This window comes from Poromitra crassiceps, assembly GCF_964638095.1.
Source record: "Poromitra crassiceps genome assembly, chromosome: 12".
Lineage (NCBI taxonomy): Eukaryota > Metazoa > Chordata > Actinopteri > Beryciformes > Melamphaidae > Poromitra > Poromitra crassiceps.
In genome coordinates this window covers 28,290,570-28,434,748 of record NC_139632.1, presented here as the reverse complement: position 1 = coordinate 28,434,748, position 144,179 = coordinate 28,290,570, and the positions used below count along the sequence as shown (strand labels likewise).

The 144,179-nt window shown below is 43.7% G+C and overlaps 8 protein-coding genes across 8 annotated transcripts in view; 6 read left to right on the top strand and 2 right to left on the bottom strand.

Annotated features, from left to right (window-relative positions):
* LOC310786921 (guanine nucleotide-binding protein subunit beta-4) overlaps positions 1 to 21,984 on the top strand; it is a 28,474-nt gene extending 6,490 nt beyond the window's left edge. The window contains exons 2-10 of the mRNA XM_083648259.1: positions 4,322 to 4,579; positions 5,507 to 5,545; positions 6,319 to 6,425; positions 12,087 to 12,150; positions 13,581 to 13,743; positions 14,496 to 14,562; positions 14,837 to 15,038; positions 15,372 to 15,588; positions 18,269 to 21,984. Of these exons, the coding sequence (XP_083504385.1) occupies positions 4,523 to 4,579; positions 5,507 to 5,545; positions 6,319 to 6,425; positions 12,087 to 12,150; positions 13,581 to 13,743; positions 14,496 to 14,562; positions 14,837 to 15,038; positions 15,372 to 15,588; positions 18,269 to 18,375 (1,023 nt within the window). The 5' untranslated portion in view covers positions 4,322 to 4,522 and the 3' untranslated portion in view covers positions 18,376 to 21,984. The remainder of the gene's footprint in view (positions 1 to 4,321; positions 4,580 to 5,506; positions 5,546 to 6,318; positions 6,426 to 12,086; positions 12,151 to 13,580; positions 13,744 to 14,495; positions 14,563 to 14,836; positions 15,039 to 15,371; positions 15,589 to 18,268) is intronic.
* Positions 21,985 to 22,154: 170 nt separating this feature from the next.
* Positions 22,155 to 47,721, bottom strand: mfn1b (mitofusin 1b). Its single transcript, XM_083647150.1, has 18 exons — positions 47,583 to 47,721; positions 47,080 to 47,237; positions 46,826 to 46,961; positions 45,431 to 45,593; positions 43,410 to 43,534; positions 42,287 to 42,395; positions 39,424 to 39,531; positions 38,616 to 38,769; positions 37,988 to 38,055; positions 35,944 to 36,065; positions 35,369 to 35,495; positions 32,642 to 32,746; positions 31,763 to 31,865; positions 29,398 to 29,624; positions 28,693 to 28,875; positions 27,653 to 27,849; positions 27,036 to 27,170; positions 22,155 to 23,419 (listed from the first exon to the last, which is right to left on the bottom strand). The coding sequence occupies exons 2-18, from the start codon at positions 47,225 to 47,227 to the stop codon at positions 23,350 to 23,352; spliced, it is 2,280 nt and encodes a 759-aa protein (XP_083503276.1). The 5' UTR covers positions 47,228 to 47,237; positions 47,583 to 47,721; the 3' UTR covers positions 22,155 to 23,349.
* Positions 47,722 to 68,765: 21,044 nt separating this feature from the next.
* Positions 68,766 to 74,483, top strand: plaat1 (phospholipase A and acyltransferase 1; the record flags this gene model as incomplete). Its single annotated transcript, XM_083647138.1, has 4 exons — positions 68,766 to 68,792; positions 69,901 to 70,039; positions 70,636 to 70,904; positions 74,382 to 74,483. The coding sequence occupies 4 exons, from the start codon at positions 68,766 to 68,768 to the stop codon at positions 74,481 to 74,483; spliced, it is 537 nt and encodes a 178-aa protein (XP_083503264.1).
* An 809-nt stretch (positions 74,484 to 75,292) lies between these two features.
* ftsj3 (FtsJ RNA 2'-O-methyltransferase 3) lies at positions 75,293 to 97,024 on the top strand. The gene is made up of 21 exons (XM_083647975.1): positions 75,293 to 75,444; positions 75,573 to 75,678; positions 77,047 to 77,093; positions 78,703 to 78,782; positions 79,346 to 79,445; positions 80,692 to 80,886; positions 81,040 to 81,155; positions 81,457 to 81,561; positions 83,065 to 83,165; positions 84,756 to 84,842; positions 85,363 to 85,509; positions 85,785 to 85,920; positions 87,268 to 87,461; positions 87,982 to 88,093; positions 88,258 to 88,339; positions 90,486 to 90,618; positions 91,928 to 92,022; positions 93,614 to 93,716; positions 95,085 to 95,268; positions 95,567 to 95,661; positions 96,335 to 97,024. The coding sequence occupies exons 1-21, from the start codon at positions 75,378 to 75,380 to the stop codon at positions 96,612 to 96,614; spliced, it is 2,565 nt and encodes an 854-aa protein (XP_083504101.1). The 5' UTR covers positions 75,293 to 75,377; the 3' UTR covers positions 96,615 to 97,024.
* Positions 97,025 to 98,622: 1,598 nt separating this feature from the next.
* On the top strand, positions 98,623 to 108,689 carry LOC310786133 (solute carrier family 2, facilitated glucose transporter member 9-like; the record flags this gene model as incomplete). The annotated part of the gene is made up of 12 exons (XM_083647308.1): positions 98,623 to 98,655; positions 99,446 to 99,550; positions 99,943 to 100,103; positions 100,576 to 100,700; positions 101,382 to 101,527; positions 101,764 to 101,896; positions 104,201 to 104,382; positions 104,492 to 104,545; positions 104,795 to 104,896; positions 105,760 to 105,835; positions 106,372 to 106,499; positions 108,468 to 108,689. The coding sequence occupies 12 exons, from the start codon at positions 98,623 to 98,625 to the stop codon at positions 108,687 to 108,689; spliced, it is 1,467 nt and encodes a 488-aa protein (XP_083503434.1).
* A 2,134-nt stretch (positions 108,690 to 110,823) lies between these two features.
* Positions 110,824 to 117,601, top strand: prrg1 (proline rich Gla (G-carboxyglutamic acid) 1). Its single transcript, XM_083647703.1, has 4 exons — positions 110,824 to 110,931; positions 111,938 to 111,978; positions 113,337 to 113,497; positions 115,809 to 117,601. Exons 2-4 carry the CDS (start codon positions 111,969 to 111,971, stop codon positions 116,271 to 116,273), a joined length of 636 nt encoding a protein of 211 aa, XP_083503829.1. The 5' UTR covers positions 110,824 to 110,931; positions 111,938 to 111,968; the 3' UTR covers positions 116,274 to 117,601.
* Positions 117,602 to 120,055: 2,454 nt separating this feature from the next.
* cpox (coproporphyrinogen oxidase) lies at positions 120,056 to 128,951 on the bottom strand. The gene is made up of 7 exons (XM_083647169.1): positions 128,197 to 128,951; positions 127,655 to 127,798; positions 126,476 to 126,586; positions 125,796 to 125,937; positions 122,591 to 122,809; positions 122,251 to 122,355; positions 120,056 to 121,293 (listed from the first exon to the last, which is right to left on the bottom strand). The coding sequence occupies exons 1-7, from the start codon at positions 128,717 to 128,719 to the stop codon at positions 121,209 to 121,211; spliced, it is 1,329 nt and encodes a 442-aa protein (XP_083503295.1). The 5' UTR covers positions 128,720 to 128,951; the 3' UTR covers positions 120,056 to 121,208.
* Positions 128,952 to 131,537: 2,586 nt separating this feature from the next.
* On the top strand, positions 131,538 to 139,597 carry ccdc181 (coiled-coil domain containing 181; the record flags this gene model as incomplete). Its single annotated transcript, XM_083647306.1, has 7 exons — positions 131,538 to 131,627; positions 132,473 to 132,589; positions 132,859 to 133,026; positions 133,448 to 134,134; positions 135,471 to 135,617; positions 136,189 to 136,346; positions 139,426 to 139,597. 7 exons carry the CDS (start codon positions 131,538 to 131,540, stop codon positions 139,595 to 139,597), a joined length of 1,539 nt encoding a protein of 512 aa, XP_083503432.1.
* Between the last annotated feature and the right edge of the window lie 4,582 nt (positions 139,598 to 144,179).

Below are 144,179 nucleotides of genomic sequence, written 5' to 3'. Positions count from 1 at the left end.
GGTGTTATGGCCTCTCTCAGATTACTTTCGGCTGACCTTTTAGCCGCTTTATGACAAAAATGCACCTGAAGGGCACATCACATATTTCAACGTCATCACCGTACGTCACACCTGCGCACATTTTCATTTCTCATCTCTCTCGTGTGCTCCGGCACAAGCGTCAGGCTCAAACTATCGATTGAAAACATTTCGCTGACCATAGAAGGTCATGTTGGGTTTGTTGGCGAGCGCACGAGGTGCTCTGCGTGACGTGGCATATTGTCGAGGCGTACAATAGATCCCCCGGTCGTCGTAGAGCAGCACCACATCACAGGCCAGCTGACGCTGAGAGCCTCTCTTCAGGGGGCTTGCGTCAGCCGCGAGGGGAGACGGGTGACGTCACTCATGGCCAGCTAAAAGCATCCCCGATGCCTCGTTATTGTCCTCGGCTGAGACAAGAGTCCAGGATATTTCAATGGCAGAAGCACAGGCACAATGGCCCAAAACCTAATTTAATTGTGAGTGAGTCTTTAAGAGCAGCATTCCACTGAGATGAAAGTATGCTGTGGCACTCTAAATCTCAGCACTTTGAACTTTAAAGCATTTTTGTAATTGAGTGTTTACTTGGTCTATGTATAAAAAAAAAAGCATTGAGGTTTTAGCCTCTTAGATTTCAGTTGTACTTTGCGGCCAGTGAGTTAGACTAGGCCTCATGTAAGGCCAGTGAGTTAGACTAGGCCTCATGTAAGGCCAGTGAGTTAGACTAGGCCTCATGTAAGGCCAGTGAGTTAGACTAGGCCTCATGTAAGGCCAGTGAGTTAGACTAGGCCTCATGTAAGGCCAGTGAGTTAGACTAGGCCTCATGTAAGGCCAGTGAGTTAGACTAGGCCTCATGTAAGGCGGTGGATGTAAGCTTCTGGAAAAGGGAAGATAAAGGAGGGAAAATCCCTCCTCTTTAAATCAACATGACTTCCTGTGGAGAGGATGGGCTGGACTTGCTCTAATTGTTGAATTATAGAAAATGGAAGTGAAAAATTAATGTGGGAGTTACACGTTAGACTTCTGGACAGCCGGCTGTAAAACGGCCTGGAAAATGAGGGGGGTTGGGTTGGTCCAAACATTTCTGAGGAGTGTGTAAGTGCTCTGTGACCCACATTCACGTTCCCTAAGGTAAGGGAAGTAGTGACACACACACACACACACACACATGAACACACAAACGCACACACAAACAGATGCTCTATCTGACACACTTATCCAGACATGCATATAAACAAATACACACACACACACACACACACACACACACACACACACACACACACACACACACACACACACACAGTACATACGCTCACATTGACTTACACACACACAGACAAATTCTCTCTCCCACTTGCAGACGTCATCTAATAAACCATCCACAGCTCCTTACAGTACACACACAGACACACAGTACACACACACACACACACACACACACACACACACACACACACACACACACACACACACACACGCAGACACACAGCAAGCTCGGGTGTTGACAGAGGAAGCTGCAGAAGTGATACTGAAAAGTATCACTGTTTGTAGTTCCTCGAATGGCCACTTGAGGCTGGCTCCAAAAGGGAGTAATTCCCCATGATAAAATGCCCATCTTTACAACAGGATTAAACATGTTTACAGCTTGGTTCAAAACACGGTTTTAATAATAATAATAATAATAATAATAATAATAATAACTTGGATTTATATAGTGCCTTTCAAGGAACCCAAGGACGCTTAACAATAAAGTGACACATAATGACAAACAAATAAAACAGAACAGAGTAGACTATAGGCCAAAGGCTTTGTTAAACAGGTGAGTCTTGAGGGTGTTCTTGAAAGTGTCCAGGGATGGGGCATTGCAGATCTCTGCAGGGAGAGAGTTCCAGAGGGTGGGGGCCGCCACACTGAAAGCTCTGTCCCCAAAGGTTGGCAGGCGGGTGTGGGGGATGGAGAGGAGACCAGGCGGGTGTGGGGGATGGAGAGGAGACCAGGCGGGTGTGGGGGATGGAGAGGAGACCAGGCGGGTGTGGGGGATGGAGAGGAGACCAGGCGGGTGTGGGGGATGGAGAGGAGACCAGACCAGGCGGGTGTGGGGGATGGAGAGGAGACCAGGCGGGTGTGGGGGTGGGGGTGGAGAGGAGACCAGGCGGGCGTGGGGGATGGAGAGGAGACCAGGCGGGTGTGGGGGGGGGGGGGGGGGGGTGGAGAGGAGACCAGGCGGGCGTGGGGGATGGAGAGGAGACCAGAGTCTGAAGACCTCAGATTCCGGGATGGGGTGTAGGGGTGGAGGAGGTTAGATAGGTTCTGGGGGGCAGAGCATGGAGGGATTTGTACGTGATGAGCAGGATTTTGTAGGTGATGTGGGACTTGACCGGGAGCCAGTGGAGATGGATGAGGGTGGGGGTGATGTGCTGCCAGGGCTTGGTGTGGGTCAGAACCCTGGCAGCTGAGTTCTGCACAAATTGAAGCCTGTCCAGGGCTTTGCTGGGTACCCCGAACAGGACCCCATTGCATTAATCCAGATGGTAGGTGATAAAGCCACGGATGAGGTTTATTATAACAACTGTACGGGGCTGAATTTGTATATAACTCACCTGTTAAGAGTAAAATCGATGATAGAAAAGACTATGATTTGGGCGCGATTGACAGGTCGCCTGTCCAGTGATCGCGCAGCTTGCAGATCACGGACCAGTAGCAGGCGGAGCTGTAGCTCTGGGAAACCCCTGGTCTTGTGCTGTCTCTTCAAAACGGGAGTCCAAAAAAAAACAATGGGTGACGTCATGCTGACTCTGTCCATATTTTTTAGACGGTTTACGACACGCACACATCCAGCATTCTGCAGGGCTGATGGGCGGGGCCGAGCATACACACACGTCCAGTATTCTGCAGGGCTGATAGGTGGGCCCAGCATACACACATGTCCAGTATTCTGCAGGGCTGATAGGTGGGCCCAGCATACACACATGTCCAGTATTCTGCAGGGCTGATAGGTGGGCCCAGCATACACACATGTCCAGTATTCTGCAGGGCTGATAGGCGGGCCCAGCATACACACATGTCCAGTATTCTGCAGGGCTGATGGGCGGGCCCAGCATACACACATGTCCAGCATTCTGCAGGGCTGATGGGCGGGCCCAGCATACACACATGTCCAGCATTCTGCAGGGCTGATAGGTGGGCCCAGCACATGCACATGTCCAGTATTCTGCAGGGCTGATAGGTGGGCCCAGCACATGCACATGTCCAGCATTCTGCAGGGCTGATAGGTGGGCCCAGCACATGCACATGTCCAGTATTCTGCAGGGCTGATGGGCGGGGCCCAGCATACACACATGTCCAGCATTCTGCAGGGCTGATGGGCGGGGCAGAGCACACGACACAATGCAATGAGACAAAAGGCTGATTGAGTCAGAAAGGTCAGAGCGGCTCAGATGGCCTTTTGAACCAGACGGGCCGGCCGGGGGTGTTTTGAAGAGCCAGGCCCCCCTCTGTGGTGCCTGGGCTCAGGGTAGACGCACCTCCCATCTCCGCTCCCTACAGCACCTCTCCTCTCTCCCCTTTGGTACTGTGTGTCAAAAAGATAGAGATGGAAGTAGTGAGTGTGACGTCACCCATAGACCATATTCACAGCGCGGCCATCTTGGAATGACGTCACCCACTGGTTGGGAAGGCAACGAGACTCTCATCCACATCCTTGTCTAAACATGGAGCAGTAGACCAGAGTTCTGTCACACCAATTTAGTTTGATCACATCGATAAATGGGCAGATGAATGTGTACAGGAGTCAGAAAAAGGGCTACAGCAACTGGATCGAGTCTTATATCCATGATATTCCAGGAAGCGCAGCCGATGGTCTAAATTGTAAACTGCAGTACACCCTCGCACCACTGAGCACCGAACCGATACATCCGGCGCTGTGGAGCAGTTGAACCCGAAATGACACAGCCGAAGAAGGCTGTGTTTGAGCTTAAACTTAGGCACTGCTGTAAGTGTAAACACGTTGATTTCTGCTGTAAAGTCAGGCATTTTAACATGGAGGTCAATGGGGAATGACTCACTTTTGCAGCCAGCCTCAAGTGGCCATTCGAGGAACTGCAGTTTTTTGTACTTCCGCATTGGCCTCAATGCAGCCAAACAAAACTGCCCCCTCAGTACAAAACAAAACAGCCAAGCCCACAGGATACCTCTGTTTGTTTGATGGTCGTCTTCCTGTCCAAAAAGCCACATCCCTCACTCTGTCTGTTGAACTTACAGTATCTCTCTCTCTCTCTCTCTCTCTCTCTCTGTCCTGCAGGTGTCAGCTGGAAAGAGTGTGTGTGCGTGTGTGTGTGTGTGTGTGTGAGAGAGAGAGAGAGTGTGTGTGTGTGCGCGTGTGTGTGTGTGCGTGCGTGTGTGTGTGTGTGTGTGTGTGTGTGTGTGTGCGCGCGCGAGCGTGTGTGTTTTCCCAGTCAGTATAGTTGAGCGGAGCGCGGCCTGAGCTCATCACCCAGGGACCATGAGCGAACTGGAACAGTTACGACAGGAAGCTGAGCAACTACGCAATCAGATCCGGGTACGGGAGCCTGTGTGTGTCTGTCTGTGTGTCTGTGTTTGTTTATGTTTGTGTCTGTGTGTATGAGTGTATGTGATGTCTGTGTGTGTGTATGAGTGTATGTGATGTCTGTGTGTGTGTGTGTGTGTGTGTGTGTGTGTGTGTGTGTCACTCTAAACCGTGACTCATGTCGTTTCAGATGAGGCTGTGACGTGCTTCAGCTTATCAGTCAATAGCCATTATCTGCGAGCAGTTGGATTCTGTGAATTAATCTATAAATGTCAGTCGTTGCTGTATGATTATGCTGCCATCACTGAGACACTCTGTCCTAGGGCTGGGCAATATATCGATATTATATCAATATCGTGATATGAGACTAGATATCGTCTTAGATTTTGGATATGATATATGGCATAAGTGTTGTGACTTTTCCTGGTTTTAAAGGCTGCATTACAGTAAAGTGATGTGTGATTTTCTGAACTTGCCAGACTGTTCTAGCTGTTCTATTATTTGCGTTTACCCACTTAGTCATTATATCCACATTGCTGATTATTTAGCAAAAATCTCATTGTGTAAATATTTTATGAAGAACCAATAGTCAGGGAAGGAAACCCTGTCTGCATTTTATTTTGATCAGTCTATTGCCATTCAGCCTAAAAATACAGAGATATGATTTAGGGTCCATGTCGCCCAGCCCTACTCTGTCCCTGTGATCACTCACTTGCGGCACGTTCTGAGCTGACACTTTCTGTAAGAGCAGTTTTGTCACAGGAAGTTGTTTATGTTTCAGGTTCTCTTTTTGCGTTATTATTGTGTTTGTTTGTTTGTTTGTTTGTGTGTGTGTATTAATTGCATATGCACATGGAGTTGAGCAGTGGTTGAATAATCCTCAATGCTGTCCAACATGATAAACTAGCTGATCAGTAATTGGTTGCTCTTGTGTTGCAGGATGCCAGGAAAGCCTGCAGTGACTCCACTCTGTCACAGGTAAGGGACTTCCACTTTACAATACATAGTCTCTCAGTAGCCAGCCGTAGTTGCATCTACGTCTGGACTCCGGAACACAACTCCACCCTCTCACAGCCTAAATACCATTAATAGCTTGTGGATTGATTTCCCCTGTTGTTGCTCATCGCTTTTTTGTCTCAACAAATGTGTTATGCATGCAAATACTTCTGATGAGTAAGGGGGGAGAACATGTTAGCAATCTAGCTTTTAGGTATTTTATTTTCCCTCAATTTTTGTATGTGGATGGATTATTAATTTCCCTTTATGCTCAAGTTCACATGCTCTGTTAATTAAGTTAAAAATATATAGGAAAATACTTCATCTTAGTCTCGCGTGTTGATTAGAGTTGTGATTAAAGGGTTGGGTGGGCCCCGGAAGATTTTCAGATTTCAAAGTGGGCCGTGGCATTCCTAAGTTTGGAAACCCCCATACATATATACACAAAATGACAACACATATGACTTTATAACATCACTATCAGCCAACACTGTAAGCTGTCCCAGTCAGAGTGATGTAGGGTCACTTGTGCGTCCGGTCTCCAGCCAAGCGGTGTGCATTTGTAGTGATAAGTGTGTGATGTGTGTGTGTTTGTGCTGATGTGTGTGTGTGTGTGTGTGTGTGTGTGTGTGTGTGTGTGTGTGTGTGTGTGTGTGTGTGTGTGTGTGTGTGTGTGTGTGTGTGTGTGTTTGTGGTGATGAGTGTGTGGCCCTCCTCATGTCTGGCCGCTGATGGTGTTTCCTGTGTTTTGGCAGATCACAGCTGGGCTCGACTCAGTGGGCCGGATACAGATGCGAACGCGACGCACTCTCAGGGGCCACCTGGCCAAGATCTATGCAATGCACTGGGGCAGTGACTCCAGGTAGGCTGGCTGAACTACTCATGTTTTAGGAGTAATTCTCTTCTTTTTCACTGTTGTAAACTCACAGCAGGCCTTCCAGAAGAGGGTCTTGCTGTTTTTCTGCTCTGTCTACCACCAGTTCATCTTCCACCCCTCAATTGTTGTCTTCTTCTTTTTTTACGATGCAGTTTTTTTGTTATTTTTTTTTTACGGATCAGTATCAGTCTGGACTCCTGGGTGAGAGTACTAGCCTTGACAGACAACTCCTTCAGCCAATCAGCATCATGTAATCCAATCCAAATCCACTCGGATGAATGGCAAAAACGTCTTTTCCGTCGAGAAACTCTGCTGGTGCATACTGTTCTGGTTAAATTGTTGTTCTTAAGTATATTTCTGCAATAACTGCACTTATGGCTGTTTACTCTACTAATGTTAACATTACCGCTCGTTTCTTCGGGAGCCAGTCATTACTGTTTTGGCCCGTTACGCCGTCGACTACGAGGCAGGTCCCTGATTGGCCAGTGGACTTTGTAATTTCTGGAAGACACTGGGGGCGGGCTGGAGGCCGGACTGATCCACGGAACGAAACAGAATCTGAGTTCACGTGATCAGGATGGTTTACCAGGCGAAGGAAACCGTGTGTCATGGAGGGCCCAGACTGTGCAGGTCTTCCTTCCAACCAAACACTGCACCAGAGGATTTCATCAGCCATAGAAGAACTAGTCAGTATACTCAGCTGCTGTAGTGATTGGTTAGAACCCCCTGGTTGCCCACCCCTGATCTAAGCAGTTCTCTTGGCATCAGCTCCAGGTATGACGATAGACAACCACACACTATGATTAGTCATGTTCTCCACACCACGATTGTTACTGATTTGGGTTTATAGACTGTTGCCAATGACGGCGGCGCTGCTGGAAATTCTGGGCCCCCTGACAAGATCTGATACTGGATTCTCCTCAGCCCGACGCACCTTACTAAGGGCCGTATTGCCTGTCAAGGGCCCGACTCCAGACCCATGGAAGCACCCGATTAGCAGCCCCCATGCCCCTGAGACCAGCAATGTTACTTACCACCACAGCTGTTAGAATCAGTGCAACAAGACTAGCAATGCCACTAACTGCACAATTCTGGAATATAACACATGGCTATTATCTGTGGGTGTGTTGTGTTAAAACTTGTAGGCTGGTAGCACAAGGAATAGGAACGTTACTAAAACCAGAAGTATTGCCAGAAAAGTATGGATTTGTACCACTATGACTACATGTACTGTAGTAATGTTAACAAACATGACGACTGTTACTTGTAGGCAGTGTGAGCAGGTGAAAAAGCGTTTTCCCTCTCCCTTTGATCAGAATTCAATGTCAGATGGGGATGCATTTCATGTTGTTAGGGGAGTTGTCACTCCTCTTCAAATGACCCATTGGTATTAATTTCAAGGTCTCTGCAATGCACCAGACCTCCGTCTCTGCTTACATTTTGGGCTTTTAGCGGCCGCTCTCATCCAGAACAGGTAGGAGATCAGTGTCTTGTTTTTTATTTTTTTATCAAGGACACTTTGTTAGGTCACATGAGTGTTGTAGGGCTGGGTATCAGCACTTGATACCTTAAGGTATCGACTTAAATAACTCAGTACCAAGTAGTATCAAAACCTACAATACCTGTATTCGATCCTTTTTGTACACAGATCTAGAAAAAAAAAGCTAGCGTTCATCGATTTAATGTGATGGCGTGTGATTGGCCCACTATGGCAGCAGCTACAACCCATACAGTCTGTGGTGGTGAAGTGGAGGATGTATGTGATGGAGGTGGCAGTTCAGTGTGCCGAAAAAGGATGTCAAATAAAGCACTCTATTGGTATCGGTATCACTTTAAGGGTACTGGTATCGTAATGCAGCTCTATAGGTCGCTCTGTCGGTCCACAAAATTTCCCCACCCTTTGGCCATGATAGTTTTTGCCCTAGGAGGCAAACATTTGGCATGATGTCAAGTGTGTGTGTGTGTGTGTGTGTGTGTGTGTGTGTGTGTGTGTGTGTGTGTCTGAAGGTGTGTGTTTGTGTTCATGCCAATTGGCTAAATGGGTGGGGGGATGGCAGAGGTAGTGTAGGGTGGGCTCACTGGGCTGCCCCTGCCATCCTGCATTTTGGAAATTGGCACAATATGTGCTCGCAGCTATTGTGAACTGGCACTAGTGTAAATGATACCCAGCCTTACTGTTGACAGATCGGTTGTTATCGGGCTCAAACGTGTCATTTTCCACTTCAATTCAGCCCCCCTTTATTATTAAGGGTAAATTACTTTGCAGCCTGGTGAATAAAAACAGACAAACTTTACATACGACAACCGAGGTCCACAACATGCAGAAAATCAAAGGCAACAGCAGCAAAATAACAACACACTGTTACTCTGTTGGCAGCTAAACAATAATATGACGACTACTACTACTAATAATAATCCACAATTATAATTCATAATATTGCTTTGTAGTGAAATTGAGCATTTTCTTTGTTACGCATGGGGTGTTTAACATTTACATTTTCAACATTTCGCTGACATTCTTATATACTCTGACTTGAATGAATGAATGAATGAATGAATAAGCAGTAGAATAACCTTAAATTGCTTAAATGTCTAGATCACCAGCATTACAATGAGTAAAAAGTCGTATATCAGTACCAGCAACTCACTGTCACTACAAACATTATATTGGGACACTAACTCAAGATGTAGGAGCACACGGCGACTCGCATCACCAGTGTTCAGATCTCTTTTGTCTGTGTTTAATATGTACTGTATGTGTCACTGTTGATCTTTCTCTCTGTCCATCTGTCTTTGTCTCTGTCTCTGTCTGTCTCCCAATGCACTGCACTGGGGCAGTGTCAGTGACGGCAGTCCCAGGTGTGGGGCTCAACACTATTACTACTACTATTTGTATTCTACTAAAATGACTAATACCACCATGAACAACTATCACTACTGCCACCTCCTCCACCACTACTACTACTACTACTGTTACTATAAGTACTGCCACTATTTTGCCCCCACCACTATGAGCACAATAATGACGTTTGCAAGGCACAGGCAGGCAGTCACCCTAGCTTATCGAAGACGCAGTTTGTAAGATTTAACACTTTAAAATATGTTGCCAGAAATCAAGCTTGAGCATGCAATCAAGTCCAGCAGGATAGTAAATTGTGGTTGAACACGTGGAGTTGTAAACTACTAGACCTACAAGCTAACTAAGTAACTAAACTTACAAACTGCTTCTTTATCTTCTTCTTTTGCTGCTGCTGTTGTTGGTGACGAGCACGCACAGATGATCGCTCAGATCATGTGCATTTTCCCCCATAGTATGTATGCATGCAGCATCACACTGAACCTCACCCACAGCCAGGAAACTGGAAGGTGAATTCAGCTGTCTTATGAACTCTTGTTGATTCTTAGAAAACGTAGAGGACACTCCTCCATCAAGTCTAAACTAATGAGGTCCAACTAATTAGGCTAGTGGTTCTCAACCCTTTTCATATCAAGGGCCGCTAATTTAGCCCCGGATCCCCCATTTGATAAGATTTTGTCTCTCAAACCCAAATTTTGCAGAAAATTCCATGACTACCATATTGTAGATAGAGAGATAACAGTGAAACCATCATCAAAACACTCATCCGTCTACATTCTCTGATGGTGTGACACTTCCTGTAAATGAAATAATTGTGACGTTTAACAATTCATCAGTTTGCTGGGGACCCCCCTCAAGGACCGCTGGCGGTCCCCGGACCCCACGTTGAGAACCACTGGATTAGGCATAGGCTATTCATTCCCAATTATTCTTATTGTTACCAAAACTGTGTGTGTGTGTGTGTGTGTGTGTGTGTGTGTGTGTGTGTGTGTGTGTGTGTGTGTGCGCGCGTGCGCGTGTGTGCCTAGCACCCTCTGCGTGACCCTGTGGGAGGCTAGTGTTTGTTTAGTATACAGCCGTTGACATTTGAGCGTGGTGGCTCAGGCTGGCGTGCCCCTTGATTGTAGCGCTGCACCGTCAAACCACTTCCTGTCCCCGGAGAGATGGAAACACCCAACCGAGGGAGGGATGTAGATATCTCTCTCCTCTCTGCTGCTCTCTCTCTCTCTGCATCTCCACTCTATCTCTCTCTCCCCCCCCCCGCCCCCATCAGCCCCTCACCCCTCTGTCCTGCCCCGCCCACCTCAGCCCCTCAACCCCTCTGTCCTGCCCCGCTCACCTCAGCCCCTCACCCCTCTGTCCTGCCCCGCCCACCTCAGCCCCTCAACCCCTCTGTCCTGCCCCGCTCACCTCAGCCCCTCACCCCTCTGTCCTGCCCCGCCCACCTCAGCCCCTCAACCCCTCTGTCCTGCCCCGCTCACCTCAGCCCCTCACCCCTCTGTCCTGCCCCGCCCCCCTCAGCCTCTCTCTCCTGTCTACCTCACCCCTCTGTCCTGCCCCGCCCACCTCAGTCCCTCACCCCTCTGTCCTGCCCCGCCCACCTCAGCCCCTCACCCCTCTGTCCTGCCCCGCCCCCCTCAGCCCCTCACTCCTCTGTCCTGCCCCGCCCACCTCAGCCTCTCTCTCCTGCTCTCGCCCCCCTCTGCTGTAGAGACTTCCACATAACTGGGGTCATGAATATTACATGCAGTAGTTCATATTCAAGGTGCCTTCCCTGGATGCCTGTGGCTGCTGCCCTGGAATGAGGAGGCTTCCACCAGGAGAGGGAAGAGAGGGGGGGAGGGGAGGAAAGAGATGGCGGGGACAGGGGAGGGAAGAGAGGGGGGAGAGGCGGGACAGGAGAGGGAAGAGAGGGGAGGACAGGGGGGAATAGAGGGGAGGACAGGGGAGGGAAGAGAGGGGAGGACAGGGGGGAATAGAGGGGAGGACAGGGGAGGGAAGAGAGGGGAGGACAGGGGAGGGAAGAGGGGAACAGGAGAGGGAAGAGGGGGGACAGGGGAGGGAAGAGAGTGGGACAGGAGAGGGAAGAGAGGGGGGACAGGAGAGGGAAATAGGGAGAAAGATAGAGCTGCAATGATTACTCGATTAATCGATTAGTCGATCGACAGAAAATTAATCGTCAAAAGAAAATGGATCACGTTTGTGTGACGGCTATTAGGGTATTGTTTGATATTGTGTGTTCTCCAATACAAATACTTATGAAAAAAAATCGCCAACTAATTTGATTAATGGTTTAGACTAATTTTTAAGAAAATAATACGGCAATTCTCTCATTCCAGCTTCTTAAATGTGAATATTTTCTGGTTTATTTAGTCTTCTATGACAGTAAAAACTGATTATCTTTGGGTTGTAGACTGGTGGTCACGACAAGAGAAGACATTTGAGGACGTTATCTTGGGCTTTGGGGGAAACGTGACCGTCATCTTTCACCATTTTGAGACATTTTATAAACCAAACAACTAATCGATTAGTCGAGAAACTAATCGACAGATTAATCGATAATGAAAATAATAGTTGCAGCCCTAGAGGAAGGCGTAGGGAGCTCACGCTGAGTTTGAAAGGCTTTTGGACGGAGCACCTTGTACTCATTCACTTCAACTGTAGGGTAGCCAGCTCCCATTGCTTTTCTTTTTTAGATGCATGTCATTTAGATGATGTCAGGTTTTGAAATGTCGTCGGTCTGGTCTCAACCTCCTGTCTCAACCTCCTGTCCTTTTCTGTTGGTCCAGGTTACTTGTCAGCGCCTCGCAAGATGGCAAGCTGATCATCTGGGACAGCTACACAACAAATAAGGTGAGAGGAACCATCGTCAGCCGCCGCAGACACCATTACATTACAAACCCATGTGAGAGGGTGAAAGCACTTAGCGTAACCTCATAGTCAATGAACCTCTGCTCTTAGTCGCGCTCTGATCCAGACTGCATTCACCCACTCTCCTCCGTGAGTTTAGGATTGAAAGGATGATTCAGCACATTGACATTGACTTTCAAGTGGTCCCTTTTTTAGTGTAAAGGCTGTAATTTTTGGCTTGAATGTTGGCTTGTTTTCCGCCAGCATGGAGAGCAAATGTAGTTTAGTTGACAATAATTGAAAAGCAATAGGACAAATACATCACAGACTTATTTCCATTGTGGTCCTTGATACCATAACAGCAAAGAATGGCATAAGCCCGGCGGCCAGTGAGGCAGCATCTAACAATAAACAAACCACAAAGCTAGAGATTATAACATAGCACACAGCTTTCAGTAATTACAATACATCCAATACAAATAAAACATCAACAACAGTACTACAAAATATTTTTTTTATTAGCAGGCTATCATTCCTATAATTTTTAAATAATCCAAAAGCCTTTTTCAAAGGTAACTTTTTCCAAATCACAGCTTCAACAAACCTGAACGGACATGTATTGTTTTTCGGTATTGAGTGTCCCTTTAAGTTGAACAATTCATCATTTTGCTGGGGGACCCCTTGGAAGCCCCTCAAGGACCCTTGGTGGTCCCCGGACCCTACGTTGAGAACCACTGCTCTATACCAGCCATTCCCAACCTGTGGGCCACGAAGGTATTGCAAGTGGGCCCCAAGATCATTTGCAAATCATTACAATCTTCATGGGGGAAAAAAACATAGTTATAATAATATAATTATAATAATTTTGTATGAGAATGCATTTCTCCATTGTTAAATGATACTGTTAATTTGTAATCAATTATTTATTTAGGCTATAACCCCTCACTTTTAGTTTCTGATTTCTGTGTGGTGCTGATGGACAGCTCCTTTTATCATGACATTAAAAAGTGGTCTGAGAATGCATTTGGCCTCCGTACTCTTTATGGTCAGAGGTGGTCCGTGAACATTTTTGAGATTTTCAAGTGGGCCTTGACTCAGAAAAGGTTGTGGACCGCTGCTCTATACCACCCAAACTCAAGAGTCCAAAACACTATATCCATTTAGGAAAAACAACAAATCATCACCTGAGGCTCATCCTTCAGTGTCTCCAAAATATAGAATATCTAATTTGCAAAGGTCATTTTAGCATCCGGGGATTTAACCATAATTGATTGTTATTGTTTTTATTTGTTTTTTGCTGTCAATGATTTAGTCAGAGAACAGGTGTCACCCTTTAGCTCATGCATGTATCTCATGTTGTATTGAAACCCTTTACTTACTGCACATGTATTGCGTTTGGTGGATGAATTGCCCCTGACTCCCTTCCTTCTCAGATGCATGCCATCCCCCTGCGTTCCTCCTGGGTGATGACGTGCGCCTACGCCCCCTCTGGGAACTATGTGGCCTGTGGCGGCCTGGACAACATCTGCTCCATCTACAGCCTGAAGACACGCGAGGGCAACGTGCGCGTCACCCGAGAGCTGCCCGGACACACAGGTAGGCAGAGGGCCCGCCCCCAAAATAATGGGATACAATTAGGGATGGGATGATTATCTTGTGATATGATTGGATACGCGATATGGTACGATTCGATACAGTCACATTATGATGTCATGAATAAAAGACAAATGTCAATGAGACAATTGTATTTAGCAATGGAACTGTCTTGCTAGAATGTAATGACAATTTAAAAAATGTCATTAAAGTGCTTATAATAAAAAAAAAAAATTAAGAACTTGTGAAATTGTAATGGGCAAGCATCTCAGTGTAGTGATTACTACAGCAGAATAAACTTAATATCACAATTACATTTTTTGCCCAGTGATATGTATTTACACATTTTTGTATTATGATAGATTTATTTTTTATTTATTGTCCCACCCCTAAATAAAATGGGCCTTCACTATAGGCCTTAATTGGAGCTAGCAGTTCAAAGTATTCCCTTTTTGTTATAACTGATAATTTTGTTAGATCTCCTTGTACTCTCTCTGTATAATCAGTATGTTCTTATTTCTGTAACTTCACCTTAATTTATCCCTGTGTAACATATCATTTATAATGAATAATATTATTATATTCCAGGGAAGCAAGCAAGCTGTTTTTCAGTTACATACACATTCACGGTGTGTAACAATGTCCTATAGTTGGCCACGAAGCAGTATGACCGTCAGAGTTGAGGGTTTAGTGGCTTGCTCATGGGCACTGTGGTAATATTTCTCAGCTGATGCTGAGCGTCTTTGTGTCTGCAGGTTATTTGTCCTGCTGTCGCTTCTTGGATGACAACCAGATAGTGACCAGCTCTGGAGACACCACCTGGTGAGTGAGCAGCTGGGCTGTTCAATTTAAAGTTCAGAGAAAATATTTAAAATAATTTAAAGACTTTTGTTGTTGTTGAATATTTAGGATTGCAATAATGGATAACATTTCATAGGTACAAAAATGTGTCTCTCTCACACACTACTGCTGTCCTTCAATGCACACATTCCCACTGTACCTATTGGTTATTACATTTACATAATAACTTGCCACCTTCTGCAATTTGGGGGAAACAGATTTGACACATACCTCACCATTACTTCCTGTGTTGCAGTGCGTTGTGGGACATAGAGACGGGCCAGCAGGCCACTAACTTCACTGGCCACACGGGGGACGTGATGAGCCTGTCCCTCAGCCCGGACTTTAAGACTTTTGTGTCAGGCGCCTGCGACGCCACCGCCAAGCTGTGGGACGTCCGAGACGGCATGTGCAGGCAGTCCTTCACCGGCCACGTGTCCGACATCAACGCTGTCAGCGTGAGTAGCGGGGCGAGATGGGAAGGGTGCAACGTAGGGCTGAACGATTTGGGGGAAATATCCAATTGCGATTTTTCTGATAGATATTGTGATTGTGATTTCATTTGCGATATATATAAACAGTAGATTACTACAGCTTTCACTACTGTTGCTCCGCGAGCTGACATCTTGGATTTTGAGGTCGGTGTTGGTGAGGGTCTGACTTTTGAAGTAGAAAACCCCAGTTCAAGTGAGAACCCAGGGGCGTTCCTGAACTTTGAACTGGTTAATTCCTAGTTCCCAGTGTGACTGGAACGCAGCATTAATTCTTATCTCTTCTATCTCTCTTCTCAGTTTTTCCCCAACGGGAACGCCTTCTGCACGGGCTCGGACGATGCCACGTGCCGTCTGTTCGACCTGCGGGCGGACCAGGAACTGATGATGTACAGCCACGACAACATCATCTGCGGCATCACTTCCGTGGCCTTCTCCAAGAGTGGCCGCCTGCTGCTGGCCGGCTATGATGACTTCAACTGCAACGTCTGGGACACGCTGAAGGCAGAGCGCGCAGGTCAGCCCCGCCCCCTGGGCTTTTCAGGATTTAGCCACCATCTTGGTTTGAAGAACGGTTTGGCTCGCTTGTGTAATTGGGGACCTACCATAACTTCTACACCATTAGATTACTCTTGTTAACTACATCGAGCACCGCTTAGACTGTCATTCATATTTAATTTAATGTCTATTTAACTTGGACTGTAATGTGAAGTAAACCTCAAAGATGCTTTGCTACAAGCAGAAATTGCAGGAGCTGCGATACGGTGTTGCAGGTTCCTCCTCACAGTGGTTTTCCTTGGTGGGGGTGTGTTCAGAGCATTTGCATTGTTGGGAACCCTTCTGCATTCTCAGCAGGTATCTCAGGGACACCAGCGTGTAGCCCCTGTACGCCTCGCCTGAGTGGGGCTGCGAAGATTAACCTTCGCATGCAGAAGGGTTACAAGTGCGAGCTCTGGTCAACCACAACCATCTTGAGCTGGTCTCAGCTGCCATGGCAGCTCCCTTGTGGCTTTCTTCAGATGTTTGGGTTCCAAGCCGACCTTCTGCAAGAAATAGCGCACTGATGTTGCTGGGAAACCATGCCATGGCAGCCGACTTCAATTGGGAATAAGGTTGCATGCCATCCTTTGAGAAGAGCCTCGTCAATCAGATCTTGGTACTTTCGCTTCCTTCAGTTGGTGAGAGATGGCTAGCCAGGGCACTGTGAGTTTGGCTACTACAATGTTTTTTGTGCTCCTGGATAGAAGAACCATGTCTGGTCGGAGTGAGGTTACCGCCACCTCCTCCGGAAAGACAAGTTTTCTCTTTAGGTCCAATTGCATCTCCCAGTCAGATGCTCGATGCAAAATGGATGGCAGGTTCTTGGCAGTTGTTCTTGCCCTACGAGTCGTATCCCCTTCCCTTTGGAAATTGACAGATTGGGGTGGAGATGCCTGATGTTTGTTTGCTTTGACCTTCTGTTGGTCCACCCAATTGGCAATTTCCATAAGGATATTGTTGTGCCTCCACCTGTATCGGCCTTCTTCTTGGGACCTCCAGTCAAGATGTGATTCAGTGTGGAAGGGGTTGCTCCACACTGCTTGCAGGATGCATCTTCTTCCTTGCCCCAGATCTTTAAGTTGTTTGGGGTTTCCAAGAGGTCAGCCACAGCACGCAGGAGGAAGCTCAGCTTGCCCTGGTCAGTACCCCAGAGCTCCTTCCAGAACAGTATCATATTTAATGCCTACTGAACTCCTTCTACTCATGTATATATTGTATATATTGGACTGCACTTGCAACGTTGTGATTGTCTTTTAGATATTTTTCCTGTCTTTATCTCTGAATATTGACATGACCGCTACGCTGCATACTTACTGACACTAAGACAAATTCCTCATTATGTAATCTTGCATATTGTGGGAATAAAAGTGATTCTGATTCTGATAAACGGTTCTAACTTCAGTGACTTTCTGAGTGATTAGTGACATTCAGGTGGATGACATCAATGTAGCTTCAAGTACTTTGAATGATTAGCAATAGATTTTTTTTTATTTTTTTATCGATACTTAGTAGTACCGACGTAATTGTGCCTAAATGTTTGGTACCCTGCCCTAATAAGCAATACAGTATTACATCTTGTGACTTAAAATGATTTCTTACATCATTCACCTGAGACAATTTGGCAATAATTTCAGCACCCATAGCAGTTTGGTTTCTGTCCCGGTGTTGTGCCAAAGTTTCTATTCCGAAGAATATGTGTTTCCTTGGTGGTGTGTCCTAGTTTTGTAGTCTGTGTCATTGTATTGCTGCTGTACACAGAAATGATTGAGGGGAAGGCTAATGTAATTATTAGCCTGACAATTCACTCATGGATGCTTGTGGTTTGAGATGATGATGAACGCTTTTATTTTTGTTATTTTAATTTTGTTTTACCTGTTGAAAAGCCGGACATACTGTAGGAAAACAATCCACAAACATTGTAATGGTTTTGACGTGTTCCTCCCCTGCTGTGAAATTGAGACAAAGACACACACTGCCAGGGAAAACGCATTTTTAGGGGAAACAGATTTTGGCACAACAGCCTTCCATGTTAGCCAGAAGACCAGCCTGCATAGAGAGGTGTGGGTGCAAAAACAGATCTGCCATATTTTATTAGTTACACTTTATATCCATGTTTTCTACATTACTTTCAGTTAGGGCTGCACGATTATGGTGAAAATGATAATCATGATTATTTTTTGATCAATATTGAGATCAGATTATTTAAAATTATTACTCTTTGACTTTGGGAACATCATGCATTTATTGAACTTAAAAAAAGAAGGAAAAAATAACACTGGATTTCTTTGAACTGTCATAAATTAACAAACGCGCCGAGTCGACTTTCTGTCCTCGACTTGAGCTGAAACTACACACACACCACAGTGTGTTTGGACTTTGGAGGAGGGGTGGAGCGCACCACTGCAAGGGAAAGGGGTGCGCTGGATTCACAACACGCAAGACAAAATGAGAGCAACTTTGCTAAACGGAATGCGGCAGGTTTTAGTTCAATTTTCTTGTTTTCATGATTGTGGGATGCCAAAAACTTGATCACGATTAATATTCATTCATTTAATTGCACAGCCTTACTTTCAGTTCATATTGGTATCAGGTGGGTTACATCCAGGGGATTCATCATTATGTGACTGCTCTGTGTCTGTCTGTTTGTGTACGTTCAGGTGTGCTGGCTGGCCACGACAACAGGGTGAGCTGCTTGGGCGTGACAGAAGACGGTATGGCCGTAGCCACCGGCTCCTGGGACAGTTTCCTCCGGATCTGGAACTAAACCAACGCCCTCCCTCTGCTCTGAGACTCCGCCCCTCCCCACCTGACCCTACGCATCCCAGCCCCTCCCTCTGTTCTGAGACCCCACCCATCCAACCACCACCCATCCCTGGTCTACCCCCACCTGACCCGACGCATCCCAGCTCCTCCGTCTTCTCCACCCAATCTGCTGGGCTGGACCTGAGGGGTGAACACAGTCGACCCAAATGTAACTCACCCCCGGTTCTCCTCCTCTCCACCGGCGACCTGCCCACCTGTGAGAAAGTACCAACTCTTTCTACCTTTCCAAGTGACGTCTTTTTTACCCAGCTATTCAACAACAACAACAACAACAACAAGAGCTTTCCAGTAGAGTTGTCCAATTAAAAAAAGGTAAAAGATGAGTTATGAAAAATAGAAGGAAACAAAAAAGAAATCAATTTCACCCCTTCCTCGAATCCTAGGTTAGGGGGTGATAAAGAGCGCATGTTACCATGGTTACCACCAAACTAGAGGACAGTCTGTGTAATATGTAAATGTATATATAAATACAGTATATATGTATAGCATTATGTGTGTATATATGCATCATATATGCATATATAATGTGTATGTATATATTTTTGTAGTTTATTTCCCACCTTGAGTTTTTTTTTAATGATTTGGAGGGTTTTGTTTTATGTTTTGTTTCAAATGTACATAATATTCACATTACTACACAAGGTAATAACCAGACCTGGGTCAAGTAGTCATTGCAAATACTAATTCTTACTTGGGTACCAGCTGGGTGGGTCTGTCACTCAAATGGGATAAAGCGCATTTAAAAAAGGTATTTGCAAAATACTGTTTGGCCCGGCTTTGGGTAACACATTCTCTGGATTTTAATCTCACTTTCCTCTCACTTTCCTCGTGTGTGTGTGTGTGTGTGTGTGCGCTACAGGCACTGGGCATACACGCATCCTGTACTGTAACTAAAGAATGTTGTATACATGTGAATTATGGCTGTGATGGTGATATTATACATTTTTTTTTTATATATATATACTTTTACATAACCCATTCCTTGCCACAATCTGCAGTTTTCTTGTCAAAGGAACCTGTCACTCTGTTGTGGCTGTGTATAGAGAAAGCTTCAAACGGAGGCTTTGCTGCATAACGCCCTCCCGTCTGCATCTCCAATCCACACTTTCCCTTTCCAGTTGAGACTTGACCACCTGACACCAGGCAATTTTGGACGCAACCTGATCTCCTGTGAGCCTGTCCCAGCGCTCCGTCATGATGCGAGGACGTTAAAGGAGCGTGAAAAGACCGCAGTGACTGTCAGTCGCTTCTAAGGACCTGTCAGTGCTCGCCATGTTGTTATTTTCTCTCTTTTTTTCAATGAAGGATATGCGAGTCCTTCTTTTCTTGCCACCTGAGTGACCGCTGAGTGACCGCATGGAACTGAAAACGTGTTCAGCCACTCCAAAATCACACCAGTGCCGCCACGAGCCTGGACAAAGAAGAAAAATATCTCTTTTTAAAGGGTTTATCCGTATTTAACACTTTCAGTGATTTCTGTTTCTTTACTCACCAAAAACATGCTATATAAACAGTTAAGTATTGCTAGCAAAGAAAGTACACTTGGTAGACAGAAATGTACACTTACTAGAGAGCTAGAAACACACTCACAAACTGTAGTACAAATGTAAAGTGACGAGCACATGTGACTTATTTACCCATAGAGGTGGTTCTCTCCGATGATTTTGACATTTTCTCATCAGACATCTTCCATTGATGTGTTCCTGGAAAGACTTAATTTGAATGAAAACACGCATGTGTGTGTGTGTGTGTTGGACCTATCCATCAGCTGTTTCAGGTGCCTATCTCCCATACACACATTTGACCCACGCAGTTGGGTGGCATTGGGAGGGTTTGTGCTCTGAGATGCGGCACTATATTGTTCTACATTCTGCCTTACGATACGGTTCATAAGTAGGTCATATACGAGCATCGACTACAGCAATGTTTTACTCTTACTATTCCGCTTGTCACGCTGATCCATAGACGGATTGCAAAGTCGACATTTATTTTCCTTTTTTTTCCCAAAACAAGAAGCACATAGCATTTCCAATACTAGTGAACACTAAACGCATGCTTAAAATCCAACACCGTGACCACATGCACCTCTGTGTGGCAAGCGCTCTGTCTTTTTTTAATAATATGACTGCTTTCTACTAGCCTACTACCGTACAGTTTGTAGTATTTATTAAGGTTCAGTCAATTAGCAATGAAACCCCTCTTTGGCATACCGTGATTCTAGTGCCCGTTGATTATTGTTTTCTGTATGTTTTAGCTGCTTCTACCTGGCTTCGCATTAATCAATCCATTTTTGAGAGAGAATGTTAAAGATAACGGTTGTTTTTAGCCTGAGAACATCCTTGAGGTGCCTAGGATGTGATATGTGTTGCATATCAGTGTTGGGGGTGTGTGTGGGGGGGGAGGGGGACTTGCTGATGTGTGGATAACATATAGAACTAAGTGTTACTTTCTCATTTGTGCCAATGTTATCCACTGACCCTGAGCTGTGAACTGAAAACTAGTATAGTCAACGTGACAAAACATGTTTGCTGGCTTTACCTAAGTGTCAGCCCTTTCTGTCAAATAAGATCCCATCAGTCTTTCACTTGGTACCTAATCTTCTGCCTGATGAAAACATGGACTGCCTATTAAAAGATGGGTGTTGTACCCCAAAATTCTATTATGAGGTTACACTGACCGTGAGGTTCAGCATGCTGCTATCTCCTGGCTCTGTGTGGAAAGGCAGCAGTATTAGCAGCTGGAACCTGGAATTAATAGTAACCACACTTGCAGTTCACTCATCTTAATCATGCAGTAGTCTCATTAATTAAAAGAAAAGGTGCTCAACCTCTTTGAATTCCGCCATACCATTGTATTTAACCTACAGTCGTCTCCAGTTCATTGCATTCATGAAACAACTGACTTAAGAGCCCTCCAGCCGGCATACAAAATGTCAAATTTTAACAACTCTCCACAGTAGTAAATCCATTGTTGCTTGTTCCGCAGACTTTCTGGCCAGCAATGAAATTTGCAGCCATAAGATTAGATTGTCACCCACAGTTTTACATCAAAGAGCTGATGAGACGTCAAGGCAGTATTTTGAGAATTTGTGTTTGCACTTCCCTCCCAACTCGTTTCTGAATACAGAAGAATCGTTCAGTTTTGCGATAAACATTCAATAGTAGGAGGAGGGGGGGCGGAATCCAATGAGACCTCATTGGCTGAATTAGTGTTACAACACGCGACCACCATCACCACACCATCACAAAATAATGCACTGCCCTTTGGCTCGACAACCTACTTTATTCTGACAGTCTGATTTCTTTGATTTCCTTTTATTTATTGTTTTGTGTTTTAAGCCAGTGAAGACCAGGGACTTGGTGCCATGATAATTCTCTTACAGTGCTATTGTGTGAAATTATAATCACTTGTTATGGAATAATTTTTATAGTCTTTTTCACACCAATTTGTTTTCCTTTTTTTTCCTTTTGTATTTGTACAGTGGCTTGGTGATACTGATATGTTGCCATGAGTTGATATTGTAACCAATAAAAAAAGCTTTTAACCAAGAGTACCTATCCTGGCAGATTCTTTTAGCTTGAAAAATGAATAAAGAGGCTGTATAAAGAGTGTGAAGAACTGTAACTGGAAATATAAACAAATGTCCATTGTACACATGGGAGTGCCGACACTGGTGTTTTGAGTGTATTGTGGCGGGGAAAGTGCAAATGAAGGGTTTCACTTCAAATTAGATTAAACCATTTGAGAATAAGAAAATAATTGCTGACAGGAAAGTAAATCACATAAGTTAACATCACACTTAAGTGACAATTGATTTTAAGACCTTTGCCCACAAAATTTTTGTTTTTCAGAATTGAATCAGCACTGCATGGGATTTCAGGAGGCAAAATCCATACAGAATGGACAGACTTTTCGAAGGGAAACCTTTCAAAATACACACAAAAACAATCTGTTCTACATAGTAGCATATTTAATACAATTTAGGAATTCAGGAGGTATTTCAACTCACATTCAAGGAAAAAAATCTATTTTACAAAGTGGAGATTGCCAAAATCCTCATAACAGGTCTGATTGAATGGTATATAAATGACAGAGGACATTAGAAAATATGGAATTATCAAAATATTTATCTATACAGTATGGGTTGTTCCAAAGTTTGACATGAACCTACTTTAAAACAGGGATGCAAATTCATCTTTCACCTTTGTCATCCCAAAATAGGACACTTACATGAATGATTTCTGAGTGGTTTATGTCTGCCCTGGTATCTGTCACCTTTTTCACTGCACTGAGTTTGCATCCCTGTTAAAGTAAATACATGCCTTCCCTTCTACTTAAATGGTTTTTCTCTCTCGCAATGAATTTAGTTCCTGATAATTCACAAGAAAATCATTTTTTTTTCACTTTCATTATTAAATATATTTATTTCTTTGACACCAACTTAACAGATCGTGTGCCCGAACGGTTTTCCATATACACTGTTAGAGAAAATGTATTTCTCTCGAACATAAACCCTTTAACACATACACACGGCTTCATTTGCTTCTCAAAAGTTAGTCGAAAAGGCATCTTCCAAGTTAGAAGCACATTATAGTGTCAATATAGCACCTAACCGCTAGCCTTCATGCCGACTCAGACTTTAACAACGGCGCCACTTCACGGAGTGTCGTCACACACGATGATGCAGGTCTCTGTCTGTAGCACAGGCAGTTTTGAGTTTAGAGTTTGTTCACTGCAGTCCCTTGGTTTGAGTGCGGGGGTCACACCTGACAGACATCTTGGTTGGGAGGTGGAGTTTTTGGAGGGAAATACTGCCATGGCTTCTCTGTTCTCTGTCCACGTGAAAACGGTGGTGAAGGAGATGAGGGAAGTTTTGGGTGGGTAAGGAAGACCAGGTGCAGAGAGAGCCTGTGGATCACTGCTGCGGCTGCAGGTACTGGTTTGTGAAAGCCTCCAACTGTTTCTCCAGTTCTGTGGCTTTATGTCTGAAGAGGAAAGGAAAACAAGTTACACTTTCCCTAAAGTACATGTACAGTCACACAAAAACAGTTCTACCTCATGATATTCGCTCGGTGTGTCGCTATGGGAAGCAGCCCTTTTGTGCCCCTATCTATAACCATTCTTCTTTACTGTTTTGCTGAGCATGCATGTTGATTTCAACATTCCTACACATTTTTCACTTCAAAATTTCAATCTTTCTCCAGACTAAATGTGTTAATGTGCTTGTCCGGTGTTCAGTACAGTTTATGCTTATAATGACTGGGAAATTAGTGTCAACTAGTCCAAAATATTACTCCAACTGAAAAATATCCTTCACAACAACAGATATCAATTGACCTGGACAAAACTACACAATTTATGTAGTCATGTGTGTATATCATGATAGACGAGCAATATGTTTCCATACTTTTCTGTGTAGATCCCAAACCTTTCAAGATCTGGAAATGATCAAATTCCTCGTCCGTACTTTTCCACTTTCTACATCTGTGCTTGTCCAACACTGCCCTGCTTCACATTCCTACAGTTAGACAGTACACTGCCCTGCTTCACATTCCTACAGTTAGACAGCACACTGCCCTGCTTCACATTCCTACAGTTAGACAGCACAGAGCCCTGCTTCACATTCCTACAGTTAGACAGTACACTGCCCTGCTTCACATTCCTACAGTTAGACAGCACAGTGCCCTGCTTCACATTCCTACAGTTAGACAGCACAGAGCCCTGCTTCACATTCCTACAGTTAGACAGCACAGAGCCCTGCTTCACATTCCTACAGTTAGACAGTACAGTGCCCTGCTTCACATTCCTACAGTTAGACAGCACAGTGCCCTGCTTCACATTCCTACAGTTAGACAGCACAGAGCCCTGCTTCACATTCCTACAGTTAGACAGCACAGAGCCCTGCTTCACATTCCTACAGTTAGACAGCACAGTGCCCTGCTTCACATTCCTAGTTAGACAGCACAGTGCCCTGCTTCACATTCCTACAGTTAGACAGCACAGAGCCCTGCTTCACATTCCTACAGTTAGACAGCACAGAGCCCTGCTTCACATTCCTACAGTTAGACAGCACAGACCCCTGCTTCACAATCCTACAGTTAGACAGCACACTGCCCTGCTTCACATTCCTACAGTTAGACAGCACAGAGCCCTGCTTCACATTCCTACAGTTAGACAGCACAGAGCCCTGCTTCACATTCCTACAGTTAGACAGCACACTGCCCTGCTTCACATTCCTACAGTTAGACAGCACACTGCCCTGCTTCACATTCCTACAGTTAGACAGTACACTGCCCTGCTTCACATTCCTACAGTTAGACAGCACAGAGCCCTGCTTCACATTCCTACAGTTAGACAGCACAGAGCCCTGCTTCACATTCCTACAGTTAGACAGCACAGCCCTGCTTCACATTCCTACAGTTAGACAGCACAGTGCCCTGCTTCACATTCCTACAGTTAGACAGCACAGTGCCCTGCTTCACATTCCTACAGTTAGACAGTACAGTGCCCTGCTTCACATTCCTACAGTTAGACAGTACAGTGCCCTGCTTCACATTCCTACAGTTAGACAGCACACTGCCCTGCTTCACATTCCTACAGTTAGACAGCACAGAGCCCTGCTTCACATTCCTACAGTTAGACAGCACACTGCCCTGCTTCACATTCCTACAGTTAGACAGCACAGAGCCCTGCTTCACATTCCTACAGTTAGACAGCACACTGCCCTGCTTCACATTCCTACAGTTAGACAGCACAGAGCCCTGCTTCACATTCCTACAGTTAGACAGCACAGAGCCCTGCTTCACATTCCTACAGTTAGACAGCACAGAGCCCTGCTTCACATTCCTACAGTTAGACAGCACAGAGCCCTGCTTCACATTCCTACAGTTAGACAGCACACTGCCCTGCTTCACATTCCTACAGTTAGACAGCACAGAGCCCTGCTTCGCATTCCTACAATTAGACAGTACAGTGCCCTGCTTCACATTCCTACAGTTAGACAGCACAGAGCCCTGCTTCACATTCCTACAGTTAGACAGCACAGTGCCCTGCTTCACATTCCTACAGTTAGACAGCACAGAGCCCTGCTTCACATTCCTACAGTTAGACAGCACAGAGCCCTGCTTCACATTCCTACAGTTAGACAGCACACTGCCCTGCTTCACATTCCTACAGTTAGACAGCACAGAGCCCTGCTTCACATTCCTACAGTTAGACAGCACAGAGCCCTGCTTCACATTCCTACAGTTAGACAGCACAGTACCCTGCTTCACATTCCTACAGTTAGACAGCACAGAGCCCTGCTTCACATTCCTACAGTTAGACAGCAAAGCAGCCCAGTAGGCGACAACCGCTTTTGTCCAAAGCGACTTACAATATCACATTTTGTCAACAGTACAGAAAACAACTATGCAACACAATCAATGACAGCTAAGATATTTTGATAGACTAGAGTAGCACCATGTAGGAAGTAGTTCGAGAAGGAATAAGTAACATGTAGCATTAGTAGGTTTGAGAAGGATTTTATTTATTTTTTTATTAAAAGATGTTAGTTCAAGAAGGGCCCAGGTGGAGCCTGAAAAGGTGAGTTTTTAGTCCCCGCCGAAAGATTGGCAGCGATTCGGCCATTCTGACCGAAGGGGGGAGCTCATTCCACCATTGTGGCGCCAGGAATGAGAAGAGTCGCAATCGGGACGAGCGATTTTTGAGCCCACGTAGCGGTGGAGGAGCAAGGCGATCTGGACGGGTGGAGGAGCGGAGGGAGCGATGCGAAGTTTGGAACTTGACCATAGATTGCAGATACGGAGGGGCTGTCATGTGGATTGGCCTGTAGGCCAGTACCAGCATCTTGAATTTGATGCAAGCCAAGATGGGAAGCCAGTGAAGGTCACGGAAGAGGGGAGTGACATGAGAGAATTTAGGTTGGTTGAACACCAAACGGGCTGCAGCATTCTGAATGAGCTGAAATGGTCGGATGGCTGAGGCAGGTAGCCCAGCCAGAAGAACATTGCAGTAGTCCAGGCGAGAGATGACAAGTGCCTGGACCAGGAGTTGTGTCGCTTCCCTTGTGAGAAACGGATGGATTTTGCGGATGTTGTACAGGGAGAACCTACAGGAGCGAGCAGTTGCTGCTGATGGACAGCTGGTTGTCAAGGATCACTCCAAGGTTCTTAACTGTTAGAGAGGGAAACACAGTAGTGTTGTCAATGGAGATGGAAAGGTCAGTGAGAGGACAGTCTTTCCCAGGGAGGAAGAGTAGCTCTGTCTTACCAAGATTCAGCTTGAGGTGGTGGGCAGACATCCAGGCACCAATGTCTTTGAGGTATGCAGCAATACGTGCTTCGATTTGGGTGTCTTCTACTATTATTCACTTCCCCCGACTAGACATCTGGGTCTGGTCCAGGGGATTCAAACTCGCAGCCTCTGGTCTTTCACACACTTCTCTACCCTTCAGGTTGATCATTTTTATTGGGTGGAAAAAATCTTATTGGGTGGGAAAAATCATGACTATTCCCAAAAAGTAGTCGATGACTACTAAAATGCAGTAGTCCTGAATGCCCTAGTTCCCGCTGCTTCAATGAGAAAAGGATGTGGACTGACCGTAAGGTTTTGGAGTGGCTCTGGACGGTCTCCAGCTGCTGTATCTTGGCTGTCAGCTGGCTGATTTCTGCCTCCAGCTCCTTCTGAGTCTGGTCCACCTGCTGACACAGCCGAGCAAAGGTCGTGGCCATCTCCCTGGCAACACAGAGGGCACAGCTTATTTATTTAGCCCCGCTACAGACGGAAAGGCTGGGTGGGGCACAGGGGCAGCTGAGAAAGTGAAGCACACGCGTCTTTTTGTGTGTGTACTAATCTGTTAATTATTTTCTCGACTAATCTAATGGTCTATAAAATGTCACAAAATGGTGAAAAATATTAATCACCTTTTCCCCAAAGCCCAAAATGACATCCTCAAATATCTTATTTTGTCCTGACAAACAGTCCACAAACCAAAGATACTCAGTTTACTGTCATAGAAGACTAAAGACACCAGAAAATAACGGGACATTTTCTGTCGATCGAATAATCGATTAATCGTGCAGCACTAGTAATGAGAGTATATATATATATATATATATATATATATATATATATATATATATATATATATATATATATACCACACGCCCAGTTCCCTGTTGTACATTTGTGGGCCATTGTGTGGTATGGGGACTTACTGTTGGACCTGGTGGCTACAGTTGGCACTGGTGAAGCTGATGATGAGCTGCAGCTTCTCAGTGGCGTAATCCACAAACTGGCGCTTCAGCGTGCGCTCCTTGGCCTTCGTGGTCCAGGTGAGCCTCTCGTACAGGTACAGCAGGCCGTAGAGCGACCCCGACAGGGCAATCAGCCTCCAGCCCACCATCCGCCACACCTGGGGAAAACCAGAGTATCTGTTGCCCGTTGCTCGTTTCTATTTTTCTTGTTTGCTGTGTACTCTTACTGTCATTGAAAAGCGCTATACAAAATAAATGATTTATTATTATTATTATTAGCCCCACCCCCCTTCCCGCTATGAAACCATGTAGAGGCAGACTTCAGGAAGTAGAGACAGACTTCAGGAAGTAGAGGCAAACTTCAGGAAGGTTAGAACTGTTTTCATACCAAGGATGCTTGTAAATGCTAAAAACTGCATACACACTTGCACGGCAAACACAACATGAGTTTGACCTGTAATCAATGAGATTCTGATTTGTCTTTAGAATCAAATTTTTGTATTTTCACATCTGATATTCACATTGCACTGGTACATACAATAGCTTTATCCACATATTATTAGTATTGAAAGTTGTTTGCTTTGGTGTTGTTGGCTGAATTCAATGCAGTAGGCTAGCTGGTCAGCAGGGTACGATAGCTTCATCATGATCAACATTATTTGGGAGTCTTGAGAGTCTTGGGTTGGGGCTTGGGAATGTTTATTCCAAACTGAGTACAAGACAGAAAATGAGTTTTGAAAGCCTGACATTTCAGCACATAGCGAAGGAATAACTGACTCAGTCACTGGGTCACTGGTATTGATCAACAACCATATCAAACCTCTGCAGACTTTTGGTAATTTGAGCTATGAGGCAGTAAAAATCTCACTTACTGCACTTTTAAAACCCACAGAGGGTTAATTTTTAGACAGTATGTTTAAGGTGATACCTACAACACATCCCAGATGATGGATGGCATGCAACAAATCTCTGCACAGGTCTGGAAGGTAACTCAAACTCACCACTCCTCCCACAACGAGAACACCCATGGAGGCGCGGGACGTGACGGAAGCCACATTGGTTGCCATGGCGACCATCAGGTCCTCCTGAGTCATCACAGCTGTCTCCTGGTTGGGCAGGGTGACGGTGGAGGAGGAGGGGCCCGATGACGGCGTACAGGCCACAGGCTGTGCTGGTCGGGACATCTGGACAACCACACACAGGAGAAGTGTGAGATCTTTACAGGGTTCATACACATTTTTCCATAGTCTTCAGATCTCACTTTCTAGATGAAGAGTTTCATATATGGCTTTGATGGGATGTAAGTTGACAGTAGCTGTCTAATAGGACATAACTAGGCCACATCACCCCATAGGCAATAAATATCACAATTTGTGAAATGACAGTGGCTTTCCAACAACACAAAACATGTAGTTACGTTTATAATAGGTTTTGACTTTCTTTATTTTTTGCAATTCTTTTTAAATAGATTTTTAAATCAAACTAAATACCTTCTAAAATTCAGATTGTTTTTCCAATATCTTAATAAAGGAATAATTGATTAACAATCAGATCCTGATTACAACTTTCTAGTCACACATAACTCGGGGTACTTTGGAATCACAATCAATCTAGCTGGTAAAGTACTGAAAATAGCTGTTAAAGTCATGAATTCTTATCCTGTTTAGGGGCCTCCATCCCATTGTGGCTGTCATTCCAAACCGTACCTGGAAATTTTGGTCCACCAGTTTGAGGGCTCTCTGTGCGTTGGCGGGACCCAGGAAGCGGTGGACCAGAGTCGACCAGCCCAATGAGAACTGGAACTCAATGTTCTCCTGGAAGTCGCTGCAGAGTGTGGCGCAGTTCAGGTCATAACTCAGGTCAAACTTCCTTCTGGGCACCAACATGTGGATCTGGCTCTGGACAGCAGGGGGCAGGAGAGGAAGCATGCACTCTGGCAGAGGTAGAGGAAACATTGAGCATAAGGATTATAGTTACAGCAAAGAGAATAGAGAGGGAACAAATACACAGTGACTATTAGTTTGCTTAATGCACACGTGTACATTTGCACGTCTTTTATTACGCGTTTTATTCTGATAGCTAACGTGACAGGAGAATGGAACACAGTGATGTGTAGTCATGAATATTTGTGTGAATATCAGCAGCCTGAGGGGACTCAATATAATACTGTATAGACTGAATATACAGCTTTTGTCTCTAGTAGGATCGATTTTTGACTCAATCTTTTTATTTTAGAATTGATATAACAAAAAACAAAGAAATTACGGTAATCAAAAGAAAATGTTAACATTGTATTATTTTGCACTACAGATGCTTCATATCCAGGTCAATTCACACACCGTTTTATGTACCACTTTTATTAGTATATAGCAATGATGCTGCCGAAATAAATGTGATGTGCATTGTTTTTGGAAATATGATTCATATAATCTCTAGAAATGTATGACTCAACTTTTTCCCATGGTCTACTCTAGTGTTAAATAAAAAAGCAAATGAAAATCGTAATAAATTGTAATATCGAATTGCAATACTTGTAGAATCGCAATATCGAATCAGGAGATAAGCATATCGTCTCTACCTAGCTTCCTCATGTGGGCAATCTTGGGAAGTAGTTGAGAATGTAGGAGTGGAGGATTTACCTGAAAACTGTAGTCAATTTGATTTGAACGAGCCATTTCCTGCTTCTCTTACCCTCTCCTTGAAATCACACGACTATTTCATAACACCCCCTGGGGGCTTGTTCATAGGAGGACGCATTAACACCTCACCCAATATCACTGTCATTGAGCACAGCTGACATAATGACGCATGAGTAGGATGATGTGGCGTGGGGTGATGCCATTAAGCAAGCTGAGTAAATATAGCCGGGCGCTGGGTGTCACAAACAATAGCATGAGTGCCCAAAGGTTTTTGCCTATCTTTAGCAGCTCCCTCTGAATGAGAATGTAAGTGAAACACACTGAACAAATCTGGGTTGAGTTCATTTTCTATGGAAAACATTATTTCCTTTTATTATCTATCTTTCATCAAATGCCTGAAGGAAAAGTTTGGAGGAGAGAGCAATTTTAAATAACCAATCATTAACACGGATCCTGAACTGAGCATGTAGATGTGATTTCACCCTGGGCGGCACCAAATGAGGCGAGTGGTGTGAATTTATGCTGCGTGAATGATGCGATTTTCGCCTCATCGCCCAGTCGCTCGAGTTAAAAAATTTCAAATTCAGCAAATAATTCCAGGAAGCTTTTTTTTTCGCCTTGGTGTGAACGCACGGTGAGTTATGACATTATGGTTATGAGTTTTGGATTGTCCCCCCCCCCCCCCACCCTTTATTTTTGATGTATGTGGGGGCGATACTCGTGCAGATTTTGTATATTTGTTTACATTGGATGTATGTATTGGACTGTAGATATGTAAATGTAGCTCATGGGTTTGTGACAAAATAGTAATTTCGTGATTTCCTGGTTATGTGATGTGACCTAGAGATGATATATGGCATCGGTGCTTTCAAAAAATAAAAATAACAAAAATACCGTGTTTATGCTATGCATTAGCCAATAAATATATAATATAATATTATTATTTTTTACTTTTTTTTGCTTTTTGTGGCTTGGACATTTTTTTCCTACCAAACTTGAGCCTGTCTCCCAAGCTTCAATGAGTACCTCTCCATATTACATACTACAATTTTAGCTCTCATTTGTGCTTTCCCATCTTAAAGTGGAGAACAAAAAGGAAGATGAAACAAAATGATTCTTCTTGGATTTTAACCAGGATTAGGCACTCTGAACCACCACCGAGTGTACAACATATTAGGAATGACTACTGACCAGGTGGAAACTATAATCCCTTGCTGTTGGCATCTACTAAATTCACTTTGATCATGAAAGGGAGATGTAGTTGAATGGGAGATGTAGTTGAATGGGAGGAGACTTTGATCATGAAAGTTGAATGGGAGGAGACAAGTACAAGAAGGATGTTTATGCCTTGAGATAACTGAGACATGGATTGTGCAACCCAATATCTGGAAGGGAGACGTGTCATTTTTACACTGTGTTTGTGTCACGTTACCCATCATGTCTTTCTGAGAAGACTGGACAGAGGCATCGATAGCGTTGGAGCAGCGGAAGGCCAGGTTCTTGCCCATGCCCTCCTCCACATGGGACAGCAGCTCCTGGCAAAGGGCAAGAGCAGCGACAGCAGAAACGTCACTCCCGGGTTTTTTGACAATATCAGCTCAAATTAATTGCTTGAGTTGCCATTAGTGAACCACCTGTATGGTTACCATACAGTGTGAGTAACCATCAACAACAACACATATTGCCATTACTAAGTTTTGAGTTGAATCATTCTGACCGGCAGCAACATCGCTGTATATATTGTTAATATTGCAAATAATATAACCTGTGCATTAGTATAGTGACATTGATTTGCTAATTATTGAATTTGCAGATTTTCACTGTTGAGTGACTTCTTTCTTGGAGTGCTACACCCAACAATTAGGTGACATTAGTCTCCCATACATATTTATACAGCATGTGTTTCACATTGCCGCATTTGCCTGAGGAAACTCTGGTTGAAACATTGCTACCAATGAATTGGTAAGAGTATGTGGATATCTTGTCTTGTTTGTTCCATTTCATTGCGTTGTCCTAGCACACGGCAGAATATGTGGATGTGCATACTTGTATGTATCCCCATGGCTGCACCTACACCTTGCATCTCATCCTCTTTCAGTCATTTGCATTGCATACTGGTCCGACAGTAAACACACACTAATGTATACACAAGACAATACTGATCAACCTGCTAGCTGCAACCTGACAGCACCAAAACTGACCGTTTGCCCTGCCAAAACTCTTACACGGTTTTCTCATGGTGCTGCAAATATAATAAAGTGAAAGTTGTACAAGAGAGGCGGAAACAGGTTGAGGTTGTCCTTCTACTTACGGACTTGTAGATCTTGAGGACGTGAGGTGAGGGGTGGAAGTCGGCGTGGAACTCATCAATGATCACATTGAGACGGCAGATCTCCTCTCCCATGGCGCTGGACACCTGGGTGAAACACAGCCACAGTTAACAGGCAGCTAAAGAGCAGCTGCCTGGTGCCTCAGGATTCACTCTGTTGCTCATCTCAGTTCCTCTGGCTGAAAGATCGTCTCCCTCCTCACTGTAACACCTTCCTGCCCAAATATCTCATGTTTCACCTGCAGAATGTATTGAGCATCCAATTGTAGTCAGTATAGTCTAGGATACAAAAATTAGTCAAATTGATCATGTGTACTCAAAAGTTATTTTTGAGTTATGTTATGGACAAGTTATGGAGATTGCTTCATGTCGGTGTGTTTTACTGGCATTGTTGCGGACCATGAACAAAAAATCAATTAAAAAAAGTGTGAGTACCCTTTCCCTTGAGAAACCCACTAATCAAAGAGAATAAACAGCAAGGTCTGGTCATTATTTTAAGGCATCTTGCCACCAGTTCCTTTTAACACGTTCACTGCCATTGACGAGATATCTCGTCTTAAAAAATCCAACGGTTGACTGCCAATGACGAGATATCTCGTCTTAACACATTGAGTGCCAGCCATTTTTTCATCCTGTAGGTAAGTTGTGCCAGGGTTTTTTTTGAGGATTCTGGCTCATTTTACAAGAGCCGAGGATTATTTTCTGTTAAGAATTCATGAACACCAATCATCTAAAAATAACTAATAGAATGTGTGCTTTCTCTGTCTAAAAGAGTTAGTTTGCAGAGTTAGTAGTTATGTAGATATTAGCCGTTGAGTACAGCATGGTTTCAGCGTCTGGAAATTTATTCAGAGATAAATGGCTTTTTGTGAAACAGTCACTTTAACCATTCATTTTTGGCATCAGTAAGACCGTCAGACATTCTAAACAATAGTTTTGAACAGTAATTTCCTCCATAACAACAGGAAACACCCCTCTCATTCAAACTCCTCCCTCCGTGTGTCTTCTCCTCCTTCCTCCTGGCTCTACAGCGGGCGTGTCAGAAGCGCGTTGCTGCTGCCTGCCTGCCTGCCTGCGTGCGGACGCTCCTTGTGCGAGTCAAGATGGGCCGGGGAATGCGTGGGCGATGGGCAGATGTTGATTCTGGCCTTTCTGAGGTGTTTCAAAGTGTGTTTCACCTATAATCTATTTTGCAAATCGCTCTCCGCTCTCTGTGTGCTGCTGCCTGCGCGCGGCCGCTCTCGGGCAAGGCAAGTCTGGAATGGATTACTGTAAAATCGCCTCGCCATTTCCTTGAATGGCTTGCTCCCGCGGCAGTTTTTTCTTTGATTTCGCTCGTCTGGGGGAGCACTGTCAACACTTAGTGGGTCGGTAAAATAGATTATACACATTCTCTTGCTCCAATAGTGATCTCGAAGATGTAAAAGTTGTTGATTGATGTCCCACCGTCAAAAAAAAAAAATGTTTATGTAAGACGAGATATCTCGGCTCTGGCACTCAAGCGTTGGATTATGTAAGACGAGATACCTCGGCTATGGCACTTAACGTGTTAAAAAAAAAAAAAAAAAATTTGACGGTGGGACGTGGATCAACGCCCCCCACGTCTCCTATAAAAATATTGGAGCCACCAAACGTGTACAACCCATTCCACCGACCCACTAAGTGGCGACAGTGCTCTCCAGACTAGAAAAAGCCGAGCCAAAACTGCAGGGGAACGCGCGAGGAAACCATTCTCTCATACTGTAAAATGGATTGGCGAAAAAACGCTTTCGCTTTCGCGCATTATCGCGCTGGGAGCTGGCGGTGGGGGATTGCAAATTTGCATAATAGATTATGCGTGCAACACACTTTGAAACACGGCAGAAAGCCCACAATCGCACGCAGGCAGCTTCATTGCAGCTGAGCTCACAACCGAAACGACTCATGCAGACTCGCCCAAAGAGCAGCCGCCAGCAGCCAGGCAGCACAGACAGGCAGAGCCTCGCTTGTGACAAACGCTGCAAAGCCACCAGAGACACACCCATGGAGGGAGGAGTTTGAAGGAGAGGGGGGTTTCCTGCTGCTATGGAGGAAATTACTGTTCAAAACTATTGTTTAGATGTCTGACGTCTTACGCCAAAAATAAATGGTTAAAGTGACTGTTCTATCGAATTTCACAAAAAGCCATTTATCTCAGAATAAATTTTCAGACGCTGAAACCATGCTGTATTCTACTGCTAATGCCTACATAACTACTAACTCTACAAACTAACTCTTTTAGACATAGAAAGCACACATTCTATTAGTTCTTTTGAGATCATTTGTGTTCACAAAATCTTAGCAGAAAAGAATCCTCTGCTCTTGAAAGATGAGCCAGAATCCTCAAAAAAAAAACTTGGCAGAACCTACGTACAGTATTGAAAAAACGGCTGGCAGTGAATGTGTTAAAATGTCCCAAAGCCACTGAAATCCATGCAGTTTGTCATCATGCTTGGTTTCTTATATTTATTTGAAGGAATATATGTTTTGCTCTGTCAAAGCTGTAAACTCCTTGTAAATACTACTTGTACGTTTTTTGTTTTGTTTTTGTGTATGCGGTCACTGGTAATCTCAGTATTTATTATATTATGAATTTACTCCCCTAACAAAAGCACCACACAACCCCAGTTTCAGAAGTATTTACATGGACACTTTGACAGTACACACAGCAGCAGTTGTGGGCTGTGTTACCTTGGCCTCCACCTCCTCACTGATGGCCTTGATCTTCTTCTTGATGTCGTGGATCAGCAGGTTGAGCTGGCTCTTAACAAACGCAAGCCGGTCCATCTGATACTCCCTGTCCTCCAGCGCCGCCACTCTGCACCCCCGGCCCACCAACAGGAAATTATGTCACAAACCCAAAAGAGTGATGACACAGGTGTTGTTTCTTTGTTTTTTGGGGATTCCCTACACGTAATCACAGAATTTGGTAATAAAAAATGTAATCAACTGTAAAACATGGAATATTGCAGAATTTTCCATTATTTGGATGGAAATGATTTAAAGAAAAAGGTCAAAAGCAGGCTTAACTATTGTAGTAACCTAAATTGTTTCATAATTGTAAAAAAAATAATTAAGAGGCTGTTTGAGACAGCCAAGTTATCAAAACAACAAAAAGAAAATTGACCCCAACCACTAAATTAAAATTAAAAAGAAAAGAAAAGAAAAAAGAAAAAGAAAAAAAGGAAATTTAGGGGAAAAATAAAACTCAATTGATGACAAGCGATTTCATAGGCCCCTACAAAATGATGGAACAGGATACCCACCTCTTCTCCGCTGCCTCGATGTTGATGCTGTCCATGATGCCCTGGACTGTTTGAGTGATCAGCTTGGCCCTGATAGTGTGCTGCTCAAACTTAGTTTTCACTGCTGACTGCGAGATACACTCCTGCGAGGCCACAACACACAAGTTACTGTGACGCTTATAGGGGGCTGCTGCAGCCAGAGTGCAATACACACACACACACGCTGCCAGGGACAAACAGTGGACAAGATAGACACCTGCTGCTGCAACGCATAGAGAGAAAATGGAAACAGCAGGGTGAAAATGACAGCAGCAGTGTGTGTATCTTGCATCCCACAGCCCCACGTTTGTTGTAATGTCACAGTAATGTGTTGGTGAGGCAACAGCAAAATCATACAAACATATCAAGTAAAAACAAACAATACAACACAGAGTAAAAAGGAAATAAGACTATGTGTAATGTGCATGATATATGACTAGGTATGTTCTGTAATGAGGTAGTGGTACTACATATGCATTGGGTAAATACATAATGCTATTTTATATTCAAGGATGGACTGGGCATCGTTGTTTGACAGTGCTGTAATGCAGAGCTTTGTGATTTAATGCATTGTCCCGTAAATAATTACTGGATTCTCAATCCTCATATGCTACTTTTGCAGGGTGAAAAATAAGTCTTAAGTACATAACATCGTTGCTGCTTAGCTCTCTGCATTTACCTAGCACTTCTCCATCATACATTAACTCTCTGACCTTTGCACTCCTTCTTACATGTTGCCTGTCATGTTGATAATCAAGAAATAAACCTATTTAACAGCTGAATTAATTGAGTCATTCAAGATAGTAGTGGAAGTTGAGGGTCTAAAATATAATTAACTGTTTTGCAAATTCCCAATAGTTGACTGTCATTGTGCTTTGAGTTTGAGGTTAGAGTGTATTTGATCACTTTATTTGGGTTTTATTTTCCTCCCATTATGGACACAAATAATCAAAACAAAACAGCTCCACAAGATGCAACGAAACGCAGGCAAAGAAACTCAACAATCCAAATTAAAAAGACACAGAACTAAATGAAGATGGAACAGAAAGAAACTGATGTCCTCGCCTAAGTAAATCTAGACTTCAGCAATGAAGACGCAGGTTGATGGAAAATGCACAGTGACTGGTGTAGGCCAGAGGGCTCTGTGGGGGGTCAGACTGTAGCTGGGTGTTTGGTGGAGACACACCCGGTCCGACATGGTGTGAAGTCGGGGCAACCCACAGTGTGGGGTCCCAGAGACGAGTTCACTGGTCATGTCTGCTGTTATAACTTAGTTAGGAAAAGGACTCTGGTTGCTTCTCTAATTCCACTTCCTTCAACAGTTAATAGCGACGAGTACACCCCCACCCCCCCGAGACACACACATGCACACGCAGCGCGCACACACACACACACACACACAGACGATCGCGCGCACGCAGCCACGCACGCACACACACCTTCATAATATCGCTAGCCAACTGAATGTCTTACCTGTAGTCTTTGTAACAGAAAAAACTGATTAAGCACAGGTTGGACGCCCTCGTAGAATTGACAGATTACCAGGCATAACCAAAATTGATCACCAGTTGGTGTTAATCTCCAGGTGTGAATGTCAGAAATAACATGCTCACATGCAGGTTGTTTTTCACTGGCAGTAGCCAGAGAACATAAAACGATTTGCCTAGCCCTTTATCATGCACCAACCTCAGTGTTTATCTGCCGGCCCGGGCCATGTCATCTGAGTAGCCTGCTGTGTTTGACTTGGTTTGAATATACACTGATTTCACCTCAGCTTTGGTCAAGGCAGTGTACTTGTTGAGCTATCTTTAAAGTGAATGCAAACATAATGTTTAATTTATGCTGTGAAATCTTGACACTTTGCTTTCTTTTGCTCATATTCAGTCCCTCTGGACTCAGACAGGACGTAGATTGCGCTTTGTCAATTGTGAATAATTTTACATGCAGAAGACACTGACTCACTCACACTCTCTCACTCACACTCTCTCACACACACACACACACACACACACACACACACACACACCTCAAACCTCCTCTCAAAGCTCTGGAACTCTTTCAGTCTCTCCTGGAAGCCCTCAGCCAGTGCACCACCTGTTGGATAGATTGGTCACATTAAATGTAAAAGTGACACCTATAGCATTACACAAATACACTTCACGGATAGACATCAGTGCTGCACCAAGCTATGTACTGAGAAACATGGGAAACATGGGGGGAAAGCATGCAGAAACATGTGTGATGTGCTTTTGCATCATCAGTAAATAGCCCCAATACTGTGGATTATTCATAGCTAGATGATTCCATCTTCATGCCAGAGAAAAACAAAGACGTATGGCCACAAGGGGGCACAATCCAGAGTGCCAAGCCCAAGCTAAAAACAGAGCTCATAAGACTAGCTTCCTGCGTTCATGAAAAGGTCAAAGCCAGCTGACTACCAGTGGCTCACTGGTCCAATGTGAATGTCGGTGGTCGTAGCTACAGCTGATAACATACCTCAGTCTGATTTTATAGCTTGGCTCGGGTCAAGTTATGGTAAGTACGGTAGGTGTTATTTGGGGGAGTGCATTGCTCCCCAGTGGGAACAACCAGAATAACAATTGGATTAATTGCATTATCCAGCCAACAATAATTTCTACAGTGTGAAGGCTCACCGGTTTCGGGCATGCCCTGCGCACGCTGCATGCGCGAGTTGAGCACCTCTTTAGCGGAGACAAAGAAGATGCGGTTGGGCGCCTGATCGTGGTCCACCACCTTCAGCTCCTCCACCAGGAAGTTGACACATCGGTCTGTGTGCTGCTTCCTCACCTGGAGGAAGAGGAGGCACATTGTGTTGCTGTGTGACATCACTTTCATGTTTCTGCAATAATGGAACTGCAATTGTAAAAGAAATGGAATCTCTACACATTTAGAAAGGATTTTTTCCTGCATAGAGGATTTGTTGGTGCCCCTGCAAAGAGGGTTTAGCTACCCCCCAAAGGCCATACGCCCCAAAGATCCTGACAATGACTGAGATTAGGACAACTCTGACTACACACTCACTCCAAATCAAGCATTTTTTACTCTATCAATTTAGATAACTTAAAGGTTAAAATCTCACATTTGTATGTTGAAATGACTGTCTGAAACTTGGGGTGCTGTGACAACACATTGCTCCATAATTTCTTACAATGACTGATACATTTGAGTTCAGGATAACCCTGACTACACACTAACCCAAAAGTCTAATGTAGGCTACGCACGACAGTAACTGATCATGTTTACTGTCACAACACCCATTCTGAGCCAGGAAAAACCCTGTGAGAATATCTTAGCTATTGGACAATACTTTAGCCATTCTGAAATATCTTTCTTTAACGGCAACTTTGTAACTAATACAGTAGCAGCATACTGTGCTCTTCAAACTATGCTTGACTTAATTTTAAGAGACCTAATGAATGCAAGAGATAGACGTGGACTCACATCCTCCATGTACTCTGGCTCGTTTGCCGAGGCGTCCCAGCGGTTGTTGAGGATGAAGATGTTCGGCTTCGACAGACGTTCGTTCACTTTGTGGAAGAAGTGCTTTTCCTAAATGGGAGGAAAAGGTGAAGAGAGAAGTGTAAGTGGCCATTGATGTTCAAAGGTTGTTGAAATCAATGGAAAAAAAGTATCGTTCTTTTAAACCTCCCTTTTTCTCTGAGATCAAAGAACACATTAACAATCTACTTTCTTCTACATTCCAGGTAGTCTCGGCTCCCAGATGTTTGGTGAGCTGCGCCACCAAACGTCTGGGAATTTCACTGTCAGAAACTGTGTCTCAGAGCCCGGCGAGAACCGCCGGCAGCAGACACGCCTACATTTATTATTAGAATTTTATTTGGAAGCAGCAATGCCATTTATCATAGTCCTAACACAGAGCATGAAGCTGATATGCTCCAAACAAAATTTATAGCTGTGGTTTATTTTACAATCATTTTTCCTACCCGGAAGTGGTCCGCTTGCTACTGTGAAGTCATCAGCAGGCTCTGTAACGTAGCCTCGGGAGTCGGGTTTATCGCTGGGGGAAAGACCTCTAGCCGTCGGGGCCGGATGAAACACGTCCTATTAACACGTTCACTGCCATTGACGAGATATCTCGGCTTACAGAATCCAACGGTTCACTGCCAATGACGAGATATCTCGGCTTAAAATTTTTTATTTTTTTTTTGACGGTGGGACGTGGATCAACGCTCCCCACGTCTCCTATAAAAATATTGAAGCCAGCGAACGTGTACAACCCATTCCACCGACCCACTAAGTGAATCTCCCAGACTAGAGGAAGGCAAGCAAAAAGCAGTTTGAGGAAGCCATTCTCATGAAAATGGTTGGCGAAAACGCTTTCGTTTTCGCGCTGATTGCTGGCGGTGCGGGATTGCAAATTTGCATAATAGATTACGGGTGGAACACACTTTGAAACACGCAGCATAAATAAGACCAGAATCGCAAAAGCTTCATCAAAGCTCTCAACCGAAATCACAAGAAACGAGCGAGCCCATATCCAGACTTGCCGAGCGGCCGCCAGCAGACAGGCAGCAGCAGCAGAAGCAGTGAGCCTGGTGACGCGAGGTTACAGCAGCAGCAGCAACGAGCTTGTGACACGCCCGCTGCAGCCAAGAAGAACACACACGGAGGGAGGAGTTTGAAGCAGAGGGGTGTTTCCTGCTGTTATGGAGGAAATTACTGTTCAAAACTATTGTTTAGATGTCTGACGTCTTACTGATGCCAAAAATGAATGGTTAAAGTGACTGTTCTATCGAATTTCACAAAAAGCCGTTTATCTCAGAATAATTTTCCAGACGCTGAAACCATGCTGTATTCAACTGCTAATGCTTACATAACTACTAACTCTACAAACTAACTCTTTTAGACAGAGAAAGCACACATTCTATTAGTTCTTTTGAGATATTGTGTGTTCACAAAATCTTAGCAGAAAAGAATCCTCGGGTCTTGAAAGATGAGCCAGAATCCTCAAAAAAACCCTCTGGCAGAACCTACCTACAGTAAAAAAAAAACGGCTGGCAGTGAATGTGTTAACAGGTTATGTTTGTTTCTAAGTGATTAATATGTTTCTCCGCAAATGCGACGATGTTTTGCGAGACACCGGTTCTGCATGAGAACTGCCCCCAGAAAGCCGGCCCGCCCACAACACTCATGATTGGTTCTCCGATGCAAGGCTTCCAACAGCGCCACCTAACGTTATGCAAAGATTTAAATAGTAATATTCTCAGTTCTCATTCTTACAGGAGGGAAACGGATTAAGACTGAGGGCTGAGTCTACATTCCAGGAAACTGCCTGATGAATATGTTGGTTCAAAACATTGTATATTAGTTTCGGGCACAATATATATTAAAAAAAGGTGCCTAATTTACTGTTGATTCACATTGAACCGAGGACCTAGACTGGACTTGTCTGCTTTGTCCAGCAAAACAGACCTTCATTTCTAAATGTTTGTGTTGTCATGTGGGGGTTGTGACCTGGAAGAGATATGGATAGGTTTTGCACACAGCAGCAGGATTCAAGCTCTCACCAGCACACAAAGCCTTTTCTATTACTTCATACCTTTTTATTACCCACATGCATGGAGAACATCAAACCCTGGCTTCATTTCCACTGAACAGCAATGTGGGAATGTCTCTCCTTTCCCTTTAAGGCTGAGGCCGGATAAGCAGCTCTGACTGACTGTGTCCAGCTTCACATAGCAGGAATGCCTGAGCAGAGCGGCGCCAAAACACAGTCAGCCACATTGCCTGCTCTGGAATAAGCTCCGGATAGGAAACGTCCACACTGGCCCCTTCATTATTGTTTGGTACACTACACAATGCAAAACTTACCTGCCTCAAGGTTTGCTGACAAGGAGATAGCTGCATAATTATCCATCCCAAAATGAAATTTAATGTGTCAGTATATTCTATGATGATCAAATGTGGAAACAAAAACTGCAATATACAGTAGGGGTGTCCGAAAAAATCAATTTGATTCACAACTTCCAAAAATATATACTGTATATATATTTTAACAACCAGTGTAGTGCAAGTTTAGCATGAATCAATGTTACCTGTTGTCTCAGGTTTGCCTTTGTGTGCATTGTGTTTACATTATTGCAATCAGTTGATAAAACTTTTTCAAATGTAAAAACTATCTAATCTAATACACTTTATTCTGCTTTCATACCATAATTTGTTACACTGCCTTTCTTAGCACACAGTGAACGACCATAACGACCACACCTACATACTGAGGTAAAATCCCTAGAGAAGATTCACCAGACGTGGGCTTTAAAATGGTATAGACTAAAGGCCTTACCGTGTTCATTAGCGTGGATTCAGAGTTGGCCACCAGTACAAAGACATCAGCATCCAGGCAAAACTTGTCGATCCAGCTGTCCAGTTGTGTCGTGACGTCTGTCCCAGGGCTAAGGAGTGAAGATAGATCAGGGGGTGTCTGGGTAGTGTAGAAGTAAAAGTACTCGCGTACCACGTCAGAGGGTTCAAATCCCGGCGGCAGTGGTATTTCCGGCTTGGTCAGACATTCCTACAGACAATTGGCCGTGTCTGCGGGTGGGCAGCCAGTGGCGTAGGAGTCCTGGTCACTGCACTAGTGATTCCTCTGGTCGGTCGGGGCGCCTGTTCGGGGGAAGGGGAACTGTGGGGAATAGTGTGATCCTCTCACGCACTACATCCTGCTGGTGAAACTCCTCACTGTCAGGAGAAAAGAAGCGGCTGGCAACTGCACATCGTGTATCGGAGGAAGCATGTGCTAGTCTAGTCTACAACTCTGCCCAGATCAGCAGAGGAGGTGGAGCAATGACCGGGACGGCAGGGGGAATTGGCCAAATACAGTGGGGAGAAAATGGGGGAAAAGCCAAAAAAAAACTCTGAACCTCTGAGTTAGGGTAAGAGACAGACTACAATATGTGATTCATTTGTCAGTTTCACTGAGCAAACAAGGGTTTTAGAGTAAAATAGGATCTATGGTGACCGGTGGTAACCTCCAACATTGGTTACAATGCTCATCAGAGCTTCAGGCAATCTTCAGGAATTGACAGTATACAAAGCTACGCAGGTGGCTAAACAGTGTAATGTAGAATCTATAGCCAAGTTTAGTAAACACTATACACCACAGTGTTTAGGATATATGCATAGTGTTCTATTTTTACATTTACATTTTTACACTTACATGTCACAATAAGTTCTTACAGCCACAGCAGGGATGCCAATATCAAGCCGATATTAGGCTTAAATAGAATATCTGTGTCTGTGTCAAATTACTACTAAGGTCAAATACTGTACCAAGGCACATGGAAAAATAGCAGAAATCAAAGCCACTTAATTTTCTACTTTTCCCCTCTTGATCTTCATTTAAAAAAATGCAATCGAATAGAGAGAGATTCACCAATTTCCATCGTTTTCCAAGCTTTCCCAGTTACCTGTCTACCAGCACCAGGTCGTCTCGGAGCAGAGCACACTTGGTCTTTGGCCAGAATACACGGACCAGGCAGCCGGCGTCCAGACTCTCATCCATGTGCAGCGCGTGAGCAAGCTGGTTCACGGTCTACACAAGAGTTGAATAAATAAACAGCTGTTAGTGTAATAACTTCCCATAATGAAGGTTGATATACCGTTAACATAATGACTTCCTCTTAATGTAATAATTATTACATTATTGTTGGTTTTATTTTGTATCCCCCCCCCCCCCCCCCCCAAAAAAAAACACTTTTGCTTACCCTTTTTCAGATGTAACTAAAAAATAATTGTAGTTATAAATTTGAAATTGCATGGAATGTAATCAAATCCAATATATTATAATAATTATATTACATTAACAGGAAAAACTTTTTTAGGTACCTTTCATGATATTAATGGTAAATGTATTACGTTAGCAGAATTATTACACTATCAAATTGTTTATTACATTAATAGGAGTTATTTGCATTAAAAGTTGTAACACTTTTCTCCTGACAGTTCCATGTAAAAGAATCAATGGACTCATTAATGTGGTAAATTGTTAAGACAATATAAAGCACAGATGAGCATAGCCACAAAGTTTAGATTAAATTGCTCCCATCTGTGGCAGTCTTATTATTCTTTCTAACCCCTGCCAGCTCCAGGTCATTCAGCAGGTGAAAGTGAGGAGAGAGCGGAGAACCTAACTCCACACCAGCCACTCCAGACACCTGACACCAGCGTAAACATCCTGCGTTACTGTGTTACTTCAGACATGGCCTGAGGCTCAGCTGATACACACAACAGCCACCGGCTAAAACGCCCTTCCATTTTGGCAGCCAGTGGCTGGCTATTAGTTTTTCCTACTCTACCAGCCAGCCTGGCAAAACAAATTACATCATTTATCATTCACCTTTGTATCCTTATCATAGTTGGCAGGAAAATGAAAGAGAGTGGAAGGTGAATTCTGGGATTGACTGTGGCCCATAAACAAAGTTAATTTCCTGCTTCTTCTTCAATTCAAAAGACACATGCACGCGCGCACGTACACGTGCACACATGCACTCTTTCTCTCTCTCTCTCTTCTGTTATCTCATAATGCATAATCTTTGCCGGTGCTCTAAAGCAGTTTGTAAACTTGTAAAAGGCGTTTTATGAATAAAACTAATTGACACCTAGATGGCTTATCTGGCCTTTTAATGCCATCTAGTACCAGACCACAGGACCGAACATCTGAAGCAGGAGCCTGGCTCTGTTATCAGGCTGTGGAGGAGGGACCATCATCAGCTTGTGTCCTCAGTCATGTGACCTGTTCGAGTACACTTCCACAACTATTACTAATATCTTCAAGCCCGCCAATTAATATGCCTCTGCCCTTTAACCGCCATAAAAACCCAAACTCATGGTTAACAGATTCAACGTGAGTTGAGACCAGTTAATCAACAGAGAGAAATGTCAATAGGGGAAACATCACCCATGCGATTTCTGAACACGTCAAGGCCAGTAGGGTTTGTGTGTGTGTGTGTGTGTGTGTGTGTGTATATAACCTATGACCCCTATTAAACCCTATCGCTCCAGTAGAGGTGCTCAGTTGCCAATACTAGAGAACACGTTGTAGCCTGGTAAACCATCCTGATCACATTCTGTTTCATTCTGTGGATCAGTCTGGCCTCCAGCCCGCTCTCAGTGCTTTCCAGAATTTACAAAGTGCACGGGCCAATCAGGGAGTTGACAACGTAACCAGCCAATCAGAGACGCCGCTGGCAAAACAGTATAGCAGGTAACGTTAACGTTAGTAGAGTAAACAGCCATAAGTGCAGTTATTGCAGAAATAGATTTGGAGTGGATTTGGTGACAATGATTGGCTGAAGTTCTGTCAAGGCAAGTACTCCCACCCACTAGTATTGGTATTGCAGCTTCCAGGTATCACTAAATGTATGAATGGGCGGCAGGCCGCTGCTCAAAAAGAGCCCATGTGCAAAAAATGTATAAAATAAAGAAAAACCTTGATGCTCTTCTCCTCATCAGAGCCCTCAGTCTTGAGGAAGGCCTTGTCTTCATCGGTGCCCTCCACACTCAGGAAGCAGTTGGTGGTGTGGCCAATGCCGCTGGGCAGCACCCGGTCCCTCAGCATGGCATTGATCACTGTGCTTTTCCCATTACTCGTCCTAGGGGCAAACGACAGAGCCAATAACTATGCATACATGCAGGCAAATAATTAGCTCCTGGTACAAATTAAATCTAACAACTCAAACAGCCTAGGGTGACATAGCTAGCTACAAATTAAATGTAATCTTCTGATTTTCTCAGACACTAATCAAAAAGTTTGAGTAGATAACCCGGTCACAGCTGCACCAGGGAAATGTATTCCCCGTAAGAAGCACCGATTTATCAGAGTCAGGCAAACTCCCTTTTATCTTTGATGCATCTGCTGCTTGTGGATTCACTGGCTTTTGTTTATTTATATCAATGGGGAGGAAGAGCGGCAAGAAGCGCACAAAGTCCAGAGCTAGGTTCTCTAGAGTTTAACATTAATTAATGCAGAATGGGTGACAAAATATGATAAAATTTGGGTAAGATGACAATGGACTGTCAAGGACACTACAGATTTTTTTTAACAGAAAAAATTAAACCAACAGCAAAATAGATTCTGAACGTGTCATCATCCATCTGTCATGCTAATACTTTGTAATAATAATCATTAATTTACACAGCATCACCTCCATTATATTACTGTATGTCAGTTCACAATTCACATAAGGTCACTCTGTTCATCGACTGCTCACCAATACTCTTAAGGGCAGTTTACACACCAAAGACGAGATGAGTTTAAACTCGCAACTGCTTGCAACGGGCCAAGAGGGGGCCATATAAAACCATCCAGTTTACACCAATGAGTATTTGCAGCAGATACTAAATAGTAGCGTTTAACATGACGTCCACCACCACCTTGCCTCAAATAGACTATCAGATTGATGCGAGTTGATAATACCTGGTGCACTACTCAGTCAAAACATGAATGCATGGGCGCCTGCCTGGCCAATCCTGGCACTTGAATGCTGCGTAGGGCATGTTCTGCCCACAACTGAAGTGGGATCCATAATAACGCGTTTGGGACTGCCGCTACCCCACGTACGGACGGACTCAAAACAGCCCCTGCGACTTGGCAAGCTGAATTGCTGGCAACACAATCAGCCGGCTGGAGTCGAGATGAGACGAGCCAGTTTACACCGCTGCAACTTTCCCTGCGACGGTTTCGTCTCGTTGCGGATCTTTGGTGTAAACTGCCCTTTATAAGGGAGACATATTTCAACTCTACTGAGTCAATCACATCAAATAAAGAAAAAGATTGTCATACACAGAGCATGAAAGGTGAATAAACCGGAATGGATGACTTTACCTTCCAAAAAAGGCCACCTTCATGTTCCTGCGTGCCAGCACCTCTTTGATGACAGCCAGTTTGTCAGCATACGCCTGGATCTCCATCTTTTGGTCCTGACTTGCAATGTTCTGCAGAGCTTTATTCTCACAGGTTTCTGTCAGACACACACAAACAGGATGAGGGGAACACAAACACACACACCCCTTACACATCCAAATGTAGCCTAAAGAGCCGACTGACAAACAATACACACATCAAACAAAGCCTCTCACCTTCTACAAACACTGAGCTTTCTTCCACATACTTCAGTAGCTGTTCAAATACATCCGTGATCTTCTTCTTGGCCAAAACAAAATGCTTCAGAGGAGAGAAATCCCCCCGAGATGAATCAGTCCGTCTGAGTGGAGGGGCTGCAGCCATGGTTTCCAATCTGGAAGCAGAGAAACAGTTATCACAACCACCATCATAATAACGTCATCTCATATTGTTTAGCACAAGCTGGACGATGTTGTATGTTTATCATACACTACAGTTGTAACGTTACCGTTTTGAAAGACTAAGTATGGCGGGATAGCTAGCTGTCTGGGAAGTAAGTTAAAATACAATCTAACTGTACTTGCATTGCATTTCTTTGCTATGCTTCAGTTAGCTAAGACTGGTGTTTTATAACGAATGGGCGCATGTTGACTTCTCGTGCTGCCAAGCTAGCTCCGCCAAGCTGTAAGCAGCAATGCTAATATTAGCTAACCTAACGCTAGTAGTATTATTTCCTTACCACAGTCCAAAGACAGTTAATGTCCTCTTTTCATAACACAAACAAAACCGTTCAGCAGCGACAGTATCCAATGTCCCTACAGTAACGTTAAGCCTACAGTAGGCAGGTTGAAAGGTTACTTGCTGGGCTGGCAACTTCGCTAACCTTCCAGTTGCACCAGTCAAGTCAAACAAAATAGCAGTACTTCCGGCAAGAGAGTTCAAAGTAAAAGCCCTGACAAACATAGTGTTTTCGGGAGCGTACCTATGTTCCCCGGGTCCTATATTCCCCAGGTCCTATGTTCCCCGTTTTTGTGGGACCGGGGAACATAGAACCCTTCCTAACCTCCCCCAGACCCTAACCCAAAACCTAACCTCTCCCACCCCTCACGCCTAAACCTAAGGTCGGCATTGCGGGTGGTCGGCATAGCGGATAGACACCCCAAATGTTACGGAGAGTGTTAAAAACGGGGAACACAGGACCCGGGGAACATAGGACCCGGGGAACATAGGGATGACCCCCTTTCTTCGGTGGCTGAGGTAGTTCAAGGTGCCAAAGGCAGCATTGGCACTCTTCTACACCTTCATCCAGGGATGTATTACCGAACGGGCCTACCGGGCCCAGGGGCCCAAGAACTCCGGGGGCCCATAACCCAGAGCCTCTTCACAGGGCCACCGCATCTCTTGCCCAGGCCTGGGACAAACTGATCCCTCGTGATGTGTTATTCAAAATAGTTGTCCAAGTCTAGATGAGGATAAAAACTCACCTATATCTTGTCTCCATACTTTGGTATCTCTCTTCCACTCTTTTTCTTGTTATCTCTCTCATGATTAAAGTCCTAAATTCCCACATCGCCCTGCTGTACATTACCCATGTTTAATACATTTTGGAAATCTGTGGTGCAAAAGAAAATGTGAGAGGAGGTAGGAAGGAGAGGGCAGTAGCAAAGTCAAGACAAGTATGAATGGACGGGGGAGAGTTTCAAGCAGAAGAGTTGAATTTAAAAAGAGGAACGGTGGATGAGAAGAAGTAACAAAGAAAGGAGATTGTTTGGTAAAATGAGTTGTGACACTTTGGGGCCTCTTCTTCTTCCTCTATCTGCTTCTCATCATCCCCAGGATATTATACACACACTGCCTGCATGCGTGCACAGATAGCACATGGCCACACACACACACACACACACACACACACACACACACACACACACACACACACACACACACACACACACACACACACACACACACACACACACACACACACACTCACACATTCAGTCTCAAGAGTCTCCATATCGTAGTTTCAGTTGGCTGGATCTCACCCTGGCACACAACCAGGCAGTAAGAGAAATCAACACAGAAAATGTCGGACTGTGTCTTAATGGTCACCTTGTATACAGTAGCTAGTGACAAGGAATTACACAGGAAGTTGAATGGTTGAATAAGATTGCTCTATGTATAGGGGAGAACAGTCACACTTTTTACTCATTGGTGTATTTCTCACTAGTGCCTTATTACTGAGAAACAATATTTTTCTGGAACACTTGATATGCTATGAAACACTAAATAGGCTAGTTATTCAATACTGATCCGGAAATTAGCATACTTTCTCTACTTTGAGTCTCTTTTAGTCCAGCACCAGTTTTTTTCAACTGGTGGGGGGATGTGTGGGGATGTTACAGTATTTAGGGCCCCCAACCCTATATTTTTGACAAAATGTTCCTTAAGTTTATGGACAGTTTATGGTTATTGTGCTTTTGGCTTTAATTGAGTGTATCTGCACTGTAAATCATGTGTTGGATACAGGTGAGTTTATTTCTTGTTATTGGTTTTGATGTTTTCAGGTGGCTGTGCTGTAAATCCTGTTGAGATGCAGTCTGTTATTATTCTGGCCTTAATTGTGCGTATGTGTGCTGTGAGGGGGGCTTTTTTGTGTGTGCTTTTATTGTCAAAGCAAATTACTTCACCTCCGGTCTTGTCCTGGTTTACTGTAGCTGGCTTTACGCGGCATCCAGCTGCAATGAGGACAGGGGGCGGGGTCAAGTGACAAGGTTGGCGGGCAGCAGCCAATCAATAAACTAAGAATGCATCCAACCCCTCCGGTCCGATAAGCAATAACCACGCCCTGTGGCGCCGGGATTGGCCAGGAGCAACACTGGAGGGCACGCAGTCCAGCGATTTCAACTGAATAGCTCTTGAGAACGGACAGCGATTTCGAGAGCGGACATTGAGAGCGGACATTGAAATGAATTATGGTCACCTACCTTCCTTAGCATAGTAATAATAATAATAAGTATAATAATTGTAATCCACACAATGTACACAATCTACAAAAACATGCAATAATATAAACGGTGTTGTGTTCACGTTCATAGCTCATATAATATAATGTATCATATCGTTAATTTCAAGCTCAATTCTTACCCAGAGAAAAGGTAGCCTACAGCACTGAAAATGTAACAAGCAATAGTTTTTTAAACATCTTTATTTTAAAAGATGAAAAACCCCAGGTGCTTTAGTCCCAAGCTTCAATGCTCCTGGCCAATCCCAGCGCCACAGGGCGTGGTTATTGCTTATCCTATGTGGGGTTAGAAATCACGCAGCCCTGACTGCAGTACGCAGATCGGGGAGTGGCTCAACCTCAACGTTTGACTCATTTGCATCGGATAACCTCTTCACTTCACGTGAATACTCTGGTAGGAGCCGGCTTTTAGACCTAGACGTGAAAATGGCATAGTGTAAAATGGGAAATGCCATATCTGAAACCTGGATCCACCCAGACAAAGGAATGGACTGAAAGGCGCACTGTGCATCTGCGCACGTGTGTGTGTGTGTGTGTGTGTGTGTGTGTGTGTGTGTGTGTGTGTGTGTGTGTGTGTGTGTGTGTGTGTGTGTGTGTGTGTGTGTGTGTGTGTGTGTGTTTGTGCGTGCGTGCGTGCGTGCGTGCGTGCGTGTGTGTGTGTGTGCGCGCGCGCGTGTGTGCACAACCTCAACTCACTGACTTCTCCTTAACCCCCCCCCCCCCCACACACACACACACACACACACACACACACACACACACACACACACACACACACACACACACACACACACACACACACAAAAACAAAACATGTCTGCAAGGCCTGGGATCGGGATTTTGTTTATACAGGTGCACCTTTGATGTCGGTGTGGTTTGTGATTTGTGTTGTTGTGGAAGATTAGCAGCAGCCAATCATATCATCCCTCTAAATGGATTGGCTGCACAGCGTTGACTCTATGACCTCTGTGTGGTCAAACGTCACGTGACTTGCGACAAGTGGCGGGGCAGAATTCACTAATTAGGCGCGCGCCACACAGTCTCTTGTTTGGCTGGTCAAAGTCAAGAGGAGGAGAGCCACTTTTACCGCAAAACCACACAAGTAACCATCGTCTCGCGAGCCGCGCAAAGAGGACCTAATGGATTTAGTGGGAGAGTATTACCCCGTAGGCTACTGAGCACTCACCTCGCCACAGCACGAAGGAAGAGGTGAGGAAAACACAGGGCCTAACTTCACGTATTGTTTCCTATCATGGTTGATGGTATCAAATGCCTTTTTGAGGTCAATAATATCCCTATAGAGTGCAGTTTCTGGTCAATGGAGTTTGTTATATCTTCTATTGATTCCATCAATGCGTGTGAAGTTGATTTGCTTCTGAATCCATATTGGCTGTCACTAAGTAAATTGCATGTATTGATAAATTTGTCCAGTCTATTGTTGAGTTTTTCAAGAACTTTGGAGAATTGTGGAAGTAGTGAAACAGGTCTATAATTTGTGAAGTTGTGTCTGTCTCCAGTCTTATACAGCGGTAGGCCTATTACTTTAGCGATTTTCATTTTGTTAATTTGCCAGTTTGAAGGGAAAGGTTGCAGATGTATGATAGTCTAGCCCAGAGCCATATAATAGAAGAGTTCCGACATCTCCATTCACTCCAATGGACCAGTTTTTTTCCAGTAAGTAGAAAGTGGAACTCTTGAGTAAAAGAAGCAGCACTGTCGAGTTGCAGAAAAATAGACAGTGTTGTACTTTGAAAGGGTTTTTCATCCCTTGAAATGAATCAAATTGTACATTATCGGCTTTATTTTAGCATGCAAAAGTAGCGCGAGACCCATTCCTGGCTGTTCATTGGCTAATGAGTCTCGCATTTTGGTCCTCCGCTGACGCCACTCTCTCTCTAGAGGACACTAGTCTAGCCTATTGAAATGGGCTAGAATTAAATGTTCACACATCTCCATCTATTAAATAAGCAAATATTATTTTTGATGAATGAATGAATTTGCAATTAGGAAGCGCAGATGCACAGTGCGCCTCAGTCCATTCCTTTGTCTGGGTGGATCCAGGTTTCAGATATGGCAATGATGTTAAATGGTTTAAATGGTTAAATGGATTTCGAAACGTAGCCTACGGGGGCCCTCGCTGGCGACGCTAAACTTTTAGCTAACCTGTTCGCATCTGTGTTTCCATTAGTTTTTCGCAAAATAATTGCGATATTTCTACAACTTCGACAATGTACAATTGCGACTTGTAGGCGTTTCCATTGAAGTTGAGTTTGGTCTGACGGCGCACACACCTGAACGCAATTCCCCGTTACCAGCAGCTGCCACAGTGATTACGCATGGGGATCTGCCCCATATGGCCATATCATCCCGTCCCCTGCATGCTCAAATCCAACCAATGGTCAATGCAAATCACAACACGAAGTTACAACGCATATAAACGAGCCTGATTATCAATTCAAAATAAAATGAGTGGCAACGTTGCTGGCTGCAGTGAATGCAGTGAGCGCGACAGGCAGAGGAAAAAATGTAGCCTAATAGCCTACAACTGGTCCGATTTAGAGATGGAGGAGGGGGGAAAAGGCTGATATGGTGCAATAATCGGAATGTCTGTATATAATTATCCAAAAGTAGAAAAATGCGAGCACACTCGGAGAGTGAACAAAGAGGTCCGGTGCACGGCACGAGTACAAATTAAACAAGAAGAAAAAGCCAGCACTCAAAAAGTCCTTTTCAATATTTAATTTACCTCAGTCAGGAATACAGCAGCACATACATGTTTCGGCCCTACGGCCTTCCTCAGTGTGGTCACTGAGGTTTTTTCTTCTTTTGTCTAATTTGTATTATAATTATAACATTGCACCTGAAACGTGTGCAATGTATTACTCACAGTCACTGTATTCACTTCAGACAGCACCACCGCACGTGTGTGCTTTTCATCCCCTCATCTCACCGCTCAAATGCGCGCACGTGTTAGTGCGCGCGCCGATTTCTGCCATTACACATTATCTATTTTTCCCGGCTCCGCTTTTGCACAACACTTGCCTTTCTGCTAGGTAGCGTTGCTTCAAAGTTTTCCACTTGCTGCGGAGGTTTTGCCACGGCTAATCGAACCTTACTTACCGAACTTATTTTCCGCTCCTTTTCCAAAGGAGAAAGGGTCACATGACGTGCAAATGCGGAAAATGTGTTTCCATTAACTGTTTCGATAAACTGCTATATCGATACGTCTGAAAAGCCACCTCATGAGAGCGCAAAAACTTTTTGCGATATTTGGGAGGTTTTTCGAAATTCACGTGTTTCAATTACCCAATTTCTATTGCGATATTTAGATTTTGCGCATTTCTGAGGGCAATGGAAACACTGTTGGCAATGGCATCCCAAGTAGCATCATACTATTATGGGATGCAATGGGAACAGTTGTATTATGGGATGTGCGTTTCCCAGGCAACGACACACGTTGACACGTTTTGGAACAGCGCTGCATGGCACAATGCTCCTAAAAGCAAAATGCTTATTGTTTTGAATGATTTGGCATCTTCTATTATGGTCCGCCAGTATTGTTGTATTGTAATAATATGCCAAAGGTTTATTGAAATTTTGGGGAGAACCGGGGGGGGGGGGTATAGGCTATATATATATATATATATATATATAAAAACAATAAGGATAGGCTAGTATATTTTGATCATAAATAACAATTGCTAAATCTCAACAGTGCAAACACCGGCAGTTATGCCCACACCATCTCCAGATGCAGGTAGGTCAAACTACACCAAAATAGCCTACTATAGTCACCTATGTTAGACAGCATCTCTGAAATCGAAATTCGAAACGAAAATATTTGTTGTCAATAAATTATCCCATGTAAAAATCACCTCCTTTATAGAAACATGTATGTTGTTTGCAGCTCAGAGCACATGTGAGCAGGGGAAAAGATGGAACCATCACCAGCAGTCCCAAAATGTGCTAACGGAATCGGCGGGCCCCACAGCACACGCAAAGAGGAATATTGAAGACCCTCTGAGCGCATCCCTGTGTTTGCTGGATCGGCAAATGCTGGAGCAAAAAAAAAAAAAAGCAGACACAGGTTAACATGATGTGTCTCTCTTTCTCTCTCCAGTGATCCTGTGAGCAGGGGACACTAATGTGTATCAGATACAGGTTAACATGCTGTGTCTCTCTTTCTCTCTCCAGTGATCCTGTGATGGCTGTGAGCAGGAGACACTAAGGTGTATCAGACACAGGTTAACATGCTGTGTTTCTCTCTCTCTCTCCAGTGATCCTGTGAGCAGGATACACTAAGGTGTATCAGATACAGATTAACATGATGTGTCTCTCTTTCTCTCTCCAGTGATCCTGTGAGCAGGAGACACTAAGGTGTATCAGATACAGATTAACATGATGTGTGTCTCTTTCTCTCTCCAGTGATCCTGTGAGCAGGGGACACTAATGTGTATCAGATACAGGTTAACATGCTGTGTCTCTCTTTCTCTCTCCAGTGATCCTGTGATGGCTGTGAGCAGGAGACACTAAGGTGTATCAGACACAGGTTAACATGCTGTGTTTCTCTCTCTCTCTCCAGTGATCCTGTGAGCAGGAGACACTAAGGTGTATCAGGTACAGATTAACATGATGTGTCTCTCTTTCTCTCAGTGATCCTGTGAGCAGGAGACACTTATGTGTATCAGACACAGGTTAACATGCTGTGTCTCTCTTTCTCTCTCCAGTGATCCTGTGAGCAGGAGACACTAATGTGTATCAAATACAGGTTAACATGCTGTGTCTCTCTTTAGCTCTCCAGTGATCCTGTGACGGCTGTGAGCAGGAGACACTAAGGTGTATCAGACACAGGTTAACATGCTGTGTTTCTCTTTCTCTCTCCAGTGATCCTGTGAGCAGGAGACACTAAGGTGTATCAGACACAGGTTAACATGATGCGTTTCTCTTTCTCTCTCCAGTGATCCTGTGAGCAGGAGACACTAAGGTGTATCAGATACAGATTAACATGATGTGTGTCTCTTTCTCTCTCCAGTGATCCTGTGAGCAGGAGACACTAAGGTGTATCAGATACAGATTAACATGATGTGTCTCTCTTTCTCTCTCCAGTGATCCTGTGAGCAGGAGACACTAAGGTGTATCAGACACAGGTTAACATGCTGTGTCTCTCTTTCTCTCTCCAGTGATCCTGTGAGCAAAAGACACTGTTTTGCACGTGTTCTGGTCAGCCATGTGAAATGGGACCTAACACGAACGATCCAGCCATGTTCAGAGAGCCTCAACACTAACGATCCAGCCGTGTTCAGAGTGACTCAACACTAACGATCCAGCCGTGTTCAGAGGGACTCAACACTAATGATCCAGCCGTGTTCAGAGTGACTTAACACTAACGATCCAGCCGTATTCAGAGTCACGTAACACTAACGATCCAGCCGTGTTCACAGTGACCTAACACTAACGATCCAGGACGTTGTTAGAGTGACCTGACACTAACGATCCAGCCGTGTTCAGAGGCACTCAACACAACCGATCCAGCCGTGTTCAGAGTGACTCAACACTAATGATCCAGCCGTGTTCAGAGTGACTTAACACTAACGATCCAGCCGTGTTCAGAGTGACTTAACACTAACGATCCAGCCGTGTTCAGTGACCTAACACTAACGATCCAGGACGTTGTCAGAGTGACCTGACACTAACGATCCAGCCGTGTTCAGAGTGACCTGACACTAACGATTCAGCCGTGTTCATAGTGACCTGACGCCAAGCTTTCAACCGTGTTCAGAGTGCCCTATCACTAACGTTTCAAAAGTGTTCTGGTCAACCATGTGCAATGGGTCCTACACGAACGATCCAGCCGTGTTCAGAGGCACTCAACACAACCGATCCAGCCGTGTTCAGAGTGACTCAACACTAATGATTCAGCCGTGTTCAGAGTGACTTAACACTAACGATCCAGCCGTGTTCAGAGTGACTTAACACTAACGATCCAGCCGTGTTCACAGTGACCTAACACTAACGATCCAGGACGTTGTCAGAGTGACCTGACACTAACGATCCAGCCGTGTTCAGAGTGACCTGACACTAACGATTCAGCCGTGTTCATAGTGACCTGACGCCAAGCTTTCAACCGTGTTCAGAGTGCCCTATCACTAACGTTTCAAAAGTGTTCTGGTCAACCATGTGCAATGGGTCCTACACGAACGATCCAGCCGTGTTCAGAGGCACTCAACACAACCGATCCAGCCGTGTTCAGAGTGACTCAACACTAATGATTCAGCCGTGTTCAGAGTGACTTAACACTAACGATCCAGCCGTGTTCAGAGTGACTTAACACTAACGATCCAGCCGTGTTCACAGTGACCTAACACTAACGATCCAGGACGTTGTCAGAGTGACCTGACACTAACGATCCAGCCGTGTTCAGAGTGACCTGACACTAACGATTCAGCCGTGTTCATAGTGACCTGACGCCAAGCTTTCAACCGTGTTCAGAGTGCCCTATCACTAACGTTTCAAAAGTGTTCTGGTCAACCATGTGCAATGGGTCCTACACGAACGATCCAGCCGTGTTCAGAGGCACTCAACACAACCGATCCAGCCGTGTTCAGAGTGACTCAACACTAATGATTCAGCCGTGTTCAGAGTGACTTAACACTAACGATCCAGCCGTGTTCAGAGTGACTTAACACTAACGATCCAGCCGTGTTCACAGTGACCTAACACTAACGATCCAGGACGTTGTCAGAGTGACCTGACACTAACGATCCAGCCGTGTTCAGAGTGACCTGACACTAACGATTCAGCCGTGTTCATAGTGACCTGACGCCAAGCTTTCAACCGTGTTCAGAGTGCCCTATCACTAACGTTTCAAAAGTGTTCTGGTCAACCATGTGCAATGGGTCCTACACGAACGATCCAGCCGTGTTCAGAGGCACTCAACACAACCGATCCAGCCGTGTTCAGAGTGACTCAACACTAATGATTCAGCCGTGTTCAGAGTGACTTAACACTAACGATCCAGCCGTGTTCAGAGTGACTTAACACTAACGATCCAGCCGTGTTCAGAGTGACTTAACACTAACGATCCAGCCGTGTTCACAGTGACCTAACACTAACGATCCAGGACGTTGTCAGAGTGACCTGACACTAACGATCCAGCCGTGTTCAGAGTGACCTGACACTAACGATTCAGCCGTGTTCATAGTGACCTGACGCCAAGCTTTCAACCGTGTTCAGAGTGCCATATCACTAACGTTTCAAAAGTGTTCTGGTCAACCATGTGCAATGGGTCCTACACGAACGATCCAGCCGTGTTCAGAGGCACTCAACACAACCGATCCAGCCGTGTTCAGAGTGACTCAACACTAATGATTCAGCCGTGTTCAGAGTGACTTAACACTAACGATCCAGCCGTGTTCAGAGTGACTTAACACTAACGATCCAGCCGTGTTCACAGTGACCTAACACTAACGATCCAGGACGTAGTCAGAGTGACCTGACACTAACGATCCAGCCGTGTCAGAGTGACCTGACACTAACGATTCAGCCGTGTTCATAGTGACCTGACGCCAAGCTTTCAACCGTGTTCAGAGTGCCCTATCACTAACGTTTCAAAAGTGTTCTGGTCAACCATGTGCAATGGGTCCTACACGAACGATCCAGCCGTGTTCAGAGGCACTCAACACAACCGATCCAGCCGTGTTCAGAGTGACTCAACACTAATGATCCAGCCGTGTTCAGAGTGACTTAACACTAACGATCCAGCCGTGTTCAGAGTGACTTAACACTAACGATCCAGCCGTGTTCAGAGTGACTTAACACTAACGATCTAGCCATGTTCACAGTGACCTAACACTAACGATCCAGGACGTTGTCAGAGTGACCTGACACTAACGATCCAGCTGTGTTCAGAGTGACCTGACACTAACGTTTCGCAAGTGTTCTGGTCAACCATGTGCCGCCCTCTTATCTCACCTCAGTACAGAGGAAAGAGCGTTTGTATTTGAGGTGGTGTACTAATGTAACTCCCTCTTATCTCACCTCAGTACAGAGGAAAGAGCGTTTGTATTTGAGGTGGTGTACTAATGTAACTCCCTCTTATCTCACCTCAGTACAGAGGGAAGAGCGTTTGTATTTGAGGTGGTGTACTAATGTAACTCCCTCTTATCTCACCTCAGTACAGAGGAAAGAGCGTTTGTATTTGAGGTGGTGTACTAATGTAACTCCCTCTTATCTCACCTCAGTACAGAGGAAAGAGCGTTTGTATTTGAGGTGGTGTACTAATGTAACTCCCTCTTATCTCACCTCAGTACAGAGGAAAGAGCGTTTGTATTTGAGGTGGTGTACTAATGTAACTCCCTCTTATCGCACCTCAGTACAGAGGAAAGAGCGTTTGTATTTGAGGTGGTGTACTAATGTAACTCCCTCTTATCTCACCTCAGTACAGAGGGAAGAGCGTTTGTATTTGAGGTGGTGTCCTAATGTAACTCTTATCTCACCTCAGTACAGAGGAAAGAGCGTTTGTATTTGAGGTGGTGTACTAATGTAACTCCCTCTTATCTCACCTCAGTACAGAGGGAAGAGCGTTTGTATTTGAGGTGGTGTATTAATGTAACTCCCTCTTATCTCACCTTAGTACAGAGGGAAGAGTGTTTGTATTTGATGTGGTGTACTAATGTAACTCCCTCTTATCTCACCTCAGTACAGAGGGAAGAGCGTTTGTATTTGAGGTGGTGTCCTAATGTAACTCCCTCTTATCTCACCTCAGTACAGAGGAAAGAGCGTTTGTATTTGAGGTGGTGTACTAATGTAACTCCCTCTTATCTCACCTCAGTACAGAGGGAAGAGCGTTTGTATTTGAGGTGGTGTACTAATGTAACTCCCTCTTATCTCACCTCAGTACAGAGGAAAGAGCGTTTGTATTTGAGCTGGTGTCCTAATGTAACTCCCTCTTATCTCACCTCAGTACAGAGGGAAGAGCGTTTGTATTTGAGGTGGTGTCCTAATGTAACTCTTATTTCACCTCAGTACAGAGGAAAGAGCGTTTGTATTTGAGGTGGTGTACTAATGTAACTCCCTCTTATCTCACCTCAGTACAGAGGGAAGAGCGTTTGTATTTGAGGTGGTGTATTAATGTAACTCCCTCTTATCTCACCTTAGTACAGAGGGAAGAGTGTTTGTATTTGAGGTGGTGTACTAATGTAACTCCCTCTTATCTCACCTCAGTACAGAGGGAAGAGCGTTTGTATTTGAGGTGGTGTCCTAATGTAACTCCCTCTTATCTCACCTCAGTACAGAGGAAAGAGCGTTTGTATTTGAGGTGGTGTACTAATGTAACTCCCTCTTATCTCACCTCAGTACAGAGGGAAGAGCGTTTGTATTTGAGGTGGTGTATTAATGTTACTCCCTCTTATCTCACCTCAGTACAGAGGGAAGAGCGTTTGTATTTGAGGTGGTGTACTAATGTAACTCCCTCTTATCTCACCTCAGTACAGAGGGAAGAGCGTTTGTATTTGAGGTGGTGTCCTAATGTAACTCCCTCTTATCTCACCTCAGTACAGAGGAAAGAGCGTTTGTATTTGAGGTGGTGTACTAATGTAACACCCTCTTATCTCACCTCAGTACAGAGGGAAGAGCGTTTGTATTTGAGGTGGTGTACTAATGTAACTCCCTCTTATCTCACCTCAGTACAGAGGGAAGAGCGTTTGTATTTGAGGTGGTGTCCTAATGTGACACAGGTTAACATTACATCTCTCTCTTTCTCTCTCCAGTGATCCTGTGAGCAGGAAACACTAAGGTGTATCAGACACAGGTTATTTATTTATGTATTTATTTATTTAAAAAGCATCCCCATTAGCTGATGCCTGTGGCACCAGCTAATCTTCCTGGGGTCCAAATACAATACAATAATGCAATACAATACAAGTCTTATACATATATACAATCACATTTGTGTGATGTTTACAAGTTATAATACATGATATATATCAGATATGTGTAATATAACACATTTGCATTTTGGGTGGGTTACAAGTTACATTGTACATACATTTGTGAGAATACAAAAATAGAGTTGCTCGTGACCAGCTGGACTATTGATCACCTGTTAAGTAATGGGTTCTTAAATGGAATTTGAAAAATGACTTATTGTTTGATTGACGTATGTGATGGGGGCAGCTGTTCCAATGACTGATGGCACGATAGATGACTGTTTTTTTCAAGTCGTTTGATTTAGGGCGAGGTAACATGATTTTGGTCATCAACAGGTTAACATGCTGTCTCTCTCTTTCTCTCTCCAGTGATCCTGTGAGCATGAGACACTAATGTGTATCAGACACAGGTTAACATGCTGTGTCTCTCTTTCTCTCTCCAGTGATCCTGTGAGCAGGAGACACTAATGTGTATCAGACACAGGTTAACATGCTGTGTCTCTCTTTCTCTCTCCAGTGATCCTGTGACGGCTGTGAGCAGGAGACACTAATGTGTATCAGACACAGGTTAACATGCTGTGTCTCTCTTTCTCCAGTGATCCTGTGAGCAGGAGACACTAATGTGTATCAGACACAGGTTAACATGCTGTGTCTCTCTTTCTCTCTCCAGTGATCCTGTGACGGCTGTGAGCAGGAGACACTAATGTGTATCAGACACAGGTTAACATGCTGTGTCTCTCTTTCTCTCTCCAGTGATCCTGTGAGCAGGAGACACTAAGGTGTATCAGACACAGGTTAACATGCTGTGTCTCTCTTTCTCTCTCCAGTGATCCTGTGACGGCTGTGAGCAGGAGACACTAATGTGTATCAGACACAGGTTAACATGCTGTGTCTCTCTTTCTCTCTCCAGTGATCCTGTGAGCAGGAGACACTAATGTGTATCAGACACAGGTTAACATGCTGTGTCTCTCTTTCTCTCTCCAGTGATCCTGTGAGCAGGAGACACTAATGTGTATCAGACACAGGTTAACATGCTGTGTCTCTCTTTCTCTCTCCAGTGATCCTGTGAGCAAAATACCCTGTTTTGCGCGTGTTCTGGTCAGCCATGTGAAATGGGACCTAACAGCCATGTTCAGAGAGCCTCAACACTAACGATCCAGCCGTGTTCAGAGGGACTCAACACTAACGATCCAGCCGTACTCAGAGTGACCTAACACTAACGATCCAGCCGTGTTCAGAGTGACCTGACACTTAACGTTTCAGCCGTGTTCAGAGTGCCCTATCACTAACGTTTCGCAAGTGTTCTGGTCAACCATGTGCCGCCCTCTTATCTCATCTCAGTACAGAGGAAAGAGCGTTTGTATTTGAGGTGGTGTACTAATGTAACTCCCTCTTATCTCACCTCAGTACAGAGGAAAGAGCGTTTGTATTTGAGGTGGTGTACTAATGTAACTCCCTCTTATCTCACCTCAGTACAGAGGGAAGAGCGTTTGTATTTGAGGTGGTGTATTAATGTAACTCCCTCTTATCTCACCTCAGTACAGAGGGAAGAGTGTTTGTATTTGAGGTGGTGTACTAATGTAACTCCCTCTTATCTCACCTCAGTACAGAGGGAAGAGCGTTTGTATTTGAGGTGGTGTCCTAATGTAACTCCCTCTTATCTCACCTCAGTACAGAGGAAAGAGCGTTTGTATTTGAGGTGGTGTACTAATGTAACTCCCTCTTATCTCACCTCAGTACAGAGGAAAGAGTGTTTGTATTTGAGGTGGTGTACTAATGTAACTCCCTCTTATCTCACCTCAGTACAGAGGAAAGAGCGTTTGTATTTGAGGTGGTGTACTAATGTAACTCCCTCTTATCTCACCTCAGTACAGAGGGAAGAGCGTTTGTATTTGAGGTGGTGTCCTAATGTAACTCCCTCTTATCTCACCTCAGTACAGAGGAAAGAGCGTTTGTATTTGAGGTGGTGTACTAATGTAACTCCCTCTTATCTCACCTCAGTACAGAGGGAAGAGCGTTTGTATTTGAGGTGGTGTATTAATGTTACTCCCTCTTATCTCACCTCAGTACAGAGGGAAGAGCGTTTGTATTTGAGGTGGTGTACTAATGTAACTCCCTCTTATCTCACCTCAGTACAGAGGGAAGAGCGTTTGTATTTGAGGTGGTGTCCTAATGTAACTCCCTCTTATCTCACCTCAGTACAGAGGAAAGAGCGTTTGTATTTGAGGTGGTGTACTAATGTAACTCCCTCTTATCTCACCTCAGTACAGAGGGAAGAGCGTTTGTATTTGAGGTGGTGTACTAATGTAACTCCCTCTTATCTCACCTCAGTACAGAGGGAAGAGCGTTTGTATTTGAGGTGGTGTCCTAATGTGACACAGGTTAACATTACATCTCTCTCTTTTTCTTCCAGTGATCCTGTGAGCAGGAGACACTAAGGTGTATCAGACACAGGTTAACATCACGTCTCTCTCTTTCTCTCTCCAGTGATCCTGTGAGCAGGAAACACTAAGGTGTATCAGACACAGGTTATATATTTATGTATTTATTTATTTAAAAAGCATCCCCATTAGCTGATGCCTGTGGCACCAGCTAATCTTCCTGGGGTCCAAATACAATAGAATAATGCAATACAATACAAGTCTTATACATATATACAATCACATTTGTGTGATGTTTACAAGTTATAATACATGATATATATCAGATATGTGTAATATAACACATTTGCATTTTGGGTGGGTTACAAGTTACATTGTACATACATTTGTGAGAATACAAAAATGGAGTTGCTCGTGACCAGCTGGACTATTGATCACCTGTTAAGTAATGGGTTCTTAAATGGAATTTGAAAAAGGACTTATTGTTTGATTGACGTATGTGATGGGGGCAGCTGTTCCAATGACTGATGGCACGATAGATGACTGTTTTTTTTCAAGGCGTTTGATTTAGGGCGAGGTAACATGATTTTGGTCGTCAACAGGTTAACATGCTGTCTCTCTCTTTCTCTCTCCAGTGATCCTGTGAGCATGAGACACTAATGTGTCTCAGACACAGGTTAACATTCTGTGTCTCTCTTTCTCTCTCCAGTGATCCTGTGAGCAGGAGACACTAATGTGTATCAGACACAGGTTAACATGCTGTGTCTCTCTTTCTCTCTCCAGTGATCCTGTGACGGCTGTGAGCAGGAGACACTAATGTGTATCAGACACAGGTTAACATGCTGTGTCTCTCTTTCTCCAGTGATCCTGTGAGCAGGAGACACTAATGTGTATCAGACACAGGTTAACATGCTGTGTCTCTCTTTCTCTCTCCAGTGATCCTGTGACGGCTGTGAGCAGGGGACACTAATGTGTATCAGACACAGGTTAACATGCTGTGTCTCTCTCTCTCCAGTGATCCTGTGAGCAGGAGACACTGTTTTGCGCGTGTTCTGGTCAGCCATGTGAAATGGGACCTAACACGAACGATCCAGCCATGTTCAGAGAGCCTCAACACTAACGATCCAGCCGTGTTCAGAGGGACTCAACACTAACGATCCAGCCGTGTTCAGAGTGACCTGACACTTAACATTTCAGCCGTGTTCAGAGTTCCCTATCACTAACGTTTCGCAAGTGTTCTGGTCAACCATGTGCCGCCCTCTTATCTCACCTCAGTACAGAGGAAAGAGCGTTTGTATTTGAGGTGGTGTACTAATGTAACTCCCTCTTATCTCACCTCAATACAGAGGAAAGAGCGTTTGTATTTGAGGTGGTGTACTAATGTAACTCCCTCTTATCTCACCTCAGTACAGAGGAAAGAGCGTTTGTATTTGAGGTGGTGTACTAATGTAACTCCCTCTTATCTCACCTCACTACAGAAGAAAGAGCGTTTGTATTTGAGGTGGTGTACTAATGTAACTCCCTCTTATCTCACCTCACTACAGAGGGAAGAGCGTTTGTATTTGAGGTGGTGTACTAATGTAACTCCCTCTTATCTCACCTCACTACAGACGAAAGAGCGTTTGTATTTGAGGTGGTGTCCTAATGTAACTCCCTCTTATCGCACCTCAGTACAGAGGAAAGAGCGTTTGTATTTGAGGTGGTGTACTAATTTTCTCACCTCAGTACAGAGGGAAGAGCGTTTGTATTTGAGGTGGTGTACTAATGTAACTCCCTCTTATCTCACCTCAGTACAGAGGAAAGAGCGTTTGTATTTGATGGTGGTGTACTAATGTAAATCCCTCTTATCTCACCTCAGTACAGAGGGAAGAGCGTTTGTATTTGGGGTGGTGTCCTAATGTAACTCGCTCTTATCTCACCTCAGTACAGAGGGAAGAGTGTTTGTATTTGAGGTGGTGTACTAATGTAACTCCCTCTTATCTCACCTCAGTACAGAGGGAAGAGCGTTTGTATTTGAGGTGGTGTACTAATGTAACTCCCTCTTATCTCACATCAGTACAGAGGGAAGAGCGTTTGTATTTGAGGTGGTGTCCTAATGTAACTCCCTCTTATCTCACCTCAGAGGCAAGAGCGTTTGTATTTGAGGTGGTGTACTAATGTAACTCCCTCTTATCTCACCTCAGTACAGAGGAAAGAGCGTTTGTATTTGAGGTGGTGTACTAATGTAACTCCCTCTTATCTCACCTCAGTACAGAGGGAAGAGCGTTTGTATTTGAGGTGGTGTCCTAATGTGACACAGGTTAACATTACATCTCTCTCTTTTTCTTCCAGTGATCCTGTGAGCAGGAGACACTAAGGTGTATCAGACACAGGTTATTTATTTATGTATTTATTTATTTAAAAAGCATCCCCATTAGCTGATGCCTGTGGCACCAGCTAATCTTCCTGGGGTCCAAATACAATACAATACTGCAATACAATACAAGTCTTATACATATATACACTCACATTTGTGTGATGTTTACAAGTTATAATACATGATATATATCAGATATGTGTAATATAACACATTTGCATTTTGGGTGGGTTACAAGTTACATTGTACATACATTTGTGAGAATACAAAAATGGAGTTGCTCGTGACCAGCTGGACTATTGATCACCTGTTAAGTAATGGGTTCTTAAATGGAATTTGAAAGAGGACTTATATTGTTTGATTGACGTATGTGATGGGGGCAGCTGTTCCAATGACTGATGGCACGATAGATGACTGTTTTTTTCAAGGCGTTTGATTTAGGGCGAGGTAACATGATTTTGGTCGTCAACAGGTTAACATGCTGTCTCTCTCTTTCTCTCTCCAGTGATCCTGTGAGCAGTCCCAAAATGTGCTAACGGAATCGGCGGGCCCCACAGCACACGCAAAGAGGAATATTGAAGACCCTCTGAGCGCATCCCTGTGTTTGCTGGATCGGCAAATGCTGGAGCAAAAAAAAAAAAAAAGCAGACACAGGTTAACATGATGTGTCTCTCTTTCTCTCTCTCTATATTTTTTTAAATATAGGCAGCATGGATAAAATAATGGACTTAGTAAAAAGAAAACATTTAACAAGTAAAAATATAGGGATGTCTGTGTATCAAATGCATTGATTTCACTTCACTGTTCCAATTCAGCTGGCCCTAGTTACACAGGTGTCAAGTTCAGTGGGAGCTGAACTTCAGTAAGAAGTTGTGTGTGAAGTTTTGAGGGCTCATGAAAATGTAAACGTGTTCCCATTATTTTATTCACAAGAAGAGACAAGAATATCGAATATTACGTAAAAAATATCCCAACACCTACACAGAACATTACAATAATAATGTGTTGTAGTCACTGATGGATTCACCTATACAAAGTCTGCTAGGATCCCCACTAGCTGCTAAACACAGTGATATTCAGAGTCGATGGGTTAGGTTTTCTATAGATACCTGGTTTCGTCTAGTGAAACAACTTAAAATTCAGAAAGAAATAATATTGAGGTGGCTGAGCTTTGACCCAGACTTTAAGCCAGCTGCAAGTGATAATAGATTTATTCAATGGGCAGAGAAAGGAATCACAGCACTGTTTGTTGGTTCAGTTTGATAAGCAGGAATTTCCAGACAATGTCATAAAAATACGATCTTGTTCAACAGGATTTTTACAGATATATTGAGTAGTTTTCCTACATGATAAACACTGTAAAAAGAGTCACTATGAACTTTATCCTGCGGAGGGCAGTAATACGCCTAGAAGCGTGCACACTGCCGAAGATCTGATAGAAGAAGAAAGAGCTGAGTTTTACTTTGAGTGCGCGTTTGACTCCGCCCACGTTGAGCCACTCCCCGATCTGCGTACTGCAGTCAGGGGCTTCTTCACCAGGCTCTTCTCGGCGAGAAAGAGCCTGGCTCCCGCCCACAATTGATTTTGTCACCCTACTGGTTCCGGCCTAGAGCCCGCCCTAGACCGGATGGCAGCGTTTCTAGCTCGTCAACTTTCACGTTAACTTGACAATTTGACCCAAGTATCAGAACGGCAAACAACAAAACAAGATGGACGTACCGAAGTTATTTTTAGAAACATTGCGGATTCACAATCTCACATCTTTTAAGCCAATACAGAAGCTTTGCATCAGACAATTAATCGAGGGAAGAGACATCAAGCTAACAGCAACACAGATGTTTTTTGGCGCACTGCCTTCCGGTGTTCATTCTGGTTCCGTGGTTTACGCCCCATGACAAAAAGCGGGGTGGAAGGTGCCCAGACTAAAGCCAGGCTGTCATCTTGGTCATCTGACTCATGGATGTATTAAATAACTGGATAGGGGACGTGTAGTGGGGGCCACTAGTAAAATAAAAACTGGAAAAAGTTACTTTTGTCAGGTTAGTATAGCCTCTGAAACAGCTGGTAAAGCAGGAACTAGTAAAGCAGGTCTAACCAGTACCCTGGCACTGGAACACCAAAATGGAATGGAACCATAATATTAGGCTATTGGTCACACCTGCTTTACTTCCTGCTTTACCACCTCAAAACGGTTGCTGTGAAATGGGTCTAGAAACCAGGCCCGGTGTTAGGGGCGGGCCTGACCGGGCCGGGCCCCCCCATTCAACAAACTGGCCCCCCCATTCAAAAAAACATTTTTTTTTGCTAAAAACGTTTTTCCGTTTTTCTGTTTTAAAGTTTAAACGGAATCTGGCTGTCATTAGGCATTGATTAACTGAATGCTATTGCTAACTGTTACTTTGAACATCCATTTGCAATGATTCTGGCTGGATATTAACTATTGTAAATTTGTCACAATGAATGCAATTTGTGCACAATGTGTAAATACACTTAATATTAATTGTTTAGGCCTAATTATTTGTAAAGTCACAACACATTAGAGATGTGTGTAGTTCTTCATAGATTTAGCCTCTTCATTTTGCTCTCAAATGCACCAGGTTGACGAATTTTACTTTAAAATGTACAAAATCCTCTTCCGGGGGAGAATCCCCCCGGACCCCCCTTGGGTAGCTTGGCCCCCCCAAGCTAGGGGCAGGCCCCCTCTGTAACTTGGGTCTGGAGCCGGGCCCCCCCCCCCCCCCCGCTGTTGGGTAGAATTTAATTAGAATGAGGAAACAGAATTGAATTCCATGAAATTCCACTTTGTGACTCATAACATTTTATCATGCAGTATTGATCATCCAAATCTCTTTCCTGTAGACTTTTACAATTTCCAGTTCCTCAGTTGAATTGGAACTGATCATCAGTTCATTCATGAGTTGACCCCAATCCTGTCATACACAGATCTAGCCTCTCATGCGGCTAAATCGCATGGCATTTGAATTAAATTAGTCAATGTGTTTGCTTTGCTAGCCCATGACATACTGGATAGTGCCTCTCTCTCTCTCTCTCTCTCTCTCCCCCCCCCCCCCCTCTCTTTCTCTCTGACCTGGGTATCTGTGGCCTCAGTGAGACTGTCATCTGTCAAAGCTCTGGGCATTGAAACACTCAACAACCTCCGGCCTCTGGTTTGAAGGACTAAATACTTGGGATAGCTGTCAACTGCTGTGTCATCACGGGAAACTGGAACTAAATCTTTCTTTTTTCTTTCTTTTTCACGATTATGTGCGGATTGATGATGGAGAATTAAAATGGTGAGGAAGAAAAAGCTGCTGGAGTTTGAGTAAGTATTTGTTCTGTATGGCAGTTGCTCTGTATTGGCTGTTAATTAATTTAATCATAACTAATCGTCAAAGTATCCCTGTAATATTACTCCAGGGAGTTTTCGTGGTATACATTTTTTTTATCTCCTAAATGGTATCAGCACAGTATTCCTATAAGATAATTAAATAGTCATAGTTTTAGTGCAATATTTCTATTGTACCCTTCTAAAATATATTACAGGATTATTATAGTTCTATTTCATGAGGGTAGATTAGACCGTGGAGTGTTTTCATGTCGATGGTACAATGTTGATCGAGTTTATTGTTCAGTAAATTAATATGTGGCCTTCCTTTTCAGCATGGCTTCAGCATTATGCATTAATAATGACATGGATATATTCATTGCCCCCTGGGAAGATATAGATTTCATCCCATTGAGGTGTAATTTAGATCTTATAGGTGTTCTAACTGAAAGTCTTAAAATTTAGAAAATATTCACCTTGTCCATTCAGGTGATCATTGTGAGGAGTTATATAATATCTGTATTTTTGAACTAAGAGGATTTCAGTGCATTTCAGTGATAAACATTGACACTGTTTTCAGTTTATTTGAAACAAGCTCGGCTAAAACTATTTTTCTCTCCGGTTCCCCATTATGTTGGTGCTATTGTGGCAGCATGTGCGGCACAAGAGCTTGTGTGTGTATTGTCTGTGTGTGAGCTGGTGTGTATTGTCTGTGTGTGAGTGTGAGCTGGTGTGTATTGTGTATGCGTGTGAGTTGGTGTGTATTGTCTGTGTGTAAGTACCTGCATGTGTGTGTGCCCTTCACATTGCATTGCAGCCCTATGACAACACCATAGAAATGTGGATGACTGACAGCGCATCCCATCAGTGTTTTCTTCTCCTTTTTTAGACTTTGTGGAAGCATGATGTGGGATGGATAAACAACAAGGAAGCTCTACTGTGAGTAGAATAGAAAGTTGTTCTTGTGACCTGTAATTCGTAAAGTGTGATGGTAGGTTGGGTGAATATGAATGTATAATGGTCAAAGGGTAAGACCCTGTTGACCCCCTAAAAGGGAAACTCATCTCATCTCATTGTGTGTGTGTGAATGAGTAGGGGAGGGGTGGTTATTTCACAGCCATTAGCTTCCATAAATTGAGGTTTTTCAGAATTTTGGTGAATAGTCATCACATTTTCTATCTGCAAGTCTTGATAGGAAAACAAGGGCAACTTCGCCCCAGGACCACGTGTGTCATGTAGCAAACCAGGCGACCTCATGCAACTCAAGCCCATTCGACGAAACTACATCTATTAAACAGCCCAAGTTTGGCACTGATGACATCATCACCGTTTCAACAGCCCAAGTTTGGCACTGATGACATCATCACTGATGACATCATCACCGTTATCCATTCCTGACTGACTGAATGAATGAATGAATGAATGCCTGACTCACCTCATAACACCTTCTCTTGACCACATGCTGCGCATGCTGCACATGTGATAAAAAGGGTTTGAATTTGTTTATTTACCTCAGTGGTAAAGGTCTTTTCAGCACTTGCGGAATCAAATCCATCCCTAGAGATATGGCACTGGATGTTTCTAATAGTAAAAGCAACTGCAACCATTTATTGTCTGGAGTTTTAATGCTGGTTCTTAAGCACTGTTTGACAGGTAGGTTAAACAGAGACATATAGGCACTGTTTAACAGGTAGGTTAAACAGAGACAGATAGGCACTGTTTGACAGTTTGACATGTAGGCAATGCGTCACAACTGAGCATACTGTAGTGTTTCCCATTCAAATGTCAATTTTTTTTTACATTTTTTGGAGATAAGTTGGTTCAATAATATCACAGCTTAGTCTTCATCATTCCAAATGAGTACCATGTTCGTTTAGAAAAAGAGTTACGTTTAATTCATCATTTAATATTTCCAAAATACCAATCATTCCAACCTCAAAACTATACTTTTTTGTGTCAGGAATGGTGAAGAACTAAACATCAACTCTTGTTTGGGCTTTGAATGCGTCCCCCTGCTCTGTCCCGTGTCCCCCCCCTCTCTCTGTAGATGGCCTGTAATGACCCCACCCCTCTTGACCCCCCCGGTGACCCCCAGCCTGGTGACCTCATTGAGATCTTCAGACCGGCCTATCAGCACTGGGCTCTCTACCTGGGAGACGGTTACATCATCAACTTAACCCCTGTTGGTCAGTAGGAGCCAAATAACTCAGACATGAGCTTACATTACATGGAATCAGGAAGTCAACAGTGAAGAGTGATTTTGTGTTTGTTATTGTTTGTTTGAATTGGCCTCTTTGATATTTGACAGAAGTGGGGACTCAAGTCATATGACTTCTACTTGAGTCTAAAGTCTTGACAAAGATCTGTTGTGTTTGTGTAAATGACTTGGATTGAAAGTGATGAGATTTGTTCCACCGGACGACTGAATTTAAATTCTGTTTTCTGAATCTGTATGGAATGATTGAATTTATTGAATTTGAAACTGATTATAGAAATCAAACTCATGATGCCCTAAGTTTTTATCCTATTAAAACCATACTGCATCGAAAAGTCATATAGTTTTCTTTATATCTTACTACTATAATACGGCAGAGAGGTGCGGCGGCGCACAATTGCTTGAACAGTTGAGCATTGAGCAGGCGAGCACGCCTACAGGCGAGCACGCTTCGCATGCGAGTTGTGTGAGTACGCGCCGCGTGCGAGCTAGAAATGAGCGTGTGAAGCGTGCGATATTTGTTAAATCGATAGCTACTGGACTCCTGATGTGTTCCTTCCTTCCCAGATGAGAACCAGGCGGCCGCCATGTCCAGTGTGAAGTCAGTGTTCAGCAGGAAGGCGGTGGTGCGTATGCAGCTGCTGAAGGAGGTGGTGGGGAGCGACTCGTACCGCATCAACAACAAGTACGACGACAACCACACGCCCCTGCCCGTCTGTGACATCATCCAGCGAGCTCAAGTCCTCATCGACCAGGAAGTGTCTTACGACCTGCTGGCCAGTAACTGCGAGCACTTCGTCACCCTGCTGCGCTACGGGGAGGGGGTGTCCGAGCAGGTCGCTCTCTGCTTTCTGTGTTTCTCTCTCACCTGTCGTCAGCTCATGTGTTAGGCAAGACGCTCTCTGCTTTCTGTGTTTCTCTCTCACCTGTCGTCAGCTCATGTGTTAGGCAAGACGCTCTCTGCTTTCTGTGTTTCTCTCTCACCTGTCGTCAGCTCATGTGTTAGGCAAGATGCTCTCTGCTTTCTGTGTTTCTCTCTCACCTGTCGTCAGCTCATGTGTTAGATAGGTCGCTTTCTGCTTTCTGTTTCTCTCTCACCTGTGGTCAGCTCATGTGTTAGGCAGTGCGCTCAAAGCTTTCTGTGTTTCTCTCTCACCTGTGGTCAGCTCATGTGTAAGGCAAGCCACTCTCTGCTTTCTGTGTTTCTCTCCCACCTGTGGTCAGCTCATGTGTTAGGCAAGGCGCTCTCTGCTTTCTGTGTTTCCCTCTCACCTGTCGTCAGCTCATGTGTTAGGCAGGGCGCTCTCTGTTTTCTGTTTCTCTCTCACCTGTCGTCAGCTCATGTGTTAGATAGGTCGCTCTCTGCTTTCTGTTTCTCTCTCACCTGTCGTCAGCTCATGTGTTAGATAGGTCGCTCTCTGCTTTCGGTTTCTCTCTCACCTGTCATGAGCTCATGTGTTAGGCAGGGCGCTCTCTGCTTTCTGTGTTTCTCTCTCACCTGTCGTAAGCTGATGTGTTAGATAGGTCTCTCTCTGCTTTCTGTTTCTCTCTCACCTGTCGTCAGCTCATGTGTTAGGCAGTGCGCTCTCTGCTTTCTGTGTTTCTCTCTCACCTGTCGTCAGCTCATGTGTTAGGCAGTGCGCTCTCTGCTTTCTGTGTTTCTCTCTCACCTGTCATCAGCTCATATGTTAAGCAGGTCGCTCTCTACTTTCTGTGTTTCTCTCTCACCTGTCGTCAGCTCATGTGTAAATCAACGCCAAACCAAAATCTATTGCTTGATCTTTGGTGCCAGGTCACCTTCTATTAACCTGGCATCACCAGGCTCTTCCCATCATTTGTGAATTACACCTCTTGGCGTCTTTCTGCCCTAGGCCCCGGAACCGGAATATGTAAACTGGATATGTGCCACATTTTTATCGTTCCCCCGTTGAAACACCGATTCGAGTTGTGTAGGCTAACTAGTCGCCATGAACAGGCGGCGATGCCATATTGCATCAAAGTTTTTTTTATGTACTATGTAATTTTTTAGTCACCTCATGTTATAGACTCTAGCTAACTAATGTTAGCGTATGCAGTAACCGGATTCTGGTTCCTGCCATTGCGCATTGGTCACGCCCCCAGGTCCCGAAGCCTCACTAACGGCTCCAGGCTTCCTTCTATAGAGGACAACAAGTGGTGACATCACCTCACACTAAAGACCAGCCAATAGCAGATGGCAGGCTTTTTTACCATTAGATGTCAGGCTTTACACAGATGTGGGTTTGGGGTTTATGCCTACCCCACACTACAGGATAATTTGCAAGATTATGGCCAAGATTCCCCCCTCCCGATTTTCTCGGGGGTGCTCCCGATTTGATGCGCGTCGGGCAGATAATCTTCCCAAATTATCCTGTAGTGTGTGGGGTTCAAAGATTCACAATCGGGAAGACTGCCTCTTCCCGATTGTGAATCGGGTATATCTAACATGTTAGATATTTACAACCCGACAGGCGATTGCATCTTGAGCAGAGAGCCAGTAGTAGCTGCGTTTCCATACAGTTTTTCGCAAAATAATCTGGTCCGCGTCCGCCCGCAGCCCCGCACAGAAACAAAGAACGAGGAAATTGTCATCGAGGTGAAATACCCGTGCGTCTTTGAACGGGACGGAAAACTAATGCTATACTGCAAAGCATGTAGCCTACAACAAGCGCTTAGATCGGCGAGTGTCCGCACGGAAAAGTGAGTCAAATCAGCAGACACGCCCCTCCACAAGGCACCTGTGCAGACGGTTTTCGCCTGGCCGTGCACAGTAGGCCTACACCCCGAATGGACGCGGCTGGGCGGACAAAGTGGAGTTTTCAAGACTTCCGCGAGCAGAAAACCACACAGTGTATTAAAGCTCCACGCGTTTCCTCGTCAAGATTCATTTTAAAAGTTAACGTCGAGCCCTGCTTCCAAAGTGAATCTTCGGCATAATCTTCTAGTGTGTGGGGTTGGGTTTGAACAGACGCGATTGTGTGTGTGTCCCAAGATTGAAATGTTAAAAAATCGGCTCTCTCTGTCCTGTAGTGTGTGGGCTCTCAAGATTTTTATAATCTTCAAGGATTTGAAAATCCTGTAGTGTGGGGTAGGCATTTAACCTTTAAATGAGAATTCACTTGTCAAAGTGAAAGTAGATCATCTCATCAGATTAAGATTGTTTTAACCTCCACTGCTCCAAGCCAACCTCCAAGCTCACTGTCTGCATCCGTGTAGGCATGTACCTTTCTGTTCTGTTACGGTATGTTTGTCAACTCTACATTTTTGTCAGCATTGGAGCAACCTCTGTCTGCCTGGATACTATCATATTCCTCATTATTTTCTATTGCCTTATGCAGTGGAATTCCAGTAGTCACAAAAGATTCAAAGCACTTGAGTGTATGCTCCATTCTGTGTTGTACGATATCGAGGGAGGGGGGTGATTTTTGTTTTATGTACAGTATCTGGGATTGATGTCTTGTCTTTTTTGTGTTACGTGGTTGCTGCTAGGTGATTTGAAGTGGATGCTATTGATGGTCTTTCCAGGTGGTTAAGGTGTCACTAGTAACTCCTAGGGTGTTAGGTGGTTACTAACTAATAATTACTAATAACTCAGGGTGTTAGATGATTTCAAGTGGTCACTGCTGCTAGGGTAAGGTTCCTCAGGCAGTATTAGCAGTTTTAATAGGTTGTTGCTAGGTGAATATGAGTGGTTACTATGGTATTGCTGTTGTTTCTAAGCATTAGTTGCTAGGTTGGTATTAGGTGGTTGCTGCTAGGTGATTGGGTCAGAGACAGGGCAAAGTCACGACACATACACCCCATTTACACCTGGTTTTTAAATGCGACCTATATCCGGATAAGTTATCTGGATAATGGTCGCATAAAACCAGGTGTAAATGGGGTGAAAAAGATCTGAACACAATGTGAGCCAGACTACCTCCAGATGTGGTCAGGAATGCATGAAGTGGATGCATGGGATGGATTTACACCTTATCCGGATACAGGTCACATTTAAAAACCAGGTGTAAATGGGGTGTCAGTCAGGGACATTTATTTTAGTGAAGCTAGGGAAAAGAGGTCATAGCTAGGAAGGTCGTAGAAAGTTGGGATTCGAGGGATGGGTAGGGGGAGTGGCTATGGGGATGTGGGTGGTGGGAGGGAGGGGGCATTGGTGCAATAAAGCCGATTGGCCACACCACTGCGCCGTGGGCTTACAGGTTTGCGCTTGTTTGTAATAGTTCTGTGAGCACACTAAGACATACATTAGTGCAAGTTGATGCAGGTTGACTAAAGTGTTGAACTTGTGTCCACAGGCGACGCGGGCCATCGGGGCCATCAGTTTGGTGACGGCTGCTGCCAGCGCCTTCTCTGTGCTGGGACTGATCAACACTCGGTCCAGAAACAGGCCCTTCTGACCTTCTGGCCTGCTTCTCTGCAGGATCCTTCTTCCAGCATTCATGTGGCTGTGGAGTCATGATAGGAATGATTCAAAAAGTCACACGTCACAACAAAACTTGTACTTCAGAAAAGTTGAAACAAATCATTAATAAAACTGCATGATGTATGAAATGTGTCACTTGTTAAATGTTAAATAACAACAAATGTGAAAAAAGGTTTATTTTTAAATGCACAGCATACTGTTTACTTGCCTGGCTATCATAGGTTTATCAGAATCAGGCAGGGGATCATGTCTATGTTCCCCGGGTTCTATGTTCCCCGGGTTCTATATTCCCCGTTTTTCACTAACCTCTCCCAGCCCCCACGCCAAACCTAACCTCCCCCCATGACTAAACCTAACCTCCCCCAGACCCTAACCCAAAACCTAACCTCTCCCACCCCCACGCCTAAACCTAAGTTCATAGAAAGGGTTCTATGTTCCCCGGTCCCACAAAAACGGGGAACATAGGACCCGGGGAACATAGGGATGACCCCTCAGGCAGCTATCATAAGATGCAACAATGTGCAGCATCCACATACACCAGTATGTGATTTGTTTTGGAAGCTGGCAGGTTGGCTATCACATATCTACATGTTTAACACCAATCCAAAATGCAACATTCTGTTTCGGGCCAAGTCCTCTGAATACTGGGCGAATGGTAACCAGTAGATGGCGGTAATGCAACAATTCTTTGGATGCCAACCGCCATTAAACACTAAAAAAAGAAGAAGAACGACTTGTCGTGTCGTGACGTAGAATCTGTGCGCCGAGAAAGCACGTGTTTTGTTTTCATGGAAGTTGTGTGCGTGTTGTAAAATCCAGATTATAAGATTTCTGTCGTCGAGTCGAGCGCGAAGCCGCAGCATCAAACATGGGGAAGAAACTCAAAGTCGGAAAGGCCAGAAAAGATAAATTCTACCACTTAGCCAAAGAGACAGGTAACGCTAGGTCACTCATTTCTGTGGTAACCTCAATGTTAGCATCATTAGCATCTAGAGCTTGCTACCTCTTTGGGAAATGTCAACTACTAGGCTTTCAAACTGACACTTCATCCTCTCTTTCCCAGGTTATCGCTCTCGTTCCTCCTTCAAGCTCATTCAGCTGAACCGTAAATTCCAGTTTTTGCAGAAAGCCAGAGCTGTGGTCGATCTGTGTGCTGCTCCGGGCGGATGGTGAGCAGCGTAATTCACTGTTTGACATTTAACACATGTCGCTACTAACACACATCAGGCAAGATAAGTGTTTGGATAGCCTATTAGGGACTTGTGTCATGTGTGTAACTTAGTTAGTTAATAATTTCAAGTCAATAACCATAAACCTTAGTTTTTTTTACCTTAGGTAAAATGGCTTTGAGAGAATGAAAAACATAGTAGCTACATTCAAACAGGTGTGTCCACCCTAACGCACACTTTTTAGTTTAGTTTAGTTTATTTGACATATCCGTTTAAAATACATGAAAGTCAGGCATTAAAAAAAAAACATTGTCAAGGATAACACAAAAAGTCGTGGACTTCTTTCCGTTGTGGTCCTTGGTGTCAACGTATACATAAAACACTTAAAACACATAAAAATACTTAAACACTTAAAACACCAAATTACATAATACATTGTGTACATCCTAACAATCCCTCCCTCCCCTAACGTTACCTGTCTATTCATGGACTTTGGCTAGTAGCCATTTCCTAGCATTCACCTTAAAACTGTGTTGGTTCGTGGTCTGTTTGATGGACAGAGGCAGTTCATTCCACGCCCGTGCTCTTGTGTACGCAAAAGAGCATTGCCCCATTTTGGTTCTACACCTCAGGGGGTTCAGGTTGGCTAAGCTGTACCTAGTCCTGTGGCTGTGTGATTCCCCGGCACTGGAAAAATAGCTGCTTAGGTATGCTGGGGCCCTGTTGTTAACGACCTTGTGTACCATGTTGAGCCTCAGCTAAGTCACTCTGGCCTCAACTGGTAGCCACACGTATACTTTTTGTTTTTTTGTTTTTTTAATTGCTGAGAGCACATTGTTGACACTTCTGATTAGGGATGTTCATCAATTATCGAAAATCGATAATTGATCGTTAAGGATTGGAATCGATCCTGTGGCATTTGGATCGATTTTTTAATTATTAAAAAAAAAAAAAAAAAAAATTTTTTTTTTTGGACTAGGTTTGGGTGGAATTCGTTCCTCCTCGCCCCACTCCATTGCACAGCCGACTAACCTGAGGTGGAGCTTCATATAGTCTCTAGTTTTCTGGCTGGGCACGGGCCTTTGTGCCAACAAAACTGTTTTAAACATGGGAAATTCACCGGGGACAGCAGTGTTGGAGAGGAGACACATTGAAATAAAGAGTTCATTGAGGAGAACACGTTGTCTTTCGTATTTTCTGCCATAGGCATTCATTTTGTTAAAAAAAAAAAAAAAAAAAAATATTGAAAATTTTCTAAGTATTAATAAAATCGATAATCGATAATTGATCGTTAATTTTCACCAATTATCGATTTTGGAAAATTTTCAAAATGAACATCCCTACTTCTGATTCATAATCTCTTACCAGGTTGCAAGTGGCGTCCAAGTTTATGCCTGTTTCCAGTCTCATCATTGGTGAGTGTAACGGTTTCATTACAGCTATCTGATCTGATGATAAACCTAAAATACTATACTTCTGGTTCCTCCCCTTTTTTAATCCATGATCATACTGTTCTTGCTGTTTTTGAGTCTGGTTTTCAAAGATTTATTATGGGATCCTTCTGATGTAGAAACCACAGGATCAAGATGACAGTCCACATTTTCAGAGTTTAAACCAGTGAGCATATCTTGGGTCAATTTTATGAAGCCACCCCGGAAATTGTATTCTTTCGATTGGCCGGGGCCGGCCCGGGGGAATGCCACGTGCCGGTCCAAAAAGAAATTCTGTAACATTATAGTTAATGGGAAAATGACCCGACTTCTCTCTCGGTCTATCTATCTATATACCGTAAATTCCGGACTATAAGGCGCACCGGTCTATAAGCCGCACCTTCAAAGGTGACTATTTTTTTCTTATATAAGCCGCACCGGTCTATAAGCCGCGGGTGTTTTGATGTTTAATTACCATATGTAAGGCTTCGTGCACAGAGGGGATTGTCGGGAAAGAGATGGCTGTTTGGGGAAGCTCCCATTTATTAACATTTCAACAAAACAAAAGTCAGGTCACTAATCCCCAGACAAAATCAGACATTGTGAGATGCTTAAAAATCACCATCGGCGAGATGCTGTGCAGCCAAGAACACAAGTGAAATTCGTTCTCTCGTGACCTGTGGTTCTCAACGTGATGGACGATTCACCTTTCTTGTTAACAGTCCTAGTGAGAGGCAGGTCGAACGTCAAAGGCACTTCATCCATATTTATGATCTGCTCCGGTCCGATGGAATATTCCTTGATCTTTCTTTGTGTGAATTCGCCGAAGTTTGTAATTTTCTCCTGGTAGTCGGGAAGGAGTTGCTGACACAGTCGTCCGCGCCCTGACGGACAGTCCCTTTCGTCTCGGGTTTGTGCATGATCCTTTGCTGCTGCTGCTGTTGTTGTTCCTGTCTCGCTACTGTCAGACATGGCTTTCAGGCTCAATCGCCGCCATCGTCGTAACACAGCCAGTTCTCCATCTTTTGAAGCATGATGTTAGATTACAACGAGCTAGTTGTGTGGCTTAGCCTTCCAAAATGTTGCTGTTAGTTTTTTAGAATGTAATACATAGAATTGGGAATGTTACATTCAATTTCATTCAGACTGTCTTTCAGGCTCAATCGCTGCCTTTTTCCCCCCGGAGCGAGGGTGTTTTACCGTAGTGGCTGAGAGAGAGTAGTGGCACAGTGCTCCAATCAGGTCGCGAGGCACATTTTTTGCAACATCATCCAATCAGGGTCTCGCTCTCATAATGTCTGTCTTGCTCTCGTTCTGCCTCATACCAACATCCATAGATTTTGGAGGTTCCCGAGTGGCCGTTTGCTGGAAAAATCCATAGATAAGCCGCACCGTTATATAAGCCGCAGGGGGCAAAAAAGGCCAAAAAACGGGAAAAAAGCCGCGGCTTATAGTCCGGAATTTACGGTAATTTATTTTATTGACTAACATTTTGACGCAAGATGCGTCTTCATAAGAGTCAAGACTAGTCAAGAGTCATTATGTGTTGGACTGTCAGACCCTGATGGGGTAATGAACTGTTTCCTCCTGTCAGGTATCGACTTGGTGCCCATCAAGCCCATCCCCAACGTGATTGCCCTGCAGGAAGACATCACCAGTGAGAAATGCAGACAGGTGAGGAAGTGAAGCAGTGACATCGGTAACTGCCACACTGCTGCATCGATGTATACATTTTGGATCGCAGAAATGTTGAACCTGGCACTGCCAGATGGTTTGTTTTCACATAACAAATCTGGGAACGAGTCGCCTGAGAAACCATTTGGTGGCAGGCACTTTCAAAACATACCTGGCAGGTGATTGGATGAACCCATCCGTCTTATCACGTCTATCACAGGCTCGCTTATCGCTGGCGTCACACCTAAAGTCTGCCCGTAGCTGCCTCATAGCGTGGCAGGATGGATTTGTCATGTGATCAGGATCTCATGATCTTGCGCCAATCCAGCTGCGTCACAAGCTTAAGAAATGTTGTCACAGTTGCTTGCTTCTTTCCAGAAAGTGCTGTTGTTGTTAATAGTTGACATGCATTTCTAGTTAGCATGTGAAACATTGATATAAATAATCTGATACTATTAAAAACATCCTGTGCTGAGGCATTTGAAAGCTGCATCTTTAAAAAAAAATTAGCAGGATTCAGGCTACTGTAAAATCCTGCACTCTCTTGTCTGTCCCATCCTCAGGCTCTTAAAAAGGAGCTACATACATGGAAGGTGGATGTTGTCCTAAATGACGGAGCCCCTAATGTGGGAGCCAACTGGCAATACGATGCCTTCTCACAGGGTAAGTGGTTCAGATAGTAGCAGACACTGTATGTTGTCAATATTGGCTAAATATGTAATTCATATCGGTGAATTTCCCATTTAGTACAGCAGTCAATGATAGTTATGGTCAAATGAGGCTTTCTGAACCCTTTGAGGCTTTATATGGGTTCACTACTCTCCTCAAATAACACAGTGCATGTGTATGCCATCTGCTGGACAAATAAATGTAGTGCAATCAAGTCGCAGATGCTCCTTTATCAGTTCTGAACATGGAAGCGTTCTGGGATAGTTATGGATGTGATGTGCCATGCACATGCACATTATTGTTTGACTGCTCTAATGTTGAAGACATTGTGTGTTATTTGGCCTGTCTAATTCCATATCGATATTTCTATTTTTGTTAGGAAGCATTTTAGGCTGCTAAAGATCGACTAACATGTCATTTTCACATGGGGCTGGTACAAATACAGATTATGTCTAAGTGTTTTGGCAAAGTATGTAGCCTACTTGGGTGTTGGTGTACTGTGTGTGCTTGGTTTGACTTGGTTTGAGTGTGCCAAGCTGTCAAGCCAAACCAGTCACCTGGTTCAATGAAGTAGTCAACACATTCACATTCACATGCAGCCAAATCAGCCATTTTGTGTCTAAAAGCCAGGAAGTAAAAAAAGACCCACGGGGCTGGAACACCTAAATGGGCTCCAATGTCCTCCAGAGTCCAGGCAAGTGTGAAAGCCAACAGGAGCTTTAATCTGTGTGAGTAGGTAGGCTTCCTACCGTTTCGACACAAAATGGCTGATTTGGCTGCATGTGAAATAGGCTAACTGCTTCATACGTCGTCATGTGATTTTTCCCGGACCAAAGCGAGCTTCGGCACAGTGTACAACTGCCTAGCGAGTAAACGGCGCATGCCTCGGAGCTTCGGTTTCAGACGTTACATCACTAGTCAATGATGTAATTAGTTCTGTTTTTTTTCCTGGTTAAATGTTTCAAATATAACTTGGGATGTAATAAGGAACAGTAAAGCAGGAAGCATTAGGAATTCAGACATTTCCCAGAAGAAATGGCTAATAGGAGTTGCATATCCCATTTATTCATGAAAACGAATAAATGGCAAAAAATGGAAAAAATAAATAAATGGCAAAAAGAAAAAAATCCCCGCTTAGATACGATCACATCCCTGAGCAGTAGATTGGCAGTATACCACCCGGCTTGACTGACGCGATTCAAACTTAATGAACCGAAATCTCCTCCTTCTCCCCCTCCAGCCCACCTCACCCTCATGGCCCTGAAGCTGGCCTGTGAGTTCCTGGCCAAAGGCGGCACTTTCGTCACCAAGGTTTTCCGCTCCAAAGACTACCAGCCACTGCTCTGGATCTTCCAGCAGTTTTTCAAGAAGGTGCAGGCCACCAAGCCACAGGCGTCCAGGAACGAGTCCGCTGAGATCTTCGTCATCTGCCAGGGTCAGTGGAGATGGACAAGTAGAGCTTTCATTTTTAAGGGTTTTTGAACAGGTTTTTATTTTATTAAATTTTTATTCAATTATTTTCATACCACTGGAGGTTCCTATTTTCCTAGCCCATTCTTCTTCTTCATCATCTTCATCTTCTTCGTAGGTTTTGTTGCACCGGATAAAATTGACAGCAAGTTCTTCGACCCCAAATATGCATTCAAAGAGGTCGAGGTTCAGGCAAAGACGGTGAAGGAGCTGGTTCCTGTCAAGAAGCCAAAGGTGTGTGTGTCTGTGGTTTGACACAAAATAATTATTTCTGATCATATACTATAGTATCACATAGGTCATATACAATAGCATTTAACTGATGTGGAGTGCCAGATGGGTCAGGGTGGGGTTTAGTACATGAGGACAATTCATATCGTGCTACAATGTATGCCAAATCTACTTTCTAATGCTTTCCTGTGATTATTAACATTGCCTCATGGTTTAACAGACCACATCTGACACCTTGGTACGCTAAAACAAACCAAACCAAACATCTATCCATCTGCTGACTAACTAACCTCTTCTGTTCCAGGCGGAGGGATACACAGATGGCGATCTGACGCTCTACCACAGTTTCACACTGACTAACTTCCTCAAAGCTGAAAACCCGATAGACTTCCTGGCCAAAGCCAGTGAGGTGAGATCTCCGTATTTGTTTATCTTGTCAAAGACAAAGGCTGGGAGGGTTGAAGTCATTTGTACAGGTTGCACTGTAGCCTATAAGTTTAAGCCTGGGAAATGTAATCTTAAAATTCAACTTTAGTGGGTCACAAGATCATTTTGGGTGGTCACATGACTTATGGGATAGGAAAAAAATATCATCCTCCAAACCTCCTCTGATAATCAAATGAAATTACCTGATGGGGATTTTTTTGGGGGTTGCATCATGCAACCCCAAATAATCCCCATCAGTTAATTTCATTAGAATTTTGGACGGTTTACGTTTACACTGACTTCAAGGCGGTTGAAATTCTAATTCGGGGTGGTTCCGGGGTGGCGATGTCATTCTGCTACTGCTGTTATTATTATTATTTTTTTATATATTTTTTTTTCATATTTTACATTTTTATAGAACACAAACAAGACAAAACAGACAAACAGGCTCAGACACAGGGGAAAGAAAGACAAAACAAAACAATATAATCAACTTTACAAAGTGGTGCCGCCAGCCACCTAAGGTGCTTATGTTCTTGTAAACGATATACTTGGGATTTCACTCAAGGGGTCTATGGGAAGCCTAGGGGTGACGCGAGTCACCCGTCACCCCTAGCCTCGTTGAGGTAGACCAAAAACGGGTCCCAGATAGTCACAAACTTTCTAAGTGTATTGGTTCTCAGGAACCTAAGTCTCTCCATGCGTATAACAGAGGTCATGTCCGTCAACCACAATTGGAAAGAGGGTGGAGAGGGAGATTTCCATTCCTTCAGAATTTGTTTTTTGGCAACAGTTGTCCCCAGTGTCAGAGATTGTTGCACAGCTGTAGGAAAGTTCAGAGAGGACTCTGAGCAGCCGAAGATGGCGAGTTCTGCCTCCGGCTGAAGGGCCACCCCGTAGGCCTTAGAGTACCAGTCAAATATTCTGGCCCAGAATCCCGTCAGTGAAGGGCATGCTACTGCTGTTATTACGGTGAAAGTAATGCAAAAGTAGTGTAATAAGTAACGAGTTACTCTACACAGATGGTAATATTGTAAAGTAACATTACTTTCAAATGAAAGTAACTAGTAATATGGAGTATATTACATTTTGAAAGTAACTTGCCCAACACTGGGTATGATACGGCATAAATGTTGTCTTTTCCTGGTTTTAAAGACTACATTACAGTAAGACAAGTGTAGGCTGGTGACATTTTAAAGTAGAATGTTGTAACTCACTCACTTTTTCATGTATACACCGAGACTTCACAAATTGTTTGGTCATGGAAATTTGTTTTGAAGTCATGGAAAAGTCATGGAAATCCATTGGTCAAAATGTGTAGGAACCCTGTATGGGGGTCGCAAGTAGGCATCACTTTGTTTTAAGGGGTCACGCGCAAAAAAGTTTGAGAACCCCTGATGCAGAGAAGATTAGGCTGATGGGAAGAAGCATTCCTGTCTTGACTTGTCTTGACCATCGTATTCGGGCTCCTGTCTTGTTCATCCAGATTACCATCGACAACCCAGACCTGGAGTCTCTCTCAGTCACCAGTGATGAGATTAAGCTGTGTTGTCGTGACATCAAGGTCCTGGGCCGCAAAGAGCTCCGGTAAGCATTTCCCTTCATAGTCGTGTGCTGCCTAGGGCTGAGTATCCATAAATGACTATTGGCACTGTACCAATTTTTAGTATATATTATGGAATTTAAGGCATCACCAGCCAGGTATTCATAGTATTCCCATGATGTTACATACATTTCCTACCAATATGGCTGGCGCTTTTTCAATACACAGTGGCTGTTTTTGTCATTTGATTGTAATCACCTGTTGATTGATTACAATCACCTGTTATTGTCCTACCAAGATGGCCGTGGGATGATGTATCAGAATACTATGGATTGGAAGGTATTGAAAACCTTCACAGTGTTGCATTGTTGCAGTTACAGTGTTAATTTCTATGAATTGTTATTGAGAAAATACATTCAATATGGGTTGATTCTGTTTAAGAAAGCGAATAGTATATTCAAATGTAACAGATAATATGGCTTCACAACAGAAACAAGGTTTAAGTTGGGTCACATCTTAAATTAAAGGTGCTATGTTTAAACATTTGTAATTGTAAACATCAATATATTACCAAAATAAAATTATGATACCGTAGGATGATTTCGGTAAACAATTGAGATCATTGTCAAGATTAGTTGCATCTATATCATGCCAGTGGTATTGTTAGGGGCTGTGCACATTGGACCTGTGTATTTGAGAAGCCAGTGCCCTTCTGCAATTTGATGTTTACAGTACGAACAATAAACAGACGAAACTAGCTGGCTACCGTCCGTGTGATCGTTGCGGTGAAGTGAGACTGAAACAGATTTGAAACTAACCATATTAGATAAAACAGGGGACATAATTTGCAGTTGAAAAAAGGTAATATATCGCAATATTTTTTAAATTGCAATATATTGTATTGTGATTTAAGTATCGTGATATCGTATTGTGGGGACTCTGGTGATTCCCACCCCTCGAATCCTGACCCTCTAACATCTTGCTAGCCCCCCCTTTTCCCTGGTCCACCATCCACATCCCCTCCCCCTACCCAGCCCTCCAATCCCGACTCTCTACAACTTTACTATCCCTAGCTACGGCGCCTCTTCCCTAGCCCTACCCCTTTCACGAAACGTCCGTGAGTGAGTAAGCGAGTGAGTGAGTGCCGTCTTCTGACCCCCGAGGGGCCTGGCACCGTGGGGAAAATTATACCTACTGTTGTCATCCCAACCGGACGGCACGGTGGCTCAGTGGTTAACACTGTTGCCTCACAGCAAGAAGGTCCCGGGTTCGAACCCCGGTCCGTCCCAGGTCCTTTCTGTGTGGAGTTTGCATGTTCTCCCCGTGTCCATGTGGGTTTTCTCCGGGTGCTCCGGTTTCCTCCCACCATCAAAGAAAGACATGTATGTTAGGGTTAATACTCCTGTCAGTGCCCCTGGCCAAGGTACTGCCAAAAAGAACTGGAGTTGGTCCCCGGGCGCTGCACAGTGGCTGCCCACTGCTCCTAGTTCTAGGAAGGTTCCTAGTAGAGGATGGGTCAAATGCAGAGGATGAATTTCCCCCAAGGGGATAAATAAAGGATAACTTAACTTAACTTAACTTAACCGACTGAGCTGTCCTTAGTGATGTGTGTGTGTTCCTCCATTCATCCCAAGCTTGCTGCTGACCTGGAGGTCCAAACTGAGGAGATACGTGGCCAAGAAACTGAAGGACGAGGCCAAGCAGCCCGACCAGGAGATCAAGTAAGCTCTTTACCATGGCCGTATAAAAAAAAAGACACTGAAAACACAACCAAAAATAAAAAAATGTATTCGGTCCCCAATGCCCGTACTGAGATGGGGAAAAGGGGTTTTAAGTATGCTGCGCCCTCCACGTGGAATGTCTTACAGGGTGAGTTGCATGTTAGGGAGCTAGTCTCGTTAAGGGTGTTTAACAGTATGATAAGGGAATTCGTGCCGGGGGAGATGGGCTGTAATTGTTTCAGCTAGAAGATTGCTTTGTTTACAATACATCCCTGTCACATGTTTGTAAATATTGTAATGTACACCTGTTTCTTATTTGAAATGTAATTTGTACATCTTTGTAAATTGCTTTTATACTGTGTGTATGTAACGGAATGTGGCGGCTGCTTTTCTTGGCCAGGACCCCCTTGTAAAGAATAGGGCTATTCCTGGTTGATAAATAAATATTAATTCATTCATCTCTGCCAATATGTAGCACTGCAGTTAAAACATCAAAATACGCTCTTTGCTTTATCCTTAGCTTAAGTTCAGATGAAGAAGCAGCGGGTGATTCAGAGGAAGAGCCAGAGAAGAAGAAAACACCTGAGGAGGAAGAGGAAGATGAGGAGCAAGAGATGGAAAAGAAGCTGGCAGAGATGAAAGCTGACGAGGTGGCTGAGCTCAAACGGTAAGACAGAGTTGGTCAGAAAATCTTTTTCAGGAGCATGATTTACCATTTTTTTCCTCCAAGGTTTTTGTTTGGATTTAGTGTATTTTGTCTTCCTGACTACATTACATTGTAATTAGTAGACGCTGTTGTCCAAAGTGACTTAGCCTACAATATGTATGTTATGTATTGAATGTATAATCACTGAATCAATTGAAAATAAAGAGGCGTTTTAAAAAACAAACTTGTAACAACTATGCATCATGTAATTACGTTGTCATTTTGCCTGGCATCAGGAAGAAGAAGAGGCTCCTGAAGGAGAAGAGGAAGCAGAGGGAGAGGGTGGAGTTGAAGATGGACCTGCCGGGCGTCTCCATCGCCGACACCAGTGACTGCTGCATGTTCTCCCTCAACACCGTCAACAAGGCCAAGGTGACCACACACACAGAAGTCCCTTTCAGACATGCCTTGGAATTCAGGAGTCATCTAGATGTTACCCAGGTGGTGCTGTATGTATCAACACAATTGGCCGCAGTATGCACACTCCCATGACACTCCTTTGACCTGGATCTGTGACCTTTGACCTGGATCTGTGACTAGGCTAGGTGTCTAGTCTCAGGTCCAGGTTGGAGCCCCAGAGCTTGTGTGTGTGTGTCTGCCCCCGCCCACCTCCTCACAGGCTCTGCAGAGAGAGAGACTGAGAAAGCCCGCGAGACCGTTCTAAATACACAGGATATGATGTTAAGATCCAGAGTGCTGGGGACTCTGCATGGCAGGGGCGTCGACCTCCCTGAGCCGAGCTTGCGCCTGACCGCGCCTGACCGCAACACATTATTATTATATAAATAGTCGATGTGATTTTCCAAATGAAGCTGTAACTCGCTCCGTGTGTCAGCCAACAGGCGACGTGTTGCTTGATTGAAAACCGCTCGCCTTGGCTCTTTCAGCAAAGCTTCGCCTTCAAAATAGGACATTTTTGGACGTGAGGGTCGTCCTGCTTCCCAGTATTGAACATTGCTCATAGGATATCGGGACCTATCGCCAGAATAAAGCGTTTTTTCACAAAGTGGAGAATTGCTTTCTATATCTCTGATGTAGTGTACATTGACACATGTTAAAAGTCTGCCTCGCATAAACCCCGCAGCACACTACATCATGCCCCTTCGCTGGTGTTTATACCAGTTAAAATAATACTTGGCCATCATTTTTTGGATGTTGGGTCAATCTTGTATGTTACCTTGATATACAGAAGCAAAATGTACTGAAGTTCACCCAATATTGGCTGGGAAAACGCTGTTCTAAATAGAGTTGTTTTCGATACCGATACCAGTATCGGAAATGCCTCTGATACTGCCTAAAATGCTGAATCTGGTATCGGCGAGTCTATGCAGTGATCCGATACCACGTAATTTATTAGCCCTGAAAAAAGTAGTTTCACCCAGATAAAATCGTTTTCCGTTAAAGCCGTTTTCCCGGAAATCAAACGGTTTAACCTGAGCCAGTCTATACAACAATGATAGCAAGCAATCATATCACATCCATACAGGGTTAGTAGTATATAGCTGTTAAAACAATTATAATGCATAAAAAATGCACTGGTATCAGATTGGTACTCCATATCGGCCGTTATGCAAGTTCAGGCAACTGTGAATTTTGTGAACCGTATCAGAACATCTGAACCTGTTCAGTACTCCTGTTCATATCCAGAGTCAGCCAGACTTCCTACTGGTGCTAATTTAATGTAACGCTTGCGTTTCACTCTCTCCCTTTGTCCTGCAGGCGCTGGTGGAGATTTCCAAGGGGGACATGCAGGGAGCAGACGCCCTGGTGGAAGGAGAAGACTACCTTGAACTGTCTGAGGAAGAGGAGGATGAGGAGGACAAAATGTCCCTGGCTTCTGATCTAGACGATGAAGACATGGAAGAGGTGGAGCAGAGAGAGAAAGAACTGGAGAAGGCGGCGGCGCCAAAGAAGTAAGCGGTTGAAACTTTGAGTCTTGGTTGAGTGTTTGACAGCAGGTCAGTCCAGGAGTCATGGTTCTGAACAGGCAGAGCGACTGGTTTGTAGCGATGCAGCAATATTGGCTTTGATATCCAGTATCGGGCTGAAACACAAAAGATAAAATAAGTTAATACTAAAATGCAATATTTAAAAGTAAATGCAATGTAAAAGTAAGGGATTGGATTGATACTTGTTATCACCTGATTCTCAGACTGTTTTCTATTCAATCCTTAAATTTGAAGCAAATTAATTTCTAGCTAGTTTGAGGAAACCTGCTCACATTGCTCCCCTGATTATTAATAAAATGGTTTATGCCCATGCATTATACATGAATGATTAATATAGGTCAATAACCCAATATTTGGAAATAATTGAGTCCATTCCATACAAATAATACAAGTGTCATACATCCATTGATCTCTAATTTGATGATTGTCCTGTGTGTGTGTGTGTGTGTGTGTGTGTGTGTGTGTGTGTGTGTGTTCGTTCCAGAGTAACATTCCAGGAGGAAGAGGAGGATGAAGGAGAGGAAAGCGGCTTGCTGGTGGAGCTAGAGGGAAAGGACGAGAAGAAAGAGCGAGAGACCAGCCTGTGGTTCAGCAAGGTTTGTCCACGTCATCTCCTGTGCCTTCACACAGCTGCTGCTCTGTCACACAGCTGCTGCTCACAGCTGCTGCTCTGTCTGTCACACAGCTGCTGCTCTGTCTGTCCTATGAATGAGTTGATTTCTGACTTGTGACTCTGCCTTCCTTCCTGGTCGCTCTGCAGGGAATTTTCTCCGAGATCGACCTGGAGCAAGATGAAGAGAGCGAACTCCGGCAGACCGAGTGGCTCCAGAACAAGAAAACAGGTAACTGTCTTCCCTGTCAAGTAAAAAAAAATATATATATATAAAAGATGTCCGCCATTTGAAAAAAGTGACACAAACTTAAAAATGATTGATAGTATGAAATTGAAACAAATGAGTGCTTGATGCAGAATGGAAATTAACAGCCAATGATGAAGAAAGGAGCCACTAAGGTCAAAGCAGGAGCCTGGAGTCAGGAAGTCATCTTGAATAAATGTGTTTTATATATCTTGGCCAAGAGGAGCAATCTTGTACATTCACGGATGAAGTCTTGAATATTGAATACGTGTATTTCATATATCTTGGCCAAGAGGAGCAAACTTATACTTTAATCATGGATGAAGTTAGAAGTAGGGATGTTCATCAATAATCGAAAATCGATAATTGATCGACTTTTATCGATTTTTTATATATATATATATATTTTTTCAAATAGGCCTAGATGTGCTGAACTATAAGATTGGATTACACTATGTGGTCGCAACCAGGTGAGGGTGCAATGGGAGACAGAGAAAACTGAACAGAACACCTCTGGGTGGGGCTATGGACATGGTCTCACTGGGCTGGCTGCAGTGAGAACAGCAACAGCACATTATAGTCGGCACTCAGCCAGACGAGGAAATGAAGCGAGCGAAGCTAAGTTTTGTGTGGGACCATTTCGAGTTGAAAGACGACGTCGTTCATTGCAAGAACTGCGATGCCGTTTATAAGTACAACACGGCTACGACGCCAATGATTCACCACTTGAACAGCGTACATCCGAGCCTGGTTAATGAGGAAGGCGCCTCGTCCTCTCAGCCTACCATCACTTCGGTGTTAGCGGCGAGGAGATGTGATGGCCGGCGTACAGAAAAGATCACCCAGGCTTTCTGCAACCTCATCGAGACAGATATGCTGCCCAATACATATTGTTGAGGTCAACGGTTTTCGACACCTGATCAATGTGATTGAGCCAGCGTATGAGCTTCCCTCACGGAGTACCATTACCAGGTGGATTGAAAAGCTAAACATGCAAATGTGCAAAGTCTGCAAACATGCCAAATGAACAGCCTTGTTGGAGAGGAGTGTTGGATCTTGAAATAAAAATTTCATTGAGGAAAACACGTTAGTATTTTCTGCCATAGGCATTTTGTATTTTTTTTTTTATACTATTAATATTATCGATAATTGATCGTTAATTTTCCCGAATTTCGATTATGGAAATTGAGTCAAAATGCCCATCCATAGTTAGAAGCTTACACACCGATGGATTGTATGTCAAAGATACTTATACACAAGGCAGAATCAGGTTTTCGTACATGAGGTTACAAATGGTTTGACATGCATACGGAGCGATCAGGAAGGCAGTTCACAGGTGACCACACAGTTTATCTGTTGCTATCTAATGATCCTGTAATATGCTGACGTCATTGGATGGGGACAGTGCACTGTAACTGAGAGGTCCTGGGAGAGATGAACTGGAGAATGTGGGTCAGACGCTGTTCTTAAAATAAATGGTGTGTGGGGGTGTGTGTGTCTAATTTTGACTCTACAATATATACTATATTACTAATATACTGTAAGTATTAATAACTATCTCTAACCGAAATGTAAATGTATGTGATTACATTAAACTAATGACTGATGTGATTTAAATTGTCTATCAGTTTTAAAGGATGCTAGGTCTTTGATTAAGTCCATGATTGACAACATTATGCCAATTTTATAAACTGGATATTCTATATTCTATAGATGTAAAATGATCTACTACTATATATAGCGTTTTGGAATTGAACTCTTCAAATAAAAAAAACAAATACAGAAATCAAAAAGTAAGGAATTCTATGAGTAAAATTAAACAAGCTAAAATTCTTACCTCAACAAAATAAATCAAGATCACAGGCAAATACAACTGAATTGGATTTCAGAAATTAATCAATGATAAAATCAAGAAATTGTAATAATTAAACCTTCATTTACTGTGACAGAAGTGGTTTCTGCCCAATTTTAAATGACACACGTCACGGATACTAGAAAAGGTGGGATTTGCATTATGTATATTGTTGAATCTCCATCACATTGACAAAAACACAAGCAATAATAAGCTCTAATGAGTGATCTAAAGGCCAGGCTTTTTCACAGTAAGGACATTCTCTATCTTTTGGAAAAGATCAAAAAAGGAAGGCTGAGGAGGAGGAAGAGGAGGAGCCTGCCCAGCCAGAGGAGGAAGAGGCGGGACCTTCACAGGAAGCTGAGAAGCAGAGTGACAGTGACTCGGACGATGACAGCAGCGATGACGAGAAGTAAAAACTCATTTACTGTGGCAGTCTACACTGCTCTTTCTCCCAGATATGATATAAATAATCAAATGCTGTTCAAATTAGTTTTTTTGCTTTATATTAGGGCTGTCCCCAAATACCATTTTTGGGCTTCAAAGGTTCATTGACAAGTATTCGAATATATTTGAAGCTTCGACGGGGGCAGGGTGTGGGGGGCACGAAGGCCATGACAAAAATTGGACTTCAAGGATTTTCCTTTTTATTGAAATGAAAACTGCTACAAAATGTGCAATAATCATATCAAATAAATTACAGCCATAGCCTAAAATAAAAACTAATTTGCTCAACTCATACAGTATGTAGGCCCCTGCTAGCTTCATGGTCAAACTGTCAGTTTTAGTGTTGGTAAGTAATGTTAGATGAGAGCTGTGAAGCACAAAACTATCATTAAGGTTAAATGTCCTTGTCTGAGAGAATAAGTAATAAGTAATGTCGATGCATAATGAATAATATTAGGTTACTATAAAAAAAAAAAAAACACACAAAGCATTGGAATACTGATTTGGGCATCGATTTACCATGGCATCGATTGAAGCTTCGGGGCATTCGGGTCAGCCCTACTTTATAGAGAACCAAAGTGAACGTCACTTCCTGCTTTTCTCCCTGTGCCAGCGTGTGAAAAATATGAATGGTTGTGTATGGAGAGATAGGTTACTTTTTTGATCCCATTTGAATTGTGCCACGGGGCACACATGTTAAATTTCGTCAATTTAAAAGATAACTATGCATGTCAAGAAAGTCCCAGTTTGTCCTGCAACTGAAACGTAAAGTTTAGTTTTGTGAATCAACTACATCTCGTGTCGCACATATATGTCACACCATCAACAACAATGGACTGGCAGGAGAGACGTCACTTACGAGAATGGTTGTGCATAGTCCTTTTGATTTATAACTTATAGTGCCACAGTTTTACCACAAACTGCGACTTTCTCGACTTGCAGAGTTATCGTTTACATTGACAAACCTGACGTGTACTCCCGTGGCACAATTGAAACGGGATCAAAAAAGTAGTGTATCGCTCCGTTCACCACCGTTCAAATTTTTTCCACACTGGTACAGGGAGAAAAACAGGAAGTGACGTTCACTTTGGCTCTCTATCCAGGCTTATCAATATAAATTATTATATTTATCTTATATTTATTGTGAAATTTGTTAATTGAGGACCTGTGTGCCTACTTTCCTCAGTTGAAATAATTTCATGTAATCAAAAGAAACCGTTGCTTAAAGTCATGATTAAAAGAATATAATTTATATACAATTCTGCTTGTTGTAGGGAGATTGCCAGGATGAAGCTGTCCAAGGGAAAGGGAGGACTCTCAGGATTGCCCGATGAAGACGGAATCCAGGTTGTTCCTGTAGAAAGCACCAGTAAGTACCAGAAACATTTACATTTCAGGATTTAAACTAGGGATGCACCGATATGAAAATTTTGGCCGATGCCGATAACCGATATTAACATTGCTGTTATGGCCGATAACCGATATTTACCGATGTCGATATGATCTGTATAAAACCACATTTTTATGATCATCACATTTTGTACATACTGAAAAACACATGTTAACACTGAATTTGAAAAAGTTATGCATTTCTTTATTTGCAAAGCCTTTGGAAAAGCCCATAAATCATAGATTTACTGCATTATTTCATATCAATGTGAAGAATTTGGCTGATAATGATAACCGATATTAACATTGCAACATCTGACCGATACCGATATGACCGATATGTTAAAAAATCGGCCGATACTGGCCGATACCGATATGATTGCCGATATATCGTGCATCCCTAATTTAAACCAGGTAATGATTTGCGAGAGGTGTGCGCAGACACTGAATACCAACAGTCCATGTCACAGTAACCTGGTTATTAGGGGAGTAAGCCAGGCATCTTACCCAGGTTTCGCTTACCTGGGTTATGATGATTACATGCAGCGACCCAAAACCAGTCAGTGTTTCTACCTGTTTAACAGTTAATGTTCTTTTTCAAATGTTCTATGAACACATGCAGGCCGGCAAGTTGCGTGTCATCTGATTCTCTGCTATGCTATTTGCGTAATCTACACCCGGAAAAACTGCGTCAGCTACATAGTAAATAGAATTCACAGATGTCCCTCTCAACATCCGGGCAACGGATTTCAAAACGGGTGGCAGGCAGCGGGCTTACCTAGCGTAGAGAACAGCTAGCTAGCTAGTTAAGATAAAACACGATTAAAAAACACGATTTCAGACGGAAGCCCATCTTTATTGTCACACGAACACACTACAACACATGCATGCGGCCACAACACACACTCATGCTGACGGTGGCCGGTGAAATATGTCCTCTGCATTTGACCCATCCAGGCTTGTCCTTTCCTCCGGGGGGCAGGCCAGGAGCAGTGGTCGCTTTTTCTTTCCAGCGCCCGGGGACCATCATTGGACCAACTTCAGATGTTGTCGTCACTGGTCGGATGACGATATTCTGCATGTTTTTAGTGGGGGGTTATGTACGGAGGAACCCCCTGGGGGGTACAGGGAGAACATGCAAACTCCACACCAAAAGGCCCTTTCAACGAGATAGCCCACCTGGGCAGTAAGCACTGAAGATATGGGGGGGTCACAACTCCAGCGTCCCAGGCGAGAATCGAACTCAGGACCTTCTAGCTGTGAGGCGACAGCGCTACCGACTGCGCCACCGTACCCCACTCGCTTGTCCTGAGTCAGTCGAATTTACATTACAAATGACTATTTTTCCACTTATAGGCATACAGTATATGCAATCGTCCCATTTGAGCAACTAAATACAATTTATGAACACAATTAATGCATTTGTCAAACAATTAACTATTTGGCAAACAGTGTGGTTAATCAACATTGGCAGGACATGACTCATAAAAATATGAAATATTTGAAAAAATGACAATACACTGGAGGGTGGCTTTAAGAAACTTGATGTGGTATATTCTCTTTCTCCCCAGGTAAGCGAGCCAGGATCCTGGATGCAGAAGGTTTGGCCCTCGGACTTCAGATCGCTACGTCCAAAAAGAGAGCCAGGGACCTGGTTGACGGCTCCTTCCACAGGTGTGTGTGTGTGTGTGTGTGTGTGTGTGTGTGTGTGTGTGTGTGTGTGTGTGTGTGTGTGTGTGTGTGTGTGTGTGTGTGTGTGTGTGTGTGTGTGTGTGTGTGTGTGTGTGTGTGTGTGTGTGTGTGTGTGTGTGTGTGTGTGTGTGTGTGTGTTCATGATACAGGCGCAAACCTTTTAGACCACAGCACTTTTTTCCCCGCACGCCCCATCCCACAAACACCACCCATATCCCCCTGGCCTAGCCACTAATCCTACCCACCCCCTCTCTAGCACCTTCCTATCCCAATGGCCCCTTTTCCCCTCATTTGTTTTTTTAGTTTCCTTGGCAGATGAGGCAAAAAGTTAATTTCCGACACTGACTATATCTCATTTTTGTCCAATGACACCAAAACCGAACTCTAAATCCAACTCATTGAGTAAACGTAATGGACAGTGGTTTAGTCCTCAGCAGTGAAAAGTGGTATTAGAACATCCCAAGTATGAACTGAGGGGGCAGATTTGTTTGGTTGCATTGAAGTCAATGCGGAAGTAGTCTCTCCCCAGACTCAAATATTACGTTGAGTCGCTGCGCTCCGCATACTACATAAATGAGTCTGTGCCAGTTCACAGCCACTGCTGGTTTTCAAAGGCGGGTTGAAATTGAAATGAATGAGTGACAGGTCATAGCATCGATGAGAGAGCGGTTCAAAAAATGGGCTGTGCCTCCCGTGTCGTCTGATCGCAAAGTTGTTACTGATTGGGGAGGACTGAATCCATCACTGGCATATGACTGGCCAAACGAACGGTTCCCTCCCATAACCAGCCGGCTGAGGGAAAGTGTCCCAGACCCAGAGAGAGATCTGCAGCATGCAGTAACATAGTGTATCAGCGTAAGAACTCTCATGGGTCTGGCGTTGAGACTAATGCGGAAGTACCAACAAATTGCAGTTCCTCGAATGGCCACTTGAGGCTGGCTCCAAAAGGGAGTCGTTCCCCATTCTTGCTGTCAACTTCCGTCCTGTTGGTCCGGGTAGTGTAGCGGTAGATAACCTGCCTACCAACACGAGGGTTGCAGGTTCGCACAGCCAACCAAATAAATAAAAAAAGGTCTGTCTGAAGGCATTTTTGTTTCTGACTCTGGGAAGATGAGAAAAACAGTCAAATCCCCCCAAACTACTGTATCTCTGAACTATCTTTAACCAAATCACACATTCAGGCTATTCTATGTTATCTCCTTTTGATAACGAATGTAATAACTAACTAACTTCCATTCACTGAGCCTCCCCTGAAACAGCTTGGAGCCCCCCTGGGGAGGCCCGCCTCCCACTTTGAAAACCTCTGGTCTATGATATGAAGGCATCACTCCGGTCTGCGTTGTGTTCCAGATTTGCGAGCTCTGAGGAACACTGGGACGTGCCCGAGTGGTTCGTGGACGACGAGCGGAAACACCGGAGGAAGCCGGTGCCGGTGACCAAGGAGATGGTGGAGGAGTTCAAGGAGAAGTGGAAGGAGATCAATGCCCGGCCAATCAAACGAGTGGCAGAGGCTAAGGCCAGGAAGAAGAAGAGGGTGAGAGAGGGGAACTATTGATCTGTAGATGATGTCTGATAGATGATAGGGAATTCAAGGCTTCTGCATTTTAGTAGCCATCGACTCCCAAAAAGTAGTTGACTATTATAAATTCACCAGTTTTCTACTTCTTTGTCATAATACCCGGATGTCAAATTGTTACTTTTGTTTCACCCATAACTTAGTTAGATATTTCAGTGCATGACATCATCATGTGCCAATGTTGTTGAAAACAATACGAAATCAAACGTTAAATAAACCCTTTTTTTTCATGTCTGTTTCTCTGTGACTTTACCAGATGCTGAAGAAGATGGAGTCGGCAAAGAAGAAGGCAGAGGCGGTCGTCGACACTGTGGACATTTCTGAGAGGGAGAAGATGGCTCAGCTGAAGAGGTACAACACCTCACCTCTCATCTCTTTCATCATAAGGATAGTCAATTACACTTTTTACCTGTGTGACCCAGAGCAGGGTATTTACTATTTATATCCATTATTTTACTATTACTGCATTAATCCAGCAGACAAATAGAACTACAGATATTCGGTGTAACTACAGCTACAGCTGAACGATAATTAAATTATTATAATTTATCGGCTTTCAGTGGAAACATATTGTGATATGATATGCTGATTTTGTGAAAGCGTGACACAATTCTGCAGTCTAAATAGATGATGACAAGATAATTTTATTTAAAAAAAATGGACAAAATCAGGTATGGTATGAATATTATTTGAACATTTCTGTTTATGATTCGTTTCAAAATTAACTTTTCACAGGACAGTTTGATGTCGGTTTTCTTGACAAAATGATACACATACAGCATATTGAACACTCTGTAATGGCAAAAGTCAACCTCAATCAGTGACCAAGAATTTGCAGGCACATGTTGGCCTTTAATCAGTGTATGAATTTAGTGGGGGGCAAGGGCAAAAATGCCTGTGGAAATCTCAGAAATGCCCCTAAAAACTGATTGAGGGGCAAAAATTGCCCCCAAGATTCTAAGAGTAATTTACCTCACTGTCTGATGTTTTGTTTTGTGTCCCCCCCCCCCTCCGATCTTCTCAGTATCTACAAGAAAGCAGGCGTGGGGAAGGAGAAGAGAGAAGTGACATACCTCGTGTCTAAGAAGGGCGCCGGCAAGAAGGTGCGTCGTCCCGCTGGCGTCAAGGGAGTGTTCAAGGTGGTGGACAGCCGCATGAAGAAAGACATGCGTGGGATGCAGAGGAAAGAACAACGCGCCAACGGAGGCAAAGGGAAAGGAGGCAAGAAGGGAGGCAAAGGAAGGCCGATGAAAGGTGGCAAAGGAGGGATGAAGAGCGGTAAAGGGCGTAAAGGAAAAAAATAAATATGATCTATCACTCTCACAGTCCTGCCTTCCCATCTGACTATTGAACGTTACCTGCTGCCATGTTGCAGGTGGCCACTTGTAAGGATCAGCGAGCTAAGACGGCTGCCACAGTTTCAGCTCCTGCTCAGTCACATCAAGGCCTTCTCTCTAACACCCTTGACCACGATTCCTTCAGTCCATGAAAACTTGGGGCATCTTCTTGGGATATTAAAGTGATGTTCTCTGTTTCTTATAAAGGATTTTTAATTACCTTTACAAAATCCAGTGTTGAATGGAGCTGTTTCAGTGGATAACAAATTCACCATCTGTAGGATCTTAATGTACCGTAATTGGATAGAAATGCATGTGCTTTCCAGAAACAAACATCAAACTTGTAAATATTAATTATAAAGTACATATTTGGCAATAAATATGTTTTGTTGAAAAGTGTGAATCTTTAATCCATGGTTTCTACATTTTCCATTTCTATATTGTACTTTTCCACGTCTGAATTTGAAATAGATTTTGATCCTTTTGTGTGCTTGTAGTGGCAGTATGTGAAGTGACAACGATACTACATCAGATACTTTGTGCAATTACCAAACTTGAAAAAGAAGAGAAAGAGTCAGAAAATGTTCTGTATGACACCAGACTTCAAATCTGCTAGTATGCCCAAATGTTGGGCTCCGTCTGCACTTGTATATAACCAAACCAATATGGTGATTTTGTCCAATTTTATTTGCTGCACACATGTCGCCAAGCCATTTCATGAACTTTGATTATTCACCATTGAAATAAATACATATCCCATGGACATAACAGGTGACCGTTGACTGCGACTTCCTGCCAAGCCTTTGCATACCAGACTGGAAGTGACCAGGAAATGTGCTGCAATTACAACAGTCATGATGAGTGATGACTTGGATCATGGTTCTATGATTGTCTTAGTCAGTGTGTCATAAACACATGAATATGCGACCTGCCTTGAAGGTGGAAGTTTTTGACAAAAATGTGTTCAAATACTGCTCAGTCTTTTATTTTATCCGTTTATGGAATTTGCACAATGGCATTGTTATAATAGAATGTATTACTGAGGTTGAATACTTTTTTATCAGACACCCATGCATGCTGCTAACCGTAAAGGTCGCCTATTAACTGGCTTTGAACTCCATTTCCTTGTTTGCTACTGTAAGTTGTATCACTACTGTTGCTTCACTAGTTGCTTGTCTATTGGTTAACTCAATAGCTAATTATTTGCCCGACAGTCAATCATTAATGTCATTCAGAAGATGAATTCTGCTACAAGAATAAACCACACCAAAGACAACATCGGTATGGCAAAGGACTGTTTGAGAAAACTACTGCATTTTGTTTGAAAAAAAGAAATCTCAATTTGATTCATGTAGGCTACCTCTAAGACAGACAGGATATGATATACTGATAGACTCCATTGTTTTTTCCCTTTACAGTTCATATTGATGTGCTGTGATCATGGAAACTGAGGGTGGCATTGCTGTTATTGACATCAGATGCAGTTCCATAGGAGGTACGTTTATTTTTTATTTTATTTTCAAATAGATGGCTAAATGGCAGAGATAAAAAAAAATAAAGGAATTGTCCGCACACTGATTGGCAGCTCCCGCTTTTGTTTGCCAAGGTTGGCAACCTTGAGCGCAAATAAAAGCGGGAGCTGCCAATCAGTGTGCGGACAATTCCTTTATTTTTTGATTTCACCTGTTTGTCCTGCACCTGATGCCCAGTGTGGTTTTGGATGTGCGCACAGTTTTCCTACTTTAAATGGCAGAGATATACATTAATTAATTAATTTAATTTAATCTTTATTGCAGACTCATGGTCCATAGTGGGGGGGGGATCATATTCCCTTGTAAATATTGTGGTGGTTCTCTGAGAAAACGTATTTGTTGATTGGCTAACAGAATAATATGCCACTCTTGCTTCAGCATATCAAACCACCAAAATTGAAGTGCCAAAGAAGACCCGGCAAGTGGAAGCAAAAAGCAGTCAGATGGCAGAAGACACAGAAGAGGCTCCACCAGAGGTTAGTGGGCTAGTATTCTCATGGGAACCTCTTCAGCTTCAGCTTGTATTTCAATAATGAGAGACTAGAGACAGGTAGAAGGTACAGATCAACTTTTAATGATAGTAATTAGATTTGGCGAATGGCTCCATGATATGATGACGGTTCCTCCTGAGATGAGCGGAGGACGTCAGTGATTTATAGGATAGAGAATTCCCCCATAGGGAATTAATCAGGAGCCATGACAATGGTGGTGATCAGGGGAGGAGGTGGGGCGAAACACTGCTTCGATGAGGTTCAGCAACTGAGAGGTGACAGCACATAGGTGAGTTACAACACAGTGAGATACATGGGCATTTTTTCTACAACTCATTCAGTTGATTGGCCAACAGAAAGACGAGGGAAATGAGCTGATTGGGTATAGGCCAGAGAGCGGGAAACCGTGGGAGACAGTGATTGGACAAGGAATGAGGGGGGCGTGTATATCAATGACTGAATGATGTAACAGGGGTGAGGCTGCAGGAGGGAGAGAGAGAAATAAAGGGACCATGCAATTTAATGAATGGATGATACAATATGGATAACCGGGATTGCCAATGTAGTCTACATTATTGAAAATAGTCCAAGACATAATTTAATTTGGAGGATCAGCTACCTGATCTTCAAAGCTGTTTGGGGAATTTGAACCAGCAACCACCCAGTCAGAAGCCTGTTTCTGTAACATTTAGGGTAGCGCTGTCCACACTGATCAAAAAATAAAATGTTATATCACTATGATGACTTAATCAATACAGTTATTGTGTGTTTTTAGCAGCAGCGTGTCACAGTCTGTCTAATGAGTGCGGCCTTCTTCGGTGCACTGGGATCATCTTTTCTGTTTGGATACAATCTGTCTGTGGTCAATGCTCCTACTATGGTGAGTCAAACTAAAACCAAACCTCTATGCAAACAATCGTGTGTTTTCCCATGTAATAAAGCACATTTTTAGTACTTTCGAAAATGTATTTTAAATTTAGTTCACTGTAATGAAAATTCACATTACCACAGTAACAGATATATCATTCTCATAAATTTGGCATACATATCAACCAACCATATGGATACATTTGAGTCCAATCCTTTACTATTACAATTCTAAAGGATTTAATTAATTTATTTTTATTTTATGTATTTAAAGAATGTAAAAAAAATAATGCATGTGCATGTGTGAAATCAACAGGCAAAACATATGAACTATCCATCTCTATGCTGCATTTGTCATACAGCTAACTTGGCAGGATTTCCTTCTCCCTTTGTGTTTTTCTGCAGTATATAGAGAGCTTTCAGAACAAGACGTGGCTAGAGAGGTATGGGATGCCCATTGGAACTGAGACGGCCACTTTGCTCTGGTCCCTCACCGTCTCCATATTGGCTATTGGGGGGCTACTTGGAGCAGTTGTTGTCACATTCCTTGTCAGAGTCCTTGGAAGGTGAGTCAAGCTGAAGGAACGTTTATTGATGCTTCCAGCCTGCTGTTATAGTGTATTACTACACTGTGTGTCTATGTTTCAACTTATGCTTTACATGATTTCTAAACTGTCTCATTTATTTAATGGATAGCCCCTTGAACCCTAATGTTTTAAATGTATCTGTTTTTAAATGGAAGTGATTATGGTCTTCCCTAAAGGGATTAAAATGACATGTTATATGGTGCTTTATAGGCAATGAAACAATAAAAGCCAAAGAAATGAACAATAAAAAGAAACACTGTGGGTTATAGAAGAATAGAAATGGCAGTTGTAACAGTAATAGTTATAATAATAATAATAAAGATAACAATGGATCTGCATTGGAGACTGCTCAAACTCTGCCAGCTGTCTCTCCTCTCTCCAACCTGAGGTGGTAAAAACACACTCCAGGCTGATTGTGAATCACTTGTCTCCATGCTCCTCCACACTTTAGGAGGGGTTCCTTAGTCCTGAACACCAGCTTTGCCCTGATTGCTACTCTGCTGCTGGCCTTGGGGGAGATGGCGCGCTCCTTCGAGATGCTCATCATCGGCCGTCTTATCATGGGGATCCACTCTGGTGAGGGTTTCTGCTGTTAGCCCGGCTTTCTTTGAACGAATCTGATGAACATTTTATTTTGAAATTCAGTTGACTTTGCCATTTCCCACGGATATTGTCGTGTTTTTCTTTCATGGCTTGACAGAAAAAGTCTGCCTTCACGCGCCTAGTTGGCTTGAAAGACTCACGTAAAAATCGGCGCAGCTCAGGCGAGGCGTGGTGGGTACACGGAAGGTTCACGTTGAGGCGCCCTGTGTACACAGCCTCATTGACTAAAAAGGACGCCTATTTAAAAGCGTGGGTAAAGGCAAGGCTTGGGTGCTGTGTGTGAACGTAGGGTAACACACAGAGCGCACAGGGTGAATTTTATGAATGGAAATTGAAAACGATACGTATCATAGCGCATTTCCCAGTGCGCATACGCAAATCTGAGTCATTTCGCAGTGTGTATACGGCGTATACCTGCGATTTACGTAAAGAACAACAAAGCTGACCTCAGAAACAGCCTTGGGGAGTACATTCAGGATTAGCTTTTTTGTATGCCTCCGCCGGCGGTGTCAAAATTAACTTGGCAATGATACATTGATAGTAGCGTCTCATTTTTTAAAACTTTTACTTTTGTTTGTTTTGTCAGGGACCATGTACAAAAATATTCATGTCACACTTGTGACTTTCATGTTGGTATATATCTTTACCCTACAGGTATCGGTCTTAGTGCCCTTCCAATGTACCTGGGAGAGATTTCTCCCAAACACATCCGAGGCTTCATTGGCCAGTTCCACGGAATCCTGATTAATGTGGGCGTGTTCACTGGCCAGCTGTTGGGACTACCTGACTTGCTTGGACAGGTAAGTGCTGTGACATATTTAATATAGGAGTTCGTTTTGACACATTTGCACTCTGAACATACTGTACTTCTTATTCCTCTACCCCCCCCCCCCCCCTCCCCACCCATACAGTATATTTATATATTTTGATATGTCTGGCTTTGATGTGTTGGAGACAGTAGACATATTAGATTCAGTTTTGAAGTGTATTGATCCGTGTATTCTGCGTGTCGTCTCTGGTGACGGTGTGACTGCAGGAGTCCAGATGGAATTTCCTGTTTGCTTTCCTGGCACTTCCTGCACTGCTGCAGCTGAGTGTGCTGCCCTTCCTCCCTGAGTCGCCCCGCTACCTGCTGCTGGAGAGGAGGGATGAGGCCGGCGCACAGAAAGGTATACACCTGTATAATGACTACTGTCGTGCCCCCGGGCCGTTCTATGTGGGGTTTGACTGGGTTTTTCTCCCATAGTGCAAAGACATGTGGATCAGAGGCTTTAAATTTTCCTTAGGGATGATTGTGAGCCTGTCTATCTGAGTTCATCCTGGTGACCTGTCCTACCCCAGTATGCTGGGATAGGCTCCTGCCCCTGTGACACCTTAAAGGAACACTCCGCCCATTTTCAACCAGCTTTGTATCATTAGAACATCAGTAGTACATCAGAAAACTGTAAACTGTTTTGAAGTCTGTCATTTAATTTGACAGTTATTGAGTGTTAAAGTGTGGACCAGTGACATCACTGGTCCACACTAACTCAAATTAATAACTCATTAACTCAAATCAACTCTCAATAATTGTCAAACTATTCATCATTCATCTAGTTTGACAGTTATTGAGAGTTGATTTGAGTTAATGAGTTATTAATTTGAGTTAGTGTGGACCAGTGATCTCACTGGTCCACACTTTAACACTCAATAACTGTTAAATTAAATGACAGACTTCAAAACAGTTTACAGTTTTCTGATATACTACTGATTTTCTAATGATACAAAGCTGGTTGAAAATGGGCAGAGTGTTCCTTTAAGGATTAAAGTGGAGAAAATGAATTAATGAACTCAAGACCATCTTGCGATGGGATCACACCAGTGAATATGGGCCAGGGGCATATAGACGGTTTTCACGGAAATTGTGTTGCTAGCTAACAGTTTGGAACCTAGCTTATCCCCTGTCAGGTACTGTACTAGCAAACACTGCAACAGGAAGTAAGCTGGGGGAAATTTAGATTGTTTATGTTGTCGAGTTGAAACTGTGTATAGCGGGGAGGGGCATTGTGGGGGGGGGGGGGGGGGGGTGGGTTACTCGTTTAAACTTTACACAAAACATTTCGGTAAAAAATAAAGTGACAATGTGTCTGGTATCGTAATCAGTATTGGTATCGGCAGATATCCAAATTCAGTATCGGAATCGAATTGAAACTGGAAAAAAAGTGGACCGTTGCATCTCTATCAACTTTCCAGCTGTTTAAGTCTGGTTTTGATCTTGTACTTGATGATTATTAGCTCCACCCCATTCATCTGTTTGACTGTTAGCACTAGCAGGATATCCCAAAGGTTATTTATCAATGGATTTGACCTAACCCGACGCTGCCAGATGGTTTGTTTTCACATAACCATCTGGGACCACTTAAAAAAAACTGCCAGGTGATTGGATGAAGCATCTGTCTATCACAGGCTCGCTTATCGCTGGCGTCACACCAAAGCCTGCCCGTAGCTGCCTCATAGGACACTGATTGATGTCAACCGCTGGTGGTTCGGATTCAAACCAATTATAGATGGAAGCGTGGCAAGATGGATTTGCCATGTGATCGTGACCTCATGATCTCGCGTGAATCCAGCATCCTCACAAGGGTAGATTTGAACACTTTGTGGAAATATTCATCATGGGGCAAGGAGGAACTTAACAGCCCTAATGGAAACTGAACAGATATAAATCTGATTGGCGACGTGATGCTCTCACAAGCTAAATGCTTAAGAGTGGATTAGAACAGGCAGATCTCATGTCCCATTTCAGCTACAGTCATGAACATGTCTTTCCATGTCTATCCTGGTTGCTAATGTGGTTCCTCCTCTGGTCGTTAAGGGCGCCTGTTCGGAGGGAGGGGAACTGGTTGGAATAGTGTGAACCTCCCACCTGCTATGTCCTACCGGTGAAGCTTCCCCTGTCAGGTGAAAAGAAGCGGCTGGCTAACTGCCCATGTCTCGGAGGAAGCATGGAGCCAGTTTCGGCTCTCCCCAGATTGGCAGAGGGTGGAGTAGCAACCAGGATAAATAAATTAAATTAGCACTAATGGGGGATAAAAATGGGATAAAAAAAATCGGGGGGGGGGGGGGGGGGGGGGGCGCTCTGCTGAGTGCCATCCAAGCCCCCAGGAGCAGTTCTGGGCTGTGAAGCAATTTTGGTGTTATGGCCAAGCTCGGTATTGCAAGTCACGTGACACACTGGACCCAGAAACCTTTTCCCCCCACACACGGGGGAAAGAGGCAGCTCAGCTGTAAAATAAATTCTGGTTGTCACTCAAAGTAAAAAAGAAATTATCGAGTTTTAAATTATGGGTCCATCTTTCTTTAGAAGCCACTAAGAGCTGTTTTCTGGAGTGCTCTCTCTCTCTCTCTCTCTCTCTCTCTCTCTCTCTCTCTCTACCTCTCTCCAGTTTCTTGTACCTCCATGGTGCCATCTAGTTGCTATTTGTTTGTTCCAGCTTTCAGGAGGTTCCTGGGGAAGGAGGATGTGTCCCGGGAGCTGGAGGAGGTCCGGGCCGAGAGCCGAAACAACCTGGAGGTCATTTCCGTCCTGCAGCTGCTGAGGAGCCCAGCTGCCCGCTGGCAGGTCACCACCATCACCATCACCATGGCCTGCTACCAGCTCTGTGGCATCAATGCTGTAAGATGTTCTTCAACTCCTCTTCTCAAAAGAGTGCTTTGGCACTCCACTGTTCTTCACAAGGTCCTGTAAAATGTATCTGACGTCTGTGTTGCATTTTTGTTAACAGCTCCTTTTCTACACCAATGATATCCTGTTTGACGCTGGCATTACAAAGAGCTTGGTGCCATACATTGCTCTGTGCACAGGCGGCGTAGAAATTATTTTTTCTGTTGTCTCAGTGAGTATGAAAAACTTACAGGTACCTACAGAGCTTTTTAGAAGAGGCAGCAATACCAATTTCTACACAGACAGTAGTCTCAAATAGACCAGAATGCAGTGTGGCTACAGCTTGCATCTTTACGCTGGAAATCTCACTATATTATCTCTTCTGGGAAACGTACACAAAATCACTTTTTGTCTGTTTGTCCAGGCTCTTCTGATTGAACGAGTTGGACGAAGACCCCTGCTCATATTTGGTTTCTCTGGAATGGCGGTGGGCTTTAGTGCTCTAACTGTGTTCCTCAATTTGCAGGTACAGAAAATAGTTATTTTTGCAATTCAATACAAATACACACACTTAGGAGCTGATCACACAGGACGTGTCTATTTGAGAAGCCAGCGCCTTTCTGCAATTCATTCTCTATGGTAAGGATGCACTAGGAGCGCTCCTCTTTCAAGGAACGCACCTGGCGTTTAAGCACTCTTAGCGGGTAGTGTTTTTGGGCAGAGAACTCTGGGTGTCTCAAGATGAAAAAGGTTGAACATTTTGAGGAAAAGCGCGCTGCTCGTCAATGTCACTCCTACCTTTTCTCGTGGCAGGAGGATCTTCAAACTCCACTGCTGCCAGAAATGCCAATAATCTGGCTTTCATGTTTACAGTGCGAACAATCAACAACAACAAACAGACAAAACTAGCTGGCTGCCGTCCCTGTGATCGTTGCATCCTGAACTGTACCGCGCGCGACGTCAGGGGAAGACAAAACAAAACAAAAAAACGCTCCGTGCGCTTGTCTGTGTGCAATGGAAGCGCTCTCGACATGATTGCCAAAGTGTTCTGATCTGAAATACACACGTCCTGTGTGAACAGCCCCCTTACACATGCCTGGGAACACTGACACACATGCACATCATGCACATACACACTTTCAAAGAAAGGCTGGGTTTCTGATGGTGCCATCCTGACAGATTTCAGGGTCGAGGCTATGATTTGTTTTACATATTTCATCCATATGCTGCTGTTTGCACTGTTTTATTTGTGCTATGTTTTGCATGTGTTGTTTATTGTTTGTTTATTGCGTTGTTTATTGTCTTGTCTCGTTTTCATCTTGTCTTATCTTACTCTTACATATTGATGACTAACTGCTGTTTCATTAAGCCCTCCTGTCTTTCCGACAGGACCGAGTGTCATGGATGCCCTACCTAAGCTTTGCCTGTATACTGGCTTCCATCGCCTCTTTTGCTCTCGGTCCAGGTAATTTGTCACTCCTGCCCAAATGTTAACAGAATTGAAAGTCATATCGTAAAAGAGAGCAGCTGAAATTAGCCGCCCTGCTATGTCATGTAAACATTAGGGATGAGCGAGTACACCATTATCTGTATCTGTATTTGTTTATTAACCAACTAAATTATCTGTATCCGTATCTGTACTCGGAGGGGGCGCGGCGTAAATCAAAAGTAGGCGGGGTTTCGACTGAAAGTAGGAGTGTCTTTCCTTTTTTGTTGTTTAAAAATGTTCAAAGTATAGGGGGAAAAGCGTATCGAAGGAAGTGCTCTATTGGTATCGGTATCACTTTAAGGGTACTGGTAAACTCGGCTCTAATCACCAGTACGGATATTGACACATTGTACTCGGATCATACTCGTACTCATAAAAACTACTGTACCGGATACTCGGCTCATCCCTAGTAAACACTGTTTCCCATTTGCTGTTGTTTTTTTGATAGCACAAGGGATAGTTATGTATGTAAAAACAACAACAACATATGTATTGTGTTTGTCCTCTTCCAGCTGGGACTGTTTTTATTCTCACCAGTGAACTGTTTGATCAGTCCCAGCGACCTGCTGCCTTCATGCTTGGTGGTACGGTGTTATGGCTGTCCAACTTCACAGTGGGCCTGATGTTCCCTTTCCTTCAGGTGGGATTGCTTCCAACATAGAAATGATTGATGTGATACTGTGACTTCATTTTGTGCAGTCTATGTATTTTAACTGTTTAGTTTACTCTAGTTTAGTTTATTGCATTGTAATAACGCAACAGGGTACATACATAGTGTACATACATGCATACTGTCAAGTCAAGTCAAGTTTATTTGTATAGCACATTTCATACACAGAGGCAATTCAAAGTGCTTCACATAAAATGGTTGACAGGAAAAGAAAAGAAAAGAAGAGAATAAAATGGACATTTAAAAGCATCACAACAAAACTTTAAAAAAGAGTATAAAAAGTGCATTAAGCAACAGGCGCAGCAGTTGCAGAAAGAGCTAAAAACGTATAGAGGACTCATTGGGTTTGCATAGTAGCTGTCAGCAGTTAAAAGCGACGGTAAACATAAAAGTCTTTAGTCTATTTTTAAAAGTAAGTAAGGTTGGGGCAGATCTGAGGTCTTCAGGCAATTTGTTCCAGCTAGCAGAAGCATAGTGGGTAAATGCAGCCTTCCCATGATTTGATTTGATCCTAGGGACAGTTAATAAGCTGGACCCTGTTGACCTAAGAGTTCTAGACGGTTCGTAGCGTGGGAGCAATTCAGCTATTTATTTTGGGCCTAGGCCATTAAGTGATTTATAGACTAATAACAGTATTTTAAAATCTATTCTATGACACACTGGCAACCAGTGTAAGGACTTAAGAACTGGAGTGATATGATCAGCTTTCTTAGTCTTCGTTAGAACTCTAGCAGCAGCATTCTGAATGAGTTGCCTAAGTTCTTTTTTGGAGAGACCAGAAAAAAGGCTATTGCAATAGTCTAACCTACTATAAATGAAGGCGTGAATTAGTTTTTCTAGATCCTGTCTGGACATGTATCCCCTAATTCTTGCTATATTTTTAAGATGATAAAAAGCTGATTTTCTAATTGACTTAATGTGGGAGTTAAAGTTGAGATCGGAATCAATAATAACGCCAAGATTTTTGACTTGATCCTTAGGCTTCAGGGATAGAGACTCAAGGCGTACAGTGATTTTAAAGGAGAATTTCGGTTTTTTACACCACGGTCCTCATTTCCAGCTTAAAATATTATGTTTTACTCACCGAAATAGTTTGGCTTCATTCGGATGCCCACGGAAGATTTTAGCTCCGAGTAGTCTCCTCAAACAGGCTATAACGAGAGCCTGCGGCGAGTGCGGGGCATGCTGCACACGCTCTCTAAATGACACTTTTTCTGTCAGATCACGGTTCATTATGGTTGTAAATATAATTATTTCGCTAATAGCTAGAAGCTAAGCTAACATCAACACAGCAGTCGGCGTTGATCTGCCCCGGCGAAAGACTGATTGGAGTTTATCTAGGAGATCATTTGAGGTTAGGAATCTATTGAGTTGTAGGTAAACAACCTTTTCAATTATTTTGGCTATAAAGGGGAGATTAGATATTGGTCTGTAGTTACTGATTACCGATGCATCAAGGTTACGCTTTTTTAGTAGGGGTTTAATAACTGCAGTTTTCAGGGACTCAGGAAAAGTGCCGGTCAAAAGGGAGCTATTAACTATTTGCTATTAACTATTTGCTAATACTGTAGCGGATCGCCTTGAAGGTGCGGTGCCAGCCGGGGTTAAGCCCGACAAATCCTTTTAAGTTTAGTTTTTGAAGGTCAATGCCCCACATGGATACGTCATTCACTCTGTCATGAACCCACATTGCATAAATCCAACACACCCAGCAATAGCACTCAATAAACCAACACTGCACACATTAAACAGCAAGACACAGAAAGACAATGCACACAAGTACATACACATACAGTAGTACATGGTTAAAAACAATCGAGGATAAACCATTGAGAAACACAATAAAGTCCAGGACTTATTTCCATCGTGGTCCTCTAATGTCCAACCGTCTGATTTATGTTGAGTTTTTCTAACCATTGGATTGTTGTGTTTGTGCAGGAGGCGCTGAAAGCCTATGTCTTCCTGGTGTTTGTGGTGGTGTGTACCCTGGGAGCGCTGTATCTCTACTTCTTTCTCCCTGAAACCAAAAACAAAACTTTTGTGGACATCAGTCAAAGCTTTTCGAAAAAAGGATTTCCTCTGATGTGCAGCCAGATGGGGAGACTGAACTGTCCGTCACTCCGAAGACTCAAAAAGAACATTAGTATATGGAGAGGTTAAGGGATTAAAGACATTGGAAGGGGTATCTAATATGGAAATGCCATGTAGAGTTTGGTTTGAATACAGTACGTAATGTGGGCGCCATCTGGAGGCCTTTCACCCTGTCTGCGCAACAGGTTCTCATTCCCAGTGTGTCAAAATATGCCGATTTGTCACGTCCGCTCTGCGTCATTATTGTCGATGTGAAACGGTATCTTTCTTTTTTGCGAATCGCAGTAATAACAGTCTGAGGTTTAACGGTGCATGCACACCACAACTAGTCGTTTTGCCCATTCATTGTGCATTGGATCCATCTGTCATCGCCTTCAAAAGCATGCTGGGATAACTGGCGACTGACGAGAGCGACAACAGCAATGATGAGAGGAGGAGCCAAATTCAAAATTTCAAAGGGAGAGACAGCCAATCAAGCTGCAGCACCAAGCGATCAGTGGGGCAGGGCGACAGCGACTCCAAGCAACTTTTGTCATGCTGGTGTGCCTAGGCCGTTACGATGCCTGCCCATTACAAGCGACATTCACTTTGTTTTGAATGTGACTGAATCACTGAAAAAGCATGCTGGGATATCTAGCAAAATGATGATGACGGACGACAAGACGAGGGGAAGGGCCAAATTCAAAATAGACCAATGCAAAACGTAAAGACAGCAAGACAGCCAATCAAGCTGCAGCACCAAGAGACCAGCATGGCAGGGCTAAACAGGGAGAAAGCGACTCCCCACGAAAACATCGCTTGTATTGGGCAGGCACCGTTACGGCCCATGCAGAGTACAGCGTTGTAGTTGCGTGTAGTCACCTGCTGGTCGCTTGGTGCTGCAGCTTGATTGGCTGTCTTGCTGTCTTTCCGTCTTCAATTGGTCGATTTCAAATTGGCCACTCCTCTCGTCGCTGCCCTCTGCCGCTCATCGCCTTGCAAAGCATGCTGGGATACCTGCCGATGTATCAATACAAAATGAATGGCAGCAGCGACAACACGTCTACACGTGACAAACGTCGCTGTAGTCTGCACGGGCCGTTACCCGTACCCTTTTGTGTCAGCAATAATGACGCCGATGGGGGCGTGAAAAATCCGTACATTTTGACGCCTGGGAGTGAGGCCGGGTTTGTCTACTCTGTACTACTGCTGGGATTGTTCCCATTACCCTGATGAAGACTCTTTGAGTCGAAACGCATTGGTATCCCTGTAGAATAAAGGATTTTTAATATAATTCAGAGTGCCTCGGATGTCTTCTTCTGCTGCTTTCAACACCTGGGGAACTTCCTGCAACCACACTGGACAGCTACCTCTTTTTTTATCTTGTATCTATATATGCCCCATCCTGGAAGAGCACCTGATTTTTACTCTGCTAACCTATATTGATGTCTTCTTGACCCAATGCAGCACTCCCAATTATATCTTTATTAACTACTGCTGGGATATTGTATGTGTTCTGCATGGAAATTTAGCAACTTATTAAAATGCACATCATGTAGCCTACTCATAGAGGGGGTGACAACGGGTCACATGACTTGGACTCCAGTCAAACTCAAGTCACAATTTTAATTGCTTGAGGGCTTCACTTGATGCACATGAAGAGAATACTTGACTTTGATGACTTGAAAAGGTTTCTAAAGTCTTGACAAACAAATGAGTTATGTTCCACCAGACAACTGGATTTAAATGATGTTATTAACACATTGTATTTAAGGCCTAGATCTGTTGTTTTAAGCATATTAAATTGATTACTAGATTATGAGAAAACTGCAAAAAGTCAAAATAGTGTGGTATAATGACCATATACCACGTCTGTCTTTGTCTTGAGCTATTGCTTAAATGGCCAAGTGGCATATCACTGGCGTTAAATTCAATGATAGGTAGAGACAAATTGTTGGCCTTTTAGTCATGACTCATGAGGATTAGATTTTCTTTGCCACTGCTTTGGTTTTGAATTCAAGAAACCAACCAAGCCGGTGGACTGACCGACTGGCAGTAAGAAATGAACTCCAACACATTAAAATACACATACAAGTAGCCACAATTCAAAATAAAAATGTCCAGTTTTTGTCATCCCTGTCTGGATGAAGCGGCAGGTCTTTGTTAACGGGACTGTCCCTTTAACATGGGCAGAGGAAGTCTATGGCATGGGCCGCTACGCAAACACAGTTGTGTGCACTGCGCTTGCGTAGCCACATTTTTGGCCAGCGGAGCGGAGGCGACGAGGGAGCGTCAGGTCCTGAGGTCCAGGCGCATTTGGTGAAGAAAACAGGTAAATAAAGTGTATTTCTTTGTCGCAAACGGTCACGGTACCAAGTTAATTCGTCTGTAACATGTGGCGCGGGCCCTGTGTTCGGCCACCGTGTAGTAGGAGATGTGGGACTGGATGTGTCGCTTGATAGGATACAACGCATCCGAAGCGGGAGGCGAGGCGCACAGACCACAAATCATCCGCTTGTCAGCAAATCCATGGAGCGTTTACCGTTAACCACCCAGCTCCATCCCGCAGGCAGGCCAGGCACCATGGAGGCCGGGGTGACAGAGGAGAAGCAGCTGTAACGGCCATCAGCTGGTCGGTGCTGTAACCTTCAGTTGTTGCTCAGTCTGTGTGACAAGGCGGCGGCGCTTTGATGGTGACATTTTGTTTCTATTTTGGGTCTGAGCCGCTACATTCCTGTCACCCTGTTGGTAAGACAGTCACTAGCACAGTGTGGTTAGAGATGCATGGTCACAACACAACACACCGCCTGGCCGCGTGGAGCTATGGGCTATGATCAAACGCTGCTACAAGTCATCTATTGCTGTATTTCTTGAAATGTGTATTTTTCATAATTTGCCCAAGTGGGGAGAATTATGCTTCATTATTTCACTTGTTATACAAACATGTTTACATTCAATTGAATAATATTGTTTTTGGAATGGTCTGCCGCCTTATTCTGCCTAATTTCAAGATATTGTCATTTGTTTTTAGACAAACCCATATCTCACCCATTGATTTCTTTCGTATTTGCTTTAAGGCAAACAAGATTTTCCGATTCAACACGAGTTGCTAAAAGATTTACTCTCCTTTTTATGCACTGATGGATTAGGTACCCAATACCATTGATCTAATCCTTCCCTGTTTCATACAATTGCTGTTATTGTTTCTCTAAATAACCGTTTTGTTATGAGAGAGAGAGAGAGAGATGTGGGTTAATTATTGCCTATAACTGACTTGTGTCAACAACAGTTTCAAAGCGGTACATTAATCTCACCCATGTTTGTTTGGGTTTCCACAGATAAATCAGTCCAAACAGACCTGCGGGAATCATGGGGAGTGGTGAGTTTAACAACACTATACTCAAATCGTCTTAAATATCAGTTCATATGAGCCTAATCCTGCCTATTCTTCCATCAATGTCTCGTATACAAGTAAGTTAGTCACTGGAATGTGATATTTCAGGTTTCTTCGGTTGTATTGTGCACACAATTGCCATTCTTTCCCAGGGGAATTCCCTGTTGTTTTGCCCACGATTTCCTGTTTTTGATGTGCTGCTGCCCTGATCAAACCCCCTGTAGTTCTGATACAATGCCACTTTACAGCTAATGGGACATTCCACAGGCATATTGAAGCATCTTGCATGCGGTTTATGTTCTCTGATCCTGGATGTGTGCAACAGAAGGACGCTCTGCCACAGAGGCTCTTTTGTCTTTATGCAGAAGCAGTGTGTTAGTGGGCAGCGCTCGCTCAACTCGGCTGGCTTTGTTTCAGTCTCCACCTCTCTCTCCCTTTCTATGCTGGTTTCTCGGCATGTCTCTCTCCTCCTTTTCTCTCTAAACTCCTCTCTCTTTTGATGCTCTTCCTCTCTCTCTTTGCCGTCATCCTCCCTGCTGTGCATCTTAAGCCTCATTTCAGCTGCAGGGTACCACATAGTATCAGAATCCAAATCAGCTTTATTGGCCAAGTAGGCACACATACAAGGAATTTGACTCTGGTTTGCATTGCTCTCAAAGTACTCACACAGAAAAAGGTATTTGCAAGTTAAAACAAACAAGGCACGGGTACATTTAAACTAGGGCTGTCTTTGACTCAGAATTCTGCCAGTGGAATCGAATTCGACTGTACAATACGAATATGCGACTATTCTATAAAAATAACAAAAAGAAAGTATAGAATATCTTCAGTAATTATTTCGACCATATTAACAGTCAGTGCAACAGAGTGATGGGGACATATTTTGAGCATTTAAAAATCAGTAAGAGACTGTATATGATCATGCAAGATTTGAATTGCCAACGTCAGGCTATTGGATAATGGATTTGTCTGAATAATGAGACAGGCAGGAGACAATTAAGCTCTTATAGCCACATTTTTTATTTCACCTTTTCAAAATTAAAACATGTAGCCTACATGAATAAACAAATGCCGCTGCTTTGAAATGACATCTCTACCCTGCACCTGCAGTACCCTGCAGTTGAAAAGCGTCTTTACTGACTCACTGCTCCTTTCCTCCTGGTTTCGTCCTCATTTCTTGTCTCCCGTTCGTACTTTCACTCGTGCATTCCCTTTTGTTCGCTCTCATACCATCTCTGAATCTCACATTTCCTCTTTCCCCCTGCCTGACCTTGTGTCTCCCTCTCTCTCTCTCTGTCACTTCCACTCCTCTGGTCCTCTCTCGCCCCTCCCGGCGTTCCCAGTGTTCCTGCCGGCGGACGCGGCCCACTCGGTGCTGCGGCGGCTGCGCAGGGCCAACTTCCTGCTGGAGGAGATGAAGCAGGGGAACATCCAGAGGGAGTGCAGGGAGGAGGTGTGCACCTACGAGGAGGCACGAGAGGCCTTCGAGAACGACGAGAAGACGGTGAGCAAACGCATACTTTTAACTATTGTATTCAGAGTCTGGAGAAATGACCATCTTTAATGGTGACTGTGACCGTGGAAGTTCATAATGAATGATCAGACTGGACAGTAGAGAAATGTTCGTCCATTCACATGTCATTGTTTACAAACAATGGCACGATGTTCACCCTAGCAAGTGTGTCAAACTAGAGCGCTAGACAACAGTTTGCCTGCCGTATTAAAAGGTGAGACCAGCTGCAAGGGGCTAAACTAAGATAAGAGTTTTGGTGTCAAACAAAAGACCAGTTTATGCAAGATCCACCAAGCTGTTTTCCCAACAGCTGCTGACAGAAAGAAACCCATTCAACTGAGAAAATACAGAAGATGATGGTAGAACTGAGAACATACAGAAGATGATGGCAGAACTGAGAACATATAGAAGATGATGGTAGAACTGAGAACATACAGAAGATGATGGTAGAACTGAGAACATATAGAAGATGATGGTAGAACTGAGAACATATAGAAGATGATGGTAGAACTGAGAACATATAGAAGATGATGGTAGAACTGAGAACATATAGAAGATGATGGTAGAACTGAGAACATATAGAAGATGATGGTAGAACTGAGAACATATAGTAGAAGATGATGGTAGAACTGAGAACATATAGAAGATGATGGTAGAACTGAGAACATATAGAAGATGATGGTAGAACTGAGAACATATAGTAGAAGATGATGGTAGAACTGAGAACATATAGAAGATGATGGTAGAACTGAGAACATACATGTACAGAAGATGATGGTAGAACTGAGAACATACAGAAGATGATGGTAGAACTGAGAACATATAGAAGATGATGGTAGAACTGAGAACATATAGAAGATGATGGTAGAACTGAGAACATATAGAAGATGATGGTAGAACTGAGAACATATAGTAGAAGATGATGGTAGAACTGAGAACATATAGAAGATGATGGTAGAACTGAGAACATATAGAAGATGATGGTATAACTGAGAACATACAGAAGATGATGGTAGAACTGAGAACATACAGAAGATGATGGTAGAACTGAGAACATACAGAAGATGATGGTAGTATGCAGAGATGTGTTTTCTGTGCAAACAAAGAGCAATTAAACTGGCCCACTAGCTGTCAGGGTGACCTCCTGCTGCACCAGGAGGTGTAAATAGAAATTCCAACCAATAAAACATCACAGATTTTTACACTTTTGAATGATTCCTCCCTTCAACATCCTGTTTCAAGAGGAAATTCAGCAAATCACGGAAGTAAAGATGGTGTTTCAGTGAGGGCCAGAGCATACAGTAGGCTACACCTGGCTTGGATATCAGAGGAAGGAGAGGCAAGTCATTTGGCTTATCAAGTGGGCACTTCCCATCACATTCTCATCCACAAATACACACAGGAAGAGAAAAGTAGGGTGCACTTAAAAACCTGCCACACTTGATGGCTACATGCGGGCACACACATGCGGGCACACTCCTCCTGCTATTTTCCTTGTGTTGGTCTCTCCAGTGATGAAATCCTACGCCAAGTGTGCTCACTGGTGGAATGTGGCTGTTTCTTTTTTCAGGAAGTGATGATTATCAGCAGGAAGAGCAGCTGAGTGTATGCCTGGGCATGATGCAGGGAGGGAGGCAGAATTTGTGGACTTGTGAACTTGTGGGAGGCCGAGAGCAAAGTCACGCAGATAGACACGCGCAGTCATGTGGACGCTTTGTTTGGCCGTTGTTGTCCACCGCCATTGTGTTGCAGTCATCCAGAATCAAAGTATTCATGGAGCGGATGCTGTGTACTGTGTCTGGGGCTTCTGGAAACATTTTTGTACTCTGAAATGTAGAGCTGCGAGGATTAATGAATTTATCGATGAGCTGTCAACTATTAAATTAATCACAAACTATTTTAGTAGTCGATTCATCGGTTTGAGTCATTTTTAAGGGGAAAAAAGCAGCAAATTTCTGATTCCAGAATCCAGACATATTTTCTGGTTTCTTTACTCCTCTCTGACAGTAAACTGAATATCTTTGGGTTGTGGACAAAACAAGACATTTGAGGATGTCATCTTGGGCTTTGGGAAACACTGATTGTCATTTTTCACAATTTTCTGACATTTTATAAACCAAACAACTGATCGATTAATTGAGAGAATAATCAACAGATTAATTGAAAATGAAAATAATTGTTAGTTGCAGCCCTACTGAAATGTTTATATTGTAGTCCACATGAATGTAGCGGGGTCTTCTCTTACATTTCTGATCTGTGAATGTGTTGATGGCATGTCTATCTCTCCTCTGATTGGCTGCAGAAACGTTTCTGGGAGGAGTACGTGCGGGAGAGCAACCCGTCCGGCGGGCTGGAGGCGGTGGTGGGCGGGATCCACTCCCTCTACCTGATCCTGCCGCTGCTATTGGTCGTGCTGCTCATCGCCGCGGTGGCCATCACCGTGTGGCGCTGCCACTCCCGCAAACGCTCCGAACGCAGCCCCGGCCTGGGGCGCTCGCACCACGATCCCGGCCTATCAGTGGTCTCTATGGACGAGTGGGGGCGGGAATACCACCACCACGACCAATCGGAGCTCAGTGCCCACAGCAGCCCGGCCTATCAGGGCTCGGAGCTCACGTCGGGGAGAGGGAGCGCCGGAGACCCGCCCCCGTCTTACGAGGAGGCGGTGGGCCATACAGACGTCCACATAGAGACGGAGCCGCCGCCGCAGTATGACGATATTATCAACACCAGCTCTACTAGTGTCAACAACGGCCAAGGGAAGTAAACAACCTAACTGACCACAACAAATGCCCTAACCTACACAAAGACCTTCGTATCATTTAGCAGTGCCATCGTTGTGGTATCACCGGCCTCCCCCTTTCAACACACAGACACACCGTTAACTCTCTGTTTAATGGACTAATGGCAATCTTTGCTGGAAGCAGCACTGTTGAAACTTGCACTAACCGCTCATCACCACGGAGGTGGAGTGATAGTGGACAAGGAGCCAATCATATTGCAATACCAAAACAAACTGAGACCTCCATTGACTTTGCTCGAGGGGCATCCATACTATCATTCTGTAGCCAATCATTTAACACAGAAGGCATAACAATGGCTGCATGACGTGTAGGAGGAAACATGAGTTTCTGATTGCCATATTAACTAGAAAGGAAAACAATTCTAGATGTATAGACTAGGGTTCGACCGATATGCGTTTTTGAAGGCTGATACCAATATGTTTAGGCTGAGGTGCCCAAACGCCAATATTTTGTGCCCAAATTCAATATTTTTCCAAAATAACTACAAGGATTCAGCGTTAACCAGAGATTTTTTTTCCTGGCAGGCTGGAAACAGCATTCCAACCAACCATGGGAATTACAAATTCTCCATTGAAACTTACTTTAAACCAATTACATTTTTCTAGGTGGGTGAGACGCTCCTTACAGGCATGGGTTGGATTTTTATTTTCTTCAACATCTATTCTTATTTTCTATTCACCTGCGATGTTGTAGCGAGCCACAGTTAGAACGGACGTAAACAGGGCCAAACTTTCAGCTCCAAACACATTTCAACATACTCCCCAGATACACTTTGGACTATATGCCATGGTGAATTTGAGATGTTATTTAATTTTGGAGAGAAACTATTGCCAAATCCCTTCCTGTTCTCTGTGCCTATGGTCTCTGTATTAGTTCCTGTGTGAAGGCTAGCTGATACATGCCATCTTGGAGATGTAAACAATTCTGAACTTAAGGCAAGGTGACCCACACCACCTCTTCAATGGTAGGGGAAATGAACTGCCTTTAAACGATTAAATTAATTAATGTAATAATTATTATTATAATAATAATTATTATTTAATAAATGAAAGTGCGAAGGAAATTACATTTCACTGCAGTATTTATAGACGGTTAGACTTTTCTGCTGGAACTGCCATTATCGGCTGTGGATGACATTGACTGGCAGATATCTGATGTAAAGGGCCAACATCAGCCAGATGTATCGGCAAACTGATATATCAGTAACTAGTATAGACCTATATTAAACTGATATATCAGTCTAACTCTAGTATAGACCTATATTAAACTGATATATCAGTCTAACTCTAGTATAGACCTATATTAAACTGATATATCAGTCTAACTCTAGTATAGACCTATATTAAACTGATATATCAGTCTAACTCTAGTATAGACCTATATTAAACTGATATATCAGTCTAACTCTAGTATAGACCTATATTAAACTGATATATCAGTCTAACTCTAGTATAGACCTATATTAAACTGATATATCAGTCTAACTCTAGTATAGACCTATTATTAAACTGATATATCAGTCTAACTCTAGTATAGACCTATATTAAACTGATATATCAGTCTAACTCTAGTATAGACCTATATTAAACTGATATATCAGTCTAACTCTAGTATAGACATATTAAACTGATATATCAGTCTAACTCTAGTATAGACCTATATTAAACTGATATATCAGTCTAACTCTAGTATAGACATATTAAACTGATATATCAGTCTAACTCTAGTATAGACCTATATTAAACTGATATATCAGTCTAACTCTAGTATAGACCTATATTAAACTGATATATCAGTCTAACTCTAGTATAGACTTATATTAAACTGATATATCAGTCTAACTCTAGTATAGACCTATATTAAACTGATATATCAGTCTAACTCTAGTATAGACTTATATTAAACTAATATATCGGTCTAACTCTAGTATAGACCGATTATTAAACTGATATATCAGTCTAACTCTAGTATAGACCTATTATTAAACTGATATATCGGTCTAACTCTAATATAGACCTATTTTTTGGAATGCTTTGGAGTTTAGGAATTGGTAACGCAAGGAAATTGTTATAGAGCTGCTGCTGCTGAAATGTGTTTTGTGTATGTGTCTTGTGCGCCTATATTTTGGTCAGGCATGCAACATGGCCTGTACACGTGGACTTGGCCCAGCGTTTGTTTGTTGATGGTCCATGCTTGCCCACCCATGTCCATCTCAAGGCGGGTAACATTTACTCAGACCCTGCTTAAATACTGTGAAAATGCATCCTTCCCAATCCCTACTCTTCCCCCTGAAGCAGATCTAACCGTACTGGATGGGACTAAAGAATCTTCCGCTGTGCTACTTTTCTGATGATGTGACCTCTCCAGAGGAGGGTGCATTGAAGACTATTCAAATAGGGTTGAAGCTATACTATAAATGTGAGCGGTGGAGTGACCTGCCAAGGAATGTGGGACAGAAAACAATAGAAACAGAAGCGTTGGGAAGAGAGGAGGTGGAGCTAAAAGCAGTCTCACTCATTGGAAGGGAAAGATGCAGTATTAATCGTCACTATGGAAAGAGGCCATGTTTAGCATGTAATGTACCTGTATATAAATACTGTATGTATATTCTGGGTGTATGTGTGAGAGTACATTTCAGCCCGTGATCACTCTGAACTCGTCTCAGAGCACCCCTTTGTCACGTCACCTTTTGGGTTTGAGCGAGGTAACGCACCCCGGAGCCTAGAGCGCAGCTGTGGGTTCAAAGGTCAAGCACACCATCGGGCTTGTCGTCCAGAATGAGTTGGGAAGTACAGTGGTACCACCCAGGGGAGAGCGCGGTCTCTGACCGGGAGACCCTAAAGTTTGACCATAAGACCACCCACCCAATGCCTAAACCTAAGTCCCCCCCCCTCCCTCCCGTGGTACTACCATCTCCTGGGTGGTTCTACTGTACTTCCCAACTCGTTCTGGACCTTTGCCTGAACCCACAGGTGAGGTGCTTTTCATAAAACACTCAAGGCTCCAAGGTGCGTTACCTCAAATGCAAAAGGCACAAGACAAAGCGGTGCTCTGAGATGAGTTCGGATAGAGAACGTGTTGCACATTTTAGTGAGGGTGCTAATATTTGTACTGCACAGGAATGCAGTGATTGCATTGATACTAATGTAACTATGTTAGATGGTGAATGAAGGCACTTTGTGTTGAAGCTCAGAATGAGCTGTCTAATGAATATTAGGGCAGAGTCTGGTTTGGCGTCTCCAGCGTCACTCAGCAATAACGATGTCACCGTAATCCTATTATTATAATAATCGATATGCAATACTCCTGCATACATTCTAGAAACCAAATATATCTGCCTAATGTTCATTCATACTGATAAATGTCTATAATGTACACTACAAACTTTGAGCACTGATGTTTTTCTTTTGTTTTGTTGACCTGGCTGTGAACCTCCACACTTGTTCCTCTGCGATGACCTTGAACTGAGCTGTGCTGGCAGGGAGTAGCCATTTTAGTCAGGTCACTTGTTGTACTGTTACTTATGAAGTCCTGTTTTTACGATGCCTTATAAAACAAACAAAAAATGATAAACCTTTGAATAACATGAATGCAAGGGAACCTGTTATACATCCTTGTATATGTGCTGAAGCTTGAATTAATTTGTAATAAAACATTTAAAATGTGCTTTGTGTCTTTGTTTATTGTGTAACTAAATGGTTTTAAAATTCAACTGTTAACATGTATGTTACATTCTGATGCCATGATAAAACACTTTCAGAATTTTATTTCTTAGAAAAACAAAGTCACAATAGACAATATTCTGGAAACACAAATATTTTTCCATACTCTTTTTCCATACTTTTCCAGACCTGGAAAATACTAAAATCAAATTCCATACTTTTCATACTTGTGTAGGAACCTTGGTAATTATTTGGCATCAAAAGTAACCCACTGTTGGGTCCAGACGCAACATGAAAAACATATTGATTAACATTGGCTAGAAACAGTGGCGTACACCACTCCAGTGGCTCAGTGGATTCTTAATTTCCCTTTAGGTGCTTTTGTCAAAGAGTACCTTTGGAAAGTGGAAAACTGTGACAGCTTCAAGTAGAGCAAAGCCACATTTAGCTCACGCATAGAAAACACAGCTAGAGTTTGACACCAACAATATTATGCAATGTGAGATGACCCAGAAGCAGGTATAATGGTCACTGGTGACGTTGCCTGACAAGGAATGGCACAAATCCCAGTGACTATAATGCAATCCCAATGCATTTTCTTCTCCTGCATGTCCCCCCGTTTTCTCCCCAATTGTGCTTGGCCAATTCCCCCTGCTGTCCCGATCATTGCTCCACCCTCTCTGCTGTTCTGGGGGGATAAATGTGCAGTCACTAGCCGCTTCTTTTCACCTGAGAACGAGGAGTTTCACCGGCAGGACGTAGCACATGGGAGGATCACCCTATTCCCCCCCGTTACCCTCCCCGCGAACAGGTACCCCGACCGACCAGAAGAGGCACTAGTGCAGCGACCAGGACACATACCCTTAATCTGGCTTCCCACCCATAGACACAGCCAATTGTGCCTGTATGGACACCTGACCAAGCCGGAGGTAACACGGTGTGTCGAACCTGTGGACCCTCGTGTTGGTAGGCAGGGAATCTACTGCTGCACTACCCAGGCGCCAATGCGATAAAGTGTTAACAAAACATGACAAACAGCAAAGCAAGAAGAGTACCGGTCCAGTACAGATAAACAATATGTCATACATGTAAGTCCTTTTAGGTTCTGTTGGCCAACAACCAGCAGAAGTGTTGACTGCTGCTGATTTAGCCAAACAGGTGAGAGCATGAAAAAAAGATGACCAAGATGTTTTCCTGGATGTTGTGTCCGTAGTCAGATGGAAACCTGGAGACCGCTCACACCCACTCCTTAGGGTTCCGTAACACCTCCAGCATCTGTGCCTCCAGGGTGCCTTCGGCAGGTTCGTGCATATACTCCCACCTGAGGACGAAGGGGGAGTTTGGTCACCAAGCAACACACACACACACACACACACACACACACACACACACACACACACACACACACACACACACACACACACACACAGGCTTAATTACTGATGCAGGCTGATCACTATGGATGTGCGTGACTAATCGGCCCCCATCTCGCTAGTCGGCACCAGATATACTAGTCGGTTAAACTAATCATTAAATTATAATGTACAACACCAGTATAGCCTACGCATGTGTTGTGTCTATGCAGCCACCCACCAGGCGTAGCCCCCCTCCCGCTAATGCCCGGATGTAAACACAAGCCAGCGTGGTGGAAAGTGGGAGCAGACCTCCTTGGAGGAGAGATGACAGTGCAGTTTGGCAGTATTTTGATCTAGAAAATTAAAATATGGTTGTATGTATGTAGTCTGTGTCAGATAAAACTGGCATATAACCACCATGATAACCCTCAGCTAAGCTACGGCTCTCCGCAGACTGGCAGGGGTAGAGCATCGACCGGGGCAGAAAAGGGGAAATTGGCCAAGTACAATTGGGGAGAAAATGGGAGAAATATCAGGAAATAAAAATAATAATTAAAAGAAAACTTTGTTGAAGGCAAAGTCTTCCGAAAGTTAATGGACTATATTGAGACCGAATACATAGTGCCGGGGTGACTTGTCATCTTTTGTAATGTGCAATGTCCATAATAAACTGCGCAAAGTGCCACACAAGATTTAGTTATTGAAGAGCATAATTAACGTGTCAAATGGCTCTTAAATACATGCAATTCTGTTGTTTAAACCTTTTGATTACATTTGGCTAAAGTTGGGCTGTTTTCTTACTTATAGACTACCGGTAGTTGAAACTAGTCTAAATTTTAATTTTAATTTAGACTAGTCGACTATGAAATTAGTCGCTTAGGAACATCCCTGCCGACCACTGCATCAAACCAGTGCTGGCTTACCTGGCAGTGAGGGGGAGGGACATGAGGATGCTTTCAATCCTGGAGCCAGGTGTGGCCAAGCCGAACTTCACTCCCCGGTCATACACCAAGTTGAACTCCACATACCTACAACACAGACACACAAAAGCTGCTGTAGAGGCCTGGATTTAAATGGCATAATACCATATTAAGTGGAAACTGTATTTAGGCTTGTTGCTTTCATGAAGCAATCCAAAGCATGTTAAACTAGAATACAGAAAGTAACTGTAACTTCTCAACAAAAGCCACAGACTGAATAAAGTCCCTTGTGGCAAAAATGGTTTTGTGACACCAACCCTGGTGTCTCAACCTGGTGGCTCACCGGCCTCGTCGAACCTGCTGCCAGGCTTTCTCCTGGGCAGTGAAGGCATCGTTGAGGTGTTTGTGGATGATGGGCAGGTAGCAGGGCACCACAGTGCGGGCACAGCTCTTCACAAAGCTGAACGCCTCCTCCTGACTAGGAGAGTCCAGGTCATCGAAGAAGATGCCTCCAATTCCACGACTCTCTCCTCTGTGGGGGATGTAGAAGTACCTGTCGCACCTACAGACCAGATGGATACATTTAAGTTTCCTTGTGTAACATCTTAACAGTAGTGCTAAAACCTAACCCTAACCCTAACTCTAACCCAAAAAAAACAGTTGTTCAATGTTCACCATCCAAATATTTAGAACACTTAATTCTGGATGTAATTCTCAAATGCAACTTTAAAACTGAAAATACCTTTGAGATTAAAGTATACTACTTACATTAAGGAGAATTTTGTCATGAAGTTTTAGACCGTAATTTACTTTAGTTTTATCCGATAGATACAGTCTGTGTGGGAACGCCGTGAGACTAGACGGTGGGGGAAGACCCCCATATATCTCAATGGGCTGACTCACCAAAGGACGGTGCTGTGGCTTTACATGACATAGTTGTCTGTTTAGATGTGCGTTTACTGTGGTGGTTGAATCCCCAATCCTGTATGCCTGGGCTGGGTTAGCAGCTAAATGCTAACTATGCTGGCTGGGAAGAATGGGAGGATTTCCCCCATGCTGACCCATTGACCACGCGTCTATGATGAGACACCGCCTGAATGTATGCATTGTGCCTTAAACTTAAACTTCTTTCTAAAGGACAGCAGGGGGCGACATGCTATGGGAAAATTATAGATAATCATCCAAACAAACTTCATAAAAACTAATTTGGCCCATAGATAATTATTATATTTCCCACACAAATATTGTTCTGGTGAGACTGTGTTCTGGTAAATTTAATTTACCAGTCTGTTCCATAAACAAACTATTTGACAGTTTGTGTCTGAGCCCTCTTGGTTCCCATCCCATATCATCATCACAAACAGCCAAATTTGGCGTAAGCTTAGGAACTCTATATTAGAATAAAATATCTCTAAAATGGATTGTATTACACTGAGGGTGCTTTCTCACTGGGAACGATTGCTTTCATTCCGTTCCATTCAGTGCCCGAGTACGATTGCCCCCGCCTCCTCTCTCCCCCGCTGGTCAGCTTTCACATTACAAAATGTCTTTCATGCTCGGGAACGGAAGGGAACACTTGCAGAGTAGCTTGCGGCTTGCGTCATCAACTGTGCCTGGAGTGTATCCTCGCCCGTGTGCTGTCTATGTGGTTCGGTACAGTTGGTGTTCACATTCTCAAGTGTTCCGTCCCTGGGCACGCCAAAGCGTTCCCCAGACCACCTTTTCAAGTGGACCTTAGCTGTCACGGTACGCTGTTCCGCGCCCCGGCACGGGATGCAACGTTCACACTCATGAAACGAACCGCACCTGGGGTCAATTTGGGGACATGTGTGCTGGGTTCCGCTCCCGGGCCCCCAGTGAGAAAGCACCCTTAGAGGGACCTTTAAAATCTGTTGAGGGGAAATGCCTGCCTCATGTGAATCTTAGAGCAAATAAAACAAAACAAATAAAGTAATCCTTAAAGTAATCTATTTTTAAAGATGGTAACTATATTCAGAATGCCACCAATTTAAACTATAACTGTAATGGAATACGGTTACTCTTATTTTGTATTTTAAATATGTGTATTTCCGTTACTCCCCAACCCTGTGCACTAAACGGTTCTTCTGCAACTGGAGATTGTAGAGACTTCCCCTTATCATCATCTTGCAGTAAGGACACACCCACAGTGACAAACACACACACACACACACACACACACACACACACATTCAGGCACGTACACTTTTCCATTAGTCAGATACAGTTATTGAGTTGTGCACGTACTACACACCCCACCCACACATCCTGGATATGCATGGTAGGGATGGGATGATACATCAAAATGCAATATATCAGAATTCAAAAATGTAACGATGCATATTGTGTGGCTGAAAAGCTATATTTTATTCTGCTGTAGTAATCATAAAGGAGACAGCTTGACAAGCTGAAGTTGAAATAATATTTGCACTTTGTAATGATTTTTTTTTAAATTGTGGTTTACATTCTAGCAAGACGATGCCATGGCTAGAAAGATGTGTGTCTTAGAGAAATAAACATAATTCTACACAGACTTTGTTCATACCTGCCAACATTGGGCTGTGAAAAGGAGATTTTCTGAGGTATGGCTGAATGGCTTATCTTCAACATCCCCCTGTCCCCCATATAACCCTACACCACAAATTAATAGAATAAATACAAGGATGTAAAGTAAATTACTTTTAATTTGTCTTAAATTCATAGCTCACAATGAAATAAATAATGATAAAATAAAATGAAATAAAGATACAAAATGTACAAAAGATGTGATCAAAAGTCAGCATCTAAAGTTTACATCACAAAAAATCTGGGGGGAAATCTTGGCGACTACTACTAGCATTTTCACCTCTGCCTTGCTGACTTACTCAGCCTCCGACACACCTCTCATGAGGAACGGGAATATGTTAGCATTTCCCCTCTGTGGTTCCATGGCTTGTTTGTGTTTGGCATGTTTAGCATGTTTGCTAACGTCATTCTCCCCAACGTGTTCTACGCTAAATTCAGCCCAACATAACTTGCTGATGTGGCCAGCGTTTAGAAAAGAGAAGGTCTCGCTCCAAGTGGACTGAAATTTGGTAGCGGATCTCTTCTTCTTCTGAACTGTTTCATCCATTCATCCAAAGCTAGCCGAGCCCATTGACTGTATACATATGACGGCCCTCACCCTAGAGCTTGAGCGAGCCACACCATGTGGCCTCTGGGTTGGGTTGCCAGGTACCACGACATATCCTACAAATCGGGAGATTAGCAGGAGAAATTACCATGCGGGAGCACAGCCGGAGAAAGGGTTAAAAATCGTGAGACTCTCGCATAAATCGGGAGTGTTGGCAGGTATGTTTGTTGTCATTTCACATTTATTTAGATTGTATCGGGTTTTATCGAATCGTCAACACTGTTATCGTGTACTACATCGTATCGAATCTAATGCATGATGACCATGGCTCACATGGACACATACACTCACTCACACAGGATGCACAAAACACACGCACACATACTCCACAGAGGACTATGCTTGAGTCAAGCTGTACCATTTCTTGAAGTCGGGGTAGTACTGTGGGTGGTGCTTGTCACAGGCCTCCTTCAGGGTGTTGTGGAAGATGAACGCATCCTCTTCATTCACATACATCGGAGTCAAGTCTGTGCCTCCTCCAAACCACCACTGCTTAGAGCCTGGAACACACACACACACACACACACACACACGGACACACACGGACACACAAGCACGCACACGCACAAGGAAGAGGGAGACAAGGGTTATCATTGATCCATGTGCTCCATAGTGTCAACAAGGATTATCCTTGATCCATGTGCTCCATAGTGTCAGTGATAGGGTGACACAGCAGCTGACGTCGAGGCTTGACGTTGGCACACTCACTGTCCTCTTCGCTCTTAAAGGGGCCCTATTATGCATTTCTTAATTTTGTATCATACTGTATATATGCTGTTACAATCTTGGATGGTCATATTAGACGTGGACTAAGCTTCAAATAAATAGGTGAAAGTGTTTGAATGTTACCCCCATGAAACCCCTCCCCCCGCCATGAAATCCTATATCTACAGATATAGTATCTGTAGTTGAAGTGCACTGTGGGGATGTGGGGGTTCACATACACACACGCACGCACGCACGCACGTGTGCACACACACACACACACACACACACACACACACACACACACACACACACACACACACACACACTCACCATCCTCCTCTTCGATCTCAAAGTATCTGTAGTTGAAGTGAAATGTGGGGATGTGGGGGTTCTTGGGGTGGATGACGGAGCTCACGCCCATGGCACAGAACGGCAGCTTACCTGGAAGAGAACAACACAAAGAAAGGAAAGAAGCAGGGACATTTTATCATGTAAACACGCAAGTCTGGACTCAAGTTGTTGTTTGCACTTCTGTCCACAACTCGTCTGCACAAAAATCATCAACTTATCATTGCAAAGGAGTCATGGAAAGTGTCCTGACAGGCAGGGACAAAAGAAGCAGTGTGATATTTATCCTTTCCGTCTAATTAGATTGTAATCGTTTATTTCAACAAAATAAGTTATTGTTGCTGATGTGTCAGTTGCTTAGCATAAAGTATGGTTACTGTATCTCTTTTTTTTATTGGTGATAGACAGATATAGACACATTTTAGTAGCATGAGAGCATGTACATTGATCTGTGGCAAATCACTTTTGTTTTTTTACTTGGATTATATCATCAGAACTCAAAAAGTTATAAGGAAAAAGGGTTACTACTGGTATGGTTACTGTATCTCTACTGATGTTTGAGTGATTGGGAACAAACCAAAAAGTGTTTATTTTATCTCTGCATTATCTATTTTATTTTATTTTAGACATGCTCTCATCCAAACCAACTCCAAATAGTAAGAATGGGCTGAAACTCTTACTGCCCTCCCTGCCACACTACAGCCATCAGGCGACAGGCATGGAAGGAATGATTCCTTTGCCAGCAGTTTTGCCAACACACGAGAGAGAGCGTCTCGACGAGGTCGATAGTGGCAGAAAGCTGGTGAAACACGCACGCACGCACACTCGCATGCATGCATGCACACACACACACACACACACGCACACACACACACACACACACACACACACACACACACACACACACACACACACACAATTTAAGAAACATTTGGAAATTAATGGAGACTTGGCACACACATACAGTGCCAGAGAGAGGGGAGAAGGGGTGGGGGAGAAGGGTCCGACCTGCATAAACCTGCACAGCTTACTTCAACCCCTCGGTGTGATTTTTGTATAATGGAGAAGTGGGATGGACACATGACTCTGAATGTATGATACTACACCTCTGGCTAAAAAGCGGGTCTAGGGCTGGGCTTGTACACAAACAACAGGGCTTACCATCTTTCCCTTTGAGAACTTTGCCTCTGGCCGTCATCTGCTTGGCTGCCTCGTCTGTGAGATGCCCGTGCACCACCGACACATTCACGCCCGCCTTCTCAAACACCTTACCATCCTGCATCACACAGCTGATTCCACCGCCACCTGACACACACACACACACACACACACACACACACACACACACACACACACACACACACACACACACACACACACACACACACACACAGTTCAATTCTCACATTTGGGTCAGAGAGACAAAATCTCATCAAATGGGGGTCTGTGGCTTTATGTGGAATAAATGTGGGGTCCTTGATATGAAAAAGGTTGAGAATAACTGATGCAGCATGCTTGAAATAGCAAACCAATGCCATGTGTGTGTACTGTATATGTATGAATGATGGTATGTAAAGGTATTTTGAGACATGCTTGATAACGGCAGGGGCAGGGCTGTATAAATAAAACATGGCTTGACTGGGATGATAGTGAGCCTGCTCCACACTGGCTGCTGCAGTTTGTGCGGACTGTAGCCTACTCACCTTCCTCCCTGTGCCAGCGGTCCGCCTGGAACGTGCCTCCGTCCACGGCCTCCAGGGCCCTGCAGAAGTCGGCCTGTGTCTCCATAATGAGCAGCTCCATCCTGGTGCTCATCTCGCCCTGCATCTGCTGCAGCACCGACACGTCGGTGACAGGAGCGCACATGAAGCCCCTGATCCTCTCCAGGAAGTCCCCATCATCTGTCCCTCTCTCGCCCTTCAACACCTGGGGGACCCGAGAAGCCATCTCAGCTCGCTGGAAGTGGCTGGCGTTGACAATGAACCCCCCGGCCACTGCCGCCGCTGCTGCTGCGACTCCAGCGAACGCCAGCGCCCCCCTTCTGGTCCGCTGGCCGTGTGCGGCTCTGGTCCCTTGGGACATGAACCGCGCTCCCGCACCCCTACAAAACCATCTCGGTAATGAGCAAAGTCCTGCACTAACCAGCCCGTTTGAATGTGAAGTAAAACACCGTGTCGCCGTGGTTTGAGCCGTCCTGTTTACCGAGAAAAAGACGAAAGTTGCCATTTGTAGTAAAGTTTAAAAAACGTCCCCGCTGTCCTCGTAAGCCGTTATTATTAACTTACTAAGTGCTCAAAAAACCACTGACATACTGTTGACATAAGGTACGTGCTGTCTGTCAGACGCATTGCACGTCAGGGAGGCGTGACCTTCCTGGCTTGATAAAGACAGAGGCACCATGGGAAATGGTGTTCTTAGCCACTCCCGGCGCAGAGAACTCAGATTACAGCGAACCTCAAGCCCCAGCATGCACTGCGCATCATAACACGCCTTCAAGTGCTCCGCGACAAGGAAGATACTTGAGTGAGATTGTGATGTATTCAAGACAGACCCAAAGCAGCGACAAAGACCATTGACCTAACAGATCAATGACTGATCCTGGATGGAAACAGTATGGAAAGGGCAGACTATTAAGAATGTAACTCCCAAATAAAAACTTAGGTTACACTGGACCCAAAGTGAATCTTTTATTATTTGTACATAGATAATGTGTGTGTGTGTGTGTGTGTGTGTGTGTGTGTGTGTGTGTGTGTGTGTGTGTGTGTGTGTGTGTGTGTGTGTGTGTGTGTGTGTGTGTGTGTGTGTGTGTGTGTGTGTGTGTGTGTGTGTGTGTGTGTGTGTGTGTGTGTGTGTGTGTGTGTGTGTGTGTGTGTGTGTGCCCTCTCTGCGCATGTGCAGGACAGTAAAGCGTGTTGTAGGTCTCTATGACAACGTCTATTAAAGCTTTATGGCAGAGGGAAGCGGATTATGAGCACAGGTGCTGTGCTGCGGACTGAACGGGATCATGCGGGTCACATGAAGCGAGCCGCCAAACAAGCTGACTGAATGCTTCTGCCATCCTTTTCAAACCAGAACGAAGACGCACAACTCTCCTGTGGTGGTGAGTTTATTTCAATCATATAACCATTGGAATGCAGAGGCTCTTTCCTAGCCTATATGCTATTCCAAATACTTTTTGTGTTATTATAATTTCTGAGGGTCAGCTGTGCGGTATAACGTTACAGCTCACCCTTTTAATTCTATCCCTGTTATCCAATTTCCCGTTTATTTTTGTACGTAAGTTGTCCTTATGTCAGTCAAATCCGATTTTCTAACCTATCAAACTGGTAGGCTATAAGTCACAACAGAGTCATCAACTCCATACCTTGGTCAACATAATCTAACATCTCTTATCAGCAGATTTTGGGAACGGAACGTATAAACAACAAACACCTGTAGCTGTAGTAGGATAGTTTTAGATATTAATTTACTCTCGTTACTGCAGTAATCAATTTTGGCCGGGAGGGGGCAACGGATAGGTAACACAACATTAGACCATAGCCTCAGGCCATACTGTGATAAGTGATGATGGATAAGCAGGTTGATAATTAGGTGTGATGGAGTGGATAGAAATAGGATAGTGTGGTGTCCTATTTCTTATGCTGAAGGATACGAGTTTTAACTTTTTTTTTGTAATTTAGTGTGAACTGAGAAGAATTGGTGCCATGATAATAACAAAAAGAGGCATGTTTTTTATTGTTTTTTATAAAGCAAAGATTAAATGCATAGCACAATATTTGCCTTGCGAATTGCCTCTTGTTGTTTTGATCGAAATAGATGGGCCCCGATGGAAATTCCCTGACCTGTATTGTAACCAACAATGATGTAGGCCTAGTGCTAAATAACTGCTGGGTAAATGATCTATGGGCCAGTGATCACCACAAGGCAAACAATAATATATCTCAATATAAATGATAAGGACACATTTTATTATAACATTAATTTAGGTTTTATTTTCTTAAAAGTACAAGTGTAACTGGCTTTTCTATAGCACTACTTACCATATTATACACCCTAAAACGTAAAGCATAGAGATTGAAATTAACTTGAAACAGTATTTTAACAAAAAAAAAGGCATAACTGTGCTTAGGTGGCTGCATCCACAGTTACCGACGTGTCTCAGAAGTTTGATTAGGCTATCTATATTTTTAATCTGTTATTTTATTATGGATCTACAGACATACACAGTAATTAGATATGAATCAGACAATCACACACTAGACCTACATACAGTTCTGAATATTTGCATTTCTTTTATCTTAGCGCTTGGCTAGACTGACCGTCTCATAACTGATTGGCCAGAGATTCAAGACTCCCAAAAGTCATGTGCCAATTTTGATCAAGACACTGAACCTCTGTCTGCTCTCTTGTTGTAAGTTGCTATAGATATAAGAGTGTCATCTAAACAAAGCACTCCTGGGGGGGTACGGTGGTGCAGTGGTAAGCGCTGTCGCCTCACAGCTCGAAGGTCCTGGGTTCGATTCCCACCTGGGACGCTGTGAAAGCTGAAGGAATGCGTGCCCATCCGCATGTCCTCGAGTGCCCACCACCCGTCAAAAGGGCCTTTCTGTGTGGAGTTTGCATGTTCTCCCCGTGCTTCCCGGGGGTTTCCTTCATATAGGAACCCCTTCACCAAAACATGCAATATCCTGGTTGCTGATGTGGTGCCTCCTCTGGTCGTTAAGGGCGCCTGTTCGGAGGGAGGGGAACTCGTTGCAATAGCGTGATCCTCCCACGTGCTATGTCCTACCGGTGAAGCTTCCCCTGTCAGGTGAGAAGAAGCGGCTGGCTAACTGCCCATGTCTCGGAGGAAGCATGGAGCCAGTTTTCGGCTCTCCCCAGATCGGCAGAGGGTGGAGCAGCAACCAGGATAAATAAATTAAAATTAGCACTAATGGGGGATAAACATGGGATAAAAAATCGGTAAAAAAATAAAAAAATAAAGAAATAAAAAATAAACAAAGCACTCCTGCTGTCTCTGCTCTGGTCCTAGTCGGTGGTGAAGATGAGTGAGGTCCAGGAGGAGTATGAGGATGACTTTGAGAAGGACCTGGACTGGCTGATCAGTGAGGAGGAGGGCCGGCCCGAGGACCAGGTGGGTTATTTATGTTTTTGAGGTGCGATCAGGGACCTAGTGGAGGGTAAACGCAAGTAAACACAGTTTAGCCACCTCTTTGAAATTAGGCAGATAGTTTAGTCACCTATTTTCAGATCACCTGTGTCAATCAATGAGGGGAAACAAGGTGGGTAAACCAGCCTACTCACCTTGGATAGTTTACCCACCTCTGTATTTGCCACTACACCCCTGGGTGCGATGAGCGATTTTTGTAAATGTTTTATAATTTATTTCTAATCTCACCTGCACAGATTATTGGTTAAATCTGTTTTTATGCAAAGCATACAATCAACTATGTCATCTATATAGCATACACTAGCCTACATTAATTGCATTGCATCTCTTCTCTCTAGCTTAATTTTCCATCAGTGTTTTGTCATTGTGTTTTTCATCACTCCACACACACCTCCATGTTTGATCACTGTGCCAACAGCTTATGTAGGCTAGTATATCCACAGTGCTGCTCGACTTCCTGCAGACCCAGAGCCTCTGGGTCCACAGTGCTGCTCGACTTCCTGCAGACCCAGAGCCGCTGGGGTGGTGACCCTCTCTGTGAAAGTGTGACAATGAGTAGTGTTGAGTTACCCGCAATGGCACGTCTCACTATTTGCATGTGAAATCTACTCTGTTGATATACGGCGATACACTTTCACTGGGTCAAGGGGAGAGAACGCCACTGCTGGATACATTATTGATAAACTCACAGGTCTGTTATCTCACGTGTATAGCAGGCATCACGTCTACTAGCAGCTACGTACCGAATTCGTTCACATTCGAAACTCAATTAATGAATGAAGCATGCCTCTGCCTTTTCCATCCCGCAGGGTCCGGACTACCAGGACATCGAGGCTGAGATCGATAAGGAGCTGGAGGAGGATGAGAGGACGAAAGGGAAGAAACAGAGGGAGAGAAAACAGAAGAGAGGGAACAAAACAGAGGAGGTATAGCCTGTATGTTCTGGTCTCTCTTCTCTCCCTCCTTCCCCCTGTTCTCAACTTCAACTTCATCTTCAACTTTATTGATATCCCGAAGGAAATTTGGTTTGCAGCAGGCATGTGCTCTCCCTTCTCTCCCCCTCTATTCTCCTCTCTCTCTAATATAAGACTGTTCAATCCAGTTTATTGATAGTGCTTATAGCTAGACGTAGCTAGACTCTGTAAAACCATGACAGACATGCTTGTGAATAGGGCTATACAATTAAACTTGACAGGTGGTAGAGGAGGAGGTGGAGGAGAGATGGCCCTCGCCCATGGAGCCTGTGGAGTATGACTCGGACAGAGACAGTCCCAGTAAGACGTCCCCCGTGGCCCCGCCTCCCCCGCTGCCGGATGAACAGACGGACGAGGAGAAGAAGTACATCCTGGACAAGATCCAACAGGCAAGTTGGGTGATTGAGTTAAAGGATAATTTCACCCAAAAATGAAAATTCTACTGACCCCCATTAAGGACAGAGCTAGATTTAAATATATGTTGAGAATGTGAAGTAATTTTGATAGTTTGATATATTACTTTTGTGAGTATGGCCTAATTGTCCAATGAATCACTGAGGTTGGGATTGAGGATGCAGGGAATAACTTGCCAAGCTATATTGTTTTATTGTCTTTTGTGTCTTTGTAAATTATGTTGATCCTGTTATGTAAATACTGCCATCTTGCACCCCCCACCCCCAAAGGATCCACACTGGAAACAAGTCTCTCGGCTTTATTGTGTTATCCTGATTTGTCCATTTTATATGCAGAACTGCTGTATTTTTAAAATTAAATATCAAATACAATAAAATCAATCAATTAATCAATCAGGCCAACCGGGAGCTGGAGGACCAGGAAGCCCCGGACATGACACGACGTAGGCGGCTGCACTTCAAAGACAAACTGGTGGACCTGGTGGTGCCTCCGCTGGAGTATGAGAAGAACACACGAGTGGAGAGAGGCAAGGATGCAGAGGCGGAGAGCCACGTGTCAGGGAAGATGTCTGAGCTTAGGATTTCCTCTCGGGAGTCAAGCATAGGAGAAGGGATCAGCAGTCTGGGTGGCTCGGACAGGGACGGGGAGAGCAGCCTGGGAGGAAAGGATGGAAAAGTCCTCGTAGAAAAAGACGGCAAGTTTGACCTGGTAAGTCTGAAGGACGTGGAGAGCCACGGTCTGCTGCCGCCCCTCGCCAACAACCACAGCGACTACACCCACGTCTCCCCTCGTCCCCGGGAGTCCACTCTGAGCCCCAGCAGGGTCCACAGCGCCTCCCCTCGTCCCTCATCCCTCTCCCAGCCAAAGGGTCTTGATCGGCTCCGTGCCCCCAGGCCTCCGGCCCAGCCCCGCAACCGGCCCAACTCAGCCAGCCACAGCCAGAGCGGCACCCAGAGGAGAGGCACCAAGCGGCGGGTGCAGTCGGCTATCGAGACGCCCTGCCAGACCACCTACACCCTCTCGACCCAGCAGAAGGAGCTGCTGCAGAAGATCCAGGAGAAGAAGGAGAGGCTGGCCAGAGAGGTAGGAAGATCAGTCATGGTACATGTGTAACCCCAGCCAGTCAATGGTGAACAGTCAATAACAACAAAACAAGGTCAATGTTACTTCACTCAGATCAGTTTTATGCTAGGACTATAACATCTTAAAGGAACACTCCGTCCATTTTCAACCAGCTTTGTATCATTAGAACATCAGTAGTATATCAGAAAACTGTAAACGGTTTTGAAGTCTGTCATTTAATTTGACAGTTATTAAGTGTTAAAGTGTGGACCAGTGACATCACTGGTCCACACTAACTCAAATTAATAACTCATTAACTCAAATCAACTCTCAAACTGTAAACGGTTTTGAAGTCATTCATCTAGTTTGACAGTTATTGAGAGTTGATTTGAGTTAATGAGTTGTTAATTTGAGTTAGTGTGGACCAGTGATGTCACTGGTCCACACTTTAACACTCAATAACTGTCAAATTAAATGACAGACTTCAAAACAGTTTACAGTTTTCTGATATACTACTGATGTTCTAATGATACAAAGCTGGTTGAAAATGGGCAGAGTGTTCCTTTAAGCAATAAGCCACACGAGGCCCTGGTTTATAGGGATTTTACAACAGCTAAGGGGTGTTCTTAGGCCCGACGTGCACAGCAGAGGGACTAAAACCCCCTTAGTTGTAAAATCACTGTAAATCACGACCTCGCGGGCTTATTGCTTCTATAAAAAGGTTATTACATATAGCCTATGAAGAGAAAAGTAGAGTGCGCACATCTACTCATGCAGGTGCTGGACAATGTGAGAAAACTCGTTGGCCTCAACAGAACTATAAAAATAAAATAAGGACACTGGAATTAGGATGCTCCCGGTCACTTTATTAACGTTTCGTTCAAACAGAACTTCATTTTATTACATATAGCCTACCTGGCGGCTGGCAAGGTTTCATAAAATAAACACAGCAACAAAAAATGCAATATTGATGATCAACAAATAATTGTTCTTCCACCAAGCAATGTAGTCCTTCAAGCAAGATATAGATGCAGCAACACACAGACGCTGTTTGGTGCAGTAACACTGTGATGCGGTCACAGGTGTGTGTTTATAAAGTATTTTACAACAGCGTTGAAGTTCGAACACGGCTCAGCCAATCACAATCAAGGACCGGAACTCTGTTTTATAACACAAATTTAGATCTCAACGTTTGAAAAGTTAAAAGATCATTTTAAGAAATAAAAAGTTGGGTGAATGGAGTTCAGGTGAGTTTTCCTGTTACGAAATGCCTGGTTTTTAGGCCATAGTGGTATGCTGCTCTTCATGTGACAATTCACCCATCCTTATCAGCTTTTCTCTCCTCTCTCCCTGCCAGGCAGAGCAGAGGAAACATGAGGAAGAGGAGCAGAAGAGGCAGGAGAACGAGATTGCATTCAGGGCCTGGCTGCTGAGGAAGAGAGAGCAACTTCTGGAGGAGAGGAGGATCCACCGAGCGCAAGAGATGGAGAGGATGAATTGCAGGGTACAGCCACAAGGGGGGGGCACCAATGTACTAAAACTCACAGGCATAGTAATGATCTTTTCATGAGGTTTCTGTAGAACTACTGTAGGCCTATGTTTTACTGCAGTCAGGCCACAGCAGAAAGGAGGATTCTGTAACACAGGTGGAGCCAAGAGCCGATGGGGGAATGAATCTGAGTATTCATGCTCCTCCAATAATGACATTTTCATATAAAACATTTTGTTTTGCTCCTCTGTACTGCTGATTGATAGAACACAATAGTGATTCAAGCTATACCTGGTTCACTAAAGCTTTTACATTTCCTTCATTTACTCTTCTTCTTATCCATCCCCCCCCCCCATCACTAGAGGTAGCAACATTGGTTTGTTTGGAATAAACAGAAGATGACATGGGTAGTTTGTGATAGCCACCATGGCTGAACAGACAAGAGAAGAGTACCACCTACAGAGACTCAAACTTCGTAAACAGAAAATCCAAGGAAAAAGCCGTGGCCTCTGGGAAGTGCAATGCAGACACTTAGCACAATCTCTCCCACTTTAATACCGCCTTTATTTCCAAATGCCCCCGGCAGAGAGACCCCAGTGACCCAGACGAGGCCTTCAAATCGTGGCTGCAGAGGAAGCATGAGCAGCAGCTGAGAGAGAAGCAGCTGGAGGAGATGAAGCGGATGGAGGAGGAGAGCGGCTACCTGCTGCACAACCGGGACGAGTGTGAACGTGCCTTCAGACTGTAAGTGAGCACACCAGCTCCCAAACGGCCCCGAAATCACACACATTAAAGGAATAGCTCACCCAAAAATTAACATTATGTCATCATCTGATCCCCCCTCATGCCATTTGAAACACAGGTGAAGTTAGTCCATAGGCTGCTATGGAGTTGGGCTGGCAACCTCCCTGTGTGTTAACACAGGGAGTAGATGACAGTGAGCAGATGATGACAGAATTTTCATTTTTGGGTGAACTATTCCTTTAAGCCACAGACTGTCATCAGATAAGACGTTTATTGTTGCAAATGACAGAACTGGACCCATACTAGTAAAATAAATCCTGGAACTATTACTAACACAGTGATATCAGGACGTCCTTTGAGCCTCAGTCAGTTTTGAATTGCAACAGCCAGAGGAAAGAGTGAAAAGTCCTGAGAAAACCTGTGTTAAGAAGTCTGACCTGGTGGCACAGAGAGTTGGCTTGCTGTACAGCAGTGTTGAGGCCTCGGTCCCTTTTGAGGTTGTGGGTTCGAGCCTCAGTCACTTTTGAATGGCACCAACCAGAGGAAAGAGTGATAAGCCCTGAGAAAACCTGCCTTAACACATTCACTGCCAGCCTTTTTTTTTTTACTGTAGGTAGGTTCTGCCAGAGGGTTTTTTTGAGGATTCTGGCTCATTTTACAAGAGCCGAGGATTATTTTCTGCTTGGAGTTTGTGAACACAAAGTTCACAAAAGTACTAGAGTTAGTTTGTAGAGTTAGTAGTTATGTAGATATTAGCCGTTGAGTACAGCATGGTTTCAGCGTCTGAGAGTGAAAGCTGAGATAATCGCAGTTTTGTGAAATTCAATCAAACAGGCAGAACAGTCACTTTAACCATTTATTTTTGGCATCAGTGAGAGATCAGACATCTAAACAATATAGTTCTGAACGCCCTCTCCTTCAAACTCCTCCCTCCGTGGGCATGTCTGGTGGCTTTCAGCCTGCGTTTGTCACAAGCGAGTGTTCTGCTGCTGCTGCTGCTGATGCGAGTTTGAGCAGCCTCCCTCCCTGGCAGCGAGTGTGGATAGGGCTCACTTGTTTCTTGGGTTTGAGAGCTTTGATGAAGCTTTGTGCGATTCTAGGCTTTATGCTGCGTGTTTCAAACTGTGTTTTTCACCCAGTCTATTTTTGGAATCCCCCACCGCCAGCTCCCAGCGCGATAATGCGCGAAAGTGAAAGCGTTTTCGCCAATCCATTTTACAGTAGAGAATGGTTTCCTCGCGCGTTACCATACAGTTTTGGCTCTGCTTTTCCTAGTGTGGAGAGCACTGTCGCCACTTAGTGGGTCCGTGGAATGGGTTGTACACGTTCGCTGACTCCAATATTTTTATAGGAGACGTGGGGAGCGTTGATCCACGTCCCACCGTCAAAAAAAAAAAATCGTTTGACGAGTCAACTCGTCATTGGCAGTGAACGTGTTAAGAAGTCTGACCTGGTGGCACAGAGAGTTGGCTTGCTGTGCAGCAGTATTGAGGCCTCAGTCACTTTTGAGGTTGTGGGTTCGAGCCTCAGTCACTTTTGAATGGCAACAACCAGAGGAAAGAGTGATAAGCCCTGAGAAAACCTCCCTTAAGAAGTCTGACCTGGTGGCACAGAGAGTTGCATTGCTGCCCAGCAGTATTGAGGCCGCAGTCACTTTTGAGGTTGTGGGTTTGAGCCTCAGTCAGTTTTGGAAAGGAGGGGGGATGCATTTGGTGGCACCAAATGCATCTTGACAGAGATGCATTTGAACAAATTTTACACGGTATCCATAAACAGAGATGGGAAAAGTACGCACATTCTCCACTTAAGTAGAAGTACAATTACTTGTGCAAAAGAAGACTGGTAAAATAAGTACTGATTCAATTTGTTTACTCAAGTAAGTGTAAAAAAAAAGTATACACTCTGAAATGTACTCAAAAGTATCAAAGTAAAAAGTATTTCTACCGGTTGTTTCCCTGTGCAAAGCTAATAGAAACTCACATCATATTAATATAATTCAAAGACTATTAAACTTAAAAGATCCCCTCCAAGATGTATAAAGACTATACTTTGAATAATAATTTGTGTGATATGGTTTTTCCATGAAAAAGGTGCACATAATGCATAAAAGCTGGGGGAGCGCAAGACGAGAGAGACAAACAAATGTTACATCATATTTGTCTATCATGCATTAAAACTAAAGTAACTAGCCTGTTTTGAAAATGTAAGGAGTAGAAAGTACAGATACTTGCGTTAAATTGTAGGGAGTAAAAGTACAAAGTTGTCAGAAAAATAAATAAGTACAGATACCTGAAAATCCTACTCAAGTACAGTAATGAAGTATTTGTACTTACAGTGTAGTTACTCCCCATCTCTGGTGACACGGCCCTCACCCCTTATGTTGGCCTGTAAATCACAGAAACAACTAGAAAGGCACTCGGAGAGCGCAGATGTCTGCCAAGGTTCGTGCTATTATTGGTTGTTCGTGAGTCGGATCTAAATCCATTCCAAAATTGAATGGGTTCTTCCTTGGCTACACCCTCCCACCAAGTTTCATGAAAATCGGGGAAGTAGTTTTTCCGTAATCCTGCTGACAAACAAACAGACAAGCAAACATAACCTCCTTCGCGGAGCTAGTACTACTGCTTTGTCACCTGTGTGTGTGTGTGTGTGTGTGTGTGTGTGTGTGTGTGTGTGTGTGTGTGTGTGTGTGTGTTTTGGCTTGAGGACACATCTTTTTAGCCTTCTGTAGCTGAAATGTGTTGCTGGTAGCATCATCTTCCATCATCCTGTTGAAGAGGTGATTGGGAGTGTCCTGAAACTCCACTGGGCTAGAAGGTTTGCTTCCAAAAGACATTTCAGGCCAGAAAGTGAGCTTTGAAAGCCACAAATGGCAGCACCTGGTGAAGTCATCATTGAGTCACTCTATCACCCCTCTGAGGATATATTATGGTCATTTTGTGCTCTGGGGCAGGATTTATTTTTATTATTTACTTTAGTGGATATCTCACATTGATGAAATAATTTGCGATGATTCAATGTTAAAGTTATCAGTCCTGATCTCCTCTCTCCCATTGGTCCTATTATCCTCTCTCCCCAGCTGGCTGAAGCGGAAGCGGGCAGAGAAGCGAGCGGAGCAGCTGGTGGCTCGAGAGCGCTCCCGCAGGCTGGTGCAGGAGGAGCGGCGCACACGGCGCATGCAAGACCTGCTGTGCACCGTCAACGAGACCAAGGCCTTCAGATTCACTGAACACCTGGCGTACCGCTTCTGAACCCCTGGCCTACCCAGAGCCATTAATATAGAAAGAGTTGCATCATCTCCGTTCACTCCAATGGACCAGTTTTTTACAGCAATGGCAGCGGATCGCAGCCTCCCAACAATTCCCAGAAGTAAGGTTCTGGATTACGCAGTGCTGTAGAGTTGCAGCAGAATGGACCGCTTGTGATGTACTTTGAAAGGGTACGACATTTTAAAGAATCAAATTATATTATCAGCTTTATTTTATGCATTTATGCATAAACCCAACCAAATATCTGAAGCCAGAGCCATATAATAGAAGAGTTGCGACATATCCATTCACTCTAGTGGACCATATTTTTACCTCACAAAAGTTCCCAGAAGTAAGGTTCGGAATTAAGCAGTGCTGTCGAGTTGCCGCAAAATGGATCGTTTGTGATGTACTTTGAAAGGGTCAGATGTTTAAAGAATCAAATTGTATATTATCAGCTTCATTTTATGCATTTGAACTTAGCGCGAGCCCCCTTCCTGGCTACTCATTGGCTACATGTCATGCATTTTGGACCTCCGTTGGCGCCACTCTCTTACAAGATTGCTCTGTCTGAAGCTACGTGAGTCACGTGACGATCGAGCATTTTGGACTTCCATTGGCGCGATTCTCTCTTCAATGACTTTGGGCCTACCCCTTCTGAACCAATCATCCAGGGTCACCTCATACACACCTCAGGAAAACCAGGGACTCCGTAGGTAGGATCTCATGTTACAGTAACATAACTACAGACTGGAGTCACTGGACAATACATGTATGGCGTGGAAACAAAGCTATGGTTTACTGTCAGGCAGAGATGGGAAGTAACTAAGTACAAATACTTCATTACTGTACTTGAGTAGGATTTTCAGGTATCTGTACTTTACTGAGTATTTATTTGACAACTTTTTTACTTTTACTCCCTACAATTTAACACAAATATCTGTACTTTCTACTCCTTACATTTTCAAAACTAGTTACTCTAATTTTAATGCATGACATTATGATGTAACGTTGTTTGTTTGTCTCTCGCCTCGCGCTCCCCCAGCTTTTACGCATTATGTGCACCTTTTTCCTGGAAAATCTATATCATAAACTGACATCTACTACCAATCACAGTTATAATGCCTGAAGCTCTAAAAGAAACTCCTGGAATTGCTGAACTAGAAAGTTTACCACAAAGGGACTCAAACCCTCAGTCTTCTGATCCAAAATCATACATCTTGTCCATTAGGCCAGGTGGTTTCAACTACACCCTTGATGGTCTTTGGATCTGGAATAGCCTTGGCAGTGGACATGGATCAGAAGAGTCAACAGCAAGATGAGAAACTGATAACGAGATCCAAATGAGCCAAACCCATCAGAGTAAAAACTGCTGATAGAACAGCTCACAGATGGAATAGAGCTTTTCTCGTTATGCCCTCTGAACAATGGCCTGTTCACCACACAGACCCATGATCCAATCTGACCTGAGGTCCTTTGTCGCATGTCATTCCCTCTCTCTATCCTCACCTTTCCTGTCTGCCTGTCCTATCCAGTGTTGGGGAGTAGTGAACTACATAGTTGAACTACATTTTGCAGTAGCTTGCTGCTGATAGTTCAACTAAATTCATATTTGCGTAGTGAATCAAGTAGTTAAAAGTTTTTGGTCATTTTTGTGTAGTTTAACTACTCAAACTACAAACTACAATTTTGGGCAATAAAATGAAAGGAACAGGCACGGCTCCAGGATTTTTTCTAAGGGGGGTTTGGGGGAGGCTAGACCAATATGTGGGGTGGGGGTGCTAAGAAACAGGAGTCTTGTCTTGTCTCCTCCTTGTCAGACCTACTTCAACAGTCAAATATCAAGGTTTAAAACTACAATACGAAAATGTTAGAAAAGGAAGTGGCCTATAGCTCACTCAGATAAGCATGTGGATGTTGTGGAATATCTGAAGGTTCTTCGTTCAATCCCTGCCTCAGGCAGCACCAGCGATGCTTTTTTATCATCAGTAGTTTGAACACTGATAGAAATAAGCTCATGAAGGACGTTAGTCAGTCTCTGACTCTAGCTCAGTCAGCTGCTCACGCATTCAATTCTAACCTATCTCACTCTTTATGCGCTCTGTGTTGTCAGTGTGAAGACAGTGTGTAGAATTCAGAATGCAAACTCCAAACAGCTCATAGCTCAGCAGGTGCTCTGTCTCTGTCGCTACCTGATAGGTGCGCTATTGGTTCAATTCCTGACGGAGACATTTTACGCCCAGCGGCTGGCTTTAATATCGTCAACTTAATTAGAAGTACAATAAAAACTAAAAGAACATTGTTAAGCCTATTTACACTTTTATTCAAATACAAATAACTTTGCTGCCTAAAACAAATTAAAGTTCAGTCTGTGCACATCTAAGGTTAGAACTCAGAATCTCTCCCTCTGAAAGCAGCTGACATACACAGTGAACCACAAAGGCACTGCCACTGATGTTGTATTTCTCTCTGTATGACTTTTAAAGTGCCTGGCTATAGGCCAAAATCTGGAAAAGGCTACTGTATATTTTAGTCAATTTATTTTAGAAATAGTTAAGTAGACTCGGTTATGGCAAGAGATACATTTCTGGACTCTCAAACATCAATTTAGACTCTTGATCACTTTTCTAAATTGATTAAAAGCAACAATACAGTATAACAATTTCCTGGTTTCAGCCTCACTATTTATATAATTCATGCTAATTTCCAGTTTTGTCGATTAATTGGCTCATTATGGAAATTAATCAAATTGCCCAACATGCAACTCTGAGCAACCAAATTGAATTTCATCCACTACGCATAAATATGACATTTCAATCACAAAAGTTCATAAGAAAAAACATTACTGGGTCGAAGAAATTTCCAGTAGACTATTGTGACACCTTGCCCTAAAGCCTAAGGAGTAAATATGGAGTGACACCAGAGGTTTAGCGCAGGTTTAAGCAACCACCACCACCAGCACCCAAGCTGAATGTACTGATGGAACCTGAAGGCAGCCTCACTTTTCTCTGAGTGAGTGACACTGACAGACAGTGAAAGAGAGAGAGAAAACAGAGTTGGCCCAAAATCCCGCTGTAAAAAGTTTGACCTGTCTGGTTTAAAAAATTATATTTTCAGCTGTCAATCAACATAAAGCTGGAGAGGAAGAGAGAAGACCAACCAAATCCCGCACGCTGGATTTGTAGCAGGGTTACTGTGGTAGGACTGAAGCTTACATGACTACACACCACAATTTAACTGAATGTACTGTAGGTTTAAGCAACCACCACCACCCCATGCTGAATGTCCTGACGGTACCTGAAGGAAGCATGGCTTTGCTTTGAGTGAGTGACATTGACAGAGAGCGAGAGAGAGAGTGAGAACAGAGTTCGGCAAAAATCCCGCTGTAAAAAGTTTGACCAGTCTGGTTTTAAAAATGTTACATTTCAGCTGTCAATCAACATAAAGCTGGTGTGTGTGTGTGTGTGTGTGTGTGTGTGTGTGTTGTGTGTGTGTGTGTGGGGGGGTCATACATTCTTTGAGATATGTAATGGTGAAAAACAAAGATACGAGCTCTTCCTTTATGTTTTTTTTTATTTCAGACATTTTATTCACAGATGTATCGTAAGAGACTGACACAGAAGTGTGGGAGAGAGAGACAGAGGGGGGGGGGAGAAGGACATGCAACAAAAGCCGACAGGCTGGATTTGAACCAGGTCACTGTGGGAGGACTGAGGTTTACATGGGACACCTTCTGGTCTTAATTAATAATTACTTTATTGAATAGCCAATCAGTATCCTCCAACAACCTGCTAGAGGTTTGAACTAGGGGTGGAGCTGAACCCGGTTTTCGGAAAAGCACAAATATGTGGGTTTTTACAAATGTTATTTATTTCATACAAATATTTATAAATTATAATATATATTTTTTTGTTTCCTCTGCCTCTGTCTGTGTCATGGATGTGTAAGCCTGACCTCTGTGGGTTTGTCTGTGTGGCTGAGTGGTGAGTGCAGTTGTCTCTGTTCTGATGGACGAGGGATCAAAATCCACTGTAGGAATCCTTCTTTGCAGTAGTTTATTGAAGAACATTTATGTTAACACTTTAATATCCTCAAATTAATTAGAAGTGTAATAAAAACTAAAAGAAGATTGTTACGCCTATTTACACTTTTATTCAAATACAAATAACTTTGCTGCCTCAAAAAACACAGATGAAAGTTCAGTCTACACACATCCCAGCTTAGAACACACAACCTCTCCCTCTGGAGGCAGCTGACATACACAGTGAACCACAAAGGCTCTGCCACTGATTCTATATTTCTCACTGAATGACTTTTGAAGTGCCTGGCTATAGGTCAAAATCTGGAAGAGGCTATATTTGAGCTTTCAGTCAATTTAGAAATAGTTAAGTAGACTTGGTTGGACATAGCTAATCTCTGAGTGCTTTTGTCTCCTGCCTCTTGCTGTCGCCATTCAAAACTGACTGAGACTCAAACCCATTACCTCAAAAGCTATTGAGGCCTCAATACTGTGGGGCAGCAAGCCAACCCCTTATGCCACCCGGTGAGACTTCTTATGACTGGTTTAAACTACTTTTTCTGTGTA

Bases quoted from the DNA above. Each gene is read 5' to 3' on its own strand.
- prrg1 (XM_083647703.1), top strand. The intron at 113,498-115,808 runs GTGAGCAAACGC...GATTGGCTGCAG, and splicing joins TCGAGAACGACGAGAAGACG to AAACGTTTCTGGGAGGAGTA.
- ftsj3 (XM_083647975.1), top strand. From the start codon at position 75,378: ATGGGGAAGAAACTCAAAGTCGGAAAGGCCAGAAAAGATAAATTCTAC. The intron at 75,679-77,046 runs GTGAGCAGCGTA...ATCTCTTACCAG, and splicing joins TGTGCTGCTCCGGGCGGATG to GTTGCAAGTGGCGTCCAAGT. The intron at 79,446-80,691 runs GTAAGTGGTTCA...CTCCCCCTCCAG, and splicing joins ATACGATGCCTTCTCACAGG to CCCACCTCACCCTCATGGCC.
- cpox (XM_083647169.1), bottom strand. From the start codon at position 128,719: ATGGCAACTTTCGTCTTTTTCTCGGTAAACAGGACGGCTCAAACCACG. The intron at 126,587-127,654 runs GTAAGCCCTGTT...GTTCTCTTCCAG, and splicing joins AGTTCTCAAAGGGAAAGATG to GTAAGCTGCCGTTCTGTGCC. The intron at 125,938-126,475 runs GTGAGTGTGTGT...TGTGTGTTCCAG, and splicing joins TGAGATCGAAGAGGAGGATG to GCTCTAAGCAGTGGTGGTTT.
- mfn1b (XM_083647150.1), bottom strand. From the start codon at position 47,227: ATGGCTGCAGCCCCTCCACTCAGACGGACTGATTCATCTCGGGGGGAT. The intron at 31,866-32,641 runs GTAAGTAGAAGG...GCCCTTTGCCAG, and splicing joins TCCTCAAGATCTACAAGTCC to GAGCTGCTGTCCCATGTGGA. The intron at 23,420-27,035 runs GTCAGTCCACAT...TTTCCTCTTCAG, and splicing joins AGCCACTCCAAAACCTTACG to ACATAAAGCCACAGAACTGG.